This window comes from Canis lupus, chromosome 15 (assembly GCF_048164855.1).
Source record: "Canis lupus baileyi chromosome 15, mCanLup2.hap1, whole genome shotgun sequence".
NCBI classification, from domain to species: Eukaryota; Metazoa; Chordata; class Mammalia; order Carnivora; family Canidae; genus Canis; species Canis lupus.
The window spans coordinates 31,151,598-31,295,776 of record NC_132852.1 but is presented as its reverse complement, the minus strand read 5'-3'; the positions used below and the strand labels follow the sequence as shown (position 1 = coordinate 31,295,776).

Here is a 144,179-nt window from a genome sequence, read left to right as displayed (position 1 = left end):
GAAGTCATTACATACTATGGAAAAAGAGAAAAGAATCAGAATGAGAAGGCATGGACTAAGCCTGATTGGAAGGTGATGTATAAGCAAAGACTTGAAAGAAATGAGGAAGTTAGCAAAGCAGGCATCACGGAGGGTGTTCCAGGCAAAGAGGACTAGAGCAAAAGACCTACAGCAGGGTCACTCCTAAGGCAGGAGCCAAGGATGAACACAGCCATAATGACCTGAGCAAGCAAGACAGTGGCAGGAGATGGAACCACAAAAGGAACCCATTCTTTATTTATGAGATTTTACATGTATTTTGACTTTTACTCTAAAATGGAGAGCCACTGCAGTATTTTGAACAGGAATGACAACAACCTAACTTATATTTTTTGCTCCAGTTGATATGTTGAGAATGGTATAGGAGAGGGGGAACAGGAGCATAAGAGAAGACCTGCCTGGAGCTCTTGCTATAATCCAGAAAAGATTGTGTGGTGCTACCAAGGTAGTAGTAGGAGAGGTAGGGAAATATGGTCATACTCTATACATAGAAAAATAGATCCAACAGTAAAATGGATTAAATGTGAAATGTGAGAGAAGTGGAATAGCCAAAGATGTTAAATTTTCTACCTGATTTGGACCTGAGCAACCTAAACTTGGAGTGGGGAAGCTGCGAAAGAAACATGTTTGATAAAAAAAAAGGCTAGGGTTCATGTCAGTTCATGTAGTTCAAGAAAGGATATGGAGAATATGAGCTTTTAATCATCCAAAAGGAGCTGTGATATCAGCAGTTGGATACATGATTGAAGAGCTTAGTAGAAGAGCCTGTCCTAGAGATATAAAACCATGAGATTTGATGAGATTAAGAAGGATGCTTGTATGAACAAAGAGAAAGAACCAAGGACTGCGCCTGGGAGGGCTGCAACATTGAGACATTTTAGAAGGAGGCAGACCCTGCAAAAAAGCCTGAAAAGCAACAGCCAGCCAAGTCATAAAAAACAAGAGTATGTCCTAGAGGCCAAGTGAAGAAAGTTCATCAAAAAGAAGGAAGATAAGGGTTGCCTGAAGGGCTCAGTCGGTTAAACATTAGACTCTTAATTTCAGCTCAGGTCATGATCTCAGGGTCATGAGATCAAGCCCTGGCTCTGTGCTCAGCATGGAGTCTGCTTCTCCCTTTCCTTCTGCTCCTCATTCTGTGTGTCTCTCAAATAAATAAATAAAATCTTAAAAAGAAAATAATTGTGTTAAATGCAAGTGGTTTGGATGCTTTTGATAAGCAAAATTAGAGTAAAAATGGTCTCTGTCTATTAGATTTGGCAGCATGTGAATCATTGAGTTGACATGGTGGTGGCAAAAGCCTAATTCAAGTGGGTTTAAGAGAGAATGTGGACAAATTTTAGTTTATGAATTATTGATCAATGAGAGAGAGAGGATGAGAGGAAAAAAAAATTGGAGATAGTAGCTCATCCACGGAGTTTTACTACAAAGGTGGGCAAATGAATAGTATGAAAGTTGGCACACACACACACACACACATGCAATCAATCAATCAATCAATCAATGGTTTTTCCTTCCTTCCCTCCCTTTTTTTAAAGATGGAAGTTTATTTTTTATGTAATGGGTAGGATAGAAAAATTTGATAATGTACATCAAAGTAGGGAAAATGGCTGCAGTGATGTCCTCATATCAGTGAAAGGAATGGGAAAGAATGTCCAAGGGTTGACATTGACTCCAGTTAAAAGTACAAATCTCTCATCCCTGGGAAAGTTCGGGATGCAGGGTATAGAAATGCAGATGCACACGGTATGTGCATGTGGTAGTCAGTCTATGGGACATCTCTTCTGTTTACGTCAATTTTTCAGTGAGTAAACAAGGTAATTAGTTGATAAGGAGGGATACAGAGGAGGTGTTATGAGTTTTGGAAAAAGAAAAGAAGGGACCAATGGTCGCCTGAAAAAGTAGAAATGTAAATGGGCTAGGACATGTATCTAGTTGTCTGGCATCATGCTGACCCCATGTAAGGTCTGTGTATTACACTACAAGACAGGTAGGTAATAGGTGCTTAGGGCTTTCTGTAACAGTTGTTCTTTATTCATTTAGCCATCTATCCACTAGGCAAATCTTAAGCACTGGAAATGCAACATGGATAAGAAAAAAATACCTCTGCCTTTATGTACTTTACATTCTAGAGAGAGGGGCTAAACTGAAAGTATACAAAATAGCCAGGGACCTCTCAGTTCAGATAGTAAGAAGTGCTATGAACAACGGAAAGCATTAGAGCACTTAATGTGTGGTGTTTTCTGGAAAATGACATTTACTTTGAAACATAAACAAATAGAAGCAGGCACCTTCTGAGGAAATAGCATCCAAAACAAAGGCGGGGAAAGTCAAATACTCTAAGTCGGAAATGAGTAGGTTGTTTTGGGGGTAAGGAAAAGGCTAGAGTGATTGAGTTCAGTGAGAGGAAGCCTGAGAACCTTGATCAGCCTTGGTCAGAGAGTTTGGATGTTTCCTCATTGCAAAGGGAAGCTCTTGGAGGACTGGTTGTAAGCGCCGATCACATTCATTGCTGTTTACAGTAAGTGGCGCAGTGCAAAATGGGTTGCAAGAAATCCAGTTAGGAAGCTGCTGGGTAAAAAACAGAAGCTAGTTAGGACCAGGGTTAGAACAGTGGAAATGACGACAAGTGGTAGGATCTCAGGCAAATATCGGAGGACATGCTGATGGAGTGCATGGATATATGAAAAGAATATATATGAAAAAAGTACAACACTCGGAACATTTAACCTTAGGAACAGGCTAATACGGTTAACTAAGATGAGAAAAGAAACACAACAGCAGACTTGAGAAAGGCCAGTGAAATCAAGATCTTTTATGGACATGTCAATTTTTTATATACTTAATGTAGAAATGTTGAGGAGGCAACTAGATATTTAAGCTGGAAGCCAAGAGTAGTATTAGATAGGACTAAAGATAAAGACTTATGAATAATTTTCAAACTTAACAAGTTAAAAACAAAACAGGATGTCCAGTTAACTTTGAATTTCAGACTGTTTTCTTAGAAGTGCCTCATGAAAAATACTAAATACTTTTAGTATACTAAAGTTATACTAAAAATTATAATATTTATACTAATGTTGTTTATCTGAAATTTAAATTTGGATGTTCTGTATCTAATCTAATGAACTGTGTTATCATCATATATTTGATTTGTCTTAAAACACTTTCAAAAGAAGTGTACAGAATTTATATATATATATAATATTGGGGGGAAAAACCAAGGTTATTTAAACTCTTAGGAGGATTCAAAGAAATTGATTTTTTTTTTAAATGTACTTTTTCCCATTAAAATGTCTGCCATCAATGGACATAGGAGATGGAAATCTATTTGGTTAGTATAGCCAAATTAAATATTCCTAAAGGCAGTATGGCAATATGTATCAAAAATCAGTTGGAAGATGCCAGGAATTCCAGAATGGTCTGCCTCAAACCAAGACATACTCTGACATAAAAGGATCTGACTTGCCACTGTTATTCAATTGTAGGTGTGAATATCACTGGGCAGGGCAATAGGTCAGTTGCTATCAATCATAAGGTCATATCTGAACCATTTTCCAAGGCAACTAGCTAGTAACAACTAATTAAAACACATAACACCTAAGGTTTAATAAAAGAAGCTACCCAGAGTCAGGAAGATGCCTTGTAATGAAGGAAAGTATAATGAGAACAAGCACACCCAGATGTGATAGCCTAGCTGCTGGGGCAGAACCATTAAAAAATAGCCAGAATATTTCTAAGTTTAGACAGCACCACAACTTGAGCCTTTGATTATCCTACTTTGAAGAAAAACTATAAAGAAAATATATTGCAGAGGAAGAAGGCATGACTGAGAAAAGGCCTTCAGTTCATTCAAGGCAGAATACCATGGTGGTCTGGAAAAGCACTCCCATCTCTACCCCTTCTGGACTCTTTGTCAGGTCTCAACACCAACCATATAATAATGAAAACATAGGTTGTGCGGAATTTCAGTAGAATTCACGAGCAGAGGCAATCAAGAAAGGGACCCAGGTGAGAACTCACCTAGGACCTTATGTTCTCACATTTGTTAATTTGATAAATGAGTTTTTGGCACTAGTTCCTTCTTTTTCCCTTCACACTCCACAATACTTCCAGAAGAACTTCCTAATTGCCTCTCTACATTAAATCTTTCTAATGATAACAGCATTAACTCAGGCTCACTTTTATTTGGGGCCAAATTATCATCGTTGTACCATACGGAATTAATTAAAATGTAGCCAGGAAAGGCTGCTTTGAACGACAGAGGCAGAGTTTGATTCTAAAAACCTGTGGGAATCGTCAGTGAGATGTGAAGAACAGCCAGCAGTCCTGCGCCAGAGCCCTGGCTGGTATTTCGAATGCTATTTGTAAGGGAGGGCCTGGTGGGCTAGGGGAAGGGGACAGGAAGACACAGGAAACATGGGTAAGAAATTGAGTTAACAGTTTTAAAAATGAGCTTGGGCTGTTCTGGTTGGGAGCATCATTTGGTGTAATTGCATATGTTCAGCATTTAATATCTCCCGAGATTTAGCTTGAGTTGCGACTTCTCACATTTAATGAAGCGAAACTCTCTCAGGCCACCGCAAGACATATCTAAGGATGAAAACCAGTAATTTACAGCTTTAGTGACCTTATTACAGTGTACTTTGTGCTTGGCTGCTCTTCACTCTCATCTGGACCATTATCAAAGACTCCGTGGAATAGTGGCCATTAGCTACATGCAGACCAACAGGCTTTGTCTTCAAGGCAGTGACAGGAGGGGGGAAAAGATATTGAATATTTTACCTTAACTTCTAAGGAAAAAAGAAAAAATCAAAATAGCAACATGCTCTTTGAAACACTAATATGCATGTGAATGGTGGTGATGAGGCAAAGTCTCCAGTAACAAACCAGCCTTGGTGCAAAGGCTTCTCAAAGATGAGCTAATTACACCGACAGCCCAAATAACAATGAATATTCTCCACTAGCTGATGAATAGCTCCTGATTTTGAGATGCCTAACCTACATCTGTGCTATGGAGATGGAAATAACAACGGACCAAAAACACCATCATATTTGCCAGATGCCAGCGGCGCACAGCGGGGGTACCAGGAGTTCAGGTTTTCTCATTTGGATGGGTCTTATTGCCAGAAATTAGCTCCATGGAAGAAGAAAGACCCACTTCAACACACGTGCATACATGTGCACATTCATTCAACAAATACATGGAGCTTCTACCAAGAATTTGGGCAAATTTCTAGGCCAAGAGGTAGACTTTTTCTTCAAGGAGATAGAAAAATTTTAGGCTTTGTGAGCCACACATGGTGTTTGTCACATATTCTGTAGTCTCTGTTTAAAAAAAACAAAAACAAAAACAAAAACAAAAAACCTCTTTCAGAAATGTAAAAATAATTCTTTGTTTAGTGAGGCCAGGCAAAAACCAACTGCAAGTTACTGTTTACCAACGCTTGTAGGCACTTGACCGCAACTCCATGACCAAAGTAAAACAACAAAACATTGCCATGTCCTTGAGGAGGGTGAAGGAAGGTATGTAATAGAACATACAGGATTAATATCATAAAAAAGATATTAGCAGGTTATTGGCACCACAGCAAAAAGAACAAAGTAGATCAGGAGAAAAACATTAAAGAAAAATAAATATTTGGAAGAAAAAGACTCTTTGATTTGAGATTTCATGATTTGAGATCATGATGAGAGCATCCCTTCGAGAGGAGTTTTCATGCTTCAGAAGAGGCAATATGTGCATGAAAAGCTCAGATATTTTAGAGCCCACACACTTGAAATAACAGCTCTGTCAGTTCAGAACTGTATAGTCCCCCACAAAGTGGCTTCATATTGGTGGACTTTTTTGCATCTGAAAAATGGGAATCCTGATGCATGACCTGTAATCCTACAAATTTGCTGTCAGTTGAGTCTCAAATGAATCTACGACAGCACTTTGTCATTAGGAAGGCAATAGATTTTTTTAACATCCTCATCAGAGCTGTAGCTACTTAGAAACATGGGTTTTGTTGTTGGTTTGTTTATCAATTTCATGAATACAGATGGTCTGCTTAAAACAAGGGATGAGGGATCCCTGGGTGGCTCAGTGGTTTAGCGCCTGCCTTCTGCCCAGGGCATGATCCTGGAGTCCTGAGATGGAGACCCACATCAGGCTCCCTGCATGGAGCTGCTTCTCCCTCTGCCTGTGTCTCTGTCTCTCTCTCTGCCTCTCATGAATAAATAAATAAAATCTTTAAAAAACAACAACAACAACAACAAGGATGAGAATATGGTTTTAAGTTTCTAATATAAAGACAAGGCCATAAGAGTAGCCTATGGGTCAAGAGAAAAGGTATCCTCCTATGCAAAGTGGTTGCAAGGACACCATCCACAGGGCTCCCATAGCATTCTTTTACAGGATTCTTAAAGTATCTACAATTAGTCTTACTCTTTTGACAGAGTTGAGTCATATGCCATCATAAAGACATATGAAGAAATTGACTTGTGATGGTTAGTGCTATAATCTGTTGCTAGAGAACACTTAACCAAAGCAGGGATGGCCTCCTGGATGAAGATTTATTCAAAGCATGAAACATTGAGTTGGGAATCCAATGTTCAGGGATGTCTGATAAACTGTCTGCACAATTTGGTCTAAGAATTACCAGGACAGTGATCTAGACAGCTTGGGCAAGGCAGAAGTTCACCGGGTCCCCTTGGCTGGTTGATGGAGTCTGAGAAGTGAAGGTCGAGAGTAGAAAGAAAGTACATGGGCCCCAAACAGATGAAGAAACAGACAAGACCAAAGCTAGGAATGCAGTCTTGGGAACCTAGCAAAAAATAATATGTGGGTGGAAGAAAAACCTGCCTTAGCCTTTGTGGGATTTCTGTTAACTCTACAATCACCCACATACCCCTTGACACCAAAAAATAAACAGATGTTCTATCCTACCCCTCCACTTAGTAGATACACAGTTTCCCAAGTGTAGAATCCTGTAGTTCTATCATAAAATATTACTAAAGCCAGTCCATAAAAGAGAAAATGTTTTAGAGTCCATTTCCTTGGGGGAGTCCCTATGATCAAATGGCAAGAGAAAGGTTCAAATGGCAAGAAAAAGGTTCCACAAAATTTACAAATAGTGAGTATACCTTATAAATGCCAGGGTCTTAAGTGGCATTCATGATGTGAAAGCATGTTAAAAGAAACCGCTTCGTAAAATGGCACTAGCGAACATACCTGAGCCTGAGCCTATAATTAATCTATTAAATAAAGAGCTTTTCTTTGTAGTTAATCAAAAAGGACCTCTCTGCCCTATACTCACACACATACACACACGCAAGTGAAAAAATATAGACCTGCTTAAAAGCTATCTTTTTCAGAAGCAATGAAAGATAAGGTTTACTTTCAGAGACTTCCTGACAACCTGTTACAAAATTATTTCTGTTAACTCAGCCTGAGGCTATTTCATTTCTAAAGATTTCTTCCTGTATAATTAAAGAACCACTGCCACACTCTGGCAAGCTCTACCAAATGTACTTAAAGAATTTCTAACTCTATTGTAACTGGCATTTGTTTCTCTTCTCTGTCCTCACTGATTAACAGTCTATTTCTCTGTAAATAGAAGTGGTCTAGGTTCTAATCGGCTTGCCCCACTCCTTCTGATGAGGTACTAATAGGTACCAGCACTGCAGATGATCTCCACAATGTCCCAGGCTCTGTGGAGGCCACAGCCGTCAAGCCAGGTGGTCTAGAGAGGGCTCTTATGGAAGTGCACACGTGACACCTCCTCTAGTCAGCCAGCCAGTGATGCTACGGGGCATAGACTCGACACACATTATTTTTGAAATCACAATATCCACATGAAAAAGCTCTTCTTACTCATTTTTTAGTGCTCGTGAAGTCTCTGGCACATAGAAGGAATCCAATAAATATTATCGAATAAATATTAAATGATTTTTTTTTCTTCCTGATATATAGAAACTCAAATTGAGCAAGGTGAACTATCTTGGTATCCGATGAAAATATCGATCTGGGCATTTAGATCCTACCCAACCTGGAGCATTGACTCCCAAATTAAAAAAGATTTTTTTTTTAAAGATTTTACTATACAAAGCAAACTGGGTTCGTTAAATACATTGGCCATATTTTAGGTATTAGAGATATAAAACTGTCAAAGGAATCTAAATGAAAAGATCAGCCTTATCACTTGGAATTGCTGTTTCTTCCATCACAATGAGAAATCAGAGATTCACTTGGCCTGTGAAGTTTGTCATGACATTAGAATATTTAAGACAATTAGAAGAGCTCACAAGCCCAACTTGCTAAAGTCCAGAGAACATGAATGGGGACTCCAGCACTAAATACAATCCTTGAAGATGTGACAGTTGTCACTGGGCCTGGAGCCCTCCAAGTGGGTGGCCAACTTCATGATAGGGCTACAGCATCAATTGTGTACATAGGGGAAATAGTAAAATGTCAGAATAAGTCAGAAGATCTGGATTTTTTTTTTTTAAGATTTCTAATTTTAACTTAACTGCTAACTAGCAATTACATTTAGGCAGGTCACTTAGCAGCTGTGATTGCTTATCTTCAGCTTTCCCACACAGACAGGTACAAATGTCCTAGGTATTATAGAAAATTAAATCTATGAGATTATCTTTAAGCTAGTATTTTCTAGCTTAGATATTTTAAAATAATATAATTATTTAGTAAAGATCTGGGGAAAGGGCTGAATTTTGTTATAAACTTCATCTATCATACTTGTCAATTTTGCCTGCTAGGAGTACATGCACCCAAGAGGAGAAGGTCAATGGCATTGAAATATTCCTTGCTGCAATTAAATTATGTGCATAAACATTTGATGAACCATGGATAAATGGCAATGGGGAAAGTGAGTAATATTGATTGATTTACAGTTTTAAGAACAAAAATATTTGATTGCTATTACATTTGATAGTCTCTGGTGAGAGGTACTACAGAATATTGATCATTCTTTTCATAATGAGGCTTAATCTCAGTACTGGCAGCTGAAGAATGAAGGGAAGAACTTGATTAACAAAAGTGTGAGTGACCACTCTGTGGCTGAGGGAAAAGAAATGCACACACAAAAGAAAAGGCATATTTTTCAAAATATTTTTCCCCCTAAATAATCTGGATTTTCCTGACTCAAAAAATGCCTCACTTTTGATTTTTAAATAGTTTCTTAGTTATCCAGATAGGTGAAACACATTCTGCTTCCTCCTGGATTCACCTTCTCATTTAAATATGAACACTCCTGGGGCACCTGAGTGGCTCAATAGGTTAAGCGTCAGACTCTTGATTTCACCTCAGATCATGATCTTGGGGTCCTGGGATCAAGCCCCATGTCAGGCTCTATGCTCAGCAGGGAATCTGCTTGAGGATTCTCTCTCTCCTTCTCCCTCTGCTCCTCACTCCCCACACACGCAATCACTCTCTAAAATAAAAATAAATCTTAAAAGTAAATACTCAAACTCCATCCAGATGTCCAGATTGGGATTCACCACAATTTCTCCCTCTCCGTCTGCCCTTTCTTCAATTGTAGCACACAGTCTAGTTGATCACACCTCCAAATTATGTTTTGAATCTAATGCCCTTTTTATCTACAAAGCCTTAAGTGAGTTCTACATTATGTACAATCACCTCCAGGTTGTCTCTCCTTTTATTTGTCTTTCATGTAGAGTTTCTTCCCCCCAATGAATTGTCAATCTAATTTTCAAATACATATACTTTTTATCAGATTAATTCCCTGCTTATAAACAGTGCTTATAAACAGCTCCTTACCACCTGAAGGATAAGATAAAAATGCTTCACATATAGATCTTTGCCTGGTGTAGTTTTGTGCTGCCATTCTACCAAGTGTCTTCTCCCAGCCTTGTTTATGATAACTAAAGGGATACCTGTATTAATAGGCCAGAATTTCATAGTCTCCAAATATATTTCTTTCTAAATTTACATTGAAATTCTACAAGTTCAATAGATCTCCAACACTGAAATTATGTAATGTGAATTTTTTAATTTTTAAGATTTTGACAAGTGTGGAATATAACACTTTAAATATATAATATGCAATGTTTTATATATATATATATTTATTTATTTATGTATATGGTAGACTTTAAAAAAATTATCCTCATACATGTGCATCCTAATGTTTTCTCTTACTATGCTTTTGGACACTGTCACTGCTTTTGTCCTTACCTGATATAATAGGGTTAATAATGTTCATAAACAATTTTATATACATATATATAATTTTTTTGAAGCCTGAGATGTCCTATTAAAATTCAGAAAGCTGAAATAAGACTTCAACAAAAACCAGATCAACTACAAAATCCCCACTTTTCTAGACTGACTCAGAAAGCTGCATCCTGGGGCAATCAAATAGCCTAAATTCTATGAACAACAAAATGCCTCCTGCAAAACATGTGAAGATTCCGTGGCTGCTGGTTGGTAAAATCCTTTAAAAAAGAGGGTCATGCCCACTTTGTCAGTGAGGGCTCCACTTGGCCTATTTGCTAGTTCACAGGTAGCACTTCCATTCTTTGTCAAGTAATGTGTCCTTGCATTAAAAGGATTGAAAACTCAGTGTATTCAAGTGTCCTTGTGAAAGAAAAGAGAGAAGTAGGGAACAGTGAGGACTATGGAGCACTGGCAAATTCCAATCCTTTCTGACAGCTTGTGTTGCTCTGTGCCACAGAATGTGAGCCAAGTTTTGTCCATTTCTATGATTTCTCAAGAGCAGGAACTAGAGATTCCTGTTTTTGTATGAAATCTCAGTTTGAAAATAGGACATCTATTTATATTTTTCTTTAACCCATGTGGAGATAAAACCCTTCTCTCTGCTCCAAGTTTCTCTTATTTAAGATAAGTCACTCTTGTTTTAATCTTAAGTATAGCTGTACACTGGCATCTGGGTGGCTCAGTTGGTTAAGTGTTGACTCCTAGTTTCATTCGGCTCAGGTCCTAATCTCCTGGTCATGAGATAGAGCCCTATCAAGAGATCTGTGCCCTGCATGGAGTCTGCTTCAGGTTCTTTCTCCCTCTGCCCCTCCTGATCATGCTCTCTAAAATAAATAAATCTTGAGAAAAAAAATGTGCATGGTTGCACATTACATAATGTAGGTTTCTCCCTAAAAGAGCATGTAGATCAAATAGATCATCAAATCAGGTTCTAAGTGCATCAGGGATGCCTGTGATTTAAACGAAGCCCAAGTCCATAATAAATTCCTTTGTCTTAGAATTATTCCCACATTTGGTTTGATGAGTTACTGCACAAGGTGTAGAAAGTGATTGCAGACAGTAAATAGCAAAGGCAATCGAATCAAATAAATATGGATACATACACTAGGTCTTCCACACACAAGGTGTGGGGACAAGACCAGCTATAGCTCTGCTTCCGTCTTATAGAATATAGATATACACATCTATTGGATTTAATTTTTACATCTATGTGGTTTTCATATATATGAGAAACCATTTCATTTATTTATTTTCATATGTATATATGGTTTTTATAAAAATTAAGAGATATTTAAACACTAGCAAAGTTATTAATGTTAGGTAATACTCTTTTAAGTACTATATGCAAATAAGTACTATATACAAACTGCAAATGTGCAGTTTGTACAAGGAATATTTCATATAAACTTTAATCAATTCCAAATTTACGGAAATTTTAACATAAGAGAAAGGATTTCTTAGGTGCATCATTACTGTTTCTAGGTACTAAAGTAACTATGAAGCTGACAATGTGCTTCAGGAATGTTGTTTATTTAAAGATTTTATTTATTTGACAGAGAGAGAATGTACAAGCAGGGTGATCAACAGAGGGAGGGGGATAAGTGGGCTTGTCCCTGAGCAGGGAGCCCAACAAGGAACTCTACCCCAGGACCTTGGGACCATGACCTGAGCTGAAGGCAGACATTTAACCAACTGAGCCACCCAGGCACCTGACAATGTACTTCAGTTTAAGTCTGTTCTCTATACTTGGTCTTGAGGTCATAGGAAGACTGTCAGCATTTAGTGAAACATAACTACTGTCTTTGATCTAAAGGTTATTAAATACCATAGCAGGTCATCACTGTCTCAAGAGACCTTTAAGAAATTGGATAGACAATTTTGTCTTGTACGAATTAGGTGTTGACTGACCAGGACAGGACAAGGACAAGCTAGTTGCCCTCTGGTGACTTCTTCCTTCTGCCTGGTTTGATTGACTACTATGCCATCTTGGATATAAACACCTGGCAGGCACTGCTGTGACTTCCTCTTCCTTCTCAGCAGCAAAGAATGATAATGCCCTCCTGCTTCCAAACTCATAGGAATTAGGAAATTGAAGAAGGGATTTGAAAGGACTTCATGGGAAGCCCCAGCGCAATCTGGAGATGGATACTTTGACCACGTGTTATCAGTGCCATTCGAATTTAAGGTTTGCCTTACATCACAGAATTCTGGCTGGTATTTAAAATTTAGCCTGTAAAAAAAATAAAATAAAATAAAATTTAGCCTGTGACACTAAAACAGACACCTAGTCCACAGACATGCAAAACCTCTTAATTTTTAAAGACGTTAACAAATATTTTTCATTTACATGTTTATATATTGTCTTGGCTGTTTATTAAACAGTATATGTATAGTTGGGGGTCATAAAATACATTCCCAGTTTTGTAAAATATCTTTATGAGATATATTTACTTGGATAAATAAGCATATCTAACTAAAGTCAGTTAAGTGAGAAACAACTGGCTTAGTATGTCTTAAATCAGAACCAATCATCAGACTTCTGTTTACCTAGTGGATGAAACAAAAATCATAAAAGATACTACAAGCTACATAAACACAAAACCCAAAGATTTCTGAGCCCATTAGAAAAATGAGGAGAGGAGGACACTTAAATGAATTAAATTCCAGAAAGTGTCAGACCTTTCCCAGGAAAAGAGACTACACATAGCTTTTATAACTCGAGGAAAAACCAATAGGAGGATGAAACCATCCTAAGGGAAGCAATGTAAAACAGCTGTGCTTGGTTAATGTGGCCAACTAGAATCTTGAAGAACTCCAACCACAAAGTGAGTCCTATGCATCCATCAGTTTGATTGAGGCTCTCAGTGAGTGCACAGGGGTGAAATTCTGGGGAGCAAGGGAGCCCTAAGAAGCTCTTTGTGTAAACCAGATCCTCATGCAAAATATTGCAGAAGTCAGGCAAAGTGTGGAGGCAGAGCAATGAGGTAGGATATCTGCTTGGTGCAAAACCAAAGGACAGGACTTGGGAGCAGTCAATTCCCCAGAAACTGAAAACCTCCCAACAATGCTCTAAAACAACAAACGATCTCCCTTCTTCACACTCATATCCATAGTCTTGCTAAGTGGAAAAATCTAGTCCCACCCATAATGCATTTGAAGCCTTGACAGAATCTAAAACTGCCATAAGCCCAAACCCAGCACTGCTATGTTTTATTAACACTAGTGGTCTGATGGAAGAAAATATTTGAACTTTTCTGGATATATTGTTTAGTTCAGTCCCAGCTCTATTTTACAGAAAATGAATAATAAAAACAAAAAAAGCAAGAAAGCACGGCCCATGGTCAAAAGAGAATATCATTACTAGAAGGAGACTCAAAATCGACCCAGATATTGGAGAGAGGTGAGAATTTTATAACAGCAATTAGTCTTTAAAGGAGCTTTGGGAAAGGTGAACATATAAATGGGAAAGGTCACAAAAGTGGAAACTATTAAAAGAAACCAAATAAAAATGCTATAAATAAATATTTGCAAACCATATATCAGGGGATTAATATCCAAATTACATAAGGAACTCATACAACTCAACCACACACACACAAAAATCTCATTTTAAAAATGGGCAAAGGACTTGCATAGATGTTTTTCCAAAGAAGACATACAAATGGCCAACAGGTACATGAAAAGATGCTCAACATCACTGATGAGGGAAAGGCAAATCAAAATCACAATGAGATATCACTCCACATCTGTTAGAATGGCTATTACCAAAAAAGACAAGAGAGCCAGTGTTGACAAGGATGTGGATAAAAGGGAACACATGTGCACAGTTGGTGAGAATGTAAATTAGTGCAGGCACCATAGAAGTTCCTCAAAAAATTAAACATAGTTCCATATACTCTATTTCTGGATATATATATATATGTGTGTGTGTACATATATACACAAAGGAAATGAAATCAACATCTTGAAGAGCTAACTCTAACTCCATGTTCATTGTAGCATTATTCAAAATAGCCAAAACATGAAAACAACTTAAGTGTCTATCAATGGATGAAGAAAATAGGGTACACATGTATGCAATGGAATACTATGCAGCCATGAGAAAAAGAAAATCCTGACATTTATGACAACGCAGATGGACCTTGAAGGTATTATGCTAAGTGAAATAAATCAAACAGTAAAATAATACTGTATGATATTTTATGAAGAATCTGAAAAATCCAAACCTTCAGAATCAGAGAGTAGAATAGCAGTTGTCAAGGGGCTAGGTGGTTGGGGAAGTGGGGAAAGGTTAATTGAAGAGTATAAACTTCCAGTTTAATGATTATTAAGTTTTAGAGCTATAATATATAAAGCATAGTGACTATAGTTAACAATACTGTATTATATACTTGAAAGTTGTTAAGAGAATAGATATTAAAACTCTCAACATACAGCTATAATTCGGTGAGGTGACGAAAGTGTTAACTAACCTTATTGTAATAATCAGTTCACAATATGCATGTGTATCAAAGCATTATATTTTACACCTTAAACTTACACAGTGTTATGTAAATTACCTCAGTAAAGCTGGGGGGTGGGTAAATAAATCCTGTAAATATGGAACACATCCACAATTTAAAATTCCTTCAGGGTTTAACTTTTTATTATTTTTTGTTTATTTGAGAGAGTGTGAGAGAGACAGCATGGACACAAAAAGGCAGAGGAACAAGGAGAAAGAGAATCCCAAGCAGGCCCCACACTCAGCAGGGCAGAGCCCAACTCAGAGCTTAATCTCACAACCTGAGATCATGACCTGAGCTGAAATCAGGAGTCAGATGCTTAACCGACTGAGCCACCTTGGCACCCCTTTACTTTTTTTTTTTTAACCTTAAGCAAGCTCTATACTCAACATAAAGCTTGAACTTACCACCTCAAGATCAAGAGCCATGTATTTTACCAACTGAGCCAGCCAGACACCACTCCTTCAAGGTGTTAAAGCACATTAGACACAGTAGGAGACTGAATTAATTCAAGGAAAGGTCAATAGAAATTAATCAAACAAATAAGAAGGACAATGAGCACATCAAAAAAAACAGTGGGACAATATCAAAGTGCCTAATATATGTATATTTCTTGTGTCAGAAAAAGGTAAAAGAGAAATGGACACTAGCAATATGTGAGAGCTAATGGCTGAGAATTTTTCAAAATTGTTGGGCATCATCAGTCCACAAAGTTAAATTTATTAGTGAGTGAAACAGGACAGATAAGGAAGAGACAGTTAGGCACATTATAATCAAATTATAAAAAAAAATGATAAAAGGAAATTTTTATTTATTTATTTGTTTTTTATCGGTGTTCAATTATAAAAGGAAATTTGTGAAAAGATAAAAGTAAAACTATACACAGAGAACAAAAATATGAATGATTGCTGACTCCTTCTCAGAAGTAGTAGGGACATAAGAAACAAACGACATCTCTAATATATGGAGGATTTGAAATGAATAATAAAATTACCTGAAAAATTCCCAAATATTGGATACTGGCCAAAAACACTTCAGAATAATCCACAAATTATAAAAAATACCCACAAAAATTAAAATATATTTTGGACTGAAATATCAAAGTTTGTATATGGTAGCTAAAGCAGCTCCCAGAAGAACATTTTTTACCTTTAAAAGCATATATTAGAAAAGAAGAAAGGAAAGGAAAAATGGAAATAAAGAGCAAATTAAAATCATAGTAGAAAAGGAAAACACGAGTAGAACTGAAATAAATATACAAGCAATAGAGAATCAACAGAGTAAAAATTGGCTTTTGAACAGATTAACACTGAAAACCCCCTAACAAAACTGATCAGTAAAAAAGAAAGTATCAAGAAGAGGATCCATCATACAAAATACTACAGATATTATATATGCATATAAACAATAAATTTCCCAATAAATTTGACAATTTAAATAAAATGAATGTTAGAATCACTATCAAAAAATAAAAGAGAATGTGCTCTTCAGAAGTGAAGGAAAAAGAAAGATACTTGGCCAAATTCAATTACCATTCATGATAAATACTTGTAGCCATCAAAAGATAGAGGAGAATTTCTTTAACCTTATAAAGTATACTTAGGAGACACTTACAGGTAATACCATAGCTAATGATGAAACAGCCAACAATTTTTCTTTATGATTGAGAACAAACCAAGAATATTCTACTTCTTTCTGACCTTGTACTGCAGACCTTAAGGCAATCAGAAATTCATAAAGATGAAAAAGAAGTGAAATTGTCTTTTTGCTCAGATGAAATTGTTGCATACATGCAAAATATTATGACATTTAATTAAAAAAAATCTCCTGGCACTAATCAAAAACATAGCCAATAAAAAGGACAAAAAGGTAATATTTAATAGAATTATATTTCTATATATTGGCTACATACAACCAGAAGTTTGTAATATAATCAAAGAACATGAAATACCTTGGAATAAATAAAAATGTTTATGACCTCCACACTGAAAACTATAAAATATTGCTACAAGAAAATAAAGTCTTGCATAGATATATTACTTCATATATTAGAAGATTCAGTATCAGAATATTCATTCCTTTCAAAATAATCTTTAGATTCAATGCAATTCCAATCAAAATTCTGCATTAGCCAACCCAATGTTGCAAAAGAACGGATTTGGGGGAATTTCAATACCCAATTTCATGATTTATGATAGAGCTACAGTATTCAAATCGGTATTATATCAGCATTAATTAGACTAACCAATAGACAACAGACAATAAGACAATGGAATCAAAGATAATAGTTCAAATAGGTCCAATATTAATAATAATTCCAATGAAAGTACCAAGTGAGTTCAATGTGGACAGGATAATCTTTTCAACAAACAAGTTCTAGAACAATGAAATAGTCATATGGATATGACTGAAATGTAATTTTAGTTCATAAAGTAGATGTAATTTTTTATAGATCATAGACCTAAACCATAAAAACTAAAACCACAAACCTTCCAGAAGATGACAAAGGACCTTGTGACCTTCTGCTGGGAAAATCATCTGTAGGTAAGTCACAAAATACTAACCACAAAAGATGGAGTACCTGGGTGGCTCAGTTAAGCCTCCAACTGTTGGAGGTGTAGTTCAGGATCTCAGGATCGTGAGATCAAGCCTCACACATCAGACACCAAGCTCAACACAGAGTCAGCTAGAGATTCTCTCTCTCCCTCCCCCTTATTGCTCCTCTTCTCATGCTTGCTTTCTCTCTCTCAAATAATAAATAAAATCCTTAATATATATATTAATATATATAATTTAATATATATATTAACATATTATAATATATATATATATATAAACCACAAAAGAAAAGGAGTGTGGGCAGCCCCAATGGTCCAGCGGTTTGGCACTGCCTTCATCCCATGGTATGATCCTAGAGACCCGGGAGCAAGTCCCACATCAGGCTCCCTGCATGGAGTCTGCTTCTCCCTCTGCCTGTGTCTCTGCCTCTCTCTCTCTGTCATGAAAAAATATAAATAAAATCTTAAAAAAAAAAAAAAAGAAAGAAAAAGAAATGCTAGTTTGGACATCTCAAAAATTAAAAATTTCTGTTTATCAAAAAGGATTGTTTTTGTTTGTTTGTCTTTTTATTTTTCAGAGACAGAGACACAGACAGAGAGAGAAGCAAACTCCCTGCAGGGAGTCTGATGTGGGACTGGATCCCAGGACTCCAGGATCACACCCTAGGCCAAAGGCAGTTTGGCTCACTCAACAGCTGAGCCACCCAGGTACCCCATGAAAAAATATTGTTAAGAAAATAAATAAGTTGGGCAGCCTGGGGGCCTCAGCAATTTAGTGCCGCCTTCAGCCCAGGGCATGGTCCTGGAGTTCCAGATTCAAGTCCTACATCGGGCTTCCTGCATGGAGCCTGCTTCTCCCTCTGCCTGTGTCTCTGCCTCTCTCTGTCTCTCACGAATAAATAAAATTTAAAAAAAAAAAGAAAATGAATAAGCAATCTATAGAATGGGAGAAAGTATCGACAATGCATGTATCTGACAAAGAACTTCTATCCAGAATACATAAAGAATCTCACAAATCAGCAACAACAAAAATACAACCCAATTAAAGATGGGCAGCAATCTTAAGCAGACACTTCACAGAGATAATAGGAATGACCAGTCAACACATGAAGAGCTCAATTTCCTTAGTCATCCATGAAATGCAAACTAAAACCACAATAAAATATAATTCCAGACAGTGTAAATGGCTATAAAAAAAAAAAAAGAATGACTGTACCGAACTTTGGCTAAAACGTGAGTGTTGGTTTGCAAACCACCACCACACATGGAGGCCAAGGAGAGATAGCGCATGGAGGGAGAGACAAACTACACAGGGGAGACCCAAGAATGAGGCAGTCCACTCCAGACCACTAGGGTAGCAGGTATAATAAACGAGAGACTGTTCTAGTCAGCCACAAGCAGAGTAGATACTCACACCAACCAGCCAGAACCTTAAGGGTTTTTTTTATAGAGGCTTTAACTGGGCAGTGTCAAGTACTATGCCCAGTTGATCTCAATGACTCTTTACTCTCTCTGGGGCTATCCTTAAAAATAGATTGAGCTGTCTGCCTGTGGGTGGAAGATACATTGCAGGGGCCTGGGGCAAGGGGGAGGAGCCTCTGAGTGCCTGGTTCCTGTTGCAGGTCACCCAGAGGTCATGTCCTCTGAATGACCTCTTCCAATGATTAAGAAAAAAAAAGCAGAAAATCTCAACTCCCATTGCTAGTGGAGTGCAAAATCATTGAATCAACTTGAAAATTGCTCAGCAGTTTCTTATAAGCAGCTACCATATGAGCCAGCAATCCACCTTTTAGGAAAATATAGAGAAATGAAAACATGCATTTTGTATATGAACATCTTGTATAAGAACTATTCATAATAGTCCTCAAGTGTAAATAACCCAAATGCCCACTGACAAAGTCATGAACTGACAAGTTACTATATAATCACAGAATAAGATACTATAAAGCAGTAAAATGGACAATCAGTTCTACACATAAGATGGATGAATCTGAAAATGTTATGTTGAGCAACAAACCCAAACTCAGTTGAGGAAGCTGTTTATAGAAGAGCCAAGAGCAGAGAAAACTAATCTACAGTGAAATCAGACAATGGTCACCTCTGGGCTAAGGGTGGGGTGGGGCAGATGGAACAAATATTAGGCAAATTAACTGAAAGAGGGTACAAAGGGCCTTTCCTTTTTCCATCAGTATCCTGCTGGCGGTATTCTATCTTGGTTGGTATAGTCATTCTATGGACATATACCATCACGATTTGATTGTCAAAATCATCAAGCTGAATATCTACTATTGCTATATTTTATTGTATGAAAATTACATCTTAGTACATGAGAATAAAGAAGCATGAAGGGGGAAAAAAAAAAAAAGGAATTAGTGATCAAACTGAAGAGATCCAAGAGTGGTGATAATGTTATTCATACCACCCTGTGGAAAAGTGAACTCTCCCATATAAACATTCATCTGCTCTGTGGGAGGCTTGCAATGGGAGAGCATATTGTATAGACAGCCTCACAAGCGGCTGTGTTTATTTTCGGTTTAAGACAATGAGACAATAACAGGCTGTGATTTTTAGAGGAGAAAAATTACTGTGAGATCTGTTAGGTAGATGAGAAATGGCAAGTGGAATGTGCTCAGAAAAGAGCAGTCTGAATATTTCCTCAGGTAGCTAAGCTCAGGGAACAGGAGTCAGATGGTCTTTGGTGAATATATCGATGTGTGCAATCCTCAGATGCAAGCACGATCCCCTCAAGAAGCTTAAACACCACTTGGGCCAAACTCAATCTGCAAGGTAAAGAAAACCCTCCCTGGAACATACACCCAAACTCCTTTGAGGAAGTTCCAAACTCCTGATGGCCATTTGTCACATGAAGAATAAAAATGATCTTTATAGTAACACTGTTTGCATCCATACTAGTATAAGTAGCATATTCCTGCTGTTAGGAGCTGGACCAAAGTAATTTGGGAAACAGTTGACATTCAAGCATTTTTAAAATCTTTACACCTTAAGCAATTAGTGAACTCTGGTCAGCTTATTATGATGATATCCTGCGCCATATAAAAGCATTGATCAATGATTTAGAAAGCAACACTGAATCCTTTCTTTGCCTTTCATGGAAAGAAAGGCAATCATCTACTTGATACAGTGATCAATTACCATAGCACTTAAACTATTTTAAAGTGCTTATATGTTATTATCTCAATCTTTCTTATTCCAAATCTCTAAGGAATACAGAGACTATTTGAGCCAGCCTGAATTGTGGTTTTCTCACTGATGGATGAAGGTGAGCAAATGGCTTGCCCAGCTCATGTGGTGATCCATCCAGCCTGAATGGTAAGGAAGACCACAGAAAGTGCTTAGTTATAAAGCCACGAAGATAATTTCAGCCAAATAACCAATGTTTAATATATAAATTCTAATATTTATCGACAATATGCCATCTACCAGAGTGCTCAGTGCTAGGGAAGCAATTGTAAAGAAGACCATTGTGAGGTATAAATGATCACATTTGACCGCATAATCTAAGACATACATGGGCATGTCCAGCATATGGAGAAAATGTAGAAACATGGAGACAGGAGATTATGTATTTCTTTCCTTTTTTTTTTTTTCTTTTCTCTGAGTGTTTTGTTGTTATTTTATTTTGCTTTAGTTTCAGGCACTCTGAATGACTCTATTGAAAGTCTATTTTGAAAATCCATATTCACCTGTCCCTATTTTCAGCACACGATCAATCTGTTTCTTTAAGAATCACACACAAGAAATTAGTTTAATTATATGGTGTTTTCTTCAGCAATTTCCTTTCTCAGTACATGGGATTAGAACTATTTTTTCCTGCTGCTCTGTTGCATTCTTCATACTATTGTACCCGCCTCACGTCCAGAGGTCCCATCTCATTAGATGCTACAGCTCTGTGTGCAGAGAATTGGCATTATTATGATCAGAACATTATTTATTCCTATTAAACAAAAGGTGGTTTTATGTAAGTGTTAAAACATTATTGCTTTTTGACTCCCTTGATCTATCAAATACCAACTTGTGTGTATGGCCTGGCAGGGAGTAATCATATGTTAACATTCAGCCCTGGTGTACACAGAAAATGAAACCAGTATTGGTTGTCTTTAGATGTTAGAAACGTGTTCCCTTCTGATGGCTGTTTCTTCCCAGAACACCAGCTAGGAGGAAGTAAACAGAGAGCTTTCCTAAATCCTGTGCACAGAAGGAAAATGGACAAAAGGCTGTCAGAAACCTAAGCTTCGCTCTCCAGCAGGTCAGGAGACAGAGACTTGGGGGCTTTGCAAAAGCTTTGGGAAAATCTAAGGGGAAAGATGCTGAATTAATATCAGCAGGACATGTCCAGAGAGAAGTGGACAAGGTCTGTCTATAATCCCCACACAAGCAAACTGGTCAGCTTCCCCTGATCCAAAGGATATCATTAAAAGAAGGGAGGACACCTTCTTTACCTTCATTTTGCCTTAGATTCTTCATTTCTTCAAAGCAATTTTAAAAGCCAGCAGTTAATTTTCACGATCTTTTTAATCTTTGTATATGTTCAGGGCCTTGTCGTGATGACTCAAGCTGGCATGAATAACCATGGAAAAACAACCTGAGGGTGGTGTCATCAGGAGCCTGCAATCCTAGTCTTGTTCAGCCATTGAGTGAATATCAGTGTGACATGAGGCTAGTGTTTCCCATCATGTGGTCCTCAGTGAGCAGCATCAGCTCAACTGGGAATGTGTTACAAATGCAAACTCTCAGGCCCTGGACCTGCTGTAGCAGAAACTCTCAGGGCAAGGTCTCACAATTTGTGTTTAACAATCTGTGCTCTACATAAAGTACAGTGAGAACCACTGCTTTAAATGATAAAGTTTTCTGTGACTCAGTTTTCTTATCTACAAAATGAGGGTATTTATCTAGATGACATTTCAGATGTATCTTATTCCAAAAACATAACTTATTTTGGAACATTTTAAGCTGGATTGAGTATCTTTATTTGTCTGTGTTCTTAGGTCTGGTATATAGTAGGTGCTCATGAAACAAGATGGTTATAAGATGATCTCTGCCCTGACATGAACATATACAGATTAATAGGGAAATACATCAGCCCTGTGATCATTTGTTGACACTCAAGATGGCCAAGAAATTGCCAAAAGGAAATATACATTTTGCATGGCTCTTAAGAGTGAGTTCATCAGAGAGCGAGAGAAAGCCAAAGAATACATCAGATACAAAGAAATTTAGATATGGAAAAGTATTTTATTTGGAGGTATGGAAAATAGCATGTAGTAAGGCAAACAAAAACAACAAAACAACAGCAATTATTTCCACTCAAAATTTTGAAAAGGAGGATGGTGGATATTACCCAGACTTCCATAGCCAGTGTGTATTTGCAACCACAAATTTGGATTTATAAGAACCATCATATTTTGTTTTTCTTTAAAGCAAATCATATTTGACTCCAAATTTCCATTCTGTGAGGCTGGCAAGAGATTCAGTAATCTCACTCCTATGCACACCTGTCTCCTTCCCCCAGAGATGGGCAAAATATTCAAGAGATACTGGGCCAACTCAGTATTCTAAAAAGCTTTAAGTCCATATTATTTCTCTCAAGTTTGGTGATTCTGTGGTTTCTGTGTCTACTAGAGCAGAAAAAAAAATCTTTGCCAGGACTGGGAACCCAGTGCCTCAAGTAGAAGTGAATTGCCAGAACATAGGTTGTTGTATGTTTCTTTTGAACTAGGAATATGTAATCCTCTACCATATGAAAATTTAAAGAAATCTCTCCTCTTTTTTTTCTTTAAAGATTTTATTTATTTACTCATGAAAGACACACAGAGAGAGGCAGAGACATAGGCAGAGGGAGAAGCAGGCTCCATACAGGAAATCTGATGTGGGACTTCATCCCAGGACTCCAGGATCACACCCTGAGCCAAAGGCAGACACTCAACCATTGAGCCACCCAGGGGTCCCAAAATCTCTCCTCTTTCTTGCTGCCTTTTAAGATACATACCTCTTTCTGGAGTACCTTATATAACTTCAAATATGAATCAGGTTAACTGATCAGCTTCAGTAAGGGCTCACTTGTGGAAAAATGACAGAAGGAAAAGATACAGAGAGAAAAATATAAGTGAATGCAGTTATATTTTTTAAAACAAAATTAGCAGGAATGAGTTCTTTTCAGTGTTTGGAGTAAGAAATGGTATTCCACAAAATAAAACCAAGATAGGGCCACATGTTCCAAAGGACTGTTGTTTTCATAATCTGAGGAAGAATCTATGAACTAGAATGTTTCCCCTATCAGTTCATGGCTTTGTAATAGATGAAAATGTTGTACTGATAGAAGCCCCACAACTGATTTTATCTATCCAAACCCAAATGTCCTTTAAGGTACTACAAACTAAAGAATCTCAAAGAATGCTTAGCAAACTTTCTCCTGACAATGATAAAACATAAACCATACTTCTGGGATGCAAGCTTATTTTCCGATAATTTCAAGAAAGTCTTGGCAAGGTACAGAAGGATTATTTTTGGAAGAAAGGTCTGCTCTGTGTGATGTTTATGCAGTTGTGTGAAAGGGAGATACATGCCATTAGACATAAATCACTTGATTTGCTAAACACTAAACCTTCACATTCAAGCCACTTCATCTTTCTTAGTCCTTCCTCTTCAGAAGATTGTAAAGGGATGACTATTTTTAATAATCTTAGTTTTACAATAACCTGCAAATTTTTCCTTTTATCTTTAAAAAAAATGCTTCTATCTATAGCTTCCCCATCCTGTTCTTACATACCCTGGGAAAGTAGTCTAGGATGGATACATGGCATTCGGGAGAAGAACCAGGACATTCACTCAGGAAATCTTTGGACGCTTCTCTGAAGAATCACTATAATTCTGATCTTCCTTTGTGATTTCTTGTCACCATTTGAATAAATCTCTCCTGGATGTTTTCTTTAAAGAAAAAAAAAAAAAAGATGTTTTTCAGTTTTCAAAGGAGCAATATGTATTGATTATCAAGGACTGAGGAAATTCAGAAAAGCAGGCACAGGCATATATACATGCAAAAATTTTTGCGATTTTATCTTTCAGAATTAACCACTGCTAACATTAGTGCTTAGTGTACCAGACTTTTTCCCTGCATATGCACACATGCACACGTGCACACAAAATCACCCATTATACCATCATGTAATCACTTAAACTTAACCACTGTGGAAATTATAAATAGATTTTTGATAAGTCTTACATGCATACACACCCACTTTAGAAAATTGGGGACATACTCAAGATACTCAGTTGTTACTTACTTTTTTCCACTTATGCTGTATCATGTTTCAAAGTCCTTACTAGGGTCCTTGAGTTAAATGATGTAAATAGAATGTAATTTATTTGATCTCATGTTGTCTTCAGATTTTCCACTATTATTAATATCATTGAGATTAACATTTTTAGAGATAAGTCATTACACACATCCAATTTATTCCTCAGGATGAAAACCATTGCTGATTAAAGCTATGCACATTTTAAATGTATTTGAACAAAAATGTATTTGGAATAAGATCTATCAATATATATTCCTAAGAAAAATCTGAATACCATTTTTCTCATTCTCACAAACACAGAGATTATCTTCCTTTACTCTTGAATGACTGACAGTTGAAAATGGAAACAATTATCATTTAAGTTACATTTAAAGAATTACTAGTGAAATTGAAATTTTTTGTCAAAATTTTTCATTGTTGATTTGTATTTCTTCTTTGATGAATTGCCTCTTCATGTCTCATCAATTTGACCCACTTTTGTCTTTTTTTTAATGGTTGATTTTATTTAAATAAACTAACAAGATATTGGCAGCAATAAGTATAGCTCTGTAAGCCATGCTGGTTAATGCACCACCTAGGAACTTACTTTCTACCTGTAAATGAGGGACTTAGGGCTCCTCTGGCTACTGACCATCATATATGGGTGAAAAAAGAACATGTTTTGAAGTTTCTACTAGAAAAAAAATATTTTATAGGGCTTTCTATTCTAATACCTTAAATCGAGTACATTTCCTTCTGTTTCTACTGGAGTGTAGCCCCTCTAATGTCTTCTCCAGAAAACAAGCAAACACGACCTAGAAACTCTTGGAAAATACTACCAGAAATCTCAGTTTCTGAGTTCTCTTAGTTTCAAGCTGTTTCCTTAACATTTTGAGATGGCCTCTATGACTTCTTTTCCTTTTGAGAATTTGTGCTCATGGATATATTTTACCAAAAAGGGAGAGATGAACAGAAGTGCAAATTATTTTTTTCCCCTTGTACTAGGCTTCTGCTATTTCTCCTTCTTGAATTATGGTGCAATTTTGCCATGAGAAGTGATTCTTGGTTCCTTTCTTTCCTTGATTTCTGTGTCACAAGACTATGGTATCAAAAATTTAAGGTCCTGTATATTCCATGAATAATAGCATAGTCGATGAGATACAATGACCTTTTCAGTATTCTGTATTGTGACTAGCTATAGTCAATCCATTCATTTCACTCTTTTATAGCCTCCCTGAGCTTGAGAGCAGACAGTGAAATGGCTATCCGAATCAAAATATGATGTGCCAAAAGGTCAAGATAGTAAAGTACACTAGTATATTTCATAGAATATATTATGGCATTAAAATCCTAATATCCTGCCCTGGTGCCAGAATCTATAATGGGAAAAGAAAATGGCAGTTTAGGAATTTGCCCTTGTGAAAACTGGAATGAATCCAAATGGATAATGACTATTTCTCATCTTAGTTACAGTGAAATTTTATTTCTTATATTCAAAAGTCTGTATATGGTGTTACATTTTTAAAAAGCATATGTGTTGGGGGTTTGTTGACACATATAATCTCACCATTGAAGGTGAGAGAACTTGTCTCCTCTTTAGCTCCTGCCATATGGTACATTATTTCTTAGAGTTTCCCATATTTTTTTAATTTCATCTCACTCTTAGAAAAAAAGAAGTGTGTTTATCTGTGTATCTGAAGACAGATATACAGAGATAGGTAGTTAGAAAGACAGATAACACCACTGACTTTCTTATTTATTTCCTTTGCTTTTTACATGTGATAAAAAAAAATCTTTTTTAACTTCATTTTCCTAATGATACTCCATACAACACCCTAAGATTAGAATACTAGCTCAAGGGTGTTGCTTTCATTTTTTTCTTCTCCTAATATTGTGATAAATCTGAATTTCAGCATGCTTTTATCTAGGAGCATTTCAACCAAAAAATATCAAGTGTTGAGCCAATTCTACAATGGTTTAAGGAAAAATTATCTTTTAACTAGATGTTATAAAATTAATTCAGAACAAAAATTGCTCCCGAATCCATATTGAAAGTTATATTGAATCAGAAAAGTCTGGTAGGTAGGTCTTTTTATGTGTTTTATTCCCAACACTACACACACACACACACACACACACACATGCATACATATATATGTATACATAGGTACACATACATACATATATATGAGAGGAAATACACTTGTTTTATTTGTTTCTAATAGAGTCAAATATTTGCAAATTAAATTCCATTTGAAACAACAAGGGAGAACTGGGGAAAGAGATTCAAAATTATAATTAAGAAAGGAAAAATACTTATTAAGCTTGTCTTACCAAGACTCAAGTTCAATATTCTGTTTTAAATAATCTATAATTAAAGGATTGTGCCTAGTTTCAACTTTTAATTTTTTAATTTTTAAAATTCCATCAACTTTGAACCTACTCAAGGAAATACTAGTCTGAACCAATATTATGGCAAAAATAGATAAATTATATTCATGCTATGTGCCTGAATAAGAAGAAAAATAATCATCTTTAGATTATTCATATAATTGATATAGTCAAGATCATGGACTTTTTCCTTGATCCCATTTAAGCCTATTTTGATAAATGGCAAGCATTTGTGGCCACCAATGACAATATCAAACTACTAGTTGGGTACAATCCCAACTTCTCTGCCTCATTTTTTGACTCTTGCTTAAATAGTCAACGAGATGATTTTCTACTGCCATCCTTGCTGCTGACCACTGGCTCCCTCGCTAATTGTGCAAAGACAAAGGTAGAAGAAAAATTATCTTTCAGTTCTGTTACTTTCCTTAGCACATACAGAGTAATCTGCACAGAAACACCTTATGTTTCCAAGTTAGCCTGTTTGGGGAATGCATATGTTAAATATCCTACTAGTGGAAAGACAGTGACCACAGGGAAAAAAGTAAGAAGGAGGAGGAGGAGAGGAGAGGAGAGGGTAGTGGTGGGGGAAGTGCAGGAGAAGGGAGGAGGGGGGAGGAGGAAGAGGGAGACGGGGAAGAGGGAGAAGAAGGGGGAGGGGAGGAGAAGAAAAAGGATGTGAAATTCTCAAAGATAGGCCCACACTTCACATCACTGAAAGGGAATATAGAAGTTTAAAATAGCTGGCCAGCTCCTCCACAATGCCCTAAAAATAGGGTCCTCTTGGTTTATGGTGTCACTTTATATAATTTACTTTGTACTCTGATGAAATAGGATAATAGATATTTTTCAGATAACTGACAAATACTCCTTGATTACCACACTTTAAGAAAAATCAATCACTTGGCATGAAATCCTTAGAAAACTACACTCTGGTTACCTATCCTTTAAGCAAATGATTCTGTGAATAATGACTTCCCTTTGGAAATGTCAAGTGGTCACTCTGAACATGCCCTGTGGTGAAGCGAATGACTTTTTGAAACGTTTTAAGCAGACTGCTATATTTTGATGCTCTCACACTTGAGATATACAGAGATACTATCTTCTGTCTACACGTGCTATAGAGGAGGTTCTCTTTCACCAAAAGGTAGATGTCCTCTCATCTTTTTTTACTTCTTAAGTCTTGGTCTCCTGCCAGCGGTTGAGTCTCTGATGTAGAGATATGTGAAGAATTCCTGTATAACCCAAACTCCCAGGTAGGTACATCATTCAAAATCTCTAAGATATGTTCCCTAAATATTTGTTCAGTATTTATTTAGACATCAGGCTGAATGATGCCATAAGGAAGCACAAAGAAAGGAGCTCACCTTTTTCTTCTGTTATCCTGACTCTCACTTGCCCATCAATTTTTGTATCTTATTAAGCAACTTTTGCTTTCTATTATAGAAAAGTGGTGTGAATGAAATGGCCAGATATCTATTATTTACATTTAATGATTGTAAACAGGTTGCCATTTCTGCATAATCTATTTTATTGTGCTGCTGTATTTTGAAGTAAATTGCAGACAGGAGGCACTTCTGCCGTCTTTGTTTTAACATCATCTTCATAAAATAAGGAAATTCTCCTGTGTTAACACAAAATCTTTATTATACTTAAGATGCTTAAAAATATTTTGGGGTGCCTAGAGGGTTCAGTCAGTTAAGCATCTGCCTTAACTGGGGTTAAGGCAGTTAACCCAGTTAACATCCTGGGGTCCTGGGATCAAGCCCTGAGTTGGGCTCCATATTCAGCAGGGAATATGCTGGAGAATTCTCTCCCTCTCACTCTGCCCCTCCCCCTGCTCTCTTTCTCACTCTCTCTCTCTCAAACAAATAAATAAAACCTGTTAAAAATAGATTTTAAATGGTCATCTGACAGGGTGCAGCTTCCCTTGGTGGTGGCTTACACATAAATCATTTATTACCCAAACATACATTTTGGAGTTCTACTTGAACTTGAACTCTGAGGCCAACTCCAGCCTCTCAAAGCTGTGCTCCTATCTTCAAGGAGTGCTCCTTCTGGGGAATGATCCTGGTTAGTGAGATCATCTCATTGCTCTTCAAGCTCAATAATACTTTAGTGTAGCCTAGCTAGGGCCCCTGAACCCCTCTCTCTTTGTCATCCTAGGTTTTCCAGGAGAACCATCATTTTATTTTGGGGAAAGAAGTCACCAGAACTCAGAACCATAACTGGAGTTTAGGAGACTAAGAAATGAAACAGGGATGAAGACATATGTTGTGATCAAGCCCATAAAGTGGAAAGAAAGCTACAACATTTAACATCTGTGCAAAGGACTCCTGCACATGGAATTCTAAGTTTTATGAGTCAGCTGCTTAAATAAACCACAATATGAATCTTAGATTTCTGGTCAAAATGAGTTTCACAGCCTCTGTTGCCTGAGCAGTTCGCTCTGCTGTTCTTCCTCTCTGGCTGCAGTTTCAGTGTTTTTACTGGGAGCTGAAACCTCGTGCACCAAATGCTAACTATAGGCATAAAAAGCGGTCATGAATCCAGGCAAAGACAGAACATATCTTCAGGGTTCTGTGCCCTGAGATGTGCAGTGAGAATGGAAATTGCAGGTATTATACACATTTATTCCTAAAGGGAACATGAATTGGGAAGAGCAGAAGCTGCCACCAAGACCCATGAGAAGATAAAACATTCTTTTCCATCTAGAGGACAAAAGCTGATGTTCACAGTAAAGATTTCCAAGAAGTAAGCTAATCAAAATAACTATAGCACTGTATGCATTTGTGACGATGATATTAAACTCTATGTTTTACTGATGGCAAATTGGAGATATTTTTCCTTTGAAAACTAAATATTCCATAGTAATGATACTCAACCAGAGTCACCTTATCTGCTAAAGGATCAGTGGAAAAGAAACTGTGAGAGCAGAGGGTGATCCACAGAGATAACAAAATATTGAACATAGTTTGCTGCCTGTTTCAGTACAGAAGTAAAAATGAATGACTATTTTAATGAGGATGCATGTCCTCATAAACATTGTCCCATCAGGAAAGTCAAGGTGAAAAGAATGTCATATATTATTCTATAGATAATCAAAGAGGATCAACATTGCCCTGATTGTATTTAAAATCTAGTCTTTTGGGGGTACATGGGTAGCTCAGTCAGTGAAGCATCTGCCTTTGGCTCAGGTCATGATCCCAGAGTCCTGGGATTGAGCCCCACATTGGGCTCCCTGCTGAGTGGAAAGCCTGCTCCTCCCTCTCCCTCTGCCCCTCCCCAACGCTCAGGTGCTCTCTCTAGCTCTCTTTCACTCTTTCTCTCCCAAATAAATAAATAACATCTTAAAAAATAAAACGAAAAAAATAAAATTTGATCTTGTAGTTTACTAGTAGTATAATATTGAATAAATTACTGAAGCTTTTTAAAAATCTCAGCTTTGTCATCTGTAATATGGATTATCTACCAAAGAAGTGATTGTGAAGATTCACTTAGTAAATATAAGAAAGGATATTTTACAATACATGTTGTTTCTTTTTGGGGATGGTGGGGAGGCAGGAAGGTGTCAGTTTGGTATTTTATCACTCTGTCAAACATTTATGAGTGCCTCACTGGGGCAGCCAGACTCCAAGATAATCCCAATAATCCCTACTCCCTGGCATTCATGGCCTGTATAGCTACTCCCACAATGAATAAGGCCAACCTCTTTAACACTAGGATACTGTTGTAGTTGAGAGTGTATGACTTCCAAGGCTAGATAATGAAAGACATCATGGCTTCTGCCTTACTCTCTCTTGGAGCACTCTGAGGAAAACCAAGTACCATACTGTGAGGACACTCAAGCCATCCTATAAAAAGACCCACAGGTCAAGGAACTGAGGCCTCCTGTCAACAACCATGTAAGTAAGCCATCTTGGAAATTAATTCTTCAGCCCCTGTCAAACCTTCAAATGACTGCATCCTAGGACAAATTCTTGAGTACCATTTCAGGAAAGACTCTGGGCCAGAATCACATAGCTAAGCCACTCCTGAATTCAGGACTCACAGAAATCACAAGGTAATAATTGCTTGCTATTTTAAATCACTATATTAAAGTAATTTGTTAAGCAGGAATAAATAACGAATGTACCTCTTATCTTCTGCTAGACTGGAAATGAGTAAGATCCATGTGATCTTGTTACAACATGATCAAAACTAGGTATCAAGATGTTTTCACTTTGATTGAGTCCTAATTTCATTAAATGGATTTGTTATTATGCATGGCAATATTCCCTTTCAGGAATAAACTACCTAGTTTAAAAAGATGATAGGAAGTAGGAGGATTGAGAACTAAGAGAGCAGGTAGGTTGAAAGCAATTGAAGCTGTAAAGGTAACATAGAACAGAATCTGTGGGGCACCTCGGTGGATCAGCAGTTGAGGATTTGCCTTTGGCTCTGGTCATGATCCCGGGGTCTTGGGATTGAATCTGGCTTCAAGCTCCCAGCGGGGAGCCTGCTTTTCCCTCTGCCTATGTCTCTGCCTCTCTGTCTCTCATGAATAAATAAAAAATATTTTAAAAAAAGAAAAGAATCTGGGAAACCACTGATCAGTAGAAATTCTAAAGATAAGACTTCTTCATATTAGAGCCTATGATAACATATGTCAGCTAGGCATTCAAAATCATCTATTTAAGAAGATTTGGTGAGATAGTTTTTGGCAAAGAATATTCCAGGATTTACATGTGCCTGTGGTGTGCCAAGTCCTCATCACCCATCACTCCCTTTGGGATATATGTTCAGTGGTTCTGAAACTGTCTGACCTCCAGACACAGCGGGGTCAACCCACTACTGACACTAAATGAAGGCATTCTGTGCATCCTTTGCAGAGCCCCTTTCTTTACCCACAAGCCAAGAAATCTGAAGAGTCATATGGATTCAAGTGCCTCAGGTACTAGTCAGTTGCATAGTATTATCCTGAAGAAATTTTCTTTTTTGAAGACTTCATTTTAGGGGTAGTTTTAGGTTCACAGCAAAACAGAGGAGAAGACACAGAGATTTCTATGTATCTCCTGCCCCCACACATGCGTAGCATCTCTCATTACTAGCATTCCCCACCAGACTGGTACAGCATTTGTGTATCACGGTTCCTCATTTTGGCCATTCTAATAGGTGTATAGTGGTATCTCACTGTTTTAATTTTCATTTCCCTGATGACAGATGTTGATCATCCTTTCATGTGCTTATTTACCATCTGTATATCTTCTTTGGTGAAGTGTTTGGTAAGGTCTTTGCCTCATCTTTTAATTGGGTTGTTTGATTTCTTATTGAATTTTAAGAGTTCTTTGTATATTTCCAATAATAGTCCCTTATTAGGTGTGCTCTTTGCAAACATTTTCCCCCAGTATGTGGCTTGCATTTCATTCTATTGACATTAGCTATTGCACAGCAAAAAATTTTCATCTTAATGAAGTCCAGTTTATCAGTTATTTCTTTCATAGATTATGCCTTTGGTGTTGTATCTAAAAATCATCATCATACTCAGGATCATCTACATTTTCTTATGTTATCTCCTAAGACATTTATAGTTATGTATTTTGTGTTGAGGCCTATGATCCGTTTTGAGTTAATTTTGTGGAGGGTGTAAGAACTGTGTTTAATTCAATTTTTTTTTTTTTTGTATGTGGGTATCCAGTTGTTCCAATACAATTTATTGAAGAAACTATCTTTGCTCCATTGTATCCTTTGCTCCTTTGTCAGATGTCAGTTGAATATCTTTATATGGGTCTATTTCTGGGCTCCCTTTTCTGTCCCATTCATCAAGATGTCTCTTCTTTTGCCAATATCTCACTATTTTGATTGCTATAATAATCTTATAGTAAGTCTTGAAGTCAGATAGTGTTAGTTCTCCAACTTGTTCTCCTTTAATGTCGTGTTACCTATTTGGTTCTTTTGCCTCTTCATATCAAGTTTATAATCATTTTGTCAATATCTACAAAATAATATGCTGGAATTTTTATTAGGATTGAATGGAATCTATTGATCAAGTTGGGAAGAACTGACATCTTGACAATATTGAATCTTCTTATCTATGAACATACAATATCTCTTTCTTTACTTGATTTCTTTCATCAGTTTCATAGTTTTTCTAAAATAGATTGTGTACATATTCTGTTAGAATTTTTACCTAAGTATTTCCTTCCTCAGGGAGGCAGGAATGCCAATATTTTTAATTTCAAATTCCATTTGTCATCAGCGTTATAGAAGAAAGCAATTGACTTTTGTACATTAACTTCGTATCCTACAACCTTGGTTTAATTACTTAGTTTAGGAGTCTTGGGGTTAGTTCTTTCAGATTTTCTACATAGATGATCATGTCATTTGTGAACAAAAACATTTTTACTTATTTGTTCCTCACTTGTATATTTTTTATTTCTTTTTCTTGTTTGGTGCATTACCTAGAACATTCCATTACAATGCTGAAATGGAGGGTGAGAGGGGAAATCTTTGCCTTGTTTCTGATCCTAGCAGGGAAGCCTTGAGTTTCTCACAATGAAGTATGATGTTAGCTGTAAATTTTTAAATATATTCTTTATAAGTTGAGAAAGTTTCCCTATCTCCCTTTCTTCCTTGTTCACTGGCAGTTTTTTTTTTTTTTTTAAGATTTTATTTATTTATTCATGAGAGACAGTGACAGAGGAGACTTAGGCAGAGGGAAAAGCAGGCTCCTCACAGGGAGCCTGATGTGGGACTGGATCCCAGGACCAGGACCATGCCCTGAGCTGAAGGCAGATGCTCAACCCCTGAGCCACCCAGGAGTTTTTATCATGAATGAGTGTTGGATTTTGTCAAATGCTGTTTCTGTGTCTATGATATAATCATATTTTTGTTCCTTAGCCTGTTGATGTGATAGATTATAGTAATTGGTTTCTGAGTGTTGAATCAGCCTTGCATATCTGAAATAAATCCCACTTGGTTAGTGGTAGATAATTCTTCTTATGCATCTTTAATTTAATTTGTTAAAATTATGTTTAGGACTTTTGCATCTATATTCACGAAAGATACTCGTTCATAGTTTTCCTTTCTTAAATGTATTTGTCAAGATTTGGTATTTGGGTAGTTCTGGCCTCATAGATTGAGTTATGAAGTAGTTCCTCTTCTTCTAGTTTCTAGAAGAGATTATAAAGATTGGAATCTATTTACTCTTTAGATGTTTTGTTGAATTAGCTATCCAGGTATAGTCCTTTGTATTTTGGAAGGTTATTCATTATTAATTCAATTTATTTAATATATACACATCTGGGATCCCTGGGTGGCGCAGCGGTTTGGCGCCTGCCTTTGGCCCAGGGCGTGATCCTGGAGACCCGGGATCGAATCCCACGTCGGGCTCCCGGTGCATGGAGCCTGCTTCTCCCTCTGCCTGTGTCTCTGCCTCTCTCTCTCTCTCTCTCTCTCTGTGACTATCATAAATAAAATAAATAAATAAAAATAAAAGCTTTAATATATACACATCTATTCAGATTATCTATTTTGTTTGGGTGAGTTTTGGTAGATTGTATCTGTCAAATAAATTGGTCCATTTCATCAAGTTTATCAAATATGTGAGCATAAAGTTGTTCATAATATTTATTATAATTTCAATGGCCATGGGATCAGTAGTAATAGCTTCTTTTTCTTCTTTTTTTTCATTTTTGATATTAGTAATTTGTGTCTTCTTTGTTTCTTAGTTAATTTGGTGAGAGTTTTATCCATTTTACTGTGTTTTTTTTTCAAAGAAACAGATTGGTTATATTGATTTTCTCTTGATTTTTCTATTTCCACTTTCATTGATTACTGCTCAAATTTTATTGCATCTTTTTTTTTTCTGCTTACTTTGGATTTAAATTCTCTTCTTTTTCTAGTTTCCTGAGGTGGATACTTATATTATTAGTTTTAAATACATTTTCTTTTCTAATACATGTATTCAACACTGAAAATTTCTCTCAAAGAGGCAGGGCAAGATAGCAGAAGAGTAAGGTCCCCAAGTCACCTGTCCCCACCAAATTACTAAAAATTTCCCTCAAAGAACTGTTCTTTTCTGCAGTCCATAAACTTTGGTAGGTAGTGCCTTAATTTTAATTTACTTCAAAATACTTTTAAATTTCTTAGGAGTTTGTCATTGACCCATATGTTATTTAAAAGTGTATTATTTAATCCACAAGTATTTTGAGCTTCTCCAGCTCTTTTTGCTACTGATGTTTTTTTTTTTTTTTAATTTTTTTTTTTTATTTTTTATTTATGATAGGCACACAGTGAGAGAGAGAGAGAGAGGCAGAGACACAGGCAGAGGGAGAAGCAGGCTCCATGCACCGGGAGCCCGACGTGGGATTCGATCCCGGGTCTCCAGGATCACGCCCTGGGCCAAAGGCAGGCGCTAAACCGCTGCGCCACCCAGGGATCCCTGATGTTTAGTTTAATATCCTGTGACCAATGAGTGAATCTTGCTTAATTTCTATTATTTGAAATTTGTTAGGATGTATCTTATGGCCTAGAATTGGTTGTATATCTTGATAAAAGTTCCATGTGAATTTAAGAAGAATGTATATTCTGCTGTTGTTAGGTGAAGTAGTATATAAATTTTAATTAGCTCCACCTGATTTGTGGTGCTGTTCAGTTCAACTCTATCCTAATTGATATCTGCCTGCTGGATCAGTCAATAGATACAACAAAAGTTTGTGGAAATCTCCTAGTATGTAACAATGAACTAACTCATCTATTTCTTCTTGCTGTTCTATCAGTTTCTACCTAACATATAATGATGCTCTGTGATTCAATGCATACACATTAAGGATTGTTGTCCTCTTGAAGACTTTACCCCTTTTATCATTACTAATGGCCTTCTTCATTTCTTGTTATTTTCCTTTCTTTGAAGTTAACCTACTCTGAAATTAATATAGTATTCTGGCTTCCTTTGATTAATATTTGCATGGTTTATCTCTCTTCATCTTCTTACTTTTAATCTCCTTGTCTTTGTATGTAAAGTGGATTTCTTGAAGACAACATATTTGGGGTTCTTTTTAAGCAGCACTGACAATCTCTTTAATTGATGTATTTACATTTAAAATAACTAATGATATAGTTAGATTAATAGCTATAATATTTATTATTGTTTCCTATATATTGTCACTGTTCTTTGTAATTTTTTTTGTCTTTACCCTTTCTCCCTTCTCTGGTTTAAATTGAGCATTTTATAGGATTTCATTCCCTCTCTTTTCATCATATCAAATTTTACTTCATTTTTACTACCTTTAGTTGCCCTATGGTTGCAATATGCACTTACAACTAATCCAAGTTCACTTCAAATAGCACTGTACCTCTTCAGCAGTAGCAAAATATCCCTATAACAGACTATTTGTGATTCCTCCCTTGCACCTCTTATAATATATGACATTAATACATTCATTCCACTTTTTATAAGGTATACTCACTGACTATATTGTTGCTACTGTTAATTTCAAGAAATTTATCTCTTAGACCAACTAAGAATAAGAAAAATACTTTATTTTACTTTCACTTATTCCTCTTGAATGTTCTTTCTTTATGTAGATCTAAGTACCTGACCTATATAAACTTTCCTTATTTCTGCAGAACTACTTTTACCATTTCTTACAAGGTAGATTTCCTTCTGAAAAATTTCCTCATTTTTTACTTAGTTGAGAAAGTTTTGTTTCTCTTTCACTTTTTTTGTGCTTTTCTTTCAAGTATAATTAATGTACAGTGTTATATTAGTTTCAGATGTTCAATATAGTGATTCAACATTTCCATACATTTCTCAGTGCTCATCAAGGTCAGTGCATGTTCATTTGTTTTGTTTCTTAAATTCTACAAATGGGCAAAATCATATGTATTTATCTTTCTCTGACTGATTTATTTCACTTAGCATTATATGCTCTAGGTCATTTCATATTGTTGCAAATGGTGAGATTTTATTCTCTTTTATGGCTGAGTAATATTCCATTGTATTCATATACCATATCTTCTTAATCCATTAATTAATAAACACTTGATCTTTTCATTTGTTGTGTCAATTTCACTTTCTTTGCTTTATCATTTGAAATGCTTTATCATTTTCAGAGTATAGGCATTTCACCTCCTTAGCCAAGTTTATTTCTAGGTGTTTTATTATTTTCTTGTGCAATGTAAATGGGATTGTTTTCTTAATTTCTCTTTCTTCTATTTCATTACCAGTGTATACAAATGCAACAGATTTTTGTATATTAATTTTGATCCTGCAACTTTCATAAATTCATTTATCAGCTCCAATGATTTTTTTGGTGGAGTCTTCAGATTTTTCTATATATAGTAATACCATATCATATGCAAATAGTGAACATTTTACTTCTTCCTTGCCTATTTGGAGACTTTATTACTCTTTTTGTCTGATCTCTGTGGCTAGAACTTCCAATATTACAGAAATGGTGAGAGTGGACATCTGTATTATTCCTGACCTTAAAGGAAAATCTCTCAGTTTTTCATCATTGAGTATGATGTAAACTGTGGGTTTTTCATACATGTCCTATATTATATTGAGGAATCTTTCCTCTAAGCCTACCTTTTGGAGAGTTTTTACTATAAATGAATTTGTCTTTGTTAAATGTTTTTACTGTCTTTATTGAAATAATAATGTGGTTTTTATCCTTTCTCTTTTTTTATTCTTTTTCTTGTTAATATGATGTGTCATGCTGATTCATTTTTGAATATTGAACCATGTTTACAACCCAAGAATAAAATCCCACTTGTTTGTGGTGAATATTTTTTTTAATATATCATTGAATTCGTTTTGCTAATATTTCATTGAGGATTTTTGCATCTATGTTTATTAGAAAATTGGACTATAATCTTTTTTCTGAAGTTTCTTATCTGGTTTTCATATCAGGATAATTCTGGCTTCATTGATTGGATTTAGAAGCTTTACTTCCTCTTCTGATTTTTGAAATAGTTTGAGAAGAATAGGTATTAGCTCTTCTTTAAATATTTTGTAGAATTCACCTGTGAAACCACTTATTCCTGGACTTTTGTTTATTGGGATTTTTTTATTACTGATTTAATTTCATTATTCATAATGTTCAGGTTTTCTATTTCTTCCTGATTCAGTTTTGGAAGATTATTTGTTTGTAGAAATTTATCCATTTCTTCTAGGTTGTCCAATTGGTCAGCATATAATTTTTCATAGTATTCTTCTGTAATTCTTTGTATTTCTGTGGTGTCAGTTGTTATCTCTCCTCCTTCATTTACAGTTTTGTTTATTTGAGTCCTCTTTTTTTCTTGATGACTCTGATTGAAGGTTTATTAATTGTGTTTAATTTTCAAAGACACAGCTCCTGGTTTCATTGATCTATTCTATTCTTTTTTCTAGTCTCTATTTCATTTATTCCTGCTCTAATATTTTTTTTTTCTTTCTTCTACTAGCTTTGGAATTTTCTTCTTTTTCTAGATCCTTTAGATACAAGTTTAAGTCATTTATTTGAAATTTTACTTGCTTCTTGAGGTAGTGCTGGATTACTATAACTTTCTCTCTTAAAACAGCTTTTGCTGTATCTCAAAGATTTTGGACAAGTTGTGTTTTCATTTTCATTTGTCTCCATGTATTTTTTACTTCTTTGAATTCATGGTTGAACAATTCATGATTTAGTAGTCATTATTTAGCATTCATGTACTTATGTTCATTCTAGATTTTTCTTCTGATTGATTTCCAGTTTCATACAGTTGTGGTCAGAAAAGATGCATAATATGATGTCAATCTTTGTGAATTTATTGAGACTTGTTTTGTGGGCTAACATGTGACCTATTCTGGAAAATGTTCCACATGCCTTTGAAAAAAATGTGCATTCTGTTGGTTTGGGATGGAATTTTCTGAATGTATGTTAGGTTCCACTAGTCCAATGTGTCATTCAAAACCACTGCTTCCTTGTTGATTTTATGTCTGGATGATCTATCCACAGATGGAAATAGAGTGTTAAATCCCCCTACTGTTGTATCACTGTCAACTTCTCCCTTTATGTTTGTTAAGAGTTGCTTTATGTATTTAGGTGCCTCCATGCTGTGTGCAGTAATACTTATCATTGTTATATTCTCTTGTTTGATTGTTCCTTTTATCATCATGTAGTGTTTTTGTTTGTCTCTTTCATTAGTCTTTGTTTTAAAATCTATTTCACTCAATATAAGTATTGCTCCCCAGGCTTTCTTTTCACTTTGATTTCCATGTAAATGTTTTTCCATCCCCTCACTTTCAATTTACATGTGTCTTTAGGTCTGAAATGAATCTCTTAAAGATAGCGTATAGATGGGTTTATTTTTTTTTTTTTATCCATTCTGTCACTGTATGTCTTCTAATAGGAGCACTTAGTTCATTTTCCACTTAGTCCATTCAAAGTAATTATTGATAGATATGTCCTTATTGCCATTTTATTACTTGTGTAAGGGTTGTTTTTTAGTTCTTGTCTGTTACTTTGTTCTCATGCTCTCTTCTCTTGTGGTTTGATGACTTCCTTTATTAATATGCTTGTATGCCTTTCTCTTTATGTTTTGTATATCTGTTACAAGATTTTTATTTGTTGTTACCATTAGGCTCATCTACAACATCTTATAGACTGCATAGAACAGTCTATATTAATGGGTTGCTTAAGTTTGAACCCATTCTAAAAGAACTAAGTTCCCCCCTACAGCCTACATTTAATATTTATAATGCCCTACTTTGCATCCTTCAATTTTGTGAAGTCCTGGATTTATTTCTATAGAGAAAAATTGATCTTATTGCTTTTGTGCTTCAAACTCCATACTAGTTTTATAAGTGACTAATATGCTACTTTTATTATGCTTGTATTATCCTGTGATTTATTTTCTTCTCATAATTTTATTACTCTTGACGATGGCCTTTTATTTTCACTCAAAGAATTTCCTTTAATATGTCTTGTAAGTCTGGTTTGGTGATGATGAACTCCTTTAACTTTTGTTTGGGAAATTATTTATTTTTTCTATTTTCAATGATAGTCCTGCTGAGTATTATTGGTTACAGGGGTTTCATTTGTTTGTTTGCTTGCTTTTATCATTCCAGGACCTTGACTATATCATGCTACTCTTTTCTGGCCTGCAAAGTTTCTACTAAAATATCAGCTGATAGCATTATGGTGTTTCCCTTGTATGTAACTGTTTTCTTTTCTCTTGCTGCTTCTACAGTTCTATTTGTATAACTACTTTTGCCATTTTAATTATTATATGTCTTGGTTTGGACCTCTTTGGGTTGGTTTTCTTGGGATCATTGTGTGCCTCATGGATTTGAGTATCTCTATCCTTCCCCAGATTGGGGAAATTTTTAGCTATTATTTTTTTCATTTTTTAAAAAGATTTTATTTATTCATGAGAGATACACAGAGAGAGAGAGGCAGAGACATAGGCATAGACAGAGGGAGAAGCACGTTCTTTGCAGGGAGGGGGAGGTCCATGTGGGACTCGATCTCTGGGCCCTGGGATCAGGACCTGAGCCAAAGGCAGATGCCCAACCACTGAGTCACCCAGGTGTCCCGCTACTATTTTTTCAAATGCACCTTTTTTTGCCCCCATTTCTCTCTATTTGCCTTCTAGGATCTCGAAATGCAAATATTATAATGCTTGATGATGTCATAAAGTTTTCTTAATCTAATCTCTTTTTTTATTATTCTTTTTTCTTTTTCCTATTCAGCATGGTTGCTTTCCATTACTCTGTCTGCTAGCTCACTGACCCATTCTTGAACCCCCTAAAATCTACTAGTAATTACCTCTAGTATATTTTAATTTCAGTTATTGAGTTATTCACTTCTGAGTGGTTCTTTTTTATATTTTCTGTCTCTGTGGAAAGTTTCATTAAGATCCTCCACACTTTTCTCAAATCCAATGAGTGTCATTATGAACATTACTTTGAATTCTTTATCAGGCATACCATTTATCTCTGTTTCATTTAGCTCATTTGCTGTTGTTTTGTCCTATTTTTTTTTTTCATTCAGGACATATTCCTGTCTCCTCATTTTGTCTAACTCTCTGCGTTTGTTTCTATGTGTTAGAAAAGTTGGTTTTATCAACTAATCTTGAAAGTACTGGCTCATGAAGAAGAGGTCCTGTGGTGCCCTCTAGCACAATGACACTGTTCACCAGAACCAGGTGCTTCAGGGGTGTTTCCAATATGGGTGTCATGCACTGTACTGTTGTGTCTGAGTTATGCTTACCTTCAGTCCAGTTGACTGCAATGGCCTACTTTGCCTGTTGTGAGCCAGGTTTAGTCCCTGTGCTGTTAAGAGGCCAGTCTGAGGCTGCTGTGGGCTTAGAGTTAGACAGTGTCAGGTCAAACCAGATGCTTGCCCTTAGCCGATACGCAAGGGCTGCAGTTGCACGAAACTTCAGGGCACTCTCTCTGCCTTATCCCCTGAGATTTCGTTGGTGGGTGGGGCCAGCAGTCAGGCCAGATACCTGTTGATCAGCAGGTCACTCTCTGCATTGCTAGTTACAAAGTTCATTTACTGGGACTGCAGTAAAACTTGTGTGTGTGTTTGTATTTCCCTGTCCATAAGGCAGGAGTCACTTTGGGGTGGTGCAGGTCCCTGCTGGGTCTGCTCACAGAAACAGGACATGGGCTGTTTGGAGGGACTCCTGTTATGTGGAGTAGAATGGATGACGAAGATCCATAGGAAAATACAGGGGAGAGGTGGGTGATGTTATCAAGGTAAATGGAGAGTGTTTCTGCTGTTTCTTGCAGGTGTCTGGCTATCTAGGGTTGGGCAGGGAGAGAAATGGTGCCTGCCTGCTCTTTTATTCTTGAGAAAGTCTTCTAAAGATCTCTGCCCCTCCAGCACATGCTCTGAGATTAATAAATAAATCTCCTTCAAATATACCCCAGGCACTCTTCAAACTATAGCTTCTATGGAGTATCTCAGCAGGGTTGTGTACACTGGCACTTTAAGGATGGGGACTCAGTTTCCTATTGTTCTCTAGCTTTCCCAGAGCCATGCCTACTGATTTTTTAAGTAGGCTTACAACCAGTTAAGCCTTGCTGGTTGTAAAAACTTACAGAATTACACCCCACTGTTTTTCACAGCCAAATGTTATGGGGCTTCATCTTCCCGGTACAGATCCCTCATGTCTGGGGTACCCATTATGGATCTGATTCCCTCCTCCCCTGTGCTGTAATGTCCCTCATGTTTGTGGTTAGTCTTGCCTGGAGTTTTGTTCCTGATGGCATCTCTGCCTCTCCTACTTTTTTTCGATGTTTTCTCTACTCTATAATTAACTGTGGGAAGTCTGTTCTGCCAGTCTCTGGGTCGTTTTCAGGGTTGGATTCACTGATGTATCTATGACCTAGATGTGTCATGGGACAAGGTGAACTTAATATCCTCCTATCTGTGAACTTCCTAGAATATCCCACTTTTTAAAAATTGAAGTACGGTTGACACACAGTGTTACATTAGTTTTAGTGGTACAACACCGTGATTCAACAACTATACCTTGTACTATACTCATAACAAATGTAGCCGCCATCTGTCACCATACAACACTATTACAATTCTACTGACTGATTCTCTATACTGTAACCTATCATCTGTATGGTTTATTCTACTTCCTTCACTTTTGGAGTATTATTGTGCTCATTGCAGAATTATAGATTGTGATGTTTTGTTTTTCTTTTCAAAATTTTCAGTATTTCATATTACTGTCTTCTCGTGAATGTCATTTATGAGAAGTTTGATATAATTCTTATTCATGCTCTTCGATAGTTAAAATGTTCACTCTTCTCTCCCTTCTATACTTTCTGTCTTCTTTCAAGATAATCTGTATTTGAGTATGATACCTATTTGTATAGCTTTTTTTTTTCTTTTGTATTTATCAAGCTTGGTGATATCTGAGCTTCCTGGATTTATGGTTTTTCATTTCTCATTAATTTTGAAAAATTCTGAGTAGAACCAAAGATGGCAGGAGAGTAGGGTCCCCAAGTCACCTGTCCCCACCAAATTACCTAGATAACCTTCAAATAATCCTGAAAATCTACGAATTCGGCCTGAGATTTAAAGAGAGAACAGCTGGAATGCTACAGTGAGAAGAGTTCACGCTTCTATCAAGGTAGGAAGATGGGGAAAAAAGAAATAAAGAAACAAAAGACATCCAAGGGGGAGGGGCCCCGCGAGGAGCCGGGCTAAGGCTGGGGCGAGTGTCCCCAGGACAGGAAAACCCTGCCTGGAGAAGCAGGAGCTTCACCAATCTTCCCCGACAGAAAGGCCCTTGCAGGGAGTTAGAGCAGGATCCCAGGAGGGGCGGGGATGCCCTCAGGCTCCCAGGGACACTAACAGAGCACCTACGCCTCAGCGAGAGCGCAGCCACACACGCAGCCAAGCTCCCTAAAGGACTGCAGCACGCGCAGGTCGGCCGGGAACACATCAGAGGCGGCTCTGGCGGTGGCTCCATGTTGAGGGGGCGGCGCAGCCGAGAGCGATTCTAACAGTGCAGGCCCTGGAGCACAGGGCACCAGGGACACAACCCAAGATCCGGCGCTCCCCCTGGACAGGCAGAGGCCAGGAGGGCACAGGACATCAAGGACGCTCCTGCCCCGAGCTGAGCAGATCAGCAGCCCTGCCCCTGGAGCATCCAGGCCCCTGTGGACTGAGAGCTCTGTAGTTACCGCAGGAGCTGACTCTAGGGCTGGAGAGCTGGCCACCACCACTGTTGTTGTTCCTCCTGGGGCCTCACAGGATAAACAACCCCCACTGAGCCTCACAACGGCCTCACAGGATAAACAGGTTAAACAACTTTCACTGTGCCGAGCACCAGGCAGGGGGCTGAGCCCCTCCCCCAGATGCTCATACCTGAGAATCAGCACAGCAGGCCCCTCCCCCAGAAGACCAGCTAGACGGAGAGGGGAAAAACAAATTATTGACCAAGCAGCACCCGAAAGTTCCAGGGGAAGTCGAAGGATTTACAGTATACAGAATCAGAGGATACTCCCCCTTGTTTTTTGTTTTTTGTTTGTTTTTTGATTTCTGTTTGCTCCCCCCCTTTTTTTCTTTCTTTTCTTCTCTTTTTCCTTCTTCTTTTTTCTTTTTCTTTCTTTTTCTTTCCTTCTTTCTCTTCTCTCTTTTTCTCCTTTTCCCAATACAACTTGTTGGCCACTCTGCACTGAGCAAAATGACTAGAAGGAAAACCTCACCTCAAAAGAAAGAATCAGAAATAGTCCTCTATCCCACAGAGTTACAAAATTTGAATTACAATTCAATGTCAGAAAGCCAATTCAGAAGCACTATTATAAAGCTACTGGTGGCTCTAGAAAAAAGCATAAAGGACTCAAGAGACTTCATGACTGCAGAATTTAGATCTAATCAGGCAGAAATTAAAAATCAATTCAAACTAGAGGTCCTAACGACAAGGGTTAATGAGGTGGAAGAATGAGTGAGTGACATAGAACAAGTTGATGGCAAAGAGGGAAACTGAGGAAAAAAGAGACAAACAATTCCAAGATCATGAGGATAGATTAATGGAAATAAGTGACAGCCTGAAGAAGAAAAAGCTACGTTTAATTGGGGTTCCCGGGGGTGCCAAAAGGGACAGAGGGCCAGAATATGTATTTAAACAAATCATAGCTGAAACTTCCCTAATCTGGGAAGGGAAACAGGCATTCAGATCCAAGAAATAGACAGATCCCCCCTAAAATCAATAAAAACTGCTTAACACCTTGACATTTAATAGTGAAGCTTGCAAATTCCAAAGATAAAGAGAGGATCCTTAAAGCAGCAAGAGACAAGAGATCCCTAACTTATATGGGGAGAAATATCAGATTAACAGCAGACCTCTCCACAGAGACCTGGCAGGCCAGAAAGGGCTGACAGGATATATTCAGGGTCCTAAATGAAAAAAACAAGCAGCCAAGAATACTTTATCCAGCAAGTCTCTCATTCAGAATAGAAGGAGAGATAAAGAGCTTCCAAGACAGGCAGGAACTGAAAGAATATGTGACCACCAAACCAGCTCTGCAAGAAAATTTAAGGGGGACTCTTAAAATTCCCCTTTAAGAAGAAGTCCACATGGAACAATCCACAAAAACAGGGACTGAATAGGTATCATGATGACACTAAACTCATATCTTTCAACAGTAACTCTGAACGTGAATGGGCTTAATGACCCCATCAAAAGGCGCAGGGTTTCAGACTGGATAAAAAAGCAGGACCCATCTATTTGCTGCCTACAAGAGACTCATTTTAGACATAAGGACACCTACAGCCTGAAAATAAAAGGCGGAGAAACATTTACCATTCAAATGGTCCTCAAAAGAAAGCAGGGGTAGCCATCCTTATATCAGATAAACTAAAATTTATCCCGAAGACTGTAGTGAGAGATGAAGATGGACACTATATCATACTTAAAGGATCTATCCAACAAGAGGACTTAACAATCCTTAATATATATGCCCCAAATGTGGGAGCTGCCAAATATATCAATCAATTAATAACCAAAGTTAAGACACACTTAGAGAATAATACACTTATACTTGGTGACTTCAATGTAGCAGTTTCTACAATCGATAGGTCTTCTAAGCACAACATCTCCAAAGAAACAAGAGCTTTAAATGATACACTGGACCAGATGGATTTCAGATATCTACAGAACTTTATGTCCAAACGCAACTGAATACACATTCTTCTCAAGTGCACATGGAACTTTCTCCAGAATAGACCATATACTGGGTCACAAATCAGGTCTTAAGTGATACCAAAAGATTGGGATTGTCCACTGCATATTCTCAGACCATAATGCCTTGAAATTAAAACTAAATCACAACAAGAAGTTTGGAAGGACTTCAAACATGTGGAGGTTAAGGACCATTTTGCTAAAAGATGAAAGGGTCAACCAGGAAATTAAGGAAGAATTAAAAAGATTCATGGAAACTAATGAGAATGAAGATGCAACCATTCAAAATCTTTGGATACAGCAAAGGCAGTCCTGAGGGGAAAATACATCACAATACAAGCATCCATCCAAAAATTGGAAAGAACCCAAATACAAAAGCTAACCTTACACCTAAAGGAGCCAGAGAATAAACAGCAAATAGATCCTACACCCAGCAGAAGAAGAGAGTTAATAAAGATTCAAGCAGAACTCAATGATATAGAGACCAGAAGAACTGTGGAACAGATCAACAAAACCAGGAGTTGGTTCTTTGAAAGAATTAATAAGATAGATAAACCATTAGCCAGCCTTATTAAAAATAAGAGAGAAGACTCAAATTAATAAAATCATGAATGAGAAAGGAGAGATCACTACCAACACCAAGGAAACACAAACGATTTTAAAAACATATTATGAACAGCTATACGCCAATTAGGCGATCTAGAAGAAGTGGAAGCATTTCTGGAAAACCACAAACTACGAAAACTGAAACTGGAAGAAATAGAAAACCTGAACCGGCCAATAACCAGGGAAGAAATTGAAGCAGTCATCAGAAACTTCCCAAGACACAAAAGTCCAGGGCCAGATGGCTTCCCTGGGGAATTCTATCAAACGTTTAAAGAAGAAACCATACATATTCTACTAAAGCTGTTTGGAAAGATAGAAAGAGATGGAGTACTTCCAAACTCGTTCTATGAGGCCAGCATCACCTTAATTCCAAAACCAGACAAAGACCTCACCAAAAAGGAGAATTACAGACCAATATCCCTGATGAACATGGATGCAAAAATTCTCAACAAGATACTAGCCAATAGGATCCAACAATACATTAAGAAGATTATTCACCATGACCAAGTAGGATATATCCCCAGGACACAAGGCTGGTTCAACACTTGTAAAACAATCAATGTGATTCATCATATCAGCAAGAGAAAATCCAAGAACCATATGATCCTCTCATTAGATGCAGAGAAAGCATTTGGCAAAATACAGCATCCATTCCTGTTCAAAACTCTTCAGAGTGTAGGGATAGAGGGAACATTCCTCAACATCTTAAAAGCCATCTACGAAAAGCCCACAGCAAATATCATTCTCAATGGGGAAGCACTGGGAGCCTTTCCCCTAAGATCAGGAACAAGACAGGGATGTCCACTCTCACCACTGCTATTCAACATAGTACTGGAAGTCCTAGCCTCAGCAATCAGACAACAAAAAGACATTAAAGGCATTCAAATTGGCAAAGAAGAAGTCAAACTCTCCATCTTTGCCGATGACATGATACTCTACATAGAAAATCCACCCCAAGATTGCTAGAACTCATACAGCAATTTGGCAGTGTGGCAGGATACAAAATCAATGCCCAGAAGTCAGTGGCATTTCTATACCCTAACAATGAGACTGAAGAAAGAGAAATTAAGGAGTCAATCCCATTTACAATTGCACCCAAAAGCATAAGATACCTAGGAATAAACCTAACCAAAGAGGTAAAGGATCTATACCCTAAAAACTATAGAACACTTCTGAAATAAATTGAGGAAGACACAAAGAGATGGAAAAATATTCCATGCTCATGGATTGGCAGAATTAATATTGTGAAAATGTCAATGTTTCCCAGGGCAATATACACGTGTAATGCAATCCCTATCAAAATACCATGGACTTTTTCAGAGAGTTGGAACAAATTATTTTAAGATTTGTGTGGAATCAGAAAAGACCTCGAAAGCCAGGGGAATTTTAAAAAAGAAAACCATAGCTGGGGGCATTACAATGCCAGATTTCAGGTTGTACTACAAAGCTGTGGTCATCAAGACAGTGTGGTACTGGCACAAAAACAGACACATAGATCAATGGAACAGAATAGAGAATCATGAAGTGGACCCTCAACTTATGGTGAACAAATATTCGACAAAGTAGGAAAGACTATCCGCTGGAAGAAAGACAGTCTCTTCAATAAATGGTGCTGGGAAAATTGGACATCCACATGCAGAAGAATGAAACTAGGCCACTCTCTTTCACCATACACAAAGATAAACTCAAAATGGATGAAAGATCTAAATGTGAGACAAGATTCCATCAAAATCCTAGAGGAGAACACAGGCAACACCCTTTTTGAACTTGGCCACAGTAACTTCTTGCAAGATACATCCACGAAGGCAAAAGAAACAAAAGCAAAAATGAACTATTGGGATTTCATCAAGATAAGAAGCTTTTGCACAGCAAAGGATACAGTCAACAAAACTCAAAGACAACCTACAGAATGGGAGAAGATATTTGCAAATGACCTATCAAATAAAGGTCAGTTTCCAAGATCTATAAAGAACTTATTAAACTCAACAGCAAAGAAACAAGCAATCCAATCATGAAATGGGCAAAAGACATGAACAGAAATCTCACAGAGGAAGACATAGACATGGCCAACAAGCACATGAGAAAATGCTCTGCATCACTTGCCATCAGGGAAATACAAATCAAAACCACAATGAGATACCACCTCACACCAGTGAGAATGGGGAAAATTGACAAGGCAGGAAATCACAAATGTTGGAGAGGATGTGGAGAGAAAGGAACCCTCTTGCGCTGTTGGTGGGAATGTAAACTGGTGCAGCCACTCTGGAAAACTGTGTGGAGGTTCCTCAAAGACTTAAAAATACATCTGCCCTATGACCCAGCAATTGCACTGCTGGGGATTTACCCCAAAGATACAGATGCAGTGAAACGGCAGGACACCTGCACCCCGATGTTTATAGCAGCAAAGTCCACAATAGCCAAACTGTGGAAGGAGCCTCGGTGTCCATCGAAAGATGAATGGATAAAGAAGATGTGGTCTATGTATACAATGGAATATTCCTCAGCCATTAGAAATGACAAATACCCACCATTTGCTTAGACGTGGATGGAACTGGAGGGTATTATGCTGAGTGAAAGAAGTCAATAGGAGAAGGACAAACATTATATGGTCTCATTCATTTGGGGGATATAAAAAATAGTGAAAGGGAATAAAGTGGAAAGGAGAAAAAATAAGTGGGAAATATCAGAAAGGGAGACAGAATATGAAAGACTCCTAACTCTGGGAAATGAACTAGGGGTGGTGGAAGGGGAGGTGGGCGCGGGTTGGGGGTGACTGGGTGACGGGCACTGAGGTGGGCACTTGATGGCATGAGCTCTGGGTGTTATTTTGTATGTTGACAAATTGAACACCAATAAAAAATAAATTTATTAAAATTTTTTTTTGAAAAATTCTGAATTATTACCATCTCAAATATTTCTTCTGTTCTTTTCTCTCTCCTTTCTTCTTCTAGTATTTTCATTACAGATGTTACACTTTTTATAATAATCCCATAGTTCTTAGATGTTCTATCATTTTAAATTATTTTATTCTCTTTGCTTTCCAATTTTGGAAATTTCTATTGATATTTCTTCAAGTTCACCTAGTCTTTCATTGTCCATGTTCAGTATGTTGATGGTCTCATCAAATACAGTCTTCATTTATATTACAGTCATTTTCATCTTTGGTATTTTTAAAAATTCTTTCTTAGAGTTTCCGTTCCTCTACTCACGTTACCCATTTGTTCTTGCATGTTTTCTGCTTTTTCAAATATAGCTCTTAGAATATTAGTCACAGTTATTTTAAATACTTGGTTTGACAATTGCAAAATGTCTGCCATATGAGTCTATTTCTAATATTACTTCTGTGTCAATAAACTATGTTTTGTCTTTCAGTATTCCCTCTATTTTTTATGTAAAGCTGAACATAATATATTGGGCAAAAGGGACTGAGATAAATAGGCCTTGGGTTTGAGGTTTTCTGTTTGTTTTTCTATGAGTTAGGCTGTGCTTACTACTGGCTGTAGCTCTCTGTGTCAGAAAAACTAAAATTCTCTCTGGTGTTCTTATTTTTGTCTCCCTTGTTGTCTTTCAGTTTCCCTAGAGGTTTTTTCTTAAATAGGATCTTAGATGAGCAGTTTTTTCAGTTCTACTCATCTATTATTATACAGGAGTCCTATTGATGTGGTGATAAGCTATACAAGGAAAGGAAACATTCTGTTTTCCTATTATTAGGTCCTGATTCATTTGTGAGCTTTTTGTGCCTCTGGGCACAAGTACTGGACACAAAGTTCACAAGTATTTCTTGGTCTTTTTTTCTCCTATTCATTGAAACAGGAAGTCTAGGGAGGTTCTACAGTTGGGAATTTACTTTCTCTCACATGGAGACTAGAGTGAGCTACAGTTAGATGTTTCTCATCCTCCAAGTTGGTAAACTCTGGTAAATCCCATTGGGTCATTAGGCTCTGGCAACATACTTTCTTTCAAGGGCAGTCTTCATTAAGAAATAAAATGTTTAAGGCATATTTCAAAATGGTTATATTTCCCTCCCTGTGCCAGAAGCACAAAAGGGATTTTTCTCCAGTACTCCCTGTCAGAACCTGGAAGAGCTCTTAGAAGTCAAACTCATGCAAGTCTGGGGGTCCTGCTAAGATAGGACCTCTGTGGATTGTTTTTAACTCTTGAGTCTGTCCACAGTGAGCCTCAAACACTCCATCAATTACAGTTAAGATTCCCTTCCCCAGTACTATTGTTCTAGTGGGGGTTTTTTCCTCCAATCAACTGTGACTCTCTATTTCTACCTATTTGTCTCTTCAATCATAGGACAGCAGTTTATCCTATAATCTCAGTTATCTGATGGTTCTAAGAAGAGTTGATTATTTTCAGCTTGTTCAAGCCCTTTTCATTGTTATAAGAATTGGAGTGATGCCCTTTAAGCCCCTTACATGGTGGACTGGAAACCTGAGGTCCTGAACAGTTTTGGATTGAACAATGAGAGAGGCAGTATATCTAGCAGAGACTTCATGAGCAGAGATGATAGTTCTGGCCACATTCTACACTTGGCACATAATTGGTATTCTCTACCTCTGAGACTTTAAAACCTCTTAAAAATTATTTATCAAGAAAGACAAATTTCAGGGTGCATAAAAGCCAAATGCCAAACAACTGAGGATTTTAAAATGTCTTATGAAATCTTTACTCTGAAACTAGGTGAAGAAGAGGATATGAACCACAGACTGGATTTTGCCAAGATATAAATGTCTAAAAATAAGCACTAAATTTTGAGTTATCCTGGGGTCATACCAAAGGGAAATCATTACCAAGTAACCACTAGGTAGAGAAAATGTTTAGAAACTGTGCCAAGAAATGAAAACAAAAGAGTTTTGTTCCCTATAGTTTTCCAAGATTATACTGACCTAGCAGAGAGGAATGAACTAAGGGTTAGAAAAGGAGTGGCCAAAGTCAATACAAGTAGAGAAGGGCACCAGGGCAGTTCCACCAATAATTCTATAAACAATCTGTCAGGTTCAATGTCCCTCTTATATCCTCACTGGTCTCTTTCAAAGGATCATGATTATATTCACTAAGGAACAGTTATCAATGTCTTCTGTCATGTTTTATGAGAAGTCAGAAAAGCTGCTCACCTCCCACTTTGAAATATTCTCTACTCTGATGCAATGGAGTCTGAATCTTACCTCTGTTAACGAATTTTGGCCTCCTCTTTCTACGATACTTTTTAAAAACATAAATACTTCTGAAAGCATGAAAGGATTTATTTCATTAGTATTTTTATCATTGGTTTACTAACGCTGCACTCTTCACAATAGAAACTGGATTCTGAAAATTGGATACTCAGAGAGAGAAGTAGAGAAGGAGGAAAACAGTTTTAAAAGCCATTGGTGCCTTACAGATAGGGGTGGTTGGAAGAGAATTTGATTTTTTTTTTTACAAATTTGCATACATATGTACAAATGTATGTGCCTACATACACACACCAAGAAGTGGTCACACCAGCCTCAAAAATCCATGATGTTTTATCTGAAACCCTTACATAATACTTATTACTTACAAATATCTATTGTATATGATGTCTGTGTTTTATTATCCCTAATAGACCTTAACCTCCTTCAAATGAAAAGTTGGGTCTTATTCAATTATGGTTGAATAAAATAATCCATTAGTTACTCATATATTTATTTATGCATTTTTATATGCAAGGTGTGCAAAGTACTAGATCTAATAATATCAAGGTAACTATTAATATTTCATGGTAATAATTCATTCACAGATGGTTGTATAGGAACTAAACTCATACACAGAAAACTACAACTAAGATAAGAATGCAACCAAAGGAAGTAAACTTGAGGATCATACATGTATCATAAAATTGGAAAATGTTCTTGGAAATTCTTTTTAGTCCCTTTCAGGTACTTATTAAATGCAAGTTCAGTGCAAGAAGGAAACAATAAAAGTTCTCAATACTTCAGTGCAGTTTGCTAAATTCCACCACGTCTCTTGCTGGTAATGAATTATATGGCATATGGTAATGAATACCATATACCAGGTATATGCATTACTTTGTAACTGAAGCCTACTGAAATTAGAGAATGGATGGCTCTTGGAACTTTAGAGATTCAAAGCAATTTGTCTGCTAACTTGCTGTTAACTTGTAAGGAGAATAGCATCTCAATTTTATCAATTCAACTAAACACAAGCCAATAAAATAATAACCCCAAAGGTTTAAATATGTGCCTTATATGCCAATATTAATTGGTATCTTTGCAGTTTTATGTTTTAAACACAGTTATAGAAAATACTACCTTACATGGGATTCCTGGTGGCTCAGTGGTTTGGCGCCTGCCTTCAGCCCAAGGCGTGATCCTGGAGTCCCGGGATGGAGTCCCACATCGGGCTTCCTGCGTGGAGCCTGCTTCTCTGTCTGCCTGTGTCTCTGCCCTTCTCTCTATGTGTCTTTCATGAATAAATAAAATCTTAAAAAAATACTACCTTCCATTTAAATAATTATGATATTAATACAGTTGCCATTATAACATCATAATACTATAATATACTTTCTCTCTTTTCTCTTTCTCTCTCCATTTGTATTTCCTTTCTTTTCCATTTGTATTTCATTGTTTCTCTCTCTTTCTTTACTCTATTGAGCTTTATTATATTCAAATAAAATAATAATGGACCAGTCTATGATTAGGAGAATCGTGATTCAATATCTATTTTGTATTAGCTACCAAACCACAGTAAATAGGTAGGACATATGTAGATAGACAAAAATAAAACAAATCTCTCCATCTTTACCTCACAGTGCAGTACCTTTGGACAACCAAACACTACTATTTCCTCACACAAATGAAAACTGAAAGGAGGGATGCCTGAGTGGTTCAGTGATTGAGCATCTGGCTTTGCCTCAGAGCATGATCCTGGGGTCCTGGGATCAAGTTTCACATTAGGCTCCCCATAGGGATTCTGCTTCTCCCTCTGCCTGTGTCTCCGCCTCTCTCTGTGTGTCTCTTATGAATGAATAAATAAATAAAATCTTTAAAACAATAAAGAAAGAAAATCAAAAAGAAAGAGAGAATATCTTGCAGCATGTTTCCCTGGACTGGCTTATTTAAACCAGGACTCCTTGGGCCTCACAATATTGCCTAATTTAATATTACTATTACATAGCACCATTACATTAGTGTCTTCCAAATTTGCCTGAATTAAAATTAAATCCTGGTTATTTGTTAAAAATATAAATTATGATCACCAAACAGAATCTACCAAATCAGACTTTCTCAGAGTGAATCTTTATTACTTATGTTTGACAGAAACCTTAGGTAATTCTTATTATCAGGAATGATTGAGAAATGTTGATTGTTTCATTTTATTTAAAATTTACCTGAAAAAAAATAAAAATAAAAAAATAAAATAAAATTTACCTGAATAACCATCTGAAGCAAGAGTTAGAAGCTAAAAATCATCTGAATTATTACAAATGAGAAAACAGACACATAGGGACATTGAAAAAGGGGGCCGAGCTAGTTCTTAACCTCATATAATCTGGCTGTATTTTTATTTAATTAATTTATTTTTTTACTACCACTAAACCAAATTCTCTACTGTTTCCCAAACTGCTGGCCATGTGGCTGCTAGTCAAGGTAATGTTTCTGAATAACACTGAAAAGTAAGAAATAACACTTTATAATTCACCGAGTCTGATACTTACTAGTATCCTCATTGCTTACACAGATTTCTTGACCCCTCTGGCTCTTTGAAATCTCCTACCATAACTATCCCGCCTTCTTTCTGAAGGGTCCATACTCAATATTATTTTCTCTTTCCCAGTTTCCTCTTTCCCCAATACCCATCCATCCAGCAACTATGGTCAGTATCTTCAGATGGATAGAAAGCCAATAATCCAAGGCTGAAATATAGGATGTAAAAATCTCTGAATGTTTAATGGAACTAGAGCTAGAAAACTGGACTCTGCAGAACAAGGCAAAACATTTTACTTCTTTGGGTCTCCCATGTGAAGAACTTTAATCTGACCAGAGATTCTAGAGTAAGAATTTAGACCATCTGATCAAGTCTCTTATCTTAGAAGAAGGGAAATTAATATGCTAAAAGTTAATTTAGTAATTCAGATGAAATTATAAAATTAAAATGTATAAAGTAATATGTTTGAAGATATAATGCCTTTCTTTGTCTTGCCTAAACTAGATTCCTCTTTATCTAAGCCCATGTAAACCAGGAAGTAACTCATTCTCTCTTTTGTGTAACTTCACCATATAAAACTGCACTGAGTGCTCTATATAAATCATATTTTACTAAACCTCAAAACAACTTTTCAAACTAAATATTGCAATCTCCAATTGATTTATGAGGAAACTGACTCACACATTAAAAGCCTGTTACTTCTTGCAAAAACAAAAATAGGGCTCACATTTAGCCTTTTTAAAAAAATTCTAAAATATATATCCCTTAGCCCCTTCTCAAGTAATTGTCACCTTAAAGCTCTACTTTTGAAAATGCATAAATGCTTCTAAAAGGCATTTGAAACAATAAATAGTAGAAAAGAGAGTGCATTTATGTACAAAGCTAAGAAGTAGAGCTAACAGGGAAGGTAATAGATAAAGGGAGAATCATATATAAAGACAGCTCAATGGGCCAGAACAATGACCACAATCAACAGAATGAAATGCTGACCCATCGTAAGGAGGCTGCATTTAGGTGGTTGCACAGAAGATGGACAAATAGAGGATAAGAAATGCTAGCATGTCTATTTGTTGGCCAGAAAGTATTGAGTGTTTATTATTTGTCAAGTGCATTTATAGGCTCTGGGAATACAGCACCTAATATTTATAGGAACTTATGTTTCAGTGGGGAGTATAGGGATGAAAAATGTGATAAACACATAAAACAAAAGTCAAATAAGCCAATTTCAATACCTGACAAAAATGAAAAAGTGGGGTAGCATGGTAACAAGTGACTACAAGGGCCCCTATAGCTAGAGCAATCAGGGAAGTCTTTTGATGAGGTAGTATTTGCACTGAGTCCTAAATAAGTAGCAGGAAGCTATGCAAAAATAAGTGCAAGTAAAAGAAATGATGAGTGCAAAGGCTCAAAGATGGAGAAGACATGGTTATGTTCAAGGGACAGAAAGTATGCCAGTATTGATGTTGTTTCATAAACAACTGAGAGAATGACTATAGATGTCTTTGGAGACATATAGAGGCTAGATCATATAGGGCATTGTAGGTTACAGTAAGATTTTATCCTAGGCATAATGAAAAGCCATTGCAGGATTTTATACTAAGGACATGCACTGATTTACTTTTGAAAATATCACTGTGGCTGCTGTGTGGAGAATGGCCTATGAGGAGATGAGAGAGGAAGCAGGGAGATTATCTAAGCAGGCTCCTGCCTTAGTTCCATAAGATGGTAGTTTCTGGGACCGTATATAGTAGTAGAGATAGTGAGAACTAGTTGAAGTTCAGTTATGTTTTGGCAGAAAAGCTAGCTTAATTCATATACCAGGTCTAAAATATGAAAGAGAGTGGAATCAAACATCACTGACTCCTAGACTTATAACCTGATTACCTAGGTGGCGGTGGTAGTGCCCTTCCATGAGGTGATAGGATGGTATGGACTGAGGTAGAGGACTAAAGTTGATAGTTCTGCTTTGGCTATGTTCAATTTGAGATACCTATTAAATAGTCTGGTACTAATCAGTACTCAGCTATATGAGTTGGCTATCTTAGATTTGAGCACTTGAGAGGTATTTGAATGGGAATATTGAGAGTTCAGCAGAATACAAATAGTATTTGAAACAATGGGATCAGTGGCGATTACCTAGTAAGAGAGTATAGATAATAGGGATCAGGCAACTGAGAACTGAGGCCAGAGTCCTAGGGAAATTCTAACAACTAGAGATTTTGTAGATATCATGGACCGATGAAAGAAGACTGAAAATTGCAGTTAATGAGGTAAGAGGAAAGCTAGAATGTATGGTGTCCTGGAAACAAAAGAAAACGTGTTTCAGGATAAATGGAATCATAGATCATGTTAAATACTATAGAGTGCAATAGCAATATGATGGAAAACTAACCATTAGTCATAGGAAGATGTAGATTAATGGTAACCTTGTACAGAACTGTTCACAAAGAATGACAAAGTCCAAATGAAATGAATATGAGTGAGAAACAAACTGTTAGGTGAGTACATGAAGAAGACAAATATAAGGGACTCATGATTTTTATCCTATAAATGGAAGCAGAGCAATAGTACACTTAAATTCAAGGTTATATGAGGGAAAGGGACAAGAATTTATTTATTTATTTATTTATTTATTTATTTATTTACCTACCTATCTATTTATCTTAAAGATTTTATTTATTTATTCATGAGAGACACAGAATGAGAGGCAGATGCCTAGGCAAAGAGAGAAGCAGGTTCCATGCAGGGAGCATGATGTGGGACTTGATCCCGGGACTCCAGGATCACGCCCTGGGCTGAAGGCAGACACTCAACTGCTGAGCCACCCAGAAAGATTGGAATAAGATTATAAAGAATATTTTGAAAGAATCCATTAAGAGTAGAAGCCTGATGATTCAGGAAAGAAAGAGTTTAATTGCAGAAATTAAATCCTTAAGATGGTAATAGTGGATGGAATTTCTGGCACAAATTAGCTTGGTCTTGTGTAAAGATATCATTTTTTCTATAATAAGGGAAACCACAGTAGGGAAAAGGAAACTATAATAAGGGCAACAACACAGTAGGGTGGCAGAATTTTTGGTCAAGATGAATTAATTTTCATCAAATTCCATCTATTGTGTACAAGGTTTTCAGCTAAAAGAGCATGCAGGGAATGGGTATTGAAGATTTCAGAAGGCATGAAACTGCCACTACCTTCAGATAGGTAAATTTAATAGGAAAATTTAGGAGGCTTCTCTGTCAGTGTTGAGATTCATTTTGATATGGCGGACATAAATTTAAGTAAGTCCAGTTCATGAATTTTCTCTGATTGTTGAACTTCTCATTCATAGGTACAAAATAAGAGGGTGGCTGAGCTGATCAGGTTGGGATATTCCAGGTGAGTAGGATGTCAGGGGAGAAAGGATAGACAACTTACAAGTTTTCAAAAAGAACACAAGGCTGAAATAAAGAGTCTAGATTTCTTAGGAAAGTGAGGACCTGAAGTGATTGATAGATAGTGCAAAAGTGCTAAAATAAACAACTGCAGGTTTTTGTTTGAGGAATTATTGGAATAAAAATAATAGAGCAAGCTAGAAGAAGAGAAGTTGATAATCAGGGATTATTGAAATATTTAAAACTAACATTTTGGGAGTAGTGTAGGTATAGGTAATGAATACATGATCATGTGGCCAAGAGGGATTCAAAGATATGTGGGAAGCAAGTAGATGAAGGTTCTAGGAATGTAGGGGTTAGATGTATTACCTATTTGTATGAGGAAATTGCAAAATATCAGAGAGAGACAAGAGCTAGATGCTCTATGAATAACAAAACCAAAGATATCAGTAGTTGATAGCATGGAAGTGAAAGCTAATAAAATTTCATGAGTTGAATTTGGAAAAAAAAAAAAAAGAACTAGTGTTTAAGGAGGAGGGAGAAGAAATTATTTTCAAATAACAAAAGGGAATAGGAAAGACACTTGAGTTACATGGGGTGTAGAAATAAAAATCATCTATATTCAAGAAGTTACAGAGAGAGATGTAGTATCTTCAGTGTGGCCATGTTTTAGTGAAGCAAGAAGATAGAGTGTCCATTCAAAGAAGTGGGTGAGAACAGAATGGGATATGTTTGTGATAGAGATTTCAATGATACTGAAGGATTAGAGCAAGTGGGGGGTTGTAAGTTAGGATCAGATCCGTGAATGTAAACAACAGTAAGGGGAAAATCATTTGTATTTTGATGTATGGCACTGAAAATTGGATTTCTGTTGACATCCAAAGATATAGGTAGGTACAGTAGATTAACTCTGGAAATCAGAAAAGAGACTGAAGACTTGGTAACAGTGTTTATGGCCTTTGGGGGCTGGAAAGAGGGGAGTCAACTTATCAAAACATGAAATAGCTGGAGATTGAGAATTCTGCTTGGCTGTTCCCTTGAGTAAAGGAGCTGACTTACCCCATTCACAGAGGTGACTTAGATGATACAATTTCATTTAAGAAATATGTGAAAGATATGGAGGTTATAACTGACTACCAGATCAATAAAAGCTGAAAACATGACTTCACTAAAGAGGAAAAAAAAAAGATATATTCTTTGACTGCATCAATAAAAATTCACCACCCTGAAAAAGTGAATACACCCATTGGTAGTAGAATGTATTGAAAGCACTGTGGCTAATTCTAGGTTTCATCTTTAAAGAATAACATTGGCAAGTGCAAGTCTATCTCCACATCCCTAAGATGTGGTTGAAAACACAAAGATGATCATAACCATGTTGAATAATAAAGAGATTGCCAGGTATTGAACAAGCTATGTATTAATTAACCAAAAGTGCTACTTCAGCAGATAAAAGGATCTAGGCTTCTCTAGACATAAAAGGACCCTTTAAGCATAGAAAGGGCAGATTGCTTGGGAAATCTGATCTGTCCTAAAATGATCTTTCTAGAAATAAATCTACAGGGCCTTGTGTTTCAGAATACTCTAGCAAGTTTGCATATGTTCTTGAGTCTCATGCCAGACCCATTTGACCAAAACTACTGAGAATAAATCCAGGAATCTATATGAGCTAATATGCTATATATCATAACCTCTCCCCCAATTCAATCACAGGAAAAATTAATAAGATCATTAATGTGCTATTAGATGCTTCTCAGGTAATAGTTTTTGGTATACTATGCTATATTAAATGAAAGGTAGGCTTATCTTGATTCACTCATGTATACTAGTGCCTAAACAGTGCCTGGCACAGAGTGGGTACATAAACATTTGGTGAGTTAATGACTGAAGAAATAAACACTCTCTCTAATCTAGATTTAGGCCCTCTGTATTCTCAATTCCAACTTGGGATATTACTATTGATTAAATACCTCTGTTGCTCAGTCTCTACAGAAACTTATCTTTAGCTAAATCTAGAAAGGAGTCTCTATGACTAAGCTCCTGTCTATGTTACCTTTCCTTAATTCACTCTCATCTTAATTCTGATCCTCTTATTCTAAGAAAGGGTCAGCCTTTCCATTTGATTATCCAAACTTGATGCCAGTGCATGCTTATCCTAAGCATTAGACTAGATTTTAGCTGTTGAGTCACAAATTGCTTAGGACAGTCTCACCTGGTCTGAGAAATCCTCAGGGCTTCAATCAAACCTACCATGGTTAAACAAGGCCATGTCACAACCACTTCTAGCAAAAGTATAAATAAAATTTTCCAAGGCTTAATGTGGTTATTCATTTCAAATAGCTTAAATAACTCGCTCATGAATAAAAAAAAGTTATTCTGAGATTTTCGAAGATTTAAGACTAGTAGGAATAAGCTATAGAAAGGAGATTTGATTCAAAATAAAGGAGAGCAATCTAAAATTAATCTCTCTACTATAGTATCAACTGTCTTAAAGTAGCCAGCCCCCTTTCACTAAGAGAATTCAAATAGAAGCAAAACAAAAATGTATCAAGAATAGAATCATAAAGCTTGAAGGAACTTTGGAGATCAGTTTAATATATTATTTCAACTTTATCCTTTTATAAGCGTTGAATCTAAGATCTAGAAAAATTGAGATCTATCTAGCTTTATAAAGCTTACTAATGCCAACGTTACAAATACAAGCTAGTCTTAGGGCTTTGTCCACATATCTTCTCTAATTGGAGAAATGGTACCTGCTTTGGTTTATAGGACTCTGTCTTGTATAAATTCTAAAGCTAGTAACTCATTCTTTTCTCTTTTTTTCTGTTTATATCTGGAATTTTATAGTTAATTAATTTTACATGGAAATGAAGTGAATCATGACTCTCAATTTGCATATTTACAAATTGAAAAAAAAAACAAATCTGCCTGAAAACAGTTTATGACAACCTGTTATTTACTGACAAAGAAGTAACTCTCTTTTTTTGGCAGGTGAAACAAATGAAATGACATCTACCTTCTTGTTGTGTCTAACAAGATCCTCCCCTTGGGCCCGAGAATACAATTTTGCCAATGGTAGAGAAAGGAAATAACATTTACAGAACGTCTGCTTGGTAGGTGTTTCATATATGTAATCACATTTAATTTCATTTAATCTACACAATATCTCTGTGAAATGGGATAGTACAGCCATTTTACAGATGAGGAAATTGTATCTTAAAACGGTTTAGTGCCATGTTTAAAGCCCTATAGCTAATATATAGTAGAACAAGATTTGAAATTAGGTCTTAGTTAGGAGGACCAACTGCTCCAATTTGCTCGGAACTCAGGAATTTCCCAGGACATAGCAAATTGAAGTCCCAGGCAAACTGAGATGACTGCTCACCCTGGTTAGTCCAAAATCTAGGGAAAAGGAAGTTCTTTCCGAAGCTCATCAAAAACCAGTGGCTCAACTAGGGGTATTATAGAGGAGGAGGACAGGGATAGAGGCTATGATATAGCATGTTAGGACACAGATTTCTGGATCTGTTCTGTGATTTTGACTGAATGGATTCAGAATCCCAAGTTATTCTGATATACATGATCTATAAATTATGTTTTTAGAAATAACATTTTAGAAGTAAAGATCAGACTTTCCAAGCAATCTATCCTTTTTTCTCAGAATGGGTCCTACTATGTCCAGAGGAGCCTAAACACCTGTATTTGCTGGCCTCATGGTAACATTTGATTTGAAGATCATCAACGTGAGGGAAGCCTCTGTTCCAATTGTGGTTGGCAGTAAGTGGATAAATGCAACCTTCTCCTTAGGAAAAGATAGGAAGCCATACTATGGTCTTTGTAGCAAAAGGCCAAGGTTGAAGAACATCAGATAAGCACAAAAGCCATTAATCAGGTATCTGAATGATCCCTTTGGGCCAGTAATTCTCAAACTATAACGTGTATAATGAGCACTGTGGGGATCAATATAGCATGTGGAGTCCTGTAATCAACATCCTGAGCCTGATTTAATTGGTCCAAAGTAAGGCCCTTGTATATGGTTCACTTTTTGTGCCAACTTGACTGAGGGGTGCTACCTGTGTCTGTGAGAATATTTCTGAGTAAGATTAGGATTTGAATCAGTAAACTACTTAGATTGTCTTCCCCAGTGTGGATGCATGTCATACAATCCACTGAGAGATTGGATAGAACAAAAATGCAGAGGGAGGTTGAATACACTCTCTGCTGGCTGTGTGAGCTGAGACACCAATCTTCTGCCCTTGGACTGGGCTTACATCATCAGCACTCACAGTTCTGTGTTCTTTAGACTCAGGCTGAAATTTATACCATGGGATCTCCTGGGTCTCTAGGATGGCAGATAATGGGACTATCAGCTACAATAACATGAAGCAATTCCTCATAGTGAATAAATCATGTGTGTGTGTGTGTGTGTGTGTGTGTGTGTATCCATTGATCATCTATCCTATTGGTTCTGTTCCTCTAGAGAACCTTGATTAGTACATCCAAGAATACATATTTTACATGCCCCTTTCTCCCAACTAGTTAATTCTTACACTTTCTTGATTGTCTAATCGAAACTATAATCTTACATTCATTTTCTGCTTATTCTCTGCCTAATATGATACTAGACACTGGTAGATGGAGGGGGTTTAGATAATACCTAATTTTATAAAAGCAGAGTATAAACTAAAGAAATTTTTGACCTAGGAGACAACAGAGTCAATCATATACCTGTGTTGTTGTTGTTGTTGTTGTTGTTGTTGCTGTTGTTGTTGTTTTCTGGTGGCAAAATCCATTTTGAAACTGTCCCAAAAGAAAAGCATCTGGATGAGAAGAGAATTTAGATTAGGCATTTTACTGATTTCTTCTCCTTGCCATTCATATTTCAATGCTAATTTTCTAAAGTCTTTTACACAAAACAGTTTCAAATTCCATACAAGGCAAATTGAGCAAATTCCATTTCAGAATTGCAGTTGTGTTGACACACGGTAATCTTATTAGCAATAAAAGGATATTACCTATAATTGAATAGCTCTGCAATTAGCAAATTTCAGAGCCAGAGAACACCATCATTCTTCAGTTTTACATTTGTTTTTATCCACAGCAGGAAATGTTTGAATTACCAACAAAACTATTAGCATGCTCTTGCTCTACCAAATGAAAAAATAACTTAATAAAAAACTGCTTCACCCAGAATAAATATTAACTACAGTTCATGCAGATAAGCTTAACTTTAGCAATCAGGACTGTGTTAGACTTGTACTTTCATAAATAATGTGTACATTTATTTCAAGCAATGTAATATGAATGTCACCCCAATATCTGATTGGATAAAATTCTGTGTTGATAATAAAGGCCATGTCTCCATTTATTTAAACAAATATATCTGTGGGGAAAAGAAAGTATTCATCCTAGGAAGTTATATTTGGTGTCTTCATGACAGCTGTATAATTGGGTCATTCTAATATTATAACACAAACACACGCACACACACACACACATTTCCTTTAAAATGGATTTAGCTATGTTCCAGGGCTCAACATCACCCATGGAACAAATTACATTAAAATTACAATTAACTTCCGCTCAACTGTCAGCAGAAATCGATGTTGCTGTGTACATACTGCCTCTTCCTCACTTTTATTAAGCCCCTTTCAATTATGAGGGAACATAAATTGGAAGGATGTCGCTATGTCATCTACAGTATTAAAATGTACGAGGAACATTGACCCTGGCCTCTAGAGATTATGTGAAAAGCCATTTATATGCACAGCTGTACAAATTGCCTGAGTTTAATGCTAAATTCCGTGGAAAATCATCTTTGCTGCTCTGCATCTGAGGAAGAACAAGGTTTAAATATTTAATGTGTTCCCTTACCAGACAAGCCCAGTCAGCAGTGAATTAGTGAACCGGCCAGTACAGAGAGCTCCTTTTGGGAATGACAGGTTTTGCCTTTAAATGCAAGGAGTGACCTGAGTTCACACTTTGCCAGAAACAGCAGCCAAGGGAAGAGCTGACTGGGTTAGTTCCCCTTGCCTTCCCCAATGTTGTCTTCCACAAAACTACTCCCAGTTTGATTCCTGGACTTGTCTCTGGTCTGTTCTTGAATATTGATTGCAACAGCATCCCTTCACCTCTATCAGACCCTTCTTCATAGATATGTGCCAGTCATGAAAATATATTTTGGATATATTATTGAAAGAGCACCTCTTCATATTCAAAAAATAAAAGGACAAGCAGACAAAAACAAATGAATCTGGCCATGGATGGAAATCTTATGTCCAAATGTAGCTATTAGAGAAATTGCTATAGTTCAAATCCCACTTGACCACTTCCTGGCTCTGTCAATTTATTTATCTTCCACGTGTCTCTGCTTTCTTATATGCAAAAATTAGGAAAATTGCTTTTTTATGTAAAAAGTTAAAATGATCAGAACATCTCCACAGGATTGTCTTGAATAAAAGGCTTAACAAATGAAATATAGTATTAAAAAGAAAACAGCTATTTTCAAGAGACATTGTAGCTTGTCATGATTTATTTTTATATGACCACACACAATCTTCTTTATGTTGAGCTGAAATCTGTCTCCTTATCATCTTTATATCTTACCTTCTTGAGGACTCTCCAAAGATAAAATTAGATGTCCAGAAGCTAATGAGCTTCTGTCATAAAGGTGTTCAAACAGAAGTTGTGGCATTAATGTAGCAGAGGGCACTTAATCTTAGAAGTTATTGTTGTACCAGGTCAACTCCCAACTGGAAGGACAGGAAATCAGAACAATGAAAGTGGGATGGAGAGTACAAAAGAACACAATATGAGAATCACTAGGGGACATTTTCAAAATCCATGTTAAGACTTCATCTTGATGGATAGGGAGAAGGCTGCTGGAGTTAGAAGACAGACTAGCCTTTTCCAATCCTGGTTTGGAAATTACTAGACCAACGGCAATTTGGAATTACTCAGACAGTCTGACATCTTGAGTCAGGACTGGAGATGTTTACCTAGATTGGTAAGTCTCAACCCCGTACACATTAGAGTCACCTGGGGAGCTTTTCAAAAGTACTAATGATCAGGCCTCACCCCAGATCAGTTAAATCAAAATCGCTGGGAGATGCGCCAGAGCACTGAAGCTTTTAAAAAGCTCCCCGGGTAATTCTAATGTGCAGCCAAAGTTGAGAACCAATGATCTATAGATACTTATCTAGATAACCTTAAATGTTCTTTTTTAATTTGCAAATCTATGACTTGTAGCATTTCAAACTAAGCAAACACAAAGCTCCAAAATAATAATTATTATACAGATTAAGATATGTATCCAGATACATCCTAATGATAATAATAGTAAATAATATCAGTTTTCATTTGTATAGTGAATAAACTAGTTCCACTCTCTAAACACCCACAGTGGCTATAATTTAGAAAGTTTAACCATCTTGAGCAAGATTCCATAGTTGATGAGAAGTCAAGCTGGGACTCAAGTCTGGTTCTTCACATTCTTGAATTAGTTCTGTTTCTCCTCTATCACCATCAGCTAGTTTCTGAGGTCCTCTAGTGCCTAATTCTATTTGCATTAACAGATCATGCTCTGTCTCCTGTAAAGTATTCCATGGAAGTTCAGCTATCAGTTATGACTCTAAGTCAATCTCTAGCTTCTAACTGATACTTCCAGACTAAAGATCCTTTGTGTTTACTTTTGATGACAAATGGTGGTCTTAGAGAACTGGTGACTCGTTAGAGTTCAGTGAATCAAGGATTTGATTACACTTATGGCAATTTCATATGAATTAATTCTTAATGTAATAAAACAATCAACTTACCTTAAAAAAAAAAAACAACAAGACATAACATTTCTTCTTACTTCAACACACACAAATCAGAATTTTTTGTTAAATGAAAAGGACAATGAGAATTTTACTATCCAAGCCACCAAAATTGAGTTTGACATTTCCTGGTTACTTGCAACAACAATTAAATAGTTAAAACACTCAAGAACTAACCCAACTTCCACTTCTAGGAAAATGAAACAGATGGACTTTTCCTAATTCCTTCAAGTAAGTACAACTAAAATCCTTGTTCATATGTAAAACAAACAGAGAGTCTCTGAAAGTTAAAGAAGAGAAGAAATACCAAGAAGGGGAGTCAGGACCTGAAGAATGATATAGTGGTGAACTTCTGGACTTTCTTTTTACCTCATATATCCCACCTAAAGAAGCCAGCAACTGGAAATGTCAATAGGCTCAGACCAAAAAAGACAAAATAAGGGCTAATCTCTCTGATCAAAGGACCAAGAAATGGGCAGTGAAGCAAGACAAAAAAAAACTTTGATATAATAACTGCTCCCCTGTAGCCAAATACCACAGGAAATAAAGCTGTAACTCTACTCCCACCCACACCAGGAAATGTGTAGAGTTTAAACTTCCATCCTCACTAAACTGTAATGAGGCACCCCAAATATTCCCCCAAATGTTATCAAAAAAGCAAAACATGTAGATGGAAATTTGATCCCCATTAGACAGTAACAAGGGCTCCACCAGTGCTATGTCGGTGGAAACTGCATGGGCAGCCTAGACATCCACCCTCACAGAACAGTAACAAGATGACCTTCACCTTTTTGCTCAGGTATTGTCAGAGGAACAGGGACATCCCTAGTACCCAGTGGTAACAAGGTCACACCTTCCCACGATCTCAGTGGAGGCCACATAGGAAGCAGTAATGAGGCACTCTTACCCTCGAACAAATACCAGTGGAAGGCTAATGGGGAGCTAGCACTCCCACCCCAAATAACAATAATGAAAAGTACTCCCTCAGGTGTCACAGAGGCCAACTAGGAAACATTGACTTCTACTTCCACTTGACACTGAAGATGTATTCCTCTCATCCTCCATCCCCTGCTAGAATACTGCCAGTGGAAGCCAATTAAAATAAAAGCTTTAAAGAAGATCCAGGGCAGCCTAGGTTGCTCAGAGGTTTAGCACCACCTTCAGCCCAGGGCATGATCCTGGAGACCCAAGATCAAGTCCCAAGTCAGGCTCCCTGCATGGAGCCTGCTTCTCCTTCTGCCTGTGTCTCTGCCTCTCTCTCTTTCTTTCTGTGTCATGAATGAATGAATGAATGAATGAATGAATAAATAAATAAATAAATAAATAAAATCTTTAAAAAAATAAAAAATAAGATCCAGAGTCTTGTAACATAATAATAATTCAAAAAAAAATTCTCTAATTTTCAATTGAAAATACCTCATCACAAGAACCAAGATGATATCAAACTGAATTTAAAAAGATAATCAATAGAGCTATTTTAATTTGCTAGGGCTGCCATAATAAATACCACAGACTGGGTGGCTCAACGGAGATTTATTTCCTCACAGTCCTAGAAGCCAACATAAAGGTAGGGTCAGCTTCATTCTGAGACCTCTCCCCTTGGCTTGTCCATGGCATCTTCTTACAGTGTCTTCACATGATTACCTGCTATGCATGTCCATGCCCTCCCTTCTAGTTAGAACACATTGTGGATCAAACCCCATCAGTATGATCTCATTTTACCTTAACCACCTCTTTACATTTCCTTTCTTCAAACAGAGTCACAATTTGAGGTACTGGGGATCAGGGCTTCCACCCATGAATTTTGAGGAAGGGGGAGAAAACAATTTAGCCCAGAATAGATGCCAATTCTGACATGACAAGGACATTAGAGTCATTTGACAAAGATTTTAAAGCAGCCACCATAAAAATGCTTCACTGAACAATTACAAACTCACTTGAAACAGAAAAAAATAGAAAATCTCAGCAAAGACATGGAAGATAATGAGGAAAAACCAAATGGAAATTTCAGAACTGAAAAATATAATGACTGAAATTAAAGATTCAATGGATGGGATTCACGGCAGAATAGAGTAGGCAGTGGCAAGAATCACTGAACTAACAGATGGAACAATAGAAACCACCATCTGAACAACAATGAGTATTAAAAACAATAACAAAGAAAACAACAAAGCCTAGGGGAACTGTGAGACTATGACAAAGATTATCATTCGTGTCATCAAAGTCCAAGAAGGAGATTTATATATATATATATATATATATATATATATATATATATATATATATATATAAAGAATGTGATTCAAAAAGAAAGCTTCAAAGAAAATGGCTAACAGCATTCCAAATATGGCAAAAGATAGAATGCTACAGAGTAGAGAAGGTGAGCAAACCCCAAACAGAAATAACAAAAAAAATCTATACCAAGACATGTCAAGATCTCTAAGAACTAAAAATAAATTTAAAATCTTGGAACAACATAGGAGAAAAAAAATGACAATGAATTTCTTAGGTAAAACCATGGAGACCAATAGGAGGAGGCACAATCTTTTATAAGTACTGGAAGAAAAGAACTAACAACCCTGAACCCTATATCCAGTGAGGATGTCCTTCAGAAATGAAAGGAAATACTACCCAAATTAATCTACACATTTAATGCAATCCCCATCAAAATACCACCAGTGTTTTTCACAGAGCTAGAACAAACAATCCTAAAATCTGTATGGAATCACAAAAGACCCTGAATAGCCAAAGAAATTCTGAAAAAGAAAAAAACTACAGGCATCACAATTCCAAATTTCAAGTTACATTACAAAGCCATAGTCATCAAGACAGTATGGTACTGGCACAAAAACAGACACACAGATTAATGGAATAAAATAGAGAGCCCAAAAATTGACCCACAACTCTTTAATCAACTAGAGTTTGACAAAGCACAAAAAGAATATCTGATCGAAAAAAGCCAGTGTCTTCAACAGATGATGTTGAGAAAACTGGACAGCCATGTGCAGAAGAATGAAACTAGACCACTTTCTTACACCATACAAAAAAAAAAAAAAAAAAAAAAAGAATGGAAGACCTACATATGAGACAGAAAATCATCAAAATTCTAGAGAAGAACACAGGCATAATCCTCTTTAAACTCAGCCATAGCAACTTCCTACTAGATATGTCACCACAGGCAAGGGAAACAAAAGCAAACATGAACTTTTGAGATTTCATCAAGATAGAAATTTTCTGCACAGCAAAGAAAACAATCCTCAAAACTGAAAGACAGCCTACGGAATAAGAGAAGATATTTACAAACAACATATGTGATAAAGGGTTAGTATTCAAAATTTTCAAACTCAATACCCAAAAAACCACCCAGTTAAGAAATGGACAGAAGACCTAAATAGACACTTTCCAAAGAACACATCCAGATGGCTGACACATGAAAAGATGCTCAACATTACTTATCGTCAGGGAAATACAAATCAAAACCATGATGAGATAGCATTTCACACTTGTCAAATGGCTAAAATTAACAACACAGGAAGCAACAGGTATTGGGGAGGATTCAGGTAAAGGAGAACACTCTAGCACTGTTGGTGGGAATGCAAACTCATGCAGCCACTCTAGAGAACACTATAGAGGTTCCTCAAAAAGCTAAAAATAGAACTATGATAGGATCCAGCAATTGTACTACTAGATATTTACCCAACAATACAAAAACACAGATTTGAAGGAATACATGCACCCTAATGTTCATAGCAGCATTATCAACAATAGCCAAACTATGAAGAGAACACAAATGTCCATCAACTGATAAATGGATAAGTAAATTGTGATACACACACACACACACACACATACACACACACGGGAATATTACTCAGCCATCAAAAAGAATGAAATCTTGCCATTTGCTATGACATGGATGGAACTAGAGTGTATTACAGTAAGTGAAATAAGTTGGCCAAAGAAAGACAAATACCAAATGATATCACTCATATATGGAATTTAAGGAAAAAAAACAGATGAGCATATGGGAATGGGGAAAAGAAAACAAGGAGAGAGGAAGACAAACCAGAAAAGATTTCTAATGTTAGAGAACAAACATGATTGATGGAGGGATGTCAGTGGATGGTGTGGATGGGCTGGATGGGTGATGGGTATTAAGGAGAGCACTTGTTACAATGAGCACTGGGTGTTGTATGTAAGTGATGAATCACTGAATTCTACTCCAGAAACCAATATTGCACTGTATGTTAAACACTTAAAAATTTTAAAAAAGAATAAAATAAAAAGAGAAGAATGCAAAACAAAACAGAACACACGAAAGGAAAATTAACACATTTTCAGATGAAGGGAAACTAAGAGAATCTTTTACTAGAAGATGTTTCAAAAGGAATGGCTAAAAAACTGGAAAGAGAAAAACAAGGGAATTTTGGAACACCAAAAAGGAAGGAAAAACATGGTAAGCAAACAGATTTCTCTTCTGGAATTTCCTAAATTATGTTTGAAAATTGAAGCAAACGTTAGTATTATGTGGTTCTAAATGTGTATAGAGGAAATAGTTAAGGCAATGATATTACAAATGAGGGAGGGTAGTTTTCTGTACTTCACTTAAACTAGTGAAATGGTGACACTAGTAAACTCTGATGTGATATATACATATATCTTTCCAGTTTTTTAGATATATACATATTTCTATGTGTATAGTCATACCTACAGAAAGCATTAAAAAAGTTATGCAAAGAGATACAATCAACACCCTTTTTCAAGAAGTTTTGAATAATTAGAATGAAAGTCAGCAAGGATTTGGAAGAATTCAACTGTACTTTCAACCGACAGAATTTAATCAACATTTATGGAACATTCCTTTAACAGCCAAATACACATTCCTTCCAGTACCCGGGACAGATGCCAAAACAGACAACATTTCAGGTATAAAACAAGCCTTAGAATTTTTAAAGAATGTAAACCATACAGATGTTTTTTGTCTGAAAACAATAGCAACAAATTATATATCAAGAACCGAAATATAACAGGAAAATCTCCAATCATTTGGAAACTAAACAGTACACTTCTAAATAATCCATATGTCAAAGAAAATGCCTCAAGAGGCATAAAAACTACATTAAATGAATGAAAATGAAAATAGAATATATCAAAATTTATAGAACACAGTTAAAACTGTACAAGAGGAAAATTTGTAGCAGTTAACGTACAGATATTAGAAAAGAGGAAAGCTCAAATCAAAAAATCTAAGTTCTCATCCAAAGAACTTAGAAAAAATAAAAGCCAAATAAACTAAAGCAAGCAGAAGGAAGGAAATAATATAGATAAGAGCAGAATTCAATGAAATTGAACAGGAATGCAATGGAGAAAATCAATGAAGTGGAGAGCTAATTTTTTTGAAAAATCAATAAAATCGGCAAACTGCTAGCAAGACTAAAAAAAAAGATACAAATTACCAATATCAGGGATGACACAGAACATATTACTACAGACATGTAGACATCAGGGGATATCACTCTAGGCATTGCAGGCATCCAAAAGATAATAAGGAATAACTTCACCCATATGAATTTGACAACTAGGATGAGGTAGGTCAATTCCTCAAAATCTGCCACAATCTTCTCAACATGAAACAGATAATTCAAGCAGTCCTATATAACTAGTAAGGAAGTTGAATTCATAATTTCAAAAAATTACTTATAATCTCCAGGCCCAAATGTTTTCAGTGAAAATTCTGCCAAATGATTAAAGAAGAGCTGTACCAATTCTAAACACTCTCTTCCAAAAAGTAGGAGGGAAACCTTCCTAATTCATTTTAATAAACTACTGTAGGATACCATTAGCTATTGCAAGACCTAAGATAGGCTTGCAAAAATCAATTGTATTTTTTATACTATCATGTGTACTTGTAAACTGAAATTAAAAATATGACATCATTATAATCAGTCAAAAAATACTTAACTATAAATCTAGTAATATGTGTATACCACTTCTATACTAAAATTATGAAATGCTGATGAAGGAAATCAAAGAATATTTCAATATACGATGCATTCATGGATTGGAAAACTCAACATAAAAAAGAAAGTGTCAACTTTCCCCAAATTGGTAGGTAAATTTTATGAAATTCTTTTTTTTAAAGATGTATTTATTTATTTATGATAGACATTGAGAGAGAGAGAGAGAGAGAGGCAGAGACACAGGAGGAGAGAGAAGCAGGCTCCATGCCGGGAGCCCGACGTGGGACTCGATCCCGAGACTCCCGGATCGCCCCAGGGCCAAAGGCAAGCGCTAAACTGCTGAGCCACCAGGGATCCCCATTTTATGAAATTCTTATCAAAATCTCGGAAAGATTTTTGCATAAATATAGATTATTTTAAAATTTATATGAAAAAGCAAAAGAACTAGAATAGCTTTGAAAAAGAAGAATCAAGTTGGAGGAATCAGTCAATCCAATTTCAAGACTTGTTATGTACAGATAGTAATCAAAACTATGTGTTATTGGTGAAGACACAGACACACAGATTAGAACAGAATAGAACAGAGCTCAGAAATAGATCCACACAAGTATATCCCATTGATTTTTAACAATGATGCAAGAAATTCAATAAGAAAAGTAGCCTTTCCAAAAAATGATATTAGAGTGTTTGGACATCTGACCAAGGTTGCATATCTTATTCAAAGATAAAACTCAAAATGGATCATGGAATCAAATGTAAAATGTTATACTATAAAACTTTCATGGAAAAAAAACATAACAGAAAATATTTGGATTGGTGACAAGGTAAAGAGTTCTTAGAGTGGACACCAAAAGCACAATTCACAAAAGATGATGTTGGATTTCATAAAAATTAAAAAAGTTTTCCTTAGCCAAAGACGGTTTAAGAGTGAAAAGGCAAGTACACTCTGAAGGAAAGTATTTGCCAACTACATTTCCAATGAAAATCAGCATCTAAAAAAAAAAAAGAAAGAAAGAAAGAAAATCAGCATCTAGAAAAAAACAAAGAACTGTCAAAACTCAACAGTAAAGAACAAACAATCCAACTAGACTATGTGGGAAGATGAACAGACATTTCACTAAAGAGGATAAACAGAAATTCTTGGCTAATAAGCACATAAAAAGATGCTCATCTTTACTCTCCAAGAGGTAAATAGAAATTAAAACCATAACAAGGTATCACCTATCAAAATAAATAAAAAATGATAACAATACCACATTCCAGTGAGAATTTGGAGAAACTAGATCACAATCTCTGCTACATGGCTAATGGGAATGTAATATGGTATAGCCAGTCTAGAAAACAGTTTGGATTTTTCTTCAATAACTAAATATGCAACCATAATTTGATCCAACAATTACCCCTGAGCATTTTTCCCAGGTAAAAGCTAATGTTCACAGAAAAATCTGTATATGAATGTTCATAGCAGCTTTATTTGTAATTCCCCCAAACCCGAAAACATCCCAGACATACTTTAAAGGAGGAATGTTTAATGAGGCTGTATTACATTAATGAGGCCACAAAATATTACTCAGTAATAAAAAGAACAAGCTACCAGTATGCACATCCGGATGAAACTCCAAAGTATTATATTGAATAAAAAAACAAAAGTCCCCAAAGTTTACATACTGTATGACTCCATTATATAACATTCCCCAATGTACATAATTTTAAGAAACAGAGAACAGATTAATGGTTGCTAAGAGTTATGAAGGTGGTAAGATGGGAAGAAAGTGGATATGGGTTTAAAAGGCAACAAGAAAGTTGCCTGGGTGACTCAGTCAGTTAGGCATCAGACTCTTGATTTTGTCTTAGGTCATGATCTTCATGTCCTGGGATTGAGCCCCATATTGGGCTCTGCACTCAGTGGGGAGTCTCCTTCTCACTCTGCCCCTCCCCCTGCTCTCTCTTTCTTTCTAAAAATAATTAAAATCTTAAAAAAAATAAAAGGCAACAGGAAGGATCTCTGTGATGATCGAAATGTTCTGAATCTTGAATGTATCAATCCTGATTGTGTTATTTTACTACAGTTTTGTGAGTCACTTCTCATTAGGGAAATTTCTTAAAGAGTACATAATGTCTCTCTGTATGGTCTCTGCCTCTGAACCTACAACAATTTCAGAATAAATAGCTTAATTGAGTAATATACCCCATTCCTCAATTTGAACTTCATAAATGAATTAATCCACTTTTAATTTATAATTCATTTAATGTTTAATGCTTTAGAACTGATAAAGATATGGAAACTTCTGTAGTGTTTACTGTATTGTTCCCAGTATTTGGCAGCTTTGGATGAAATGCCTTCATGTTCAATGGGTCTTGAGGGATTCTAAGAAATATTTAACACAATTAAAAAAAAAAAAAAAAAAAAAAACTATTCTGGTCATAGCCAGTTCTTTATCTCAAGGGATTCTCACTCTTTCCCTCCAAGTACTAAGTCTTATAATCATACTAACAGATTGCAAAAGTGACAAATACTTGCATTGATATTCACCAACTTCATATTATAATTAAAGAACTGAAGTTGGTTGTGTGACCTTGGAAACAAGGACCACGTAAAGGTCTATTCAGAACCTACATGGAATCAATAAAATTTTCTAGACTACCATAATGGTGAGGATCCTGTGTTCATGTTTTATCTTTTTGTAACAATATAATGGTATTAAGAGTTAATATTTATTCCAATATTTTTGTATGTCAAGTACTATTTTAATTGCTTTACAAGTATTAATCATTCAACCCTACAGCAATCTAAGTATGGAACTATTTTTTTATAAACATTTTACAGTTAATGAAACTGAGTTATAGAGGGGTTACTTTACTTGCCTAAGATCATACAGCTAATAAGTTTAAAAGTTTAATTATAATCCAGGGCTGTCTGGCTCCAAAGAGTACATTATTAACCATTAATATTATATAATATTTTACAAATATAGGCTGTTTGCCATAGCTGTGGGAATCAAAAGGCAATATAGGGAGATCATTATAAGCTGTTGCAGTGATATTACTAATCAGTCTATTGCATACATGCTAACTATTTGAATCAGTCACACTAGCAAGAGATATGAAAACTTTAGGATAAAAGAAAAAAGGAATCTTGGTTTTCTCATTGGTAATACGAGTTAAAATAAATGTATAATCCAAGCTCCAAGTGGTTAATAGCTTGGGAAATTGGTAGCCAAACTTGAACACAAATGGCTATCCTTTGTTCCTAATCTGCTTGTGTTACCCCAATATTCCTCTCTTAAGAAAGGAAATGTGATCTAGTGAAATGATGTTATGACATCTGCCACTGGACACCCCAGCTTGTCCCTTAAAGCTGGAAGGCTTCAGAGCTGAAAGGTGATCTATAAATACATTGGGAAAAAGGAGTGTCCTCTTCTGCCATGTTAGAGGGGTCTTAGGATAGCACAGTTGTGCCCCAATGTGATGCAAAGATTAGAAAAAAAGTCATTTAATTCCTGCCTTCACCTATGTCTATCTCCAATACCATGATGGACCCAGGACACTGAGCAAGCAATGGATGGTTTCTTTCTTCCTGCAGATAAATTTATCCAAGAGGCTTTGGGAGCCTCATGCAAATGAGCTTCTGCTGGGCCTGCTCCTTCAGTGTGTCCAACAAGCCAGACAGTGCTGATTATCAGACTTGATTCTGTTACTGTCATCTTGAAACCTTAAAGATGAACATATACAGGGCACCAAACAAAGGTATACATCTGTTTTGCCAATTATCTACAGAATTAAAAATTCTAACATTTGATTTACAACCTTCTAAATTATGAACCTTATAATAATCTAAGAAAAAACACAAAACAAACATATTCAACATATATGAATATATATATATATACATAAAACACAGATTTCTTTCCTCTCAAGTACAGTTTATTTATTGTCTAAAACATTAATATGTTGAATTTAATACTGTTTTGTTAAACAACAGCAAAAAAGATCAAGAACTCAGTGATCCAAACAAAATTTATAATAAAATTTTTACATAATGAAATCTGTGACTCTGGGAGACTATGATTTGGAGAGATAGGGTATGATACATCTTGTGCTGGGGTGTTTTCCTTTTATGGATGGCTCTAAATGCAAGCAGATACAAATTCATTGTTCTGCATATCAGATATGAGCTCCTTGCAGAATGCATTCTGATTAAAATGAAGTGTTAAGCTGACAGTGAATGAGCTACCCAAAAATCTTCAGTGGTTTCTCTTAGAACATAGGCTTCTGTCTATCCAGTGCCTAAACTTATTGCCATCATAGTAAAGATCAATTTCAATTTTTCAAAGCCTTTCTGAGAAGGCCCACCTACCACCTTTACCTCTATAGTTACCTACTGCTCAATGCACCTGGTTAACCATGGAAGAATGGACCCAGATGAAGACCCATGCTGAATCAGCATGATTGTGCAGGTGGGTATGAAGCCTTGATAGCAAGTACAAAGATCAGACTGGCCATGCAACAGGCCTGGTCACTGTTCAAACAAAGAATCACAACTCAACTTGAACCATAAAACTGTTAGGGATCCCTGGGTGGCGCAGCGGTTTGGCGCCTGCCTTTGGCCCAGGGCGCGATCCTGGAGATCCGGGATCGAATCCCATGTCAGGCTCCCGGTGCATGGAGCCTGCTTCTCCCTCTGCCTGTGTCTCTGCCTCTCTCTCTCTCACTGTGTGCCTATCATGAATAAATAAAAATTAAAAAAAAAAAAAAAAAAAAAAAAAAAACTTTGCCAAGCTTGTTTTTGACCCCAGCCCTCTACAAAAGCTGTAACAGCTTGTAAGGCTTGGAAGGAACAGTTTGGAAAGCTTGTGATCATCAGATGATGAACCTTCACCTGCTTGAGCAAGATTATATACTATTTTGACATGAGAGTGACTAAGTGACTTCCCTTGACACTGAGAATGCTTGCCCTGACATGCAATTCTAGAGCAGTTATTTAATTAAACGCAATTATAGCAAAGAACCAGAGAACCCATAGAAAGGAATGCTTCTGAATTATAATATCATCCTGTGCCTCTCTGTAATCACAATTTAATCATGTTTCAAAGCATTTCTTTCTAATTTGTATACATAAAGATACGATATATGAAACAAATAACTCAAGGCTGAGTACAATATTCCAAGACCCAGTGTAATTTACACAGAGAGCTGGATATTTATTTCTGATGCTAAGGTTATTAAGTTATCTGAAAGGTATAGACTTCATTTCTCTTTTCAAGAAATAGAGATTTATATTGCTTATTTATTCCCAGCTGTTGAATATCTGAGTTGCGCTCAGAAAAGAGATTAAAAATATTTGATGATGCCAGTGGCTGACAAAGCAGCAACTTGGGGAATTTCACCCAATTTTTATCTAGAATAGCTTTCTGAGTGTGTGTATGTGTCTGTGTTTGTATATCCAATTGTGTCAGACCCAATAACAGACATATGTTTTGACAGTCTATCCTGAAATACTCTATTGTTTCACTTTTAAAAACAATTTTATTTATTTTAGAGTGAGAGAGAGAGAGAGAGTTGGGGGAAGAGCAGAGGGAGAAGGAGAGAGAAACCCAAACAGACTTTGTGTTGAATGTGGAGCCTGATGTGGGACTCTATCTCATTACCATGAGATCAGACCTGAGCCAAAACCAGGAGTCAGACACTTAACCAACTCCATCACCTAGGTGCTCCTCTATTATTTCTTCTTCTTCTTCTTCTTCTTCTTCTTCTTCTTCTTCTTCTTCTTCTTCTTCTTCTTCTTCTTCTTCTTCTTTCTTCTTCTTTCTTCTTCTTCTTCTTTTTTTTATGTGAAAAAGTCAGTTATTCAAGATATTTTCCTGACTTAGGTTTTTTTTCCATTGGGATAGCATGAATCCTCACAGGAGCCCTGACCACTGGACTGAGTCCCTGGGACTGGATTTCATCGTAGCTTCGCTACAAACTGTGTGGGCATTTATCCTTGGGTATCATCTATGCTTTTTTATTGGTTAAAAAGAAGGAGTTAGGCTTTTAGAATCTCATTATTCTCTTTTTGAACTGAGCTATAATGAACTGGGAATAATTCTTGGATAGTCTTTTTTTAGACATGGAGAAGATGAAATCTATCCTGTTGGTACTCTACTCCATGTCTTAGGTTCCTTATTAACACATAAAATTACTCATTCTACAGAATTTTGAGTGCAAGACCTACTAAGGGTGCCTTTCCATGTGGCTACACAACCTCAGGAATAACATTTTGGCAATGAGTAAAACCAGAAGACAGTTTTGCAACATGTATTTCTTCTTGGAATGGAAAGCACTCCAGGTTATACATCAATCTTTTTAACCTCTTGGGTAGTAACAATGCCAGCACAGGATTACAAAAAACAATGATATATACTATAAGGATAGATCACTGTCTGTAGAGAGAAACACACATCTATATTTCTGTCCAAAACTTTACTAGAGCATGCTTAAAGAGGTCTGGAAACACCTGGGAGTATGAGCATACATTTAGAAACCATGGCAGAGATTTAATCATGCCTCTGGTTTGTGCTAGGACTGCAGGCACATTATGTCCTCACTTACAGTGCCCATAACCAGAGACATAAAAAGTGTCCTAGACAGGTGGAAAGAACCAAGGGCCAAAAGCCAGGGGCCTTCAGCTCAGTCCCAAATCTAATACCAACAAGCTCTGTGTTAAGAGCAAGTCACTTTACATGCTTTGGCCACAGAATTAAGAGAAAATTTAGTATATCAATCTTCAAACTAAAATTAAACTATCTCTAATAGCTTGCCTTTTGTGCAACTGCTGCCCCTTACATTATGTGTATTGGTGGGGGTTGTTACAAAGATTGCGTGTTGAATGCTGCAAAAATTTCCATTTAGGGTGGGGTTTAAACCAGAGTGCAGAGGTCAGCTCCTGTATCAAGATCGCTCCCTTCTGTCTGTGTCCCATTTTGCTTTATGCTATTCCCTTCTTCTCAGGCCACTTCACTGTTCTAGGCCTGCTCATGCTAATGGTACACCAAACTCCAGGACTTCCCAACCCTCTCTTTTTAAAAAGTTTAGGTTTCTACTTTCAATTTTCTTCAGTTCGATGTTCAGTGAACAAAACTAGCACAGAAACTAATTCCTCATTCATTCCAGGTGGGGCCCTCTGAAGTCAAAGTCTTAAAGAGAAATAATCAAATCATAGGGCTTTTAGGCATTAATAGCTAACAAAGGATATGTGTTGATGTCTTCTGATGTCCCTTAAAACATACCGCAAAACACTCAATTTAGCTATAATTTTATAATATGTAGCATTTTACTATTTAAAAGTGCTTTCATATATACATGTGCTACGTAAACAAGTGAGTTCTTTCTTCATATATACTTATTACTAGAAAAAGTGAGGTTTCAGAAGACAGTGACTTCCTCATGTTCTTATAACTAATTATTCTAATTAGTTTATTGCAGTTTATTTTATTTATTTTATTTTTGTTCTAAAAAGAGTTCTTTTTTGGTGCTGTTTCTTCCTGGTACCACATAGTTATCACCAATATTCCTGCCTTTCTGCCAAAAAGATGCTGGATATCCAGGTCATGATAGTAAGAGAATTTTTAAAAATACCAGTCAATTCATTCTTAAGAGCTAATTGTAGATAAAGTGTAAAGTTAAAGCATCATATTCATATATTCTTTAAAGCTCGAGTTTTGGAGGCCTGATACCAATCACATGAAAATCTGAAATTTCAACAAAATGAGTGAATTGTGACTCAAAACAAAAGGTTTCTAATTGTTTTATCTGTTAGTTCCTCTGTGCCTTAGGGATCTGACATTGTCCTTGAAAAAGCTGAGTATCTTTGAATATCTCTACATTTACAGGGTCTTTCTCTGTTCCTTGATTAGGTTTTTATGATGTAGAATAACCTGTACTATTTCCAATAGTCACTCATTTAAAATATTCTGATGTTCTAGATTCCCCACTTTTTGTAATACAGAATCTGCATTACCTTATATATTTACTGGTGGATGCTATGCCTTGGAAACAATAACAGATTTGGAGTAATATCTGAGAAAACAATATCTCTGGAATACTTGAATGACTAAATAATTATCAAAATAAGTCTTCTAGTTTTAGTTATTAGGCAAAAACCAATATTCTACTTCATCATTTTATCACAAGGAACTCTAAATTTGGACACAATATGTGAAACAATTCCTTTCAGATGATGGAAAACAGTGCAGGAATGTAATTCTTGAGATAAGGAAAATATACAATGTCAGCTCCAAATGCACCATACTTTCTGCCTGGAGCCAATATCCAGATTGCAGTATAAGGAATTGGAGTACAAGAGAGAGCAGCAGTCTTGTCAGTCAGGAGAAAAACATGAAAGTCCAGCATTTCTGAGAAGATTGTTATGTGTGGCTCCAGGGACCAGTGAGGAGTGACCTGCATAAATAAGGAGCCCCATAAATCTAGAAAGAACTCCTCTTGCTTTTGGCCAAACATGAAGTTGTACAAATATAAGAATGCTGTGTGAGATCTCTAGGAAACCACTAGTGGGGACCCATGAGCCAAACGGAGATCCTGGGAGGTGATGAACTATACTGGCAGACCTTGGAGTTCTGACTAGACAGAGTGGAAAGGCTTCATTGAACACACTTGCCCTTGAGTGAGATCCTGGACTCTATAGAAAAGCCTCACTTGAGGAGCTAGGCTACTCTAGACCTATTCCAGCAAAACCTAAAACCAAACTCTGACCAGAACAAGCTGAGATTGACAATGAGCTTATCAAAAATGTAACATTCTCAACATCCACCCCCAAGTAAAAATCTATTAGATATAAGAAGAAAAAAGATAATGTGACTCTTAATCAGGGGGAAAGTTTATACAATTACACAGAGATTACACAAATGTTGAGTTGAAATGATCATATCAAGGCTTTAAAAGAGCCATCATAAATAACTCCAATGCCTTAAAGGAAAAGATGGACATAGTGAGTTAACAAATAAATCATCACAAAAGTTAAATGGAAACTATTAAAAAAAAATGGAAACTCTAAAGGTGAAAGTTCAATACCTAGAGTGAAATTAGCTTAACAGCAAATTAGACATTGCTGTTTACTGATATAGAAAATATCAGTAAACTTAAAGATAGTTCAAATGAAGCTACTTAAATGGAAACACATAGAGATAGAACAAACATACAAACACATACACAAAAATAAAGTCCTCCTCACCAATGCAATAGTAACGAATGGTCCAATGATGTAATTCAAATTTCAGGAGAGAAGAGAGAAAATAAGTTGTTGTTTTTTAAGCATTTGAAGAAATAATAGCCAAAAAAATTCCCAAACCTGATAACAATTATCAATGCATAAATCCAATAAATTCAAGACAAACCAATCTAGATAAATACAAAGAAAAACACACTTATGAACATCATAAACAAGTTGCTAAAATCCAACTTTAAAGAGAAAATCTGGAAATCAGTCACCACCTACAGGGGTATAATAACAACTGCTAACTTCTCATCAGAAACAATGCAAGCCAGAAAAAAAAAAAATAGAAAGAAAAAATAAAATAGTGAAAGCAAATAAAAATTTGTCAACCTAGAATATTAAATTCATCAAAGACATCCTTCAAAAATGAAGGCAAAACAAAGACATTTTGCAATTAACAAAAACTGAGACAATTTGTCACTAGCATAGTTGTGGTATAAGAAAGTTTAAATGTAAAAGAACCTCTTCAAATGGAAGAAATTCCAAATAACTTATGTAGATAGTCTAATACCCAGGAAGTAAAGCCACACAATTCTCTTCCAAGTTTGAGTAGAGGCTATGCCAAGTGACTTTCCTTCAAAGAGTAAAAGGGTGGAGAAGTACCTTTACAGAGAAAAATCTGGCAAAGGTGTCTAAGCCTGGCCAGGTGTCGAAGGTTAACATCATTGATGAGGCATCATACTGATGCATGTAGACCTAATTATGCACAGTGATGCATATAGACCTATTATTAGCATGTAGACCTAATATGATATGATGCCAATGGCACTTAACCTCTATGGTCTTCCCTCCAAAAACCCATAACCCCAGCCTAACTATGAGAAAACATCCAATACAACCAAATTAATAAACATTCTACAAAATAGTCCATTAACTCTTCAAAACTGTCAATGTCATCAAAATCGAGGAAGGTCTGAGAAATTGTCATAGGCCAGACAAAACCAAGAAGACATGATGTCTAAATACAATGTTATATCCTGGATGGGATCCTAGAGCAGAAAAGTGACATTAGGGAAAAACTACTGGCATCAGAATTCAGTAGGAAATTCAGTTAATTGTAGCATACCAATGTTTATTGCTTACTTGTGACAAATTTATCATAGTAAGTTAGCAATAGGGGAAACTAGGTGACAAGTATAATTAGAACCCTCAGCACTATGTTTATATATTTTCTGTAGATCTAAACCTATTCTAAAATTAAAAATGTTTTAAACACTGAGAGAGACAGACAGACAGACACAGACACAGACACAGAGAGAATAGAGACCCCACTTCTTGCCCTGATACTAACTACAGGAGATGTAAGAACTCCTTTGCCATGGTGATTAAGAGATTATGAATAAAATGGGACTTAAGAGGCATCTAAATTTAGAATTTGGTTTGATATCGATCAATCGGCAGGATCTCTTTTTGCTCTTAGAAGCTTCTACTTTCAGCACTTCCTGGCCTCCTGTCTAACCAATTAAGATAATTGTCATTAGTCAACTCTGTCCCCTACATGGAAGCAGTACTAAATTTTCAAGTAGAGTTACTAAAAGGGTATGGAGGGGAGTCTAGAGGAACTCTATCCGACCACCCACATGCATGTGTATATATGTGCATACACACAAATTTGTACAGCATATGTATTAATGGAGGAAAGAAAAGCTACTAATTTTGGTATAGGTCAAGGCAAAGAGTTTAGAACACCAACCATGAAGCTCAAGAGCTTTCCCCACCATTTAGCAGCCATGGATGCTATATAGATTGACATAAACTTATGAGAGCATAGTAATAGTAGGATGTAATTGTATAATGAGCATCCAAACTTTTTTCAATGGACTACCCCTTGGTCTTACCCTCTGGCCATTCATAACCTCCTAGCTCCTATAACTTGCACCATCTCCACAAAATAATCAGAATTTTCTATTTCCAGAATATTCTTATTAAGGTGGTAGCTTCTGTAGCACTCAGAAATCTTAAATACAGGCCAGAATGGCTTATTCAGATTACCTAGATGAGAGACAGTATTTTCAAATAGCACTTGACTCTTTAACCAGGTCCTAAGTATGCACTGCTTCTGGAGGCAGTTTAAGAAAGTAGTGACAAGTCTGAGCTCCAGAAAAAATGAGGTTGTAAATCTCTTCTCCGCCACTCACCAACTATGTGACAATGGGTGAATTACATATCTTATGTCCTACATACTTTTATTTGTAAGATACAGACAATAACATCTGTCTACTTTACACAGCTATTTTGCAATTCTGAGCTTATTCACAAGAAAATGTTTGTACTCTTCTACAAAAATGTAAAGTTTTGGTAGCCAGGGGTGCAAATATGATGACAATAACAACCACATGATTGGGCAGAGCATCATCATCAACATTTGACTGATATTAGGTTCTTGTCCCTGCTTACAACTTAGAATGCATCTGAAGCTGCCCATTTAGACAGCATATTTTCTCTGGCAGAGTATTTCATGCTATAGTTCCTATTCCTTTTGAAATAAATATAAATGAAGTAGGAGACATGTAGCTATGGAGGGGGATTTTTCCTCCTAAATTTCTTCCAGATTGTTTCTCACTTACACTAACAACTAATTTCCCTATCAGTGTTGCTACTTAGGTATACTGATTCTGACTCCCCTCTGGTGTCTACTGAGATATAGCTCAAGCAGATCAAAGGAAATGCAATGATTCTCAAAAGTAAAATCAGCAAAACATTCATAGCAGTAAAAAGAAAGTTGGTGGGAGGAAAGGACAGAAAACAAACACATTTTAGGCCAAGACACAATGAACTCGTCCCCTATCAGTCATTCTGTTTGGTGGATAAATAGATGCATGGGGATATAAGTAAGTGAGGGGGTTTAATAAACTTACATGGAATTCATATACAAATAAACTTCAAATTTACATTATGCAAAATGGCTGTTTGTGTATCTAATCTGCAACTGGGAACTGGAGAAGTAAAGGACTGAATTTTGTGGTATAACTCAAAATAAAAACAAATTATGGTTGGATAGTTAGCTTGAAGTTTGAAGAAGTTCTGTTTGTGTGGTTATTAATGCTGTGCTTGGTTTCTACCACACAGTGGTTTATGATTATTTTATTTTAATTATGCAATTTCCCAAGTATTTTAGAAAGGCTTCATTTTTTAAGTGGATACATCTGCCATTTTAGCCTTTATTACTATCCCTGGAAACAATGACAGACTTGATACACAAGGTCACCTAACATTCTCCTGCCATTCTTTGTACCTTAAGATATTCCATAAGTTTAATGTCTTTTTTCCATCTCATCGAAGGTCTAAATGATATTTTGCTGGGTCACAGAGATGATGTCCCTATTATATTCTCTCATCAGATCACTGACACCATAAACTGTAATGGCTTTTCAGAACTAATAACATATCTGGCATCAGCCTGTATTGGGGAAGTCCTTAATCCTGTAAATGGTTGATAATAACTTACATTTACACAGAGCATTTTCATCTCCATCTTAAAGTGATATATGTACAGAAAATGTGAATCCACCCACTGCTGCAAGACAGCCAGTTCAAAATGGAATCTAACAGCTGTAGAACTACAGCTCTGTCAACGGGCCAGAGATGAACATTGTATTTCATCTGAGCTGGGCTCCTGAAATCTGATCTCACTTTGAAGTGAGGATTAAAACAGGTCACTGTGGCCAATATCGCTGTATTTGTATAAGGTAAAAAGCTACTGATTTTGGTATAGGTCAAGGCAAAGAGTTTAGAACACCAACCATGAAGCTCAAGAGTGGAGAACTATATCGGGCACTTGTACTATTGGTGTTTGAATACAATGATGCCCATTCTGTGACCAGTCATGAATAATGAAGGCATTCACTTGGATGAATAAATTAGAAAGAACAATGTTTGACCCTCTTTTAATCTTAGCATGGACTCTTCTGTGTTGTGTGGCAAAAGTACATTGGTTTCAATGTATCCTAGCAATCAATCCATGTGAGGTATACATAGTTAAAATTTGTACTTTTAAATTAATATGTGGTGGTTATTTGTATCTTCTCTATGAATATAGAGACTACATAGGCCTCTAGTTAAAATCAAACAAACATAAATACATATTGAGGGGGATTTGTTGTTGTTGTTCTTGTTGTTAGAGTGGGGAGGGGCAGAAGGTGAGAGAGGGAATCTTAAGCAGACTCTACACCTAGCTTGGAGACAGACTTAGGGTTTGATATCTCAACCCTGAGACTATGACCTGATCTGAAATCAAGAGTCACTTAATTGACTAAGTCACCCAGGCACCCCTACACACTGAGTTTTCTAAACACCTATTACAACTAACACAGAACAGTGCTCTTCTGAAAAAGAAAACACTGGACTTGGAAGAAGACTTGATTTTCAATTTCAGCCCTATTGATTTGGGCTATAATTTGGGGCCTGAATATTCTCATATTAAAAGTGAAAGTAGCAATACCTAACTCAGCTTATTATATCAAATGAATTAATATGAATGTAAAATAATTAGAAAAATGGAGACACCTTTCAAATATGAGAGATCACCAATGGCTTCAGCAGGAATGTTTCTTTACCTAACCTTAGATCACTAATCTATGGGACCTTAAATAGAATTACAAACAGCCTAGGTGAGTTATTTCTGAATTATCAGAAAAGAAAAAAACAACTTTTCTTTGAATATGCTATTTAATGGTAGGATCCCTCAATATTTATACCTACATTCTTGAAAGATTAAATGACTGATATATACCATATAACACTTTAGAGCTAAAATACATATGAGACCTCTTGACCTTTAAAAGATTCATATGAATGCTAATGAGAATATATTAAGTATATAATGGTCTATTATAAAACTATTTGGTCTATCTTCACATCTGATTGATTAAGCAGATATTGACTGAAAAGGGATCAGGATCAAGGAAGATTATTCTGATTAACAATTTAAAAAGGAACTTAGAGATCTATTATTTAGAAAGTTCTAGGACAAAATTGTATAAACAATGGAAATTTCCAACATTAAGAACTTACAATATATTGAGCTTCCACCCACCTACTTAATTGCATTTCTTTTCATAACCCTTTTATGCTGAAGACTCTTCCTCCATCTAACATACCTTAATGGGGTTATATCCTGAGCAGCAAATGCAGCTGAAACACTAACATCATTAGTTGCTTGACTCCACCTGTCAGAAATTCTGGCTCCAGACCAATTCAAGGTAAATTTATACTGGAAAGAAGGTTACAAATAAGGTTGTAAATAAACAATCAGAGAACAGACTGGTGGCTAAAACTCTTTTATATGAAAATGTGATAATACATGATTGTTTTGAGGGCTTAAGTGCCCTTAAATTCTTAATCAACTATGTATCCAAATTAGATTGGTGATTCCTTTGGGAAAAAAGGTAAATAAGCTTCCTTTTTTCCTTACTAAAAATACTTGGTGATAAAGGATATAGAACTCCTTGCCTCACCCCACAAAAACAGTACTCTTCTATCAACATTCCCCTAGTTAATCAAGTACATTATAGTATCCGCGAAGGAAACTACACAAGAGTCAGTTGTAATGCTTTCTATATTTTTGCTACAAGAACCATGCCTATATTGCACAGTTAAATTTTATCTTGATAGAAATTTTACCTTGATAGAAAATTAATTCGTTCTTGCCTAATAATTATCTCTTATTTTTCCATAGTACATTTTTTCAAATACAAGATATGACTTTTTGCATGCAAATCAAGAAATGGTATATAGTTGAGGGGCTCACTAATCTATTGCTCATACCAAGACACCTTTTAGAGTGCAAGGGCAACCAGGATAGTATGGACACCTTGGGAAGTCATGATAGATGTCCATGCTGCTTGAAAGTTCAGATCCAAAGACTTATATACATCTAAATAGTATTTAATTATGCAACCAGTATCTATATCTATATCAAGGCAATTCAAAGATTTTTTTAAAGTATAATCTGTCTAATGACTCAAAATCTCATATACAATGTGAAATCAAATTTGACTGTATACTGACTATAATAGACAATATAGAGTTTCTCATTTTTCTGTTCTGATGGCCTCTTAATGAGTACAATTTTAAAAATAAAGTCTTAGATTCCTTTCCTTGCTTGGAATTCTTTTTAGTGAATTATTTATTTGGAGAATAATGCTAAGTTATTCCTAAAGATCCTAAATCCTTTTCTACTGAAAGCATAATGTAGAATTTTAAAGATTTTATTTATTTATTCATGAGACCTGCATAGAGAGAGGCAAAGCATAGGCAGAGGAAGAAGCAGGCTCCCCGTGTCAAGAGCTAGATGCGGGACTTGATCCCAGGACCCTGGGATCATGCCCTGAGCTGAAGGCAGATGCTCAATCACTGAGCCACCTAGGTGTCCCATAATGCAGAATTTTAAAAATCAAACAAAAAGTCCCAGAGAGTTGTACAAATAAAAAGAATAATGTGTCTTTCACTTTTGATGGTGTCCCCTCTTACTTAATAAAATAGGTAATCATAAAGATAAAAGAAGTGAAATAAACTTGTTGGACAAGGTAATTAACTTCTCTGTGTCTCCATTCCCTCCTCTGTAAAGATTGTTAATATTAAAAATATCTGTTAGGGTCATAAGGGTATGGGAGTAATACAGCCTCCTTCATAAGGTAGTTGTGAAGCTTAAGTAAGATGCCATATACAAATCACTTAGAATAGTGCCTGGCAAATGTTTCTTAAGAAACATTGCATTTGGGATGCCTGGGTGGCTCAGTTGGTTAACTGTCTGCCTTAGGCTCAGGTCATGATCCCAGTGTCTTGGGATCCATCCCCACGTTGGGATCCCTGCTCAGTGGGGAGCCTGCTTTTCCCTCTCCCTCTGCTGCTCTCTTGCTTTCTATCTCAAATTAATAAATAAAATCTTAAAAGGAAAAAAAAAGAAACATTGCATTTGATGTGTCGAGATCAACACTCTTCTTTTATACTTGAATTTTGAAACAATGGAGACAGACAAAGAATTCACTGATTAGGACCAAATCATTTTTATCACTTATAAAGGCAAAGTTGGAAGATTTAATTTACATCTGTAAACAGTGAGCTTTCTGATACACCTCCCCCAGGCATCACTGAATCTTTAAGACTTGTGGTATGCAGGAACAGAACACATACCCTCCATGGACAGGTTTGCTCCCATGAAGTCAGAAAGATAAATGGCCAGGGCTATTATATCAGCCAGGCTGGGCTAAATTTATTTCTGGCCTACACACATTTCTAGTACAGTCAGCCTTTGGGATGTGCTTCACATGCAACTCACTCCTGGACTCAAGCTAATGGAGTAGCCAGTATCTGAACTGCTGGGGATAGCTGTGATAATGGTGAGGAGGGCTTGGTGAAGTGCACTGGCTGGTAAGCTTGTTACTGGAAGTAATGAAAATTGGTTCATCCCACATTATATTGAGAAAAACAACCCATGTGGTCAAATGAAGTTTAAGTAGGTAGGGAAGTTCCATCATGCTATGTTCAGGGAATGAAAGAGAAGCAGCATATTTGTGAACAGCCCTATAAAACTCATAGTTCTCCCTTCTTGCCACCAAATGTTTGACACACTACCCTTTCTACACAAACATAGACTCACCTCTTTCCCTAGGAAGGCAACCCAAAGTCAAAGAATCCATCAAAGTCTAGAATCTGGATGAAATGGTAATCCTTGCATCAAAAGATGATGTGAGAAAACGTTTGTATTGGTCCAGCTATGAGCTTCTTGCTTCATATACCTATGAAGTATAAAGATAAGTTTTCTCCCCACATCCTCACTTTCTCCACCTGTATAGACACCACGCACCATGAAACACAAACAGGACAACCTAGCATTCCCATTCAGAATGGGGTACACCCAAGGATATAAGACATTCTGTATCACTAGCTCATAGAGATTCTAAATCCTGCTCAGCAGATGCTAGATCTATGCCTTTCTCTGCAGAGGTAATAATCCTTGATTATACTTCAGTTCTGATTCCTGGAAAATGCTTCATAGTCCAGCAATTTCTATGGCAATTGGCTCTGTCTTTTGGAAAGATCTTCTATGTTCATTATTCTCCCTGACCACATTTGAAGAGGACATTGAAGAACATACCCTCTTGGAATGCAGAGCCCCTTTTTCAGTTTGCTCCCTGCTCATGGAAAACTACGATTTCAGGGGTGATTTTTTTTTTAACTCTCAAAGAGTCTGAAATTATCTTAGTATGGTTTCATAGTTTACCAAATAGTACAATTCTCAAAAAAAGACATTTTTTCCCCCTATTTTATTCTAGTCAGATCCACATCCCAATAGCCAAGATTGCATTTTTTTTTTTCAAATGCATGCCTCTCTGTCTGGACTTACCAGTAAGTACTTGGAGCTTATCAAGCTCTGTGGTGAGAACCACATCTTTAGCCTCAATTCCCTGAGCCACATTGTATAACTGAAAGGATCTACTGGATGCCACATTAATCTATGTTTTTTTCAAGTTTTAACAACGTTTGTGATGTCTAAAATCCTTGATTTTTTTCCTTATCAGCAGGGCTAAGTTCTATCAGTCATTCAGCTTTGCTGCCCAAGGAGTTCCTATGACTTCTAGTTTGTCTATTGGAGAAAGAAGTAATGGCCCCTTCTAATCCCACATGGCCTTTCTGTATTTCTTGCAAATGAGTCTATCTTTTCTGAGATTGTAGCACCTTTTCAAATGCAATTAACAGTAAGCAACATGTGGTACTAATGTTTTTTTCTAACCTCCTCATTAAGACCTATGAGCTCATTGGATATATTATGCCTTTTGAGTTATTACAGGTGATACTTTTTACCAAATATTCTGTCGCTGAATAACATGGTTCACAATATTTCCAAACTTCAATATTAGCTGCCCCACTCTTCATTATGTGGGTTTTAAGGTAATGCTACATAGTTTAGTTTCTTGATGTGAACATTTCTAGGGACTAATTTCTGCTTCAGTTAAGCTACATTGTAGTATGACGGCATATCTTTCCAAGTTACAGAGATTTGTGCAACATGACCATCAAGAGTTGTTGGGGGGCTCCTGCACCAGCCTCCTACCTGCTGGCACAAGCCCAATTAGGTCTTTGTGGCAGGAAGAGAGTTAATAGCCTAAGCTCACTGCAAAGAGAGTTGTGTCTCTATCATGTATCTGACAGGTTAGAACAGCCCTAATGACTTCATAGCTACTCATGCCCAGGTTCTTCTTCTAACTAGCTAAGGGATTCTATCTCCTCGGAAGGAAGGAAGGAAGGAAGGAAGGAAGGAAGGAAGGAAGGAAGGAAGGAAGGAAGGAAGGAAGGAAGGGAGGGAGGGAGGGAGGGAGGGAGGGAGGGACAGGGGTGGGGAATGCTGTGCTAATGAAAGACCTTCCATATGAAAGCAGTCTCCAAACCTAGGAAAGAAGTAGCATTCTCCCACTCTCTCTAAATAATTACTACTTGTTCTTTTAACCTATTCATTTCAACCAAGAAGTTCATGGTCAGCTAAGATGTGGCTATTCCTCTCTGGGAAAAGAGATGGTCTGTCTGTTAGGACAGATCATTATTAGATTTATGAAGCTGCCCTCCACCCCTGATCCCAGCACAAAACAAGTATAGATCCTTTGGGCATTTTCCTGAGGCCACTGGTATACAGGATAGATTTTTTTTCCTCCAAAGACTCCAACATAGGCCACAAAAATACATGTATTAGATTAACACCAATCTCAACCTGAAACCTTAATTCTCATTTTAATATTCCCAATTACATTCAATTGCATTGACCAATAAGGCTTATCAGAAATGAGACAATTATTTAAGGTGTCTTTCTTTTTCAAAACATTCAGTATATTAATTTTTTTTAAGATTTTATTTATTTGTTAATGAGAGATACACAGAGAGAAGCAGAGACATAGGCAGAGGGAGAAGCAGGATCCCTATGGGGAGCCCAGTGTAGGACTTGATCCCAGGATGCCCGGATCATGCTCTGAGCCAAAGGCAGATGCTCAGCCACTGAGCCACTCAGGTGCCCCGGCATATTCAAATTTTAATTCCTTCTTTGAGCACCATGGTTTTGTCAACTGAGTGACATATTGAGGGTGGACTTTGTATAGTGTCATATTTAAATATTATTAGTAATAGCCATTTCCTTACTGAAGTCTCATGAATTTAACCTATGGGCACCAAACTTGAGACCATGTAGACAAGCTCTTTGAATTCAGGGGTACTGGCTACAATATTCTCTTTGGCCCTAAATGAGACATAAGACCTAGTGCCTACCTACTTAGGCCTGACTTTATAAATGCACAAAAGTTGAGAGAGTCATATAATTATTCTTTCCAATCCATCAATCTCCTTGCTTCAACAACTATCAACATTTCTTTCACCCCATTTTCATCAATTCCCCACCCACTCATTTCTGCTCTGCTGCTATTGTTGCCTATTTGAAAAAGAAGAAAAATAAAGCACCTTGTCATTTCACTCATTGACACTTTATTTAGCATTAACCATTTAAAGCTGGAACCTCACTAGAGTTCTGTAGAAATCAATTGCTTTAAAGTTTAAATGCAACAAAAATTATCCATTCTCCAAAGTGAAAAAGACCACTAAATTTCTGTGCTGTGTGATTGAAAATGTGTGTGTCTGAGCCTGCCTAATGAGACCTCTTTGGTGGACAAGTAGGGATCCCATTTCCTGCAGAACCTGTGAGTCCAAGCTACTGCAGATGGTACCCAGACTACCCACACATGCACATGGCTGGGTCTTTGCTGATACAGCCAGGGCCAGCTGGTTTGGATAATTCTCCCAAGGCCTATTGCTTAGATTTGGGCTGAGATCTACACTCCTCAATCTTTGCTGATGCTCAATTCTTTGCTAAGGCTCGCTGTTCAAATGACTAACACCTTCAGTAATGCCATCACTCTTATGGAGGCCTGTGTTTTTGCTAATGTCTGTGTGCCTTTGTCCAAGAAGGGAAAGTTCTACACATCATCTACTGAATACCCAATGTATTTCAAAAAAGCATTTCAAAGCCCAACCTACTTGCTCCAGGTTTGCAAAAAGCCTCAATTATACCCCATATGTTATGGTCTCCCACATTTTACTCATTGCCTCTTTTTCAAACTCGCCAGTCTGTGCAGCAGATACCAGGATGTGTTGATAAGTTCAGTAAAGTATCCCCCTTGCCCAACTAAGTTCTAAACTAGCTGGGAAGTGAACTAAATAGAATGAGGAAAGGTAGTTGGGCCAAGGACAAAAATCTCACCTTTATTTACTAAAAAAGCTGAAATTGGAGAATATTGGTCATATATACAGGCAAATGTGCTTCTTCACATTAAACCTGAAACCAGACAGATTCACCCAATCTCAGGCATCTCCCCACATTGAGGCAGATCCCTATAAAATGTACAATATGGAGGAACAGAAGACATAATTTGTGTGAGCAAAGCTGTTTCTAAGAAGGAACCAGGATGAGGCTGGCTATGCATTATTTATTTTTCTTTCCAAATACAATAATCTGATTAAGTTATTTCTCTCAGAAAGGAGTAAAGAGACAATGAGGACCTCAAGTGTCCTAATATGAAGCTCCCTTCACACAGGAGAATACCAGGAAATGGAACAAACTAAATTCTGTTGTGGTGGTTTTATTTTATTGTAGATAACCATGCTTAACTATGGACAAAACTGACATTAAAAAGAAAAAAAAAGGGGGGGAAACTTCCCAGGTTCTACAACATAGACATAGCAAAATGAAGTTTCTTAATGTGCAGCAGAGATATGGAAAAAGAGCTTCATAACATTGGCACAGCAAGACATTTCAGGCCTCATTATTAGGACATTAGGCCTTGGGGACCTGATGACTGAAGTGGTGGCAAATCTATTGTCTTACCTGGTAGAAGTGCTGCCTGGGCATTGATATGTCTCTTCTGCAGGGGGGAGGATGAAAATCATGATGCTCTTTTGGAGGGTTTTTCAGGCATGGCAGATTTCTCATGCCAGACAGGGTGCTAAATACAGCTGAGGGTCCACCCTGATTATATTCTCATAAAGAATAGGAATTCCCATAATGCTTGAGAGACAGACATGTTTAGGTGTATTCTTTGCTCATGCCCTTTTAAAATTTTATTGTGGTAAAATATACCTAACATAAAATTTACCATTTTTGAGTGGACAACTCAGTGGCATTAAGTACATTTACACTGTTGTGTAACTATCACCACCAGCCATTTCCAGAACCCATGTCTTTATTTGATGCTTAATAATCCTTGCGTACTGAACTTAAGCAGAGTCCATGGTCTTTAGATTCAATATCTTCAAGCCCGATCTCAACCTTCTTAGATTTGGGACAAAGACAATTATCAGCCTCATGCTCATTATCACAATCATTGCCATCCAAATTCATCCTATTAATGACAGAACTGGATATAGCATCCAGGCCTTATGATTCTTAATTCCCCATTCTCTCCACAGGTCCATCCCCTAGCTATTGTTGTGCTGCTTGCAAGATATGCTTCAAATTCAGCTGTGAGGGAAGTAATTCAAAGGTCTGACCAATTGCTTTAGTACTGGAAGCACTTTCTAAGTAAATATTGTTTTATGAAAAGAATATTGGGACTGTGGGACACCTGGGTGGCTCAGTCAGTTAAGTATCCAACTCTTGATTTCAGCTCAGGGCATGATCTCACAGTTGTGGGATCAAGCCCTGCGACGGACTCCATGCTCAGCACAAACTCTGCCTGAGATCCTCCCTCTCCTTCTCTCTTTCTCTGCCCTGCCTCCTGAGTGCTCTCGCCCCCTCAAATAAAAAAATAAGTAAGTAAGTAAATAAATAAATAAATCTTAAAAAAAAAAGAATATTGAGACTTTAATCATTTAATTTCCTGGTTTTTATCTAAAGAGGTAAATACATTGAAATAGTGGACGCTAGATAAAATGTAATTCCAGGGAGAAATATTAGGCAACTTTAATGTAAAGACATCTGTATAACAACAGAATATTTTAGCCATTGCTTCTTAATCTCTTTCTGGGAGCAACCACACTGTTTAAATCCAGATGTGTCCATATTTGTTAGTAACTTGTCAGTTGATTTTATAAGCTTCTTTGTTTTATTGTGAGTTATACTTCAGTTTTGTTAGGAAAGAACAACTTTGAATGGTGCCTTGTTGACATCAATTTTTACTTGAAAACTGTTCTGCACTTGTTAAAACAAGTCATTTGGATTGCTGAAGAGGTTACTTTGTTTTGTTTGAAAATGACATAAAAGACTCCATAAATTTTGCACTACCATTTGACTAAATTTCTTAACAGCAGATAGACTGGTCTGAATTTTAAAATATTTAAATTTATACTTTCTCAATTTTATTATTTTTGTTGTTGTTGCTTAAAAATCATACAGCCTCATTTGTCTCAGTACTTAAAAAAATACATCCCATGTTTGTACTAAAATTTTCATCAATATTCATATTGGTATTTTTGAAGTTGTAATATTTCCACTAAAATAGCTATTTACTACTTTTATTTTTCAATTGTCCATTGTTTTATTTGTATGAATTAGGGATTTAAGAAACATGAAAAAGAAAATTTCAGCAAATACACATAACAGACAAATTATATTGAATTATTACGGTAGAGATGAATGAGATCTCCTGACTATAAGCCAGGTATTCTGGTTATCTATTAGGATATAACAAACTACACTCACTACTTCATAAAACAACCTCTGGATTACATTTCATAGTTTCATGGGCCAGGAGTTGGACAACTGTCAGTTCTATGTGTTAACAACACATAGAAAGACCTCAATATTCAACTGACAGATAGTGTGATCTAGATGGGCTAAGGCAACTTCAACTCTTTAAGTCTGGAGCCTTGTCAGGGATGGCTGGAAGGCTTGGCTCAGCTAGATTCTCTATCAGAGCATTTGCAAGTAGTCTCTCCAGAATGACAGTCCCAGGGGAATCAGAGTTCTTACCTGGTGGTTCAGCGCTTCCAGAGAAAGTTCTCTTACGAACAGGATGTGGAAACAGGTCTCCAAAGCCTGGATTCAGAAACTGGATGTCACTTCCCTCATATTCTGTTGGTCAAAAGTATTCACTACTATCATTTCTGTTTCAAGGGAAATGGAATTAGAATCTACTTCTCAATGAGAAGAGTGGCAAAATATACTTGTGGCCCTTACTCATGTATCACGCCAAGGCTGACTGATCAAGACAATTCTGGTGGCACATGGAAAGTTTTCATGATGACATTATGAAGAATTATGAGGACTGGAGGACTTCTAATGTTCGTAGCTAATCATGTATTTCATTTTTGTACATACACATATACATATGTGTATAGGTACTAAAGTTAAAGTTCTCTTCTGAAACTGTCCAACTACTTAAGGGTTTGGTAAAACACTGGTCACCAAATCAGAGTATGGGAAACAAAATTGTGTCACATATTTCTATTTCTTGTAGCACTTACAAAAAAATGTTCAACATGTCCTAGGAACACTAAACTTTTTAATGATACGAGCATAGTTCCCAACACTAAGGACAATGGTAATCTATTCATCTATATTATCAATCTATGACATGAGGATTAAGAACTTAATATAAAATTACCTTGAATTTGTATGATATTCAGCAGTTTACAAAGCCCTTATATTTATATCATTGTATTTGCATTTTACAATAAATAGCCTTGTGGGATTAGAGGACAGTAATTGCTATAATTTCTTTTTATAAATTTTATATATTTTTATCTTTGACAGTTCAGAAGGAATAAATAATTCCTCAAACACACAATATAGGTAAATGTGGTTTTTAAAATTTCATTTAGTATTGAATTATTTGATATTTTTTGAACACCTACTTTGTGCTACATTTTTCACAAGGGGCTGGAAGTATGGATAAGACAAAGGCTTCTAAGTTCCCTGATTTGACCTCCTATAGTTTATTACCTGGTATGTGCATGTGTGTGTGTGTTTTCTAAATTTCATTAATGTATCACTCTCATGATTTTTGTTACATCTGGATACTACCTATACAAGTACTAATAATATTTTTTGATCAGCTCACACATTCAATACATAAATGAACTTGCCTCACCTTATGTAATATTCCCTTTAAATCAAAGACATCTTGTATTATTTAATGAAATAATGTACCCTTCTTAATTAATATATATTAATATATAACCACCAAAACCAAATCATCTCCCATACCACCAGATGCACATATACAACGTGCTGAGAAAAGCCAGTTCAGTGATTGCAATGATATTAATATAGTATTTTGGAGGTCTTTCCACTACATGACCATAATCTGATAAAACAATGTAAATATATTCCTCAAATTTTATTTTTAAGAACCATTACAGCTTCATTCAAAACAGTTTCTTATTGTTTAAGTGTAGATGCATGGTAACTCAAGCCACTGCCTACCTATTGTGCCTCTGCGTAATATAATTCAACTACCATTCACATTTTTACAGTCCCCCAAATGCTAACCTGTGACTGTTCCTTTTGCTTCATACATTGTTGGAGAGAAGAGATTGTGAATAGTAAGGTAGAACAAGTTTTGTTGCTGTTTGCTATTTTGTTTTGTTTTGCCTTAGTTATTCAAGTTTATCCCCTTAAAAAATATCCGGATCACACCATATATAATCAACACAGCAGCTGTCACTGTTTCTTTTCAGTTCTATTGCACAGAAGTAAATTTCAACTACGTCTTCTGTCCAAGGCTGCTCTAAACAACAAGGTTTTTTGTATACATACAGACTATGGAGGAAAATAAGGCAACACCAATCACTGCTCCTTCCTTTTCCTCTTCTCTTTGCCCTTCTCTTTCTCTTCCACTCTTCTCTCCTACAAGTGTATTTAATTTGTATTCACACGGAACTGGATATATATCATTTCTTTTACTACTTAGAATAACTTGTTTGAACTCTAGAGTCCTTCTCAATAATGATATTGATATCTTTCATTAGGTTACTAGAGTCCTTGAAATAATGTATTTACATGCTTAATCCTAACAAATATTACTTCTTACTTCCTTTTCCTTCTCATTAAGTAATACTCTGAGTAGGGGCAGCTGGGTGGCTCAGTCAGTTAAGTGTCTGACTCTTGATTTTTGTCTTAGGTCATGATCCTAGGATCATGGGATCAAGCCCTGTGTCCAGCTCTGTACTCAGTGGAGAGTTTGCTTGACAGTCTCTTTCCCTCTGCCCCTCCCCCAACTCATTCACATGCTCTTTTTCTCTCTCAAAAAAAATAAATAAATCTTTAAAAAACATAATAATTAAATAAATATTACTCTGAGTAAAATATCTGATTAAACCAATTCACACTGATATGTAAATGACTGATGAAACTTAGTAGAATCTATGTTTTGAGACATATGTACATCAACATGTAATGAATTTCTCTAAATTAAAGGGTTATTTCTTTAGGTATCTAATTTTAGGCAGAAGAGAGTTGGTGGGAAGATGGAAATCTGGCATAGAAAGGTTCATGTTTCATAAAGCACATCCCACAAGGGAAAAAAAATGTATTCTACCTACATTTACAAAGGAATCAAAGCTGTCTTGAAATATTTATGCTAGGTTATCCCAAACTCTGGGAGAACTCTGGTGTAAGCATCGTTTCAGTTTGTGGATCAGCACGGGTGAAGAGACAGATGTTGCAGTACTTGGTCTGTCCTGCCTCACAGCTCAGAATGGAGTCTTAGGGTGAACAGAGCAAAGGCATATCCAAGGTCATCTTGCTCATTCAGAGTTGTGTTGTTTAGTAGCCTGGTTCTATTCTACAGGTTTTTCATTTGTTTATCTCTTCATACTTGATTATTGCCTGATTTGTGATTATTAAAGTTCAAAATGAAAAAAAAAATGGGATGCTCTGTGTAGCAGTCTCTTTGTTGAACTCTCTCACGAATTCAGGGAAGGGAATATAGACTTGGTAACTCCATCATCTCCAATAATCTCATCCTCACCATGAAACAAGCTCTTCAGAGCCACGTATTTCCAGAAATGCCTTTCTTATCACATCTAAGATGAGAGCTGCCATCAAATGATGTCTAGTTGAAATGTTCATTTCTAATTCTCTTGAACAGAATGATTTACCTTTGATCCTTGTGCTATCTTGCTATTTACAGATTTTCTTTTAAATAACTTTGTTAAAATCATTTATTAAATTGTTGCCTGCTAGTGTGTAAACGTACTGAGGTCAGGCAGTGTCTTTCTTATTACTATGTCTTCAAATTGCAAAAGTGAATAAATTATTAGTGAGATAATATCAAAACTAAATTAACTCCATGCTGTCACAGAGTACTATAGTTGATGGAGTCACCAAAGTTATATGTAGAGCATCTCAGGCTAACAGGAGACAAGAATGATCCAAGAACCCATAGAAATGCCTCCAGGTCCAGGAAAGAAGGGAGACAAAGATCTAATTTATTTTAGAAAAGCTCACTGCAATCCAGGTAAAGCAAAGCACAAACACAGTCCCAGATTCCATAGACTGAATGTTTGTGAATTAGGATCAGTCAAGATTCTAAGAAAAAAAGATGTGTTGCTCCCTTAGATTCTCCTTAAAGAATAAGAAAACAAAGGAAAGCACTAACTCTTTTTCTTGGGTGAGAATCTAAAATGCACGTATTCCATCCCTGAAGGATGTCTTCCTCAACTTTGTAAAAATATTAAAGTGCACCAAAGTGTTTCAAAACCCTTTTTCAAATTAGAAAATTTTGTGAGTAGTCAGTTTTATAGAAATTGTTTCCTTTCCTGAGATAATATAAATATATGCCTTTCAAGGTTCAGTTTCTCTCCCTTTTTTATAAAGAAATTTGAAACAGAGGCATTATCATATGATAGCTCACTATTCCAATGCCGAATATTTCACTTAAAACCTGGAAAATGCCTAATAGTATGTTGAAGGGATATATGTGTCACTATCCTAAATTCAAATAGTTTCCAATATCACTGAAGAATTAGTAACATTCGTTACCCCCCTTCTGGTCTCTTTCACTGTTTCTCTGGGAAACATATCTACCTATAACTTATAGAATGTTTGAGAGTCAAGGAGGAAAGAAGTGAAATACATCTGCAATATTATTTCAGACAAAAGGGGCTGGTTAAACTGGCATTTAAGCATTCCATATTTATCTTAAAATTATAAATCAAATATAATTGATTTTTTTGACACCTGTCTACACTGATGCTGAAAAACCCACTTGGGATTCAGAATTCCATCTGTGTTCTTCTAGTTTCCTTCATTGTCATTTGTAGTGAAGGGTTTGAGACAATTTTTCAGGAGGACCATTGTCGTATTTATTTGTGATATAGAATGGAATCCAGATCAGCTTATGCCTGGCTTTTCAGAGGCTATAATAAACATATTATTATCTGCTTATGCAAGTTAAAAGCAAACAGAATGACCAGAAAACAGTGATATGCAGACAGAAGATACTTGAGCAAGATGGAATCATTTTGACTTTCTTCTCCTTGACAATGGAAGGGGGAAATTTTCCTTGGAATTAATTTGCACTAATAGAAAAATGCTCATTTTCGTATCCATGTTTCTGAAATATGTCCATGTGAGACATAAACCACCCAAAGAACTGATGACACTCTGTTTTGTTCTTGTCTTGGTTTGTCTTTCAAAATGAAAGACAGGTTTTATTACAAGGAATGAAAAGAGATCCTCTCTTAAAACATGATTAAAAATAAGAACTGAACTCAATACCTTCACAGGGGCCAGTCAAGCCCTCATAACTTTATTTCTGAGCAATGTTTTCGTAGCAGGACTACATCCTAGGGTTTACAGCGGAGATCTGAGCAGGTAAGCCTCTGAATTCCAAATGAGTTCTCTCTTTGGCTTCAGAGGTGAGGCTGCTCACAGGAGTTCAGTGACCCTGGAAACTAATTCCTCAGCAGCAAACCTTTCAAAAGGAAACCTGTGATTAAATTGATGACATGGCAATCGGTGGTTTGATTAAAATGGGAGGATGGGCTTGCAGGGGAAGCAGGGGGAACTCTACCTTTTAAAACAGAGAAAAATTTTCTAATGCTAATTGACCCAGCCTTGGCTCAAAAGCGGAGGCTTTTGACTCTTTTTTTTTCTCTATGTGAAGAGACAGAAATTCAGTGACAGAACCAATCGCCTGCCTCTGCTGTCCAGAAAGGAAGGCTACAGGGAGCCGGGAATGTCTCAAGGTTTTTCAATGGTTTTCTTGGAAATGATAAAATGAGCTATCAATACAAAAAGAAAAAAAAGTAACTACTTCTCCCAACTTCATCTTCTGCCAAAGTTATCTACAATCTTAGTTTAATGAATCTCAACTTTAAAATTATCTAAGAAGCATTTTCAAGTTCTAGAGCCCAAGCTCTACACCCAGAGGTTCTGCATCACCCCGGGGTGATGTGAGGTATCAGTGTGTGTGTTTGTACAGGTGCACATACATATGTGTGTATACGGAATCTTCATATTTTTAAAAAAATATGCAGCCAAATAGAAGATCCACTATGTTTCATTCCAGCCCTTACTACTCTTTCATCTATCTCTCCACTAAAACTAAGAGACAAGATGTATCTTGGTTAATATTACCATCTGTGAGTTCCTTGAAGTCTCCTGTGTCCTTTTCATCCAAATATCTCCTATGATGGATGTCTTAGAAGCTTGCACAATCTTTCCAATAGATCTAAATGTTTCATCATTCTATCAATAGGCCAAATGAACTAATAGTTTTATATTGGACAAAAATGACTAGCCCCGTTGGAATTCTTTAATGGGAATTATTCAAATGTTGTTTATGTTTTCCATTGTGTTTACTCCTTGCATTAAAAAAAAAAAAAAAGATATTTGAAGCACACAAAGGTTGCCAGTAGGTCTGTTGCTGACATGAATTATCTGGAGGCAGAAACCATCTCATCTTTACTCCCTCAACTTAAATGGACTACACCGACTTAACAAGGTGATTTTCTTCAACACAGAGCACAGGTCTACTACTAAGCCAACACAGGTAATTCAGGCACATTCTCAGTTTCACTTCTGCTTGTGGGCCACACTGTTAGCTCTTTTATCCCTTCAGGGACAATGGGCTGAAACCTTCTCTCCATAAAATGAATCCAAACTCCCCAAGCGGATACCATGACCTGTAAACTTTATTGTAAAATAATGACCATAATCATAATTATGAGAACACTGACCTTTGGTTTCCATGGTACAATAAAGACATGTGTCCCCTTTCTTCTTGAGAATCACTCACCCTCAAACAACAATCATGAAAGACAGGGAAACAAAAGTTTTCTATTCAGTGAAAAGGAGATATCTGTAACTCTGAAGCATGATGATGACAATCGAAAGTTGTTTGTAAGGAATGGCAAATGAGTTATCAGGGAAGACAATTATTAAACATATAATGGTGAAGATAAACAGGTAGGTTTTCCTCATAAAATCCTTCCAAAGCTGAGAGAAGCTAGAGACACTAGGAGGATTGAAGGGGAATAGGCAAGTGGGGCATTAACAAGATGAGTCTGGTGTAGACTGTAGGAGAGCAGTTGAAAGCCCAGATTCCCAACACCACTGAAGCAGAGAGGCAACCACTCCAGCACTCTATTAATAGGAGACAAGAGGGTCTTTCTCCAGAAAAAAAAAAAAAAAAAAAAGACCAAGAGACCCTGGAATTGGAGTTACAGGCAGAAGACAATACAGGTAAGGTGCTAGCCTGAAGACAGAAAAATTAAGAGATAGTCTATATATTTGATGGTAAAAGTCTTCAGATTTTTTTCCCCAAGAAGCTTCAGAATAGCCACTTTTAGTTTAAACTTCCCTCCTCCCACCCTGCTCCAGGCAGGAGATTTGAGAATTCATACTGAGAAACTAAATCACTAAATCTTATCAGACCCAAGATAACCGAATGGAAGCCAACAGTTGGGAAAGCCTATTGGCAAGCCATTTTATATAAAAGAATCCCCATAAGGTTGTAAAATTGAGGCATGGATGTCTCAGATAGTGAGGGTACAGTAATGAAGGAAGTTAACGAGAGTATTTGAATTACTCAGACACCCTAAATCCTCCACAACAGTGGTAGGCTGAATTCTATAAGGGCCTTCCAGATTCTTATTGCCTCAGCTATACATCCTGTAGAAATTCCTGCTCTTGAGTTTCTACAAGATATATCTGAAGGAATTGGAATCTTAAGTTTTGGAAAAATTTGTGGATATAATGGGATATCTGTCCCTTGGTTAGGTCACTTTATTTGCAAAGGTAATGGCATAGTTACTCATGTAATTACATTATATTATTTTGGACTCTGTGATAGCCCACTGGAGAGATCTCTGCTGGCTTTGAGGAAGTAGCTGTCATGTTATGAGAGGGCCATGTGGCTGGTACCTGAAGACAGTCTCTAGGAGCTGAGAGTGACCACCACCCAGCCAATAGCCAGCAAGAAAAGAGCTTGGGCCTTTGGCCACGAGGAATTAAATTCTGCCAATAACCTAAATAAACTTGGAAGAGTATTCTAACCTCCAGATGATAAATCAGTCAGCTGGTGCCTTGATTTCAACTTGATGAGCCTTTGAGCAGAGGACCCAGTTATGTTGAGCTCAGATTTCTGACCTAGAGAAATATGAGATAACAAATGGGTGACTTTTAAACTCCTGTGAATGTGGAGCCTCAGGTACCACCCACATGGCCCTCTCATAACATGACAGCTACTTCCTCAAAGCCAGCAGAGATCTCTCTCCAGTGGGCTATCACAGAGTCCAAAATAATATAATGTAATTACATGAGTAACTATGCCATTACCTTTGCAAATAAAGTGACCTAACCAAGGGACAGATATCCCATTATATCCACAAATTTTTCCAAAACTTAAGATTCCTATTCCTTCAGATATATCTTGTAGAAACTCAAGAGCAGGGGTTTCTACAGGATGTATATCTGAGGCAATAAGAATCTGGAAGGCCATTATAGAATTCAGCCTACCACTGTAAGCTCCTAAGATTGTGTTAATTTGTTATTCAGCAATACCAACCAAAGCAAGACTTTCAGGACAGGATAAGATACAAGGAGGGCAGCCTGGGTGGCTCAGTGGTTTAGTGCCACCTTCAGCCCAGGGCTGATCCTGGAGACCCGGGATCGAGTCCCATGTTGGGCTCCCCGCATGGAGCCTGCTTCTCCCTCTGCCTATGTCTCTGCCTCTCTCTCTCTCTCTCTCTGTCTCTCATGAATAAATAAATAAAATATTTTTTAAAAAAAAAGATATTCACAAGGATTCTATTTTTGGAGACACCAAGGTCCACTGAGGTTGAGCACACTATATGGCAAATTTAGTGCATTGCCAGGAACTTGCAATAGAATCAGTAACATACTCAAACTGGGTAATTAAGGAGATTTTCATAAAATGTGTGACCATCAGAGAAATGGACAAATGATGGCGCTTGCAATGGCAGAAGGCCATGACCACACCGAGTACCAAAGGGAGGGAGTAGATAGTAAAACTTCAGGAGAAGCCTTATAGAAAGAGCTATCTGGCGGGAGTTGTGATCTTCAGTGGAGGCATGCAGCCAATTCAAGAAAAGTGAGCATGGAAAGAACCTGGAGAACATAAGCTCAGAACTCATTCTCTTCTCTCCCCTAATCTCCTGATAGTGTCTGCCACAGAGTGAACCAAAGAGGAAGCTGGATGTGAAGATGCTTATTGGTATATTACATATATGTCAGCCTTCGGGGTGGGGGGGAATAAGGTGGAATGGGATATAGACGGTTAGATAGAACATGTCCAGCAAAGTAAAGTCCACACCACATGCTCCTTAGCATCTCTGCCCCTTTCCCAAGTGACAAATTTGTGTCCCTTATTTGGGGGCTAGACAAAATCCTAATAGTTTTTGTGTCACCGCATAGTGATATAAACTTGGATGCAATCTTACTACTGTGTTCTTAAATAAATTAGTAGGAAAAAAGGGGATAAAGAAACAATGAACATAAAAACATAGGCTCAAAAGTCCCTATTTCTAGAGCCAGTCTCAAGGTCTAAATTGATTATCACAGCTACTTTTTTTTCCACCACCCATTTTACCCTGTCCAGGCAAGGTGCTGGGTATGCTACTGTTTCTATTGCAAGTTTCCTGGCAATGCTACTAGCAGAGGGTAATGGGAATATTACCAGAATTTAAGCACACAGTTTACCCATTTGCAAAGATTATTACAGGCTTTATTCCAGATAGCCATGTACCTAGCTACAATTTGAAGGTTGCTAAAAGAGAGGAAGAAAAGAAATATCTTTCCTAAAATATATTAATTTAATACAGTACACTTAATGCAATTACATTTAACATAATTATGTTTAATACAAATACAATTACCTTGGACTCCCAACAGGATGTTGGTATATTATTCATTTGCTTTTATTCTTATTATTTGTTTTGAATTGAATTTAAAAAATGATCTTAATGATTTTAAGGAAAGATGCATGCCCAAGATTAGCAAGGAGAGCAAATGGAAGTCATCAGAAATCAGAACATAGCATAAAACATTAAAATAATATAACTGTAGTGTTAATAGAGCCATAGACAAATATATCAGAAGACAATAGAAAATCCAAAAGTGGATCCTGCCATTTTTTTAATTTAATATATGACAAATATTATAGTTTAATTTAGAAGTTTAAGGGTATATTATTTAATAAATGGCAATACAGCTAGTTGTACACAATCATAGAAAATATATTAATAACTTTATTTTATATCATATATAAAAATAACCTCCAGAAAGGATTATGAAATAATAATCTAAAATTTTATGAGCATTAGAAATCCATATGAGCAACCTAAGTCATAAGACACCTCCTTTATGAAACTAGAAACTCAGGAGCTCTATAAGAATAGGCATCCTAACTACATAAAAGTGAAAAAAAAAATACTGCAGGACACATTAGAAACTAGATCAATAAAAAATTGATAGGTTGGGAAAATATATTAGTAACACAGATGACACATGATTAGTCTCTATAATAAAGAACACTTACACACTGATAATGAAAAGATAACCAATCCAATAGAAGCAATATGAATAATTTATGAAAAAGCAAATTTAAATGATCAATAATCATAAGGAAAGCCATTGCTCTGATGATCAAGGAAACATAAGTTAAAGTAACAGTGAATTATATTATACAATATACCTATAAGCCTGGCAGCAGACTGGAGGTGGAATCGGTTACCAGTATTAATACTGGAAAGTTACCTTAGAGACTGGAGTGTAGCTATGGGCAGAAGAGAGAGAACAGGGAACATATGATTTGATTGTATTTATGCATTTATGGGAAACATATGTATGACTATTTTAAATAATTTGAATAATGTTTTAAAACTACTACGTTGACTTATATTCTAAGAAATCTCTTCCAGAGATACATTTACAAGGGTACCCAAAGATGCCCATTGTGGCATTGTTTATAACAACAAAATTTATATAAACCTTAAAATTGACTGTGAAGGAATGTGACTTATAAATTATAGTATACTCCTATTATAAAACAGCACAGAATAAGGAATAAGGTAGAGATACACTTAATCAAGGAGAATAACTATTTGAAATGTCTAACATAAAATGATATGTCATAATTCCATTTTATGTTAAATATATGTGTATAATGTATAAATACACATTTATATGTTTGAAAATGAATTTTTTTTTAGATTTATTTATTTGAGAGTGAGAGAGAGAGAGAGTGTGCATATGTACCAGAAGGGTGTGGGAGGTAGAGGAAGAAAATCTAGAGCAGACTTCCCACTGAGTGTGGAGCCTAATACAGGGCTTAATCTCATGACCCTCAGATCAGAACCTGAGCTGAAATCAAGAGTCAGATGCTTAACTGACTGAGCCACTCAAGCTCCCCAGAATGAATTTTAAAAACTCTACTAAGACTTATGCTAAACTCTTAAGCAGATTAGTTACCCCTGGGGAGAGTGGAATTTAGGGACACACAGACACACACAGACACAGACACAGACACAGACACACACACACATACACACTGGTAAATAAATAAATGTAGGTGTGGGGGGGAGTTGTTTTTTATAAAGAGAAGAAATTCATATATTATCTGCCTATTAAAATAACCCTAGGGATCCCTGGGTGGCGCAGCGGTTTAGCGCCTGCCTTTGGCCTGGGGCGCGATCTTGGAGACCCGGGATCGAATCCCACGTCGGGCTCCCGGTGCATGGAGCCTGCTTCTCCCTCTGCCTATGTCTCTGCCTCTCTCTCTCTTTTTTTTTTTTTATTTTTTATTTATTTTTTATTTTTTTAATTATTATTTATTTATGATAGTCACAGAGAGAGAGAGAGAGAGGGAGAGGGAGAAGCAGGCTCCATGCACCGGGAGTCCGACATGGGATTCGATCCCGGGTCTCCAGGATCGCGCCCTGGGCCAAAGGCAGGCGCCAAACCGCTGCGCCACCCAGGGATCCCTGCCCCCCCCCCTCTCTCTCTCTCTCTCTCTCTCTCTGTGTGTGACTATCATAAATAAATAAAAATTTTTTAAAAAATAAAATAAAATAACCCTAGTAATTGCATCAGAAATTATATAGTAAATTCTTTAAAAGGCACATTTTATTATATTTGTGGCAGGCAAAATAACACCCTCCTTCCAGGATAGCCATAACCTAATTACTGAAATCTGTGAATCTGCTATGTTATTTGGCAAAGGGGAATTAGGTTGCTAATCAGCTGACTTTAAAAATCAGTAGATTTGTACAGATTATCTCGCTGGGCCCAACATAATCATGAGGGTCCTTAAAAGAAGACACAGGAGACAGAAGGGTCAATGACAGATTGAAAACTGATCCAATATGACAAAAGAATCAACTAGCCACGGCTGGCTTCGAAAATGGTGGAAGAAGCCATGAGCAGGGCAATGTGGATGTCTTCCAGAAATGGAAAAGGGAAAGAAACAGATTCTCTAGTATGGGTTCTAGAAGAAACATAGCCCTATTGATACCTTGATTTTAGCCAGCAGGACCCATTTCAGCCTTCAGAACTACAGAAATGTTAAGATGATCAATTCATGTTCTCTTAAGCTGCTAAGAAAATTTGTGGTAATCTGTTACAGCACCAATAGGGAACTTATACAACATGCATTACCTCAATTAAAATGGATAAGACTCCTAGATGATATATACAATCATGGGCCTTGGTTTACAAATAAAGAAACCGTGGCTCAGACTCTGATTTACTTATGGCTGGTAAGTGCTATGGATGGGACTTGAATTAATTTCATAGGAATCCAGAGCTTGTGCTTTATTCTACCATTTTGTGTTCCCTGTCCTCTAAAGTATAACCCCAGAGCACTTGGCTCAGGGCTTGGCCACCAGCAGGTATGTAATATTAGGTGAGTCAGTAAGAATAGAGATTTGGGGCCAGACAAAACTTCATTTGAATCCAATTACTAGCTGTGTGGCTAAAAACAAATTACCCAGTTTGAGCCTGTTTCCTTATCTATAAAACAGGAGAAATAATTTCTACTTTGTAGGGTAAGAGAAAGCACTCAGTGAAATAATATATGAAAAATGTCCAACAAAGAGCCTTGTATAGATTTTGTTTTTAATAAATGTTATTTATTGTTGGTAAGGACTATTACTTTGTTATAATGACTCTGGGAAGCCTGTTTTTCCTTTAGATGAGGTTTTAGGTTTTGTTCTACCTTTTTCATATCTGTCAGCTCCTGATTCAGAGATGGTGGTTAGAGCCTGTGGCATAGAATTACAACTACAAACTAGGGAACTATTAACTGAGTACAAATGTAGAAGAAGTGGATTTTAGTGGTGTGGGCACCAGTGATCCATAATATGAATCTGGTCAGTAGCAAAGATGTGCTATTAATAATATATATTTATCTCATGGGATCACAGTGCAGAGGAATAAGGGAGGAGAAAACCTCTGAAAACCTCATTCTAAACTTAAACACGGTCAGTATGCTATGGGAACCTAGAAAAGTGTGTGCCCTTATCAGAATCCAGATTTTTTGGCCTTCAGCTTTCTGATTATGGAGTCCCAGGCTGTATTTTCTCAGAATATCATTTGTCCTTCATCGATGAACACATTCTGTTGGTCTACAGATTTCACAAAGGAAATTTCTTTTGAAAAATTCCTTTCAGCTCTTTACCATTAGGACATTTGTTTTTGAAATGTTTAAAAATGTGTCTAATATCTTTTTAGCTTTGAATGGTTATTTTCAAAGATAATTCTTGATGTTTATCTAACAGAAGTCATCTGTATTTCTTTTAAGATTGTCCCTCTAGCTCTGTGTTGCCCACTGCCTGCCTGGTGTGATGTCCTGATACATTATTAATCTGGATCCATAGAATGAGTGAACCATCAAATGAACAATGAGGGGAGACTACACTCGTGGTCAGCAGCAACTCATTTGTGGAGAGAGATCCCTCTCCCAGCTGAGAAGGGATGTAAGTCAGAATGAGTCCACATCCCCAAAGGACCTTAACTTATTGGTCCAAAAGCCATCAGGCCAATTTGACCATTTATCTATGTGTCCCTTGTGCCTTATAAGAGAAAACTGAGGAAGGAAATAAAACAAAAACATAACCTCCTTGGGAATCTTGTTCTGTTCCCCCAAAACTCAGAGGTAATAAAGTGTTTGCATTGCTAATGGCTTTTTCAAAGCATGTAGACACCCGACTAGATTTGGGAGAATAATTCTTACCCATGGGAAACCCCACGATGAGGCAGTGTGATTCTGGGTTTTTCTGTGAAGGGTTTGTACTTGTAGTGCCCTTCATTCAAATCACCTTTGTCCTGCTTTTTGTGTTAGAGGATTTGAACCAGCTTCAGAGGCAATGAAAACAGTAGGATAACTGAACAGAATGGAACATTTATAGCAATAACAATTTATTAAGATCATCATTATTAACCATAACATGGGGTTTCCTTAATCACATCTATGATGACTGGAACTCCAAATGATACCGAATCATTTGTACTCAAATACTCCAGAGTGTTTACTACAAGTTATCAAGCTATTAAAACACAAATCTACAAAGCCATTGATAAAGTGTTTCTGATCTTTATTGTTCAAGCCACAATTACCCATTTTAAAATCTGCTATACCAAATGTGTAAGTGAACACAAAATACTTTTGAAGATTTCCAGAAAGTATTTTTATGTAGTCAGCTGCCTTAAACAGTTAAATACCCAAATCATCAAAGACATATGGTTGTAATTCCCATCTAAAAACTCACAAGGCATGGAGTTTCCATAATACCTTAAATAGACTGTTTCAGACTTTTGATAATCATTTGGTCATCAAATATTTCTATAAGTTGAAAAGCTAAAGCAAACACGCATACATATATATAGGAATATATCCACTCCTTTGGGGGGAACTGAAAAAATATTTCACACCTCATTTATCAACACAAAACTTTCTCAACTGCCTTTACCGTTTCTTAACATTAACATTATGATTAAGTTCACTCCTTTTGGACATTCTTTGGTCTCTAAAGGCAAATTCGATTATGTCTATGTAAGAGAAATGGCAACAAATCAGATACAGAAAGAGGAGAAATTGAATGGGGAGCTCTACACACTTCTTAGTTTAGTTGTATTGATTTATAAACACTAACCAAATACATATATTGACTGCTTAAAATCAAAATCAGTCCATATGCAAAATCTTGAACTAGAAGGTTGAGCTCCTAATTGACCTGAAAGTTATTAACCTTTAATCTTTTCTTTAACTCAAAGTGTATTGACAGGAAAACGTTTCACAAAGAAACCTGAAAGAGCCTGGGGCATTAGGTAACCTTAGGAACTACAAAAAGAGGGGGGAGGAAAAACAGAGTGAAAGTGAACTGCTCCTGAAGAGCTGGGATTATTACTCTCCAGATGCAACAGTAACACTAATGACCTAGGAGACCTGCTTGAGTATCTTGTCCCATCAAATACTGGCTTCCATTTTCCTTACTCAAGAGGACCTTCCTTACATGGGACTCAGTGTATCCTTATCTCTTGTTCTATTTGATCTAATTTTCTCTCCACCTCTCATAGTGTTACTATGACTTCCTCAACACTTCTGCTGCTTCCCTGTCTCTTATACCCAAAATTCCATAAAAAGGAGTATTTGGTTGAAGCCAATAGTTCCATCCAGTAAGGAGGAATACTACTGCTCAAGATTCTCATGCCATCTCCCGGCACAGATAACTGATTCAGCCTCTTGGTAGGTCCTAGACTCCTCAGCCAGAAAAACTGAGTAGATTAACAGAAGCTCATAACACACAAAACCCTGGGGTGCAGGGAACTGACCTGATGATTCATCTCAAATGAGATTATGTGAAGCACTTCATGTAATCAGGTGCCTGGTAAAAAACAAAACAAAACAAAACAAAACAAAAAACCTCTTACCAACTTACATACAAACTTTTTAAGAATGATGACTAAAAATTACTGCTGATATAGCAATAATGTGTGCGATGTACCACCAAGAATGTGACACACTAGCATGCCTGCAATGTCCTGCTATGCTATAATGCATTTTGTATAGAGACTGACCAGAAACAGTCATTGTATTTCATAATTTAGGAATGAAGAATGCTATGCTGAGTCCTGCATGAAAGTGGTGGCGAAGAAAGGTGATATAAAAAAATAAGGAGTAAGTCATGATATTTGTCCTCACCCCAAAAGAGGCTCATTACAGGGATCCTGGGTGGCTTAGCAGTTTAGCGCCTGCCTTTGGCCCAGGGTGTGATCTTGGAGTCCTGGGTTTGAGTCCCACATCAGGCTCCCTGCATGGAGCCTGCTTCTCCCTCTGCCTGTGTCTTTACTTCTCTCTCTCTCTTTCTCTCTCTCTGTCTCTCATGAATAAATAAATAAAATCTTTTTTTAAAAAATCTACATCATAGATTAAACCAAAAACCATGCAAATAAAAATAATGCAAGGGAATGAATAGCATCAGAGAAGGAAAGAAATACAGAATCTCTCTAGTGACTTCCAAAACTTCCATTGTACTCATTTCCAATTAGAGCTATTGTGGTAGGTGGTAGCAAATGTTATTCTACAAATAAAAGCTATTCCCAGCTTTGAGGAATAAAATCTCCCCAATGCTGAGGTCTAAAGGGTGGAGAGATAAATGTGCTGCAGAATGGACCAGATTAGAGCACTGGAGCTGGTCTTCAATCACCTCTTTTACTTGTTTGTAAAGTGTCCTTTGGGGTCTGGGAACAGAAGAATGGGCCAGGTAGAGAGACTGTTTTGAAACCACATTAACTGGTTCACACTTTCAAGTTGTGGAAATTTTCAGTGGTCATCATTCATTTATACATTTACTCATTCAACTAACTTTTGTTGCAGATCTATACACATTAGAGGTGAATCATATAGAATCCTTGCTCTATAATACATATAAAGAGATAATTTCAGCACATTATATGTTTTTATATGTAACCATATAATGAAACTTTTTATTCAAAATGCTACAGAAGCTCAGAGGAAATTGGATAAAACGGTAAGAATACCAGGAATGAGAGGAAAGTTAGATCCTCAAAGATGAGTAAAAATTCTAGAGATGAGAGATTATTATAAAAAGAGGGAGGACTTTAAAAATGCACACTGTGAAAGAAATGATTATTTCTAGATTATTGAGCTTTTCTATGGGATCAGAGGGTCAGATTTATAAGCTACATGGGAAAAGACATGGTCAAACAAATGATGTGAATCAATAATCACCACATAACACTCTAAATAAAGCTCCTCTAGGCAAACTAATTGGTATTGTGTTTATCTTAAACTGTATCTTAATTATTGCATTTTAATATGAATTTTATTTTTCCAAAAAGAGACATTTTGTTTGGATTTTTTAAATACTGCAATCAAGCTAACACAGTATTTAGAATTACTTGATAGTAACGCTTTTGAAGAAAGTTAGATCTTGTTGAAATTTCAGCTTTGCCATTTACTAGCTAAGTGATATTAACAAGTTACTTATCCTTTCTGTTTCACATAGAGAGGATAATAAGACTACAGAAGGTTTTTGTGAAGATTAAATTGGTAATACCTGTGGCTATCTGTTATGCAGTGAATACTTAATGAATATAGCTATAATGAACTTGCTAGGGCAGCTGTTTTCACATATATTTTAGCCATGAGAGTTTCTTCAAATGTTAGAAATCCCTTATGTAAAATGTATTAATTCTTAGCTGCTCTGTTTGAAGCAGGGTAGGCATCCAAAGCCTGACTGGTTCTACTTTCTCCCAACCTTGCTTCCACCTACATAACCCCTAAAGAGCTCTGTAGATCACAACCACCATGCAGCTGCCTTTCTTCAAAATGAATTATTGAATAAACAGATAAATTGATCTCTATCCAGAGTTGTCTTCTCTAGAATTTATCTCACTTTTTATCAATGCTTTGGGCACCAGCATTCAAAGGAATCTTCTCTCTTTAATACGTGCACAGAGTGTCATGTAAATCCTAGTTTCAACCCCTCCTACTTTATGTTCCTTAAGTCAATAATTGTAATACAGTGTCATTCAAACAATTTTTGCTATGTATCTATGCATGATATTTTCAAGCAAATCAGAAATGCTTTCCTTTCTGTGTGGCTTTCATTTAAATGGAAAATTTCCCATGACAACATGGTGTGGTAAGCCAATGGCATCTTTATGTAGATTAGAAAAAGCTAGTCCTTACTTTGAGTAACCCAGACTTGGGTTCTCCATGACTCAGTGGGCTGAGCAATGGCTAGGTTTCAGCCTTCACCTGGCCCTGCGGTGGGGGCCTTAGTTTAGCAAACTCAGCACATGAGTCTGAGTTGAAAGCCCTATTCATAGATTACCTTTAGCCCCAACTCACATTTATCAAGATGTATTTTGGAAACAAAATATGAGTTCAAGTGCATTCTAGGTCCTGTTTAAAATCTCACATAGGCAATATTTTAAAGCCGTTTTCATGTTTTGTGATTATAATAAGGACTTTCTTGTTTATCAATTTTTTCCCCTGAAATATCCTCAGTAGTATCATTTCAAACAATTCTAAACAATGGCTTGGTCCCAATGCTGAAGCAACGAGGCACCCTTGGCAGGCAGAACAAGAGAAATACATTTCATGCTGCTGACTATGCTTTATAGGAATAAGTTTTACAATTGCTGAGCATTGGCTACCTTCAGGTAAGCCTTTAGGCAAGATGTTCCATTATTATGGGTATAAACATATGAGAAAATAGTCAGAAAATTGTTACTTTCTGCATAACAGTGAATAAGAAACCTTTGATAGTGAAGAGCTTTAATATTACATTTTCAAGGACAGCGTGAACTTAAAGCATTAGAATAGAAAAAGCAGCTTAGGATAGTTAAGAGTGTTCACTAGGTAAGCATAGTCAAGATCTGGGTTTGAAAGCACAGGTTATAACAAAGTGTGTCATCTGAATTCAGTACAATGAAGATAATACATCTCTCACATAATTATTACAAGGAATAAATAAGATAACCTATATGACAGTGCCTACAGGTGAAGAAATATTACTTTGTTCTGAATAACTTATTATTTAGAATGATTTCATCTAAATTTTATCTTTATTCACTTTGAAGCCTGGAACACCTGATCTGGGGGCAGTACTGCCCAATGGAACTTTCTGCATTGATGGAAATATTCTGTATTTGCGCTATCCAACATGGCAGGCAGTAGCTGCATGTGGTTATCGAACACGTGAAATGTGGTCAGTGTGACCTATGCATTGAATTTTTAGTTGCTTAGTTTTAAGTAATTCAAATTCAAATTCAAATAGACACATGTAGTTAATAGCTATTGTATGGTGTTACACAGCTCCAGAATAGAATTTAACATCAATATGGCAGTCTCATTATATTAAGTATTTTCTCAGCAATAAGCTTAAAGAAAGACAGCATATTTTTTCTGCAAACATTTTTAGAGCAGGAGATTCTTAAATTGGAATCAGTGGGCTCCCTAAACATCTCAAATTATAGAATAAGTATTTTGTTTGAAGCATATTTTTCTGGGGAGAGGATCCCCATGAAACCACTGGATTTAGAAAGAAGACTACGTCTCACAAAATAATAAATAAATAAATAAATAAATAAATAAATAAATAAATGGAATATATCTTTAAGTTTCTTAAAACCTACTTTGCATTTAAAATGCTCAAACTATTGTTCAAAAGACAGAGGCGACTGAGTTACTGCATTAGCTCATATAACTATAATCAATTATTTTGAATACTAAAATATAAGCAAGGTATTCAGTAAAAAGATATAAAATATGGAATTCATAGAAGTGCTTAATTGTTCTACTGAAATCAAAACTAGTAACATATTTTTTACATATTTAATTACATGTTAACTATGTTTAATTTCATTAATTTCCTTTAAGGTATTTAATAGTACAAAATTGCACAGAAATGTACAAACTAAAAAGTACAGTTCTATCCTAGCTCCTTCTCTTTCTATTCCCACTCCTAAAGGATAATTATGTCAATAATATTTTTCATTCACCCACATCTATGTTGTATTTGCGTTTGTGTGTGTGTATATATAGATAGATAGACTGCCATTATATTACTCATGGTAGGACAAATAATGATCCAAAAGGAACCAATCACTGGAATCTGTAAATATATTAAGTGGCAAAAAGGTCTTTGCAGGTGTGATTAAGTTAAGGATTTGGTAATGGGGAGATTATCCTGGATTATCAGGGTGAGCCTACTGTAATCATGAGAGTTCACAGAAGAGGGAGGTAAGAGGGTCAAAGGCAGGCGCTAAACCGCTGAGCCACCCAGGGATCCCCAAGAGGGTCAGTCAGTACTAGGAAATGCCATGATAGATGAAGCCAGAGGCTGGAATGATTCAAGGAAGGCCACAAACCAATGAATGCAGGCAGCCCCCAGAAATACAAGAAGGAAAGGAAATTGATTCTTCCCCAATGCCTACAGAAGAAACAGTCTGCTGACACCTCGATTTTAGACTTCTAACCTCCAGAAATGCAAGACAATAGACATATGTTGTTTTAAATCACTAAGTTTTAGGTTATTTGTTACAGCAGCCATAGGAAACTAGTATACTCTTCTATAAGGCACTTTTTTTAACTTAGGATATACATGCAGTTTATAGTGATTGCCTGTCCCCTTTTCATATGATGACAAATAAAGTATTAATGCACATCCTTGGACTTATACCTTTGGTCATTTGTTCAGATGGTTTGTGAACAGATAGATGACTTCAGAGAAGAGCTATTTAGTGAAAAAGCAAAAGTATATATGGTAACTATATTGTTATTCAAAACATGTGCCCTCCTTTCTGCAGTGTCTCATTCAGGAGAAATATGCTTCCCTGTTGTATAGACTACAGGCTTGGTTGTATGATTTGCTTTGACCAGTCAAATGCCAACAGAGGGATGGCAGGCCCTATAAATGGGCACTTAATCTCTTTATTTTAAAGATTTTAGTTTTAAGTAATCTCTACACCCAACATTGGGCTCGAACTTACAACCCCAAGATTGAAAGTCATGTGTTCCACCAACTGAGCCAGCCAGGCACCACTGTATGTGGACATTTAGAAGTTAGGATGTGTATGTTCTCTTTCATCCTTCCATAAGATGCCCCATACAGAGACTGTTTTATCATACTGGGTGCCAGAGGATTCATGATGAACATGTAGGGAAACAAAAACAATAAGTATCTGTGGTTGTAAATTATTGCTCTTCGGGGGTTCTGGGACATGAGAGTATAACTTAGACTAAACAGCTTGATGTAGTATGTGTATTAAAAATGTTCATATTTACTACCAAATCACTTTCTAAAGAGCTATGTATGTATACCAACAGTGTTTACAGTATCTTTTTTCCACACTCTTGCTCATCATACATAACTGCAGTCACTTCCAACTTTTGTCTTTCTCATGAGGAAAAAAAATGGTATCTAACTGTATTTTTCTGATTTCATACAAAGTTCTTTCATACAATCATTATTCCATTGTATTTCTTCTTCTATAAAATGTTTACTTGGCCATCGTCCATTTTCATCTACAATTACTCATCATTTGCATTCAAATTTTCTAGAGTACTTTTACATTGTGGACATTACTGTTTTATCTGTCTACATTTTTGATGATTCATTGATTCTTTATGATAGTTCTCACCACACAGAAGTAGTGAGTATATATAAAGTAGGTTTTTTGAATTGAAATATAATTCATGTCTAGTCACTACAGAGATCATGGACTATTCAGAATGAATGGCTCACTTAGAAGTCAGGGTGAGAACAGCCAATTCAATATAGGGTTCTGAGGTGTGGCGCCCACTGAGAATGTTCAGGACAGATATATATGATGGATCAGAAAAATGAGAAAGAAGATAAGATCATAGACAAAAGAGACCAAATGACACAAATATTAAAAGATAGAGCAAAGATCAAAGTGAAAATAGAAATTACAAATGTATATAAAAATAATAAAGGCAATAATAATAATAATAATAATAATTGGGTAACATATATCAACAGTCATGTAATATTTATAACCAGTATATATATTACAGTTTTTTTCTCCAGTTAAACAATTTCTTTTAGCTAAATTCATATGGGTAGAATTTTTTAATTAGAGTTGATCATAGTAGTGCTTCTGAAGGTAGTGAAAGCTTGGAAGTAACTAAGACGTTGACATTGTTATAACTAGACAAAGAGGTTAAGTAAAATCTGACATATCAATCAAGTGGAATATAATGAAGCTGTTAAAAATTAAAAAGTGTAATGATATAGAATCCTGAGCCAATCTAAATGTCATTTTTTTGGTTAAGTCTTTTCTATTTTGTCCAATTTTATTCTACCTTCTGTTTTTATAGGATTTTGTCCCTCTATTCTAATATTTATCAAGATGCAGCCTGTTTATTGTTTCCTTCTCTAGACTTCAAGGTCTCCAGAGCTAGATTTATGTCTTTTCTTTTTCAAAGCACAATTCATGTTTTCTTATCTAAAATGTATTTATCCAGGGACACCTGGGTGGCTCAGTGGTTGAATGTCTGCCTTCGGCTCCGGGCGTGATCTTGGAATCCCGGGATCGAGTCCCACTTTGGGCTCCTTGCATGGAGCCTGCTTCTCCTTCTGCCTGTGTCTCTGCTTCTCTCCCTCTCTCTGTGTCTCTCATGAATAAATAAATAAATAAAGTATTCAAAATATATATATTTATAATTATGTAAAATTATATATGTTGATATGGGTTAGAAGGGAAGAAAGAAATGAAAATAATTCTTATAGCACAACTAGAGTCTTACAGATGCTGTTTCAAATGTTTTTATAAGGAAGTGTTTTTTTTTTCATGCAAAATGGTATAAAGAAGAAAATTTACATAATCCATATTTCTTCCATCCAGAGATAACTGTGGTTAATATTGTGGCTTATTCTTTTCAAATTTTTCTATGCCCTTTTTTTAATATTATTGAGATCATTGCACCATACTCTTTTTTTTACCCTACTTTCCCCGACATTTTCACTTTAAAGTTACTTTTTTACAATTTATGATGAAAGCACTGCACCTAACCTAAGTGGTCCATAGCACCCAAAGAAAGTGAGCAAGACAAATCAAAGCTCTCAGAAGAGATGAAGGACTGAACAAAGATCTCGTTTATGAGAACGGAGATAGCCTATTTTAATGTTTAATTTGTTTTGTATTTTGTTTTATTTTGTTTTCTAGACCTGACACACATGTAGGTAAAACTATTTAAAACAAATAGCCAGTGGAGAAAATTAGAAATTTTAGGAAATGTTCCTGAAAACAACTCTTGGAAAGAGAAGCAGTAGAATAAATGGTGGTGTTTTTAGTGCTGCCTAGGCTAATCTGACCTTGTTAAGAAATAAGGTGAAGATAAGGAATGTGATCTAACTTTCCTCTGCAAATCCAAGTGCAAAATCCACTATGGGAGGGGATTGTCTCACTAAACTACAGAGTGGTGATCTCTTATAAGTAGATAATAGGCCATCAGAATGCACCGGTTTTAGACTTCCCATGATAAAAAATAAAGCCTCTGACAATGAGAAGATCCATACTTACACTGGAAAATTCCTTTATGACCTCGTCCTTCCCTACTTGGGAACAGTTATGCTACCTCCCCCCTCCCACCCACAAAAGCCACAATTCACTATAAAGATGATTTGCTTTTAGATGGTGGAAAGGGAAGTTCCCATTTAGATGAAGTCAGTTATTTCTTTTAATATGGCTGCTTCAAGGACATAAAGACTAGAATACTCTATCTGGGAGCAGAGCTACCTTGAGTGCTCTGAATGTCCATAAAACAGTAACACTCCGTCAGTGCTATTTAATAGATTTTCTGCAAGGAAGGGATTAGTCTGTACCTGTACTGTCCAATACAGTAGCCACAAGCCACTTACAGCCATTGAACACTTTAAATGAGGCTATTGTGAACCAGGAACTGAATTTTTAATTTTATTTAAATTCAATCAGTTGAAAATTAAACTTAAATAGCCACAGGTTTGGACAACTCAACTATAAGTGGTGCCTTTGTGTTTATTACTTAAACTGTGGTTTTCCCTGATCTAAATCAAAGTCATTCCAGATATATTGTTCTAATCAAACCAAATTCCATCATAATGCCCTCGATCTAATCTGACCCACTGCTCCCCCTGATGAGGCTTGCATGTGCAAAGAGCATAATGACTGTGCTGGACATAAATAGGTACTGTGATGCCAAAAATCCAGGCGTCATCAACTCTGTGCATAGAGCTTTTATGTTTGAAAATAAAAATTCTCAGGACTATATTCCCTTTCCTAGGTTGGGCATATGTTTACTAGTACTGCAGATGTTGACAAACTACTTGGGTTCTAACCTTTATTATTCAATATAGCTAATGAGAAAAAAATATATATGTATATACATATTTACATCTGAAAAGGGAAATTGAAGCCTTAAATCAGGTTCTAAATTATCAACTGTAAACAAATAGTCTGGTGACCAGTAAACAAATATTCTAAGTACACCTAGACTCCCAAGACAATATTTTTCCTCATATCACCGCTCCAGCTGATGAGACCTTTTAAGCCCTTTCTCATGATGAGCCGCAGTAACTGCTTTCCACTTGTCTTTCTTCCTTGCTAATCATCAGAACAAATGGAATAAAAGATCTGGGGTGATGAAATCAGTGAGATGAAACTAAAATGGACTACTGAGTGGCTAAGTAGAAGGGATGAACTTTAGGAAAACCCTTGAATGGATAAGAAATTAAGGAAGTCAAATTAAGCTTATTGAAAGATGTATCTGCAGAGACGAAGCTTCTCTGTTTCATAATGACTTGCTCTAAAAGAAATTCAGCTCAGGGATCTTTTTCTTTCTTTGGTTTCTTGCTGTCTGCCTTCCAGCAGGACCAGCTCTGCTCCAAACGTGGGCGAGGCCTTTTGTGGATGAAGGTGAGGTTTGGGAAGGCTAGATTTTTTAAAATGTGGTTTTCTTAGAACCTGAACCGATTAGGGGAGTAAATGGGAAACAAACTGCTGCAGGGCTCTGAATAGGAAATGATGTGTGAGTAAATTGAACAGGCAGGGAGACAGTAAATAGGCAATTAACATTCATTTTGGCAAATCTGCATCTGTTGGAGCTGAAAATACAAAGGGAAATGTGAAGGAGAAAGACAGAAACACTGTAGTATGGAAAGATGTTAAATCTCAAGCTTCGTGAAGTCATGTGTGTAAATTATATGAAGCTGCAAAATTGGCGAGGGATCAAGAAAGATACAATCCACAATGAAATCTTTTGTTCAGTCACCTTTTCCCCACCCAAGAGTGGCTGGTGAGTGGATTCAGTGTAGCAATGGTCCTATTTTAGATTCTTGTAATCCTCAGGGATTCAAAAAATCTTGATAGATTTTGTTAGGGGCAGGATTGGTCACAGAGAAAATTATTTATGAAGGGCTCCCTTCATTCTCTTCTCCATCTGCTATCACGTTTACATTTTGGAAGACCCCACTCAACCTCCCACAAAGACCCACTGCCTGAACGAAGCCTTCTGGAAATGTTAGAAACATGCTTCAGAACTTCACTAACTCTGCTCTCCTGGGAAGTGTGCCATGTTCCGTATCTTTATGTCATTTTTCTTAGAATTCCTTCTCAACCATCTAAATTCTAAGTGTCTCTGACAAATCTAATCCCTGGAACTTATGGCTGTTCTTTGCGAGTTTTGCCTCCATTTTAACTGAGCCTTCTAGAAAGGATCCCTTAAGACAAATATAAATGAATGTTAGGAAGTCCAGGCCCCATGGAGTGGGGGAGCCCTGGATTTGAAAAAGATATTCTAATGTAGACGGCCATATGGCTTGTTAACTACATGGGATAGGGAAGCAACTGCTTTTGCATGAAGGAGTCCATGAGACATAAGACATTTTAACAGTAAAGAAGCCAAGATAATAAAAAGGTTGGTAAGGAATTTTCTCCTCTAAAGACAATTTAGATAACTGAACCTCTCCATAATTCTAAAATTGTAAAAATATACTCATTCAAGAGACAGAGGAATGAACTAGAAATACCTTCTATGACTAGGCTTCAATACCATATATCCCAAGCTATACTCAATCAAATATTGGTATCCTGGGACATACTGACAGACACTCTCTATGATCAATTAGCTTTTAGGAAATTGTGTTATTTCATTGAGAATGCTACCCTCGAAAGTTAATACTGTACCACCCAGTGAAATTTACAAGAAAACCCACATACCACATCCCAAAGCCATTACCTTCACAAAGGACTCCATTGTTCCACAAAGCAGTTTGGATAGTTCTGATTTAAGTTGTAGTTTGGGGCACAATTTTGTTTGCTTTCTTGCTGGGGAATCATATTGATTGTCTACAAAAAAAGGCAACCAAAGAGCCCAGATCTTGATTACTCTAAATACTAGTTGCCTGCCTCTTTTAATCAAATATGCAACTCGATTCCCAGCTGGAGATTAGTGACTGCAGGCCCCAGTAGCCTGGTTCCCTAGCAGAATTAGCTTCCTTTCACATTTTTTTCTTGCCCATTGATACCACCTTCATTGGAAATATGCATAAGTCAGTTCTTACACATATTTACCCAGTGATTGTTCACCTGGTCACACAGGTGGGACGTAGGTATACAGCACTAAGGAAAATGTTAGGTGGAACAAGGCCAGACTATTATTAGTGCTTGTCTCTGCAGTTCCTGGAAAACAGCCTTGCAGAAAAGCAATTCTTTCTTCTACCTTAATTTTTAAAATTCACTTCAATTATTTACATAGGCCAGCTTGAGCTATTTGCTTCTTCTAGTCTAATAGATCCTAAAACATCAGAGTTCCTTTTGTTTTTTTAAGTATGTTTCCTAGTCATGAGGTTCAAGTTTGTTATAATTTTCATATACTAAGGAAGTACTGGCTTCCAGAGAGTTAAATCCAGCAGCATTTTGTGGCCAAACATGGCAGCATGACCTCTGCGAACTAGGAAAGGCAGTGGAGAAGCTGCCCAAGGAGAGCCATACTGATTCATACTGATGAATTCCCTGAGAATCTGGAAGCTAGAACTGAGGTCCATTGTGAGAAACCCCTAGAAGCAAGGGTAGGAGCAGGGCAATAAATGAGCTCTCATTTGCTCCTAACTGGCCTCCCTATTTTCAATCTTATTTCCCTTGACTCCATTTCCCACATGAAAACCAGAGCTTGCTTGCTTGCTTTTTTGTACTATACTTTCTCTTTATTTATAAATTTAAAATTCTTTCTCTGGAAAATTTCCAGATACATAAAGATTATTCTCTAATTACTTCATTTGGTAATTTTTTTTTTAAAGCTAAAGCAGGATTCCCCTTATACCTAAATTAGTTTCCTAGGACTGCCATAATGTAGTACCACAAACTGGCTTAAAATAGCTCAAAAAACAACAGAAATGTATTCTTTCACTTTTCTGGGGACTAGAAGTCTGAAATCAAGATGTCAGCAGGGTTGGTTACTTCTGAGGTCCGAGAGGGGCTGTTCCCTACCTCTATGCCAGCTTCTGATGACTGCCAACAATCTGTGGCATTCACTGGCTTGTAGACACGTCACTCTAATCTCTGCCTCCATGTTCACCTGGAGTTGTCTCTACATGACTGTCTTCTGGTAAAGACACTTAGTCATATGGGAGTAAAGACTGACCTCCAGTATGACCTCAACATAAAGAATTATAGGGCAGCCAGGTGGCTCAGTGGTTTGGCGTCACCTACAGCCCAGGACATGATCCTGGAGACCTGAGATCGAGTCCCATGTCTGGCTCCCTGCATAGAGCCTGCTTCTCCCTCTGCCTGTGTCTCTGCCTCGCTCTCTGTGTCTCTCATGAATAAATAAATAAATAATATGTAAAAAAAAAACCCAAAAACATAAAGAATTATAACTGTTCTGACCATATTTCTAAATAAGGTCACATTCGGAGTCACTGGGAGGTACACCTTCAACATGTCTTTTGTTTCTGCCAGGTGTAATTCAATATGCCTCCTTTCCTCCATTCTGGTCAAACCCCTCAATGGTTCCCTCTGCATTTAGGATAAAATCCAATCTTCTTAGCCTGAATACCGGGCATTTCACAGTGTGTCGTTCTTTATCATCTCCTACTGACACTCCAAATTCCACATGAAACTTCCAATCATTTCCTTGCATATATTATGTTCTCTTGTTTTGCCATATGTTGTAATAATGATAACTGACATTTATATTACACTTCATGTGCCAGGCACCTGTTAATACATTCATTTTTATATGACACAACACTATAATATAGGTAATTCCATTTACTCCTATTTTGCAGAGAAGGAAATTAAACCCAGAGAAATTAAACAAATTACCAAAGGCCACATGACTAGCTGGTAGTAAAGCCAGGATGAGAACCAAAGCTGCCAGGGCCTGAGGCCTTGTTCTTAAATCTGTATTACATGGTCTTTCAGGTAGAAGGAGGCCAGAGAAACCACAGAGGCAATATCCTGCTCATTCTTCAGGATTCAGTTCAGCAGTTCCTTCTTTTAAATGTTTCCTCTCACTCCAGAATTTCTGTCCCTTCTCCACTTTAATATGATCTTGGTGCCTTCAATAAATACCCCTCCATGACTCTGTGTATGTAACTTGAACATTTCCCAGGACTCCACATTATTCAATCTCTACAGAGTATTAAAAAAAAAAAAAAAAAAAAGGCAGCAACTAAAAGTAATTAAAAATAAATTCCATTTCTTTTTCTTTCTTTTCTTTCTTTCTTTCTTTCTTTCTTTCTTTCTTTCTTTCTTTTTATTTGTGACTTGTGAAGAACAGGAAAGAGACCAATTAACAACCCACAATTCTCCAAAGCCTCTATCCTGAACAACCTCAGTCTCCCATTCCCAAGAGCTGGAGCAGGCCACTCATTCAGTTCTCCAATCAAATCAAAACAAAACAAAACTAGTTCCCAGGCCATGTGACTCTTACTCTCTTTGTCCACCACATTCTATCTTTACTCATACTTTACCTTGCAGATTTTCTGGTGTTTGTTTTTATTTCTACCCCAGACAAGAATTCTTCAAGGGATCCCTGTCCTGGTAATAAATCTTGTCCCCACCACACCTCTAAAGCATTTATCATATTCTATATTATCACTCACTACTCAGGCATACTTTATTTTATTCCAATTCTTGCCCTCATCTGGGAAAACTTAAATGAACAATAACTCCCTTCATAATTAATTTTGAAGCTGCAGTGTTTCAATCAATGCAAATCTAAGCCTAAGTATCAAGCTGGTAATATTGATAGTACGCACTTATAATTACATATTTCAGTTACTATAAAAATCTATTATTGCATTAATAAAATGTATGAAACTCTTTAGCCATTCAGAAACTTGGGACAAGTGCACCAATAACACTTGCCATATCACAGTTGCTCAAAGATTATATAAATTAATGGGTAAAAGGAGTTACATAAAGTGCTGAGAAGCTATATTTGCATAAAAATCTCAGTATATTGTTATATTAAACATTAAATTTCCATGCAAGAACTTGGCTTACAAAACACAACAAATAGCAATCTACACATCAAACAAGTATTTAGAACAAATGCAGAGCAGAATTGAAGGCACTGTCTAATTAAGAGCTCTTAATTAATAGGTGCAACTTCTCCCCATAATATGTTCACATAGCAAAGCTAGGTATACATGTTTCATGCTCTATAAAAAGTAAAACATATAAGGACAGTACTCTTTTCAGGGAGGAGATAGGATTTTTGTATTATTGGATAAGGTCCATGAGGCATGGCCTGGGGCCTGGTATAAAGTACTCATGAAGCAGTAGCTACAGTTACTCTGTAGAATGAATAAACCCACAAGTCTATCCAAGAAGAAATGAAAGAGATCCAGGGAATAACAAAGGAAGGATAGAAGCCAAGACCAGAGCTAAGAAGAGTCTCAGTTAATACAAGAGGAAGACTCAAGTATGGACAGGAACCAGATGAATATCCTGGTCTGATGGGTGGAGAGAGGGCAGTAGCTGAACTGAACCTCAGAGCAGAGTCTCTGTTCCTGCCCTTTTTGGTCTCCATGGCTTCCTTCCCTTGGGAACCAAGTGAACCAAACGGGAATGGTTTGAGGGCCAGTATTGCTCTGAGTCTTAGTCCCTCTTGGGGCCCCTAGAGCTTCCACCTCACCTCATGCTTCCATGTCCCTCCAACTGCCCTCATCAATGCCAAGCTTTCCATAATCTATCCGTGTTCATTCTGCTCCAAATGCCTCATTCCCAGTTCTCTCCTTCCTCCCACCACCATTTACTCCTAGATCCTGACTTTTCTTCTGCTGTTTCTTCTTATCTATTCATATAAACTTCTTGCTTATTACAGATTACCGATTATGCAGAACTTCTCATGTAGCAATTTTTTTTATCATCTGCATGCAAAATGGTTGCATTTTATTTGAGAGATGGAATCCTAAAAACTTCAGTTAGCTTGAAATATGCATTTGTAAAACTAATCCTGTCAAATGATGGCAGATATCTCTGTTTACCAGCTAAAGTGGCACTGCCATGTGGCAGTCACAATGTCAACACAGCTCATTCAGCCTGCCAACTCTGGAATTCTGTGATTCTTGAAAAAATTTTTCAATTCAGGGCATCTGCATAATTTCATATTATGTTCATGAAAGTCAGACTTGATTCATATTTTAATTGCACAACTTTGAATTCACATCTTTCACAATGATCTACATATGACTATATATTACTTGGTGGTAGGGTTATTCATTTCAGAGGTAAATTCAAAAGGTAACATGGGGCCTTGGAGAACCTCAAGGAGACCTAAATAAGGCAAGAGCTATAGCTAACTTTCCAGTTATCTGAGCTATGCAAGTTACTGTTTTATGCAGATGACTGGTAGGGAGACAAATGACCTAATTCTGGAAGTGACTCAGCAAAAGAGTGAGAAACTTGAACATGCCATCCTGCAGGATGACATCCAGGAGGTAATAGTCATATGATTCCTGAGGAAAATGGTCCCTATTCTTTATGTGAATCAATAGAAATTCTCTCCAATTCAAGGGCACCTCGGTGTCTCATTGGCTAAATTTCTGATTCAGCTCAGGTCATGATCTCAGGGTTTTCTCCTCTGAGGCTCCACACTCAGCAAGCAATCCTCTTGTCCCTCTCCTTCTGTCCCTACCTCTTCCTCATGCACATGCCTTCTCTCTCTCTCTCTCTTATAAAATCTTTTTAAAAAGAAAAAAAAAGAAATTCTCTCCAATTTCAAAATTTTCAGGAGCTCAAATATATGTTTCTTTCCAACACAAACAAGACTTAAGACTAAAGTTCTTAAAATAAGTACACCAGGGGCACCTGGGTGGCTCAGTGGTTGAGCATCTGTCTTTGGCTTTGGTCATGATCCTGGGGTCCTGGGATCGAGTCCTGCATTGGGCTCCCCATAGAAAGGCTTTAATTGATAATATAGCCCAGGATAAGGAGCACTTAGGGAAAGTTATGACAGAAGTAGGAATTGAAAGAAGAGAGAGAGCTGACAGTGTTTAAGGGAAACCTAAAGTATTTGGAATCATCTGGGAGTATGGAGACAGAGGGAAAAACTAGATAGTCTAAGGGGAAACAGAATCACTGGACAAAGAAGATATGGCAGAAGGAATGGAGTTTGTTTCTGGATATTGTTGAGCTTGTTTGTTTGTGGATATTGTTGAGGAAGAATTTCTCACAGGGATTTCCATTGGACATTTGAAAATGATGATGTCAAGTTTAGGAGAGGAGTTAAAGCTGAGATACTATTTGAGTATCACAGTTAAAGCTATAAAAATTGAATGATATCATCAAGGGAGATCTTGCAGAGAATAAGTTAGGGACAGAAACCAAGAAAAGAATAGATACCAGGGATAGAAATGAGAACCACAGAAATTCAATGTTATCTAAGAGAAAGCAGGTGATTTTCAAGCAAGGGATGATCAACTTTTTAAAATATTATGGAGAAGTCAGAAATATAAGACTTAAGGAAAAAGTAACTCAATTTAGTGAATGCAGGACCATAAATGACCTACCTTTTGGAAGGCAGCTTCATCAGAACCACAGGTGCAGGATTGCAAGGGATTAAAGATCAGTGATGAGTGAAAAAGCCACTGCTCTTTAGTGAAATAAAAGACTAGCCGAATAATAGCCCCAAACTCTGCATACTGAGTATCTCCTTCAAGATATGCAGGGAGAAAAGGAAAAGCAAACAAACAAAAAGCAAAAAGCCAAGACTTGCTCTCATACTGGATATTAGTGAAGGAAAGATACCAAGCTAGGAGGCCACCTGTCTATGACTGGGTCCTTATTCTACCCAAGTCCACTGGCAAAGGTCTAAGCCTACAGTCAGATGGGAGTTAGAAATGGCAAGAGAAGTAGTGGGGGAATTTTGCCAGAGAAGGAATACTTTATATGTGTATTTTATTTTGAAATCTAGTCATCAATTTTTGTGCCTTCCAAATTCTGGATCCCTGGTGAATAACTCTGGTAGTTTGACCCTAGATTTTTCTCTGGACAGTTCAAATGGGTAACAAATTAAAGAATAGCATCTTGGTCTTGCATTGTTTGCTTTCTCATTTGTTTTGTTGTTTGAAGGAGACTTGTTTCTTTGTTCTTTGAACAATAGGAGGAAGTGATATTTGTTGGTGGGAAGGGAAGATCTTTGAAGAAGATCTGCTCAGTATCAAAGAATGGTGCATTAAGACCAGCAGGATAGCAAGCTGCAGGGAATGAAATCAGATGCATGAAGGAAAGATGTAGAATCTTTAAAGAGAGAAGACGGAAGAAAAACAAGAGAGATTAAATGAAGATAGTGAAAGACTTTGACGAAGAGAAGAGGGTTAAAGGGACTTATATCAAGAATCCTTGATTCTTGGTCGTGTAAGAGTCAAGAGGACTACAAGGGGATCAAATAAAAATGAAGAGTCAGAGCTCAAGATCCTTAGAAAAACTTTAAAACAGACATTGAAGTGAAAGTAGTGCAACACTGGGGACACAAAGAAGGTTCCGCCAAAATTGATTATACCCTCCAGGTGAAAGGGAGAGATGGAGAATCCATACACCATGTCTTGAAGTCCAAAAATCTCACAATTTGCTTATTGTGTTGGTTTTCTCCTCAGCTCTCCCCCCACCCAAATCTTCAGGGGCCTTTTCTTGTAAAGCCCACACCAGACTTCTCAGACAAAGTAATCCAAACACATTTGGGCATCTGAGTTGCAGATTTTTGTTTCCCTACAATGATTCAGTTAGAGAAGCAATGGTGTTATCTTTTTTTTTTTTTTTTTTGTCAAAATTCTTATGGTTTCTATTGCTACATGACAAGTTACCACAAACTTAAGAGCTTAAGATAAGACATATTTCTTACCTCACAAGTTCTATGGGTTAGGAATCCACAAACAGCTCAACTGGGTCATATGCAGTGAAGGGGTCAATCATGGCTAGGACTGCATCTGGGGTTCTGATGAGGAAGTATCTGGTTCCTAGGTCACATGGGTTTTGGGAGGAATTTATAGTTCCTTGCAGGTTATTGGACTGTGGGGCTCAATTCCTTGGCAGCTGTGAGCCAGAGGCTGCCCTCAATCCCCTGCAGTATAGGCTCCTCCATACAATATAGCTTACTTCATCAAAGTCAGCAAGGAAGGAGTCAAAAGAGAGTCTGCTAACAAGATGGAAGTTACAATGTTATGGAACATAATCACAGAAGTGACATCCCATTACCTCTGCTGTATTCTATTATTGGAAACAAGTCCTGGGATCTGCCCCCACCACAAGAGGAGACTGGATTATACAAAGACATGGCCACCAAGAGGTAGGATTTATTAAGGGCCATCTTCAACTTTGTCTGTGTTAATTTATGATCATAAGGAAGTAGCATTCTCTAGGTAGCAGCAAAGTGACCTAAAGAACCATGACGAAAGAGAAATTTGAGTAATATAAGCATTTGCATTGTGAAATAATACATTTCACATTCAGGGGAAACAAAGTGAAAGAAAAGCACAGGTGAGGAGAACACTTGATTTTACTTCAAACATCTGGATATTACCAGAAATTGAATCAGTAAGATTTATTCTGAAACTGGACATAGGTTATAACAGTTGCTTAAATTTAGGAAATTGTAGGTTTTACTATTGATACTTATCTATTCTTGATGAAGAATAGAGATCTGTCCTTTATGCAAAAGAAATGTGATAAGTAATGACACTACAAACTAAACTTTAAAACGTATACCTATCAATTGTCTAGCATAAAAAATATCCAGTGGACTTAGTTAAAAACTTGATTTAGATGCTGGATGAAAATAAAAACTGAAACACAGAAGTAAGTGGAGAACATGCCAGATGTCAGCCATTTTGCATACATGTTAATTTCATCCTCCAAACCTGTATTTGATAACATTTCTCCAATCTTACAAAAAGCTATCTATTTGTCTAAAGTATAAGGTAGGCTATCTCTATAAACCAACACTGGTAATAAGAGAACAATATAAATTATGTTTTTCTCCTCAATCCCATTCCTACCACCTTCGTCCTAGGATATCACAGTCAACAACAATTTTAGGTAAAAACTCATAGCCAAGGAAAAACAAAACTATACACACACAAACACACAAACACTCATATAAATTAAAAAACAACCAAGATCAAAACAAAACAAAAACAAAAACAAAAACAAAAAAAAACAAAAAATCCCAAGAAGGATATGCATAGAAACTTCTTTGTAAAAGAAACAGATTTGGGGCAAGAAGCACTCAGAAAAGATATTCAATCTCACTAGTAATTAGGGATATAGCATAAATGATAAGAGACACCATTTTTCAGCTATAATTTAGCAAATATAATATCCAGTATTGGCAAGTATGTGGGGAAAATGGTGTTCTTCTATACTGTGAAAAAGTTTGTCAAGGTTTATCAAAATTTTAAATCTCTACGTCTTTTTTTTTATTTTTTTAAATCTCTAAGTCTTAACCAACACAGCTATTTTACTTCTTGAAGACTATCCTGATGCATTTACACACACACACACACACACACACCTTTACTGCAGCACTGCATCTCAAAGTTAAGATCTGGAAACCATTTAAGCATCCATCAATAATAATAAAGTATGAAGTAAATTATTATATTTACTCTATTGCTGTAAGTTGAATACATTTAAATAGAATGAGGTAGCCATATATATATATATATGCCCTATTATAAATATATGTATTATATATTAGACATATTATATATGACAGAAATACTCTAAAGCATATTAAAAGAAATTATAAAACAATGTGTATATGTATATAATACATTATTTATTTAAAAAAACCCAAACTATATATGTAATTGTATATAACATATATACTTATAAAAAGAATGTAAATGTATAGGAAAAGTATGCAGAGAGTGACATTGGCTGTTTATATGGTTAATTATATTAGTGAAGTTAATTCTGGGACAATTGGGGTGACGGGGGGGGAGATGACTTAAAATTATAATTTATTGTTCTATATATATCAGAGTGCTTGAATTTTTAAGAGGCCAATGCTTATGTATTATATGTAATATTGAAGAAAATTCAATTTAAAAAAATAACTTGATAGTGACTGGCAGAGAGAACTAAAACCTGGATATTTCTCAGATGAGTAGCCAATTCTGTTCTTGCTGGCCAGAGTAGCAAATCTCTACCCTTACTGAGCTGCTTAATGAGGATGGGAGATGCCAGCAAAAAGACAGGAGCTTTGCTCTCTACATGTATCACATAGTAGGAATTATTGTTTTTAGGCAACAACAAAGAGAGCCGAACTGAATCCTAAGAGGTCCATGATGCTGGATCTGTATGATTTATTATTCAGTTAAAATCTCTAAAGAGGGAAATAAGACTTCATCGTCAACTCTGATTTATATTCTTTCATTTTGCAATTCAATGAGCAAGTCAGGTGGGTATTGCCGAAAACTGGTTATGGATTTTACCCAAAGACATATAATTGTATTTGTATTCAAAGTTTCAGCTTCATTCATTTCATATGATTTTATTTTTAGCTCTTTTCTTTCATTTAATTTTTATTTATGAATTTATTTCACCCACTCAGACCAGAGTGACAGGTGGTAACTATTCAATATTTAAGTCATTTTTCATGCATCCCTTTGGTTCATTTTCAGGGCCTCTTCTGCACTCTTCTAGAAATAGGTGAGCTGCTTGTAATTCCCACCCCTTTCCTGACACCAAGTCCATGCTGAGCTACTGAGCCACTCTCAGTCTCATCCAGGAGGTAAATTTTTTACTCTCTACATCTGGCAACAAGGGAAATTAAGTTCAGTATACATTTGGCTTTACCTATAACTTAGGCTTTGCCTCTATTTAAGAAGTAGAATGATTCAGACCTCTATTGGAATCATGTTGGTGATAGGGATTATAGCAACGATGCTGGTCACAGGATCTGTCAACTTTTCCACCAGTGGCGATGTTCTCTATCTTTTGGAAGGATGACTGGTGATAGAACCTGGAGACTGAAAAATGAAAATTTAGAAGGATATACTGGTAAAAGGTAAATATCTGTCTTCCAAAGAAATACGCCACCACATAATATATTTAACCATATACATATTCAAATCCTTTAACCAGTAATTCCGTTCTGTTAATTCCCTTAGAGGAGAAAACAAAATGTAAGATGACCTTGGGGCTTATAATAACAAAAACCCCTGAAAACCATGAGACTCTCCGATAGTAAAATGATAATTTTGTAAAATGTCTATATTTGGTCGAACAGTGCTATCTAGAGATTAAAATGAGTGGTAATGAAAAAAACTTAGCAACATGAAAAATATTTATGTCATTAGTGAGAAAGGAAAAGACAACTTAGTATATACACCATGGTTAAAGCACTGCAAAAAAAGAAAAAAACAATGCATGGGAAATAGGCCAAGAGGAAATGAAATAATGTGATAAGAGGAAAAAGAAGACAGAAAATACCATAATCCTATTTTTCAAATCTTTATGGTATGCCTGTACATTTTTATTAAAAGCATTTATAAACTAATAAGGTGAATTCCTTAACATGTTTAGTTGCTTTAAAGCCAACAGGAAGCTGGAATAAGGGTCAATGATGCCCATAACAAATCCACAAAATTCTCTGTCTATATCTTCATATTCCCACTCTCCCATTCTAATCCTTAACACAGATGCACACACACACATAATGCACACACGCCTCTCATTCAAAGCCTTCTGAACAACTTGAACTGCAAATGACTAAGAGAGTCAATAAAGGCTCTCCCAAGCTCTTCATTACAACAAAAAGTAAAACTAAAAACTAAACTTTACTACTATGACCAGTAGTGTATTGCCCTTATCTTCTTCAAATCTCACATCAATTATGAGGGATGAACTATTTTATAAATCTGATTAAAAAAAAAACAGATTTAGAGAAGATTATTAAATTTCACAAGGTCCCATAATTTTTAAGTGATATACAGATGGGTTCATATGAACCCACAGCTCAGACTCTTTACCACTGCCTTAACTGCCTTCCACTCTCACTGAGTTATGCTCTTTATCAGAGCCACTGTGTATCATTGGGCAGGTTGTACACTGCACAACTCTAGGGAGGGCTATTTTCTTTGTAATCTCAGTGAATGATACTCCCCAAAGTTAGGCACAAACAGCCTGCTCAATCTTATGTAGTACCTGCATGATTCCTCTGGGTATTTCTCTCTGTTATCCCTTACCCACTTAGCCTATCACTTTCAACAGGTTTTCTCCAACTACCTCTCTGTATATTATTCTTTTCCTACAAGAGATCAATTGGTGTAAGTACAATAAGATGCAGTCTGATTGGGATAGCAAAACTAACCCACACTAACCCACATGAATTTTCAGTTCTTGGTCAGCAGAGATTCTCTTCTGTTTCTTTAACTAGTGTCTCAATCACCAAACCCAGTACTGGGGACTGAACAGGAACTTAATAAATGCACATTAACTATATGATCTTCTAGGCAAATTACCATAAGTCATATAAAGGGTTCTTTAGGAGAACATTAGGAAATAGTTTATAATAGGTGTTAAAAATGCTTCAGACTATAAATTGGAATGCAGTGTAGTAGGTGGCTTTTCTGCAAATGAGCAAGGGCATCTACATAGTATCTGTGCTGATGAAATTTTAAACTAAAGTTCATTTGCTCCAAGTCTATAGAGAAGCAGAAATGAAATGATTTGCACTTGTATGAATATTCAATTTTGTGATCTCCTGGCCCAACCACGATGCAAATTACTGAAAGTTTTAGAAATGGTTTGAGTAAGATGATCAAAATTCCTAGAATAAATCAAATACAGCAATAAGAATAAAAATAAGTTTGCAAACTCTGCTTGATGTTTTTATACAGATGCTTTCTATTTGCAGACCTCTGTCCAATCCCAAGCATCTGTAAATGTGATTCCTCATATCTGGGTGGCAAAACTAAGGTCCCGAGAGAGGTGATTTGTTCAAGATGAGTAATGAAGTGAGGGAAAACATTGCCATTCAGTCTTTTGTGATGAATCTATGGCAGGTTTTTTGAAAAGAAATGACAGTTGTTCATTGGGTTCTGCAATAGCCTATACCGAGCCAGTTTCAGAAGGAATGGAATATACTGAGTAAATAATAACTACTGCAAGAGAAATAAAGAATATATTCTTGATTGCATTATCACTATACATGCATACACATACTTATACACACAAACAAGCACACGCTCACACCAGAACTCATTAAAACAAAAGCAGGATCATTAAGATTTATCAGCCAATAAATACAGCCTTCCAACTAGCTACTGACTTCATTTAAGAAAATAAATGGATGTAAAGCCATGCATTTATCTCTGGGACATGAGTGCGACATTGCTGACATATATGCCACGCTAGATGCCAACCAGAGGAGGGTGAATACAGAAGACCTGGCCCTAGCTCTGCAGAATTCATTTCCCTATGGTGAAGTAAAGCTTTGCAAGAGCTGTGTAGCAGGCTTGCCCTTCCTAGGGATAGATGATGAGCAAAGCCTGCTTCTTTAGCTTCCACAACCTTCCTGCCACTCAAAGCAGTAAGGCGATAACAAAGGAAAGAAACATTTCCTTGAATTAGCATGAATCATTTCATTGGAGATAGTGTAACTACCAGTAATTTTCAGATCAATTTACATGATATCCCACTTATTTTAAGCAGCCCCTTACTGCTCCTCCACTTGACTGCGCTAATAACATGAGCCCTTACAATTAAAACTTTTCATCTTCTCAGAGCTCATATTTCCAATGGATCTATACTGAGATACCCTGTGGCGTTAAATACTTTATCATTCTCTTGCCACAGCTAAGTCTTTCACTGAGATTCTTACCTCAGTGTGGGCATAAGACATGGGTAGGAACAGACTCAGTCTTTCCTTGCCTCCTCAGTTTTGCCTCTGGGTTCTCCATATTATCAACATTTCTTGTGTAAACCTGTGTAACAGACAAGAAATGTCATGACTAATACATGTGATAACTAATACTGTTGAATTCTAAGTAAGAAAGTCTTTTTCAGGCTTTTTAAAAGATTTTATTTATTTATTATTTATTTATTTATTTATTTATTTATTTATTTATTTATTTATTTATGAGAGAGAGAGAGAGAGAGAGAGCATGTGTGAGTAAGGGAAGAAGCATAGCAGGAAGTAGAAAGAATCCCAAACTGACTATGCTGAGCGGGAAGCGCCACTGGAAGCTCAATTCCACAACTCTGAAGTTATGGCATGAGCTGAAACCAAGAGTTGGTTGCTCAACCGACTGAGCCACCCAGACTACCCCCACTCCACCCCTCCAAGTTTATTTTCAAAATAGTAATGGAAACCCGGAAGGCATCATATCAATGGCTAACATCTATTTTACTGCTTATAATTAATATTTGTTTCATTAATTCATTTATTCACTTAGTAGACATTATTTTACTGGGTTCTATGCTCAATCTTGGGGATAGAGAGATAAAAGACACTGAGCTCTTCCTCATAAAGGTATTTGTAAAGAAGACATGATCTATGATCAAGGTTAAGACGAGAGGTGTTCAGAGCAGACAATGTAGTGTGGCCATGGAGCAAAGGCACCCTTCACTTAACGGAATTCCTACTATTCTATTCCAATTGTTCTTCCTATATTTTTTATTCTTCAAAAAAATTTACATATATACATTATATATGTAATTACATATTACATAATATATAACATATTAATATATAATACACAAGAACAGAAGTATTTTTTTACTTTTACTTTAATTGCACATCTCATAAGGCCAGAAATGGGATCTAAATATGAGAATATATTAATCTAACACCATTGCTTTTTCCATGATTTTGTGCTGTTCCCCAGTTTCTCCATTCTTTCTTCTCTGACACATCATCATATGCATTCTGGTTATTTGCTGAAGCTTTTCTAGTTAAGTTAATTCTAAATAGGGTAGGTGGCAGGATCATAGTGTTGAGAGGAGAATAAAGCTGGGGAATGAGGTATAAACCTGGAACTAACCCTGAGCTTCCAGTGTTTATTTTTAATTAGTTCAAGATCATTAGTCTCACAATGAAAAAATACTTATCTTTACATTTTTCTCTTTAGTGCTGTACTCGTCCATCTCATACTTATGCTCCTGTGGAAAAGTATGAGTTATCTATTGTATAAACCTCTCCAAAACTTAGAGGTTTAAAATGATAAGCAGTTACTTATATCAGACTTCTGTGGGTCAGTGATTTAGGCTGGGCACCACTGGGCTCCCCACGTTTGGACCAAAACACACTCTCTAGTCAATGTGCTTTGTTTCTACCCTTGATTCCCCTGAAGTTCCTCACATTAAAGTCTAGACAACATCATCCTGTTTTTCTTCATTTTTGCCTTGCCTTTTCCTCTTTGAAGCCAACCTGCATGATAACTCCCAGACTGATATGAGACAAGAGCTTTTTCTGATGATTAGTCTCCTGCATTTATCCAAGAGTGGTTCCCTATCTGCCATGGCTCAGTTCCAAATTTAACAAGAACTTATTATAGACCTCAGGAATTTCCAGGATGAAAGCTGACACTGACCCCCTACATGCAGGGCAAAGAGAGAGAGCGAGAGAGAGAGAAAAGAGGTGGATCCCTCTAGGTTGGTAGGTGACAGTTTTAATCACGGAAGGAACTTACATACAAGGCTTGTCTTGGGCATCCACAAGATGAAGAGATCTCCATATCCATCCACTGGAATCTTTGAATTTATTGAGAGGCTTTTAACTGGGTTCAATAATGTATTCAGTCCAGATGGTCTCAACACCACCTCTCAAGCCTACATCATTGAAACAGCTTCTAGTATGGGAATAGTAGGCAGAATGGACATTCCAAGGATGGGGAGAGGAAAAGGAGCCTCTGACTGCCCAGATCTACCTCTCAGGTCAACACCTCATGGGACAACCAGTGGTCATTTACTCTCGATTTTCTACAAGGTGTTTTGATTCCCTCACAAAATAAGGTATCTTATCTACCAATCTCTCCTATCCTTATGCTCCAAACTAAACAAAATCCATTAGGATTTTGATTCCATATTAACCCACCATTCTATCAGGGTTTTTCTTTTTCTTTAAGATTTATTTATTTATTATAGGGAAAGGGACAGGGAGTGATACAGTGTGTGCATACATGTGAGCATGGGGTGTGGAGGTGTAGAGGAAAAGGGAGAGAGAATCCCAAGCAGATTCCACACTGAGCACAGAGACTGATGCAAGACTCAATCTTACAACCCTGAGATCATGACCTGAGTCACAACCAAGAGTTGAATGCTTAACTGACTGTGTCACCCAGGTGTCCTATATTAGGGTTTTTTTTTTTTTTAATTTCTCTTTTCCCATATTCTTGCTCCCATAAGGATGTCCTCTAGCAAATTCCTACCCATCTTTCAAGGCATATTTTACAAGGGGTATTCTGATTTAATTTTTGTGGTGAAGGTTAGCCTTCTTTCATAAAAGATCAGTTTGAACCTTGTCTGGAAGCACTCATGGAGTATTGATGAATAGCCCAGGTCAAGAACTTTTGGGCCATATATGGAACACTGCCGTTCCTCTATGTGGTAAAAAGATAAGTGGGCAAGAAAAGGACAAAAGTCCCATGCATCATCTCCACATAAGTAGTTGGGTTTGGCAAAACAGAGTTTATTTTTACTTTCAGATGTCTCTTTATTCAAACATATAGCAGTATGTCACCCTTTTCCAGAATGCGTCGACAGGAAAGAGAAAAGTCAGAGGAAGTCTCTAATGGGGTACCAAATTAGCACATAGAAAAAACAAACATGTCCTGCTCATTATGAATTGTTAATGGCCTGTTTACTGCTGAAGCTGTCACAGAAAACAGGCGAGTCTGGTAAGTCAATAATTTATTTCAGACTGTAGAATTAATTAGGAAGACAATTAAATAATTGTGGGAAAGCAAAAAAATATGTTTAGACGTTTTGTTTTTAGAACTCAGTGGTGGTTTACATGGTGTTTGAATACCGCGTGAGAGGGAAAAAAAAGAAGGCAGAGGCAGAAAGGGAGTTAACAGTCTAGGTGTGCCTTCATTATAAGATGCTGATAAAGTCCACTTTCTATCACTTTCTTCAAAGAAATCTCAAACAGCAGGCAGCAGTAAGCTGCATTAATCCGTAAGAATGTTTGAATGATTTTACATTTCATGTAAGATCAGGCGGGCAAATATGCTGTGGCCTTGAATTCTTTTTGCTCCATTTTTGAGGTTATCCAATGAATAAGTGATCTTTCTCCTTCACATCTGCCATCTGGATATCAACAGTGGAGCCAGATGAAAAGTAATACTATTATAAATATATTTTAAAGCAACTGTCTTTATATACTTCAAGCCACTTCATAGACTTATTAAAAAAACAATAAGATTTAAATAGAAATAAAAATTCATACAATAACAGCGTCCATGCTGGAATTATAACTGTCATATATCTTTCAAATGAAGCAATTTCCATTCCTTCATACTCACCTACATTAATAAAGAAAATGTTTGGTGATCTAGCTACAGGAAATAATTCTTTATAACAAGCCATGCTACAGAGATTGAACTTGGTTATGTTCTGTACTGACAATAGAAGTCTTCCAGGCAAAGCTGAGAGTTTTCCACATATGCTTACCAGGAACCTGGCCTCTTTGTTCTTTATATCCTTTATTAGGGAAAAAAATATTCTGAAAACATTCACCAAAAACTTTCTTCAAAACAGCTTTTACTCAGAAGGGGAAATAAAAAGATGAATTACATGATAAACACATTTTTTTTTCTTTTGTGAAGTCACTACAGAGAAATCTACAGGCCCAAGAAGCAAAATCTTTGTAAGTGATTATCTTTTTCCATTTTTTTTCAGATTTATTTATTTGAGAGAGAAAGAGAGGGAGCACAAACACAAGAGGGAGGGAGAGAGAGAGAATATCAATCAGACTCTGTGCTAAGCATGGAGCCCAACATGGGGCTTGATCTCATAACCCATGAGATCATTATGACCTGAGCCAAAACCAAGAGTCAGACATTTACCTAATGGAGCCACCCAGGTCCCACAAGAAACAAACTCTTTAAAACTTAAATTCTTATTCTAGAAAGTTTAACAACCTACCACTTACAACATTCCTTTCCCATGCTAAAAAAACCTCTTTACTCTAGCATCTCACTGTTCTGTCACTGCCTGCTCTTACAGAGCAGAATCCAGAAAAGGAAGTCAGCCCTAAAAAGTGCCTTATGCTGAGACATGATTTGAACACATTTATAGATAAAAATGCAAAATCATCATCATCATCATCATATCATCATCATCATCATCATCATCTTGGAAGAAAATCTGAGACTTTCCTATTACAGCCTTTATTAGCCACCAACCAGTCCCCAGTGTGAACATTCACAAAAGGAACCCACAAATTGAGAACTTGAAGAATACTGGGAAAATGGCCAAGTTGCCAGAAGAGAAACTCAGTTCTTCAAACTGATCTGATGCTTGTTACCTATTTCTGAAGCATGTGGTAATGGATAAAGCCAGCAGGGAGGGAAATGAGCTCAAGAACAAGAACAAGGCAGGAGCCATAATTTCTGAACAAGCTTAAGTTCAGATGCTATCATGAGCAGGACGGTCTTGGCAACTGGAGAGTTGAGAACTAATCTCTGCTGGTAGAGAACCAGAAACCCCAGCTATGAGGAGGAAGAGGGGAATAGGGGCTAGGAACCCTTATGGTTGGAGAGGGTCCCTGGTGCAACCTGAAACGTTAGCATGCAGATTAGATTGACAGACATACCGACAGATAGATAATTTATAGATGCAGATGCAAATCATTCTCATTTGACTGACTCAAAAATCACTGCTGGATTATATCCATTATTATGTACATAAGTTAAGAAACAAATGTTTGCTGAAAAGAAGTCAACAATGAAAAAGAGAAGGCGCTGTTTTTGGATTTGTGTTCTCCTGTCAGACTTCTGTAAGGAAATGGAATGGAGATGGGAAGTTTCCACAAGGCCAGCTGGCTGCTGAGTGCTTCCTCTAAGGCTGAAAACATCAGGGCACTCAAGAGGGACCAAACCAACTGGAAGCCTCCCAACAAAACTGCATGATTTAGGATTGCCTGTGGTTCCTGGACCAGACAATCTCTCAAATTCCCTGTAAGGCTCTGCTCCACTAGTAACTGACACTGTCTAGTCTGGAATTTAGCATGTCTTTAGGCCTGGCCCATCTTTGTAGAAGCTGTGTCAACTCGGTGGAGCTTACAGCTATAGTTCTCAAAGCTCAGAGCTATCAAAAGTTTGCCAGCAGATGGATGCTAGTCCATGACTTAAGTTAGCATCAGTCCTTTCTGAGAAGGCCAATCATTATTCTAGATGATAAATCCATGCTTTAATGGACTTAAAATTTTTTTTTATATTATATGAGGGTATTTCTTGTTATTTTTCAAAAGTCCACATTGAATCATTTCAAAATGCAGCACTAAATTCTCACACTCCTTTCTTTTTTCTTTTTTCTTTCAATGCATTTGGTCTGTGAAATTTCAAAGACTAGAAGCCACTTTGCAGGAAGATTTCTCTGGTGACTCAGACTTATAAAGGGAGCAGAGATTTCCATTCATACATTTATCCAACAAATATTTATGAATATCCACTAGGTGCCAGGCACTGTTCTAGACATTTGAGATCCATCATTTACCAAAATATCATATTAAAAATACCCATTGTCACAGAGCTTATCTTCTTTATTGGGAAGTGAAGATAATAAATGACAAATATAATAAATAATTAGGTTGTATATTATAGGTACATATGTACCTAAAGAAGAAGAGGCTATTGTATCTGAATTCAATTCAACTTAGAATCAGGATGTTTCTATGCCAGATTCTGCACACAAGACTCTATTAATTTAAGGGTGAATAAGGCAAAGCTCAATTCTTCAAGATGTTTATTTTATAATGCAGAAGATGAAGTCAGACATGATTTTCCTTCCTAGTTATGAGTTCTTAGATTATGAGCACTAATAACAGTTTTGAGTTTTTGTTGTTTTAATTGTTTTTAATAGCAGAGGTTTCCCCTAGTTGTCAAGATGGTTGAAATGCACTTGTTTTGCAGTCTCTGAACTTATGATATCCCTATTTCCTTTTCCTCTTTCCTGACTAAGATAAGTCCCACACTTAGAGCTTTGTCCTCTCCTCTTGCTACTCAAGTAACTGACTTACCACAAATAGTGGAGTGGACTGTGCACTGAGAGAGTATAGACCCAGCAGCGGGGGCACCATCAAACCACTTGCCCTGTCCATGAGGATGAGCATTTCAAAGCTTTACAGCAAACAGGACTCTAAATAGAAGTATTAAGAACAAAGTCCAAGGTCTAAGAATATTTAGAAGTAAGAGCTGGGGCACCTGGGTGGCTCAGTGGTCTGGACGTCAGACTCTTGATTCCGGCTTGTGATCTCTGGGTCATGAAATTGATCCTCAAGTCAGGCTGGAGTTCAGCTCAGAGTCTGCTTCTCTCTCTCTCTCCCCCTTTGCTCTGCCCCACATTCATGCACGCATATCACACTCTCACTCTCTCTCTCAAATGAATAAATAAAATCTTCAAAAAAAAAAAAAAAAGAAAAGAAAAGAGCTGTCCTCGGATCCGGTTCTAATATTCAGTCAAGTTTTAGTAGGTAAATAAATTGTCCGGTTTTCCTCCACACTGCTGCACAGGTGGGAGACCACAGAGACATGATGCAAATAAGCTGGCAATTTAGAACAAATTAAGAAGTAGTATCAGATATTAATGTGCAAAATGCCAATACTGCATCTGTACAATAACAAATGGACTACTGAATTTTTATTATTTGACTTCCAGCTTATGTCCACAGGCATTCCATGACCTGAGACAAGGATGTAACAATGAGGAGAAGCTATTCCAGTTGTTGAACCCATGAGGCTGGTCAGGTGCCTGCTTCCGGTGAAGGCAGATTATAGTTTAGAAACTGAAGGAGCCCTTAACAAATGGAGCTGGGAGGGAGCCAGATTTTCCATGCAAGGAGTGCTTTGAGAATAAAGCCTTCTGGCAGTTTGGTTGTGTTTATCCCAAAATATTTGTGGGGGGTGGTTAGAGATGGAGTATATTTGCATTTTGTAAGCAAATGATGATAATAATAGGTTTCGGAGAGATATAAATTAGAGAAGAGGCAATAAAAATGAAAAATTTTTGAATATGCATGTTTTGACCCTCCCCCACCTTCAGAAGCAAGTGGGTTAGGGAGAGAGTGTGTATTTACAAATTCTAGGTAGGGAATGACCAGGCTGGGTTTCTGGCTGGGGAACACAGCAGGGTTCTCTGATGCTGTTCCTGGACACTATGTGCCCTCACTGGCCTCCACATCACTTTGCCCCTGACCACAGCTTGGACACCTGATGGCTGGGTTGTTAGACCCTCTTTTTCCACCTCCTACCACTTAGTCAAAGAATAGGGTTTTACTAGTCAATAAACTTCAGCTAGCTCTCAAACATGAAGTGGATATAATAATTACTCTATATTGATTTGAGAAAATAAACCTCCCATTATACCAGTTGATCTGTTGATCCAATTTGATCAAAAAGACATATGGGCACTTCTAGAAAATTCTTTGACATAGATAAAGCGAGATTTTTCTGACTTAACAAAAGGAAAATGTTTGTAAAAGCTGGTTGGGTTCATTGATTCCTTAACTCCACAAATATTTATTAAATGTGCAGCACTACTCAGGTGAACAATCCTTTTTTTCACCCCCTAAGTTAATTGTAATTACTCACAGCTGCTTGAGAATAGTTCATTTCCCCAAACAAATCAAACAGATCTATATATAGTTCTTTGATCTTCTGCAGTTTTATTCACAGGGAATTTCCTCTCTGCTCCTACATTGATGGTCACCAGATATATTGAGATTCCATCTAATAATCATTATCTGTCAGTCTCAGGACTTGCCACTGCGGTCAGTAAATATAATAAGATTCCCCCTGTAAAAAAATGGAAGGAACTCACAGTTTTGTCACTGCTCAAACTTTTGAATTTTTTTACCATTATTTTTGTTGTTTTGTTCAAAGCAGCATATAAATACTGTTTGAAAAGTAAAATAATAATGAAAGTTAACCTAATGAAAATCAATAATCCACTGCCACTACTTTTCCCCATTCAGAGTCCTGCTCCCCAGAGAGAACCATTTTTATGTTTCTGCTTTTTCTCCAGTTCCTGGTGCTTACCTGAATGTATCTAAATAATATGTTGAGATTGCTCTTTTCATTCATTCGAGCATTCATTGTACAAATACCTGTTTATTGTGTGCCAGCATTTCTCTTGAAACACACATTAAGAAGTGTTTAAAAACTCATGACTCTTTGACCTATAATTGCAAATGTGTTGCAACCTCTTTTCTATTGATGAGCTTCTGCTCATTTTCTTTGTTACTATGGATTTATACCATTTCAGAGACCAATACATTTCGAGGGGCTCTGAGGAAAGACAGGAAATAAGCATTATGCTCAGTTCACCACCTCTACCAGGAATGTCCTGCCTGACCTCTTCATGGGAAGAGGTCACTTGTTCACTACTCTCTTCTTTTTTGAAAAATTTTTTATTTGAGTTCAATTTAGTTAACATATAGTGTATTGTTAGTTTCAGGAGTAGAATTTAGCGATTCATCAGTTGTATACAACATTCGGTGCTCATTCCATCACATGCCCTCCTGAATGCCCATCACCCAGTTACCCCATCTCCCCACTGTCCTCTCCTCCAGCAACCCTCAGGTTTTTTTCCTAGAGTTAAGAGTCTCTTATGGTTTGTCTCCCTCTCTGATTTGGTCTTATTTTATTTTTCCTTCCTTTTCTATGCAGAAGAACTTGGGAAGAGATGAGCTCACTTTAACACTCGAAGAACCAGGGCAACATTGCATTAGTTGTGTTAGAGGAAACATGGAGTGGTAGAAAAAGTATTGCACCAGGTGTTGGAGAGCCAAGGCCACCCCATTGCCATGTGGATAACCACAGCATTCACCCTGCTTGTCAAGTAGAATGAGCCAACATGGTTATTACTACAATCTTTAATGTAGTTAACATTTATTTAGCTCATCCTATTTGCCAAGCACTGTAAATGCTCCACTGATTTTCTCATTTAAGGTAATAACTAATATTATGCCATTTTTCAGAGACAAGAACTAAGGCCTAAGGACATATAGAATTTTTGCAATGTTTGGGGACAGACCTTAGATTTAAAGCCAAGCCTGTGTCTAGAGCCCATATTTATCTCATTTTCTGCTTTCAAATAAGTCAATTCCATAGCTATTAATTGAAGTTCCACTGTTTGCTCTGCTGCTAGGTTCTAGACAAGAAGATGAATAAGGTGTGGCAGACCAAACATCTATGGGAACCCTGTTTACCTGCTCATGGCCTCACTTCTGATTTAGCCATGTCTGGTGAAGAGTTCCAGGGGGGGTGCCAATTCCTGATTCACTTCACACTGACAGCTTCTCCCCTCAAGCATGTGTCCTGTTCCGAAAGTGAGTGCCATCAGGAGCTGGCACTTCCTTGTCCATGTGACATTGAAAAGTGTGTCAGTTACCAACCAGGAAGACACCTCTCAATAGTCAGAGGACAGAAGCTGGTGCATAAATAGGGAACAATTCTAGGAGACATTCAATAGACTTCTTAAGAAGTCCCAAGGAATCAGGCCCCCCACTATCCACAGCAGCAACCTTCAAATCACATTCTTATATTTGATTTTTCCTTCTTCCCTCTCTGCTCTCCCTAACTCCCTATTCCTGATCCCTGGAAACACTTTTGTCTCAAGGATTGCTCTCAAGGAAATCCAAGTCAAGATGTATGCTAGGGGTAACCAACATATTTTGCTAACTGCTAAAGACAGGAGGTGATGTGGAAACACAGGGTCAGGGACACTAAGCCAAATTAAAATAGGTGGGAGTCAACGAAGACTTCTGGAGGAGGAGAAGTATAGGAAAAGTATAGTTCTCTGAGTTTACTTTAGGTAGAACAAAATGAGCAAAACAGAGCAAAATGTGAAACATAGGCATTCACTTGTTCACTACTCTTTCATAATTATTCTTTGGCTAGCACAGTTGCTAGAGACACAGTATTAAAGTAAACAATGGCCATGGAAAAGACACACAGACAGAGAAGCAAAAACCTGTATAAAGTGAGAAGTGGACCAAGTACTCTAAAGAAGATGAAACCATGATAAGGAGACTACAGTTCTGACACCAGTTCCAACAGGGAGAGAGTTTCCCTCCATGCAGCAGGCAATTCTGGGACACTAACTATGTGTCCTACCATCCTGCTCAATTTCTACCCAGAGATAGAATCAGATTCCACAGGATGAGGGCTCAGTCCCACAAGACTGTGCTCTACTCTGGATGCCAGCTTTAAGTCTAGTTTGTAACCTGCGCTTTGGCCCCCTGGCTATAAATCAGAGGTTCCTACAACCCCCTCCCAGGGTGTGACTAATTTCCTAGAGAAGCTCACAGAACTCAGAAAACTAATTTACTCCCTAGATTATAGGTTTATTAGGAATAATATTAAAGGATACAAATCAACAGCCAGCCAAAAAGATACACAGGACAAGATTCCCAAAAAAGGCCTTCTGTCCCTGTGGAGATTGGTGCTTAACTCTATGGCGCATAGATGCATTCTGGTTTGCCAGCCTGGAAGCTCTCTGAACCCCATCCTTTTGGGTTTTTATGGAGGCTTCATTACATAGAAATGATTGATTAAACCATTGGCCACTGGTGATTGATTCAACCTCCAGCCCCCTCCTCTCCCTGGGAATCAGGGGTTGGGACTGAAAGTCA

The 144,179-nt window shown here is 36.8% G+C and overlaps 3 long non-coding RNA genes across 7 annotated transcripts; 1 reads left to right on the top strand and 2 right to left on the bottom strand.

The window, feature by feature from the left end:
• Positions 1–23,198: 23,198 nt before the first annotated feature.
• On the bottom strand, positions 23,199–52,728 carry LOC140605514 (uncharacterized). The gene is made up of 3 exons (XR_012008170.1): positions 52,582–52,728; positions 24,124–24,281; positions 23,199–23,413 (listed from the first exon to the last, which is right to left on the bottom strand). It is a non-coding gene; the product is annotated as an uncharacterized lncRNA (long non-coding RNA).
• A 9,355-nt stretch (positions 52,729–62,083) lies between these two features.
• On the bottom strand, positions 62,084–91,704 carry LOC140605513 (uncharacterized). Its single transcript, XR_012008169.1, has 5 exons — positions 91,637–91,704; positions 87,998–88,136; positions 85,497–85,609; positions 63,956–64,101; positions 62,084–62,169 (listed from the first exon to the last, which is right to left on the bottom strand). It is a non-coding gene; the product is annotated as an uncharacterized lncRNA (long non-coding RNA).
• A 27,831-nt stretch (positions 91,705–119,535) lies between these two features.
• LOC140605512 (uncharacterized) lies at positions 119,536–140,360 on the top strand. 5 transcript variants are annotated; one of them, XR_012008168.1, is made up of 4 exons: positions 119,536–119,786; positions 126,483–127,664; positions 130,003–130,112; positions 136,075–136,215. It is a non-coding gene; the product is annotated as an uncharacterized lncRNA (long non-coding RNA). The 5 variants fall into 5 exon arrangements; XR_012008167.1 differs by lacking the exon at positions 136,075–136,215 and adding an exon at positions 130,300–130,453; XR_012008164.1 differs by lacking the exons at positions 126,483–127,664; positions 136,075–136,215 and adding an exon at positions 140,204–140,360.
• The last annotated feature ends 3,819 nt before the right edge of the window (positions 140,361–144,179 follow it).